Consider the following 144,179-nt stretch of genomic DNA (forward strand, 5'->3'; position numbering starts at 1 on the left):
TCGTGGAGTGTACGCCAGCAATCTTTAGTGGAATCACTGCTCGGGGTAAGGGCTACAAGTGACCCAAAGCCCAGCCTCAGGGGTGCCGGAAAGCTGATGCTTCTTTAAATCGTTGCGGATCCTGGCGTTCGAGTTGCACGGTCACCACGAGGGGTATGGGCCTCAGACTTGCTGTGGGCACAGATCAACCTCTAAGATCTTGGAAACCCACCTCCTGTGTTGCAATTTTCTTTGGAGTCCTCAGGAGCTTCGGAGATGCAAACTGGTCAGATGCGTTAAAGGTGCCTTCCAAGCAGGGGAGTAACTCCTTTACTCCAAGGGAGATTATTCAGTCATCCAGCGTAGTGAAGATCATTGAAGTACTGTAGCAGAGTTTAGTCCAGGTAACATCCAAAGTCCTGTAGCCAGGGCTTCCTAATTTATTCCCAAGGAAAGGGTGGGACAAACTCCGGGGACCTACCTATGGGAGGATCAGGACAGAGGGGTGGCTACAAGAATGTCCTTTGTCCAGTTTCACGCCAGAGAAGGACACCAAATGTGCCTCCATTGCAGACATCAAAGCACTCTCAAAGTGCACCCACCCAGCCCCAATACACTAAAGCCTGTCTGGGAGGTGGTCACACCTCCCTGTGACAGGAAACCTATTGTCAAGCCATCCCCTGCTGGAGTTTACATTCAGCAGCAGGAGGGCAGAATTGTGTCTGTGGCTGGCAGCATCCATTTTGTGATGCCAGGGTTCAGTAAGCTGGTACCTTGTATACTGGTGATGCCATGTTTCTTCCTCTAATAGAGTGGAATCATATCTCCCATGCCAGTTACTAGCAGGGAAGTATGATTCCAAGGTGTTTGAAACCAAATACGACATGTTTAAGTGCAGCTGTTTTAAAGTTAGCATTTAACCCGAGGTTATAATGCACTTAAGAGTATATGGTATGGATGCATCACAGACAAATCTGGAGAATAGATATCAAAGGCTGCAGAGGGGCTCTTCTCAAGCATGGGCACTCTCTCACATAAAACCCAGCAGCCTGCCTTCAGGATTGTTAAGGCCTGCCATAGGGGTGACTGATAGGTTAATATGTGCAGTGATCAGAAAAGGTATAGGTAACCTATATCTCAGTAAGGGGTGCTTTCCCCACCTTACTCAGGTTGCAGTAGCAGACCTGTGGTGTCATTTTGGATGGCTTCCCAGGGGTGGAATAATACACCCCTGGTAGGCCTGTGGGGTACCTATGCCCTGGGTATATAGTATACCATATACTAGGGACTCATAAGGGTACCCCAGAATCCACTCTGGAGTGTACCAAAAGTACATGGAATCAATTTAGAAGAGAAAGCATATAGGCTGGTGATTAGCAGGATCCCAGCCAGACTAAATTGAAAAACTGTGAAACATCAGCAAAAAGTGGGGGTAACTATAAGAAGCAGATCCTACTCTTCTACATTCACCGTCACCAAAAGTAATGTCTTCATATGTTTGATCTCCTGGCGACATTTGAGAATCCTAGAAAACAATATTACTTGTGTGGCACCAGTGAGAAGTGACAAGGTATCTAATCCTTTCCCAGCGAGCCACATGGCCATCCACTGAAGTTGTGCCGCCAAATAGTAGGCCCTTAAGTCAGGAGCCCCCCAATCCTCATGCCGCCAACGGAAGTCGCAGAGTCTGCAGAGATACCCTCTTGCATCTGCCATCCCATACCAGGTCCCATAAAATTGTATCCAAGATCTTAAACCAGCTTTATGGTATTACTATTGGTAAATTAACAAAATAGTATAGGAGTTGTGGTAATACCACCATTTTGGACAATGCCACCCTAGCCATAACTGGAAGTTTGAGCATGCGCCAGAAGGCCACGTTCGTCCGTAGGGCTCTCAGGGCACTACCCAGGTTCCCCTCGAAAAGGTCCAACTGAGTATGGTAAATCTGGATGCCCAGGTATTTAAAGGAAGCCAATGCCCATTCCAAGTCCAGTGGGAGGGTCAGAGGTCTAGCAAGGGCAGGACGCAACAGGAACCCATAAGTCTTCCTCTTATTAAAACGTAGTCCCGAAAGCTCAGCAAATTCCTCTAAAATACTTAACACTAATTGGATCTCACTAGCACCATCCCTTAGGTAAATTAATACATCATCCGCATATAGGGATACTATATGGCATGTTCCGTCCAGAGCCAGCCCTAGTCTTTCACCCTCTTGCCAAAACCGTTCTGCCAACGGTTCCATTGCTATTGCAAAAAACAATGGCGACAGAGAGCATCCCTGCCGTGTTCCTCTATTGATGGGGTAAGAGGTCGACGCCGTGCTGCCCCTGTGCACTCGAGCTCTAGGATTTTCATACAGGAGGTGAACCCAGTTTAACCACCCTTCTCCCATCTGCATCTTTCCCATTACTGTCAGTACAAAATCCCAGCAGAGGGAATCAAGGACCTTCTCCAGGTCCACTGCTACCACCACCACATCGGGGTAATTTCCCAGGTCTTTATGAAACAGGACACTATATAGTCTCCGCAAGTTATTGGATGTGGAACGTGAGGGGATAAAACTGCTTTGGTCTGTATGGACCAATCACTGCATCTGCGGTAAGAGCCTGTTTGCGAATGCTTTGCTCAAAATTTTAAAATCCCCGTTTAACATTGCCAAAGGCCTAAATTCCATCACTTCTGCATGATCATTCTTGGTCTTTGGTAAGGGAATCACCAGTGCTTCCCTAATGGAGGGTGTTAATTACTTCTCGTGGGGCGCAGCTGCATACATCTGCTCCAACCTCGGGGCAAATATATCCACAAAGGTTGCAGAAAATTCAGCCCGATGGCCATCAGGCCCAGTTTTTTTCCCCTGCACCAAATCCTTGATGGCTACCCTGTTTTTATTTGACTTAACTGTTTATGCCAACAAGTCCCATGAGTTCTGGTCCAGTCCCTGTAACCGCAGCCCATCTAAATATGTCCCATAATTTGTCTCCCTCGCTAATTCCTGGTGGTCTGTAGAATTTGTCATAATACTCCTGGAACGCATCATTAATGGCTCTCGGATGACAGAAAACCGTCCGTAGTACTAGGAATTGAAGTTCCCCTATTTTCCAGTCTGATCACCCAGGCCAACTCCCTCCTTGCCTTGACTTCCTTTTCATGTCGCTTTCCTTGGTAAGCTTGGAAATCTAGTTTGTAGCCTATCCCATGTGGTATTGTAAAGGCTCCTCACATCAGCTAATTTACTCTCTGTATCTTTCTATCCAATGCCAGAATCTGAGCTTCCAGTTCCTCTTGCTCTCGGGTAATCTCTTGTCTAGCTCCAACCACCTGTCCCAGGGACTGTCCTTTAGCTACCACTTTAAATGCATCCCATTCCACCAAGGCGGAGCTAGCGGGACCCACGTTCTCAGAAAAATAGGCAATTAGTGCTGCAAAGAGAAGTTGCCTAAATTCATCATCTTCCAACAGGGGCGGATCCATTCTCCACAGTGGGATTGGACCCTCTCAGAAGTGGTGGCAAATCGTAGCAGTAAGGGACTATGTCCGAAAGACATCTACCCAGGTATTGAGCCAGAGACAGTATCGGGGACAGGTTATTGGAACAAAGAAACATATCAAGTTGTGCGTGCAAGTCATATAGTTGGGAGTAGTAGGAGTATTCTCTCTGTTGTGCATTATGGAGTCTCCAGATGTCTATTACAGTCCAGTTTTTGAGTTCCCTGGCTATAGCAGCAGCGAGTGTACCCTGCAGTGGGGAAGTGGATCTTTCCCATCCTATGTCGCAGATACAATTAAAATCTCCCCCCAGTATCAGATCCTCATGTGCCACCCGTGCTAATGTTCCAGAAAGCCGTTCCAGGAAGGGGGTTCTGATTGCGGTTTGGTGCATATATACTTCCCAATGTTATTTCCCTGCCCTTCAATTTGCCCTTCATCATCACAAATCTCCTGTCTGCATCTATTATTTTCCAGGAGAGCTGGAAGGGGACCCCCGGCCTGATCCACGCAAGCATTCCCTTGCAAAAGCCGAGTAAGTAGTTGCAAATAGTTGCCCTCTCCACCTCCGTCTCAACCTAGTCACCTCCGTTTCGGTTAAATGGGTCTCTTGCAGCATTACCACATGCGCTCCCCTGCGTCTGATATAGTTCAGTATACTGTAACGATTGGCAGGCGAACCCATACCGTGAACATTCCAAGTAAGGAGTTTAAACTCCTCAGCCTGACTGGTATTCTGTGTCATCAATCAACATAGTTCCCCCCAGCACTCTCCCCCAGAGCGTCAGCTGGAAGAATAATCCCAGACCTCCTGACATGTACCAACAAACCCAACAATTTAACTCCCCAACCCACGAGCGGACTGACAACGGTCAGCTGCCCAAACTCGCAAAAAGATTGAATGATATTAAATACAGCAAGTAGTTAAGGCCCAAAGCTACTAGCGCAAGGGCCTACAGGGGAGCGAGACTATCTCAACTAATACCCAACAAGGTACCGATATGCATCTTGGGTACCTCAGCCTAGATTGGCCGTTCCACCCCGTGCCCAGGAGCGCCACCCTGCCACCCACCACACTCCCTCTTTATGTACTCCTGCTCTGAGGAAGAAAAATTAGGTGTGGATAAAAACAACTCTGGAATATGACCAGTCAACTCAATTAAGAAAGAGGAAAGGATATTAGGGAAAGAAACATATATACACATATACACCTATCAGTCATCCCAATGGAAGGCCTTAACAATCCTGAAGGCAGGGTGCTGGGTTTTGTGTGAGAGGGTGTCCCTGCATGAGTAGGCCTTCAGAATCTACTCTACGGGGTTGTCTGTGATGCAGCAAACCATATATACTGAAAGTGCATTATAACTTTGCAGTACATGCTAACTTTAAAACAGCTGCTTAGAAATATGTTGTGTTTGGTGTCAAATGCCTTGGAATCATACCTCCCCACCAGTAACTGGCGGGAGAGGTATGATTCTACCCTCTTGAGGCACTTATGTGGCTCACCGGTATACTCTGTACCAGCTTTCTTGAACCTAGGCATCACAAAATGGATGCTGCCAGCCACAGACACGAGTCTGCCCTCCTCTGCTGAGCCAAGCTCGAGCAGAGGAAGGCCGGACAATAGGTTTACTGTGACAGGGAGGTGTTACCACCTCCCAAACAGGCTTTAGTGTATTGGGGCTGGGTGGGTGCACTCTGAAAGTGCCAGAAAGTCTGCACTGAGGAAACATTTGGTGTCCCCAAGCATAGTTTAGCTCAAACCAGTTGCAGGAGCCATTTGCTCATGCTCTGTCATGGAACTGGACAAAGGACATGGGTGTAGCCACCCCTCTGTCCTGCCCCTCCCCTAGGTTGATCCCCCAAGTCCATCCAACCCTTCCCTCTGTATAATGTGGAAAAACTTAACTGCAGGATTTTGGATTTTCCCTGGAATAAATTCTGTAACAAGTAACTAAGTACTTCAACGGTCTACACTTCGCTGGGCGACAGAAGAATCTCCCTTGGAGTAAAGGAGTTACTCCCCTCCAGCAGCAGGCACCTAAACACATCTGACCGGTTCGCATCCCCGAGCTCCTGAGGACTCTGAAGATTTCTGTAAAACAGGAGGTGGGTTTAAGAGTGTCCCTGAGGTCGACTGTGCTCTCAGCAATCCTGCGCCCCTGTGTACCATGTACTTTTGCTGCAGCATATGCTTTTTGGCCATCCCTGAGGCTGTGCTTTGGACTACTGTATAGAGAATGAAAGAAGGCACCCTGCCTTGGATTTGTAGAGGTCCTAGCTAGAGGATCCAAACAGTACTAGCTAGAGGATCCAAACATTATAAAAAAGGGGGGGGGTGGTTAACCCAGAGGCTGAAGCTGCACAGAACAAGAACAGGGTCAATCCAAACAGACTCAACAACATATATTAGAAAAATACATATTTTTTATTTTTTCCTTTTTAAATATATTGTTTGTGATTTTCAAAAGACAAACATGTATAAATTAGATAGTGCATGTTGATTTCACAGTAGTATTTTAAGGAAGAATGTAATATTATGCTACAGAGACACAAGACAGAATTTTTTTATACTGAATTAAGATTTGCCCAGTACTGACCACACTTCAACCATACAACCACACTCATTCACACGAGAGTTTACTCTATCTATTGTTTGAACATTCAGCTTTCATTCATCCATTCATTCCTATAGTCCTGGCGTAGGCAACAATAGATGGTCAATAAGTTGCCTAAATCGGTAGGTTAATCCAGGCAGATGGTATTAATACGGGTCCTGATGTAGTTAGGACAGAATGCTGTATTCCTGGGGAAACAAGCCGACGCGCGTTTCGGTGAAAGGCCAATGTGGCCACACCTTCGTCAGGGCCGGGGCAGTATGCTGGGCAGGGGACAGGAATAAAATCTGGAAATAAAAAGCAGTGTCTTAATGTTGTGTTCTAGCTATATATACAAAAGGACATTTCAACATATAATTTCATTATCATAATACATTTTACATATATAAGGCGTGATACATATAGGGTTGACTCTCTTGACACTGTGCAGTAACAGACTACTTGAGATTCAATAAGGAAGAGGTTGAAGTGAGAAGGGGTCTAACTCCAGCTATGACAATAACGACTTGAAACCCTCCTTTATAAACAGAAATAAATGGTGTCTAAATGCCACCATTAGGTCTTAGGTGGGTGAGAATGAATGTGTGGATGTAACTATTATAAAACGCATGTATAGTGTCATTAATTATGCTCTACTGTTCATTTAGCTTAGGCTATCAGTTTGCCTTCTTTGGATTCCACGAAACAGGGAATCTCATATGGGGAGTGTTTCCAAGTAGTCTGTTACTGCACAGTGTCAAGAGAGTCAACCCTATATGTATCACGCCTTATATATGTAAAATGTATTATGATAATGAAATTGTATGTTGAAATGTCCTTTTGTATATATAGCTAGAACACAACATTAAGACACTGCTTTTTATTTCCAGATTTTATTCCTGTCCCCTGCCCAGCATACTGCCCCGGCCCTGACGAAGGTGTGGCCACATTGGCCTTTCACCGAAACGCGCGTCGGCTTGTTTCCCCATGAATACGGCATTCTGTCCTAACTACATCAGGACCCGTATTAATACCATCTGCCTGGATTAACCTACCGATTTAGGCAACTTATTGACCTTCTATTGTTGCCTACGCCAGGACTATAGGAATGAATGGATGAATGAAAGCTGAATGTTCAAACAATAGATAGAGTAAACTCTCGTGTGAATGAGTGTGGTTGTATGGTTGAAGTGTGGTCAGTACTGGGCAAATCTTAATTCAGTATAAAAAAATTCTGTCTTGTGTCTCTGTAGCATAATATTAAATTCTTCCTTAAAATACTACTGTGAAATCAACATGCACTATCTAATTTATACATGTTTGTCTTTTGAAAATCACAAACAATATATTTAAAAAGGAAAAAATAAAAAATATGTATTTTTCTAATATATGTTGTTGAGTCTGTTTGGATTGACCCTGTTCTTGTTCTGTGCAGCTTCAGCCTCTGGGTTAACCACCCCCCCTTTTTTATAATGTTTGGATCCTCTAGCTAGGACCTCTACAAATCCAAGGCAGGGTGCCTTCTTTCATTCTCTATACAGTTGTTCTTCCCCCCTTGGCCTGCCTATATCATTAAGAAACCCTACGGGGAGCCCCCTTCTTTTCCTTTGTTTCTCACAGCCTTGAGCTGTGGGGGTCACTTGGGTCTTCACGCTAAATGAACTAATAGAGACTGTGAATGAGAGATATTTGTCAGATAGTATGAATGTGTGTTTAAATGTGAAACACCTTTGACCTTTTCTGGGAACCAGGTTGGCCTTCAAAAAATAATACGGTCTAAATATTCAAATATTATTAATTTTCATCTAAATAACAACCAATGGATACCATAAAAACATTTGGTTTCACTGACGATGACTTTGCCAAGATGCTTGGCCTCCCTGCAGACGGTAATCAAGACTTTACGGTACCTAAAGGGCTAAATGGAGATTGGAACAAGCTACTCAATCTCCGCAAGAAATCTAAAAGGACAGAACTTCATGCCAAATTTATGCTCGATTACTTACGAGCGGGCACGATCCCTATCGGACTTAGAGTCCGAAACATCCCAGGGATGTTTATAGAAATCAGGCAGTTCCTGGAGCGATGGGCCCTCATCTCTAACCGTTGCTCCAGGGACTGGATGATGCTGATTGTGGAAACGGCCCGTGCCGTGATTGACATTCTGAATAAAGAAATCCGTGAACTGGAAGACAAATTGAAAGAGGGTGATGCAGTGGACGAGGGGAAGAGGAAGTTAGAAGAGATCCAATTTGAATTGGAATCCTTCTCCGATTACTTACTCAAAAGGAAAACTGAAAAATTGAGAAAGGACATCCGAATGTTCTCTCAAGAAAGGGCATACCCCTATCTAGGAAATGACTTCTATACCACCCAAGAAGAAAATCCACCTCGCGGTCAGGCGCCTAGATGGGGTCGAGGGAGGAAAGTCACCACCTTCTCAGAAACAACTGACTCCGAGGGGGATACCCCCGATGAGTATGACCCTAATTATGATCAAGGTCATAATTCCAACCGAGGACATAACCCCAATAGAGGGAATAGAAATGGAGGATTTGATCGCAACCATCAACAGAACCGTTTTTTAGGGAACCGCCGGGGCAACACCCGGCCACCGTCGAGAACCCCACAAATGAGGAATTACCATCAGGGTCGGGGTCAACCGCAAATGTATGTGCAGACCCGCCATCATCAATACTGGCGAACATAAGGGGGCTCCCTGTGTTCAATCTGTCCAGTGAAAACATAGATCCAGCAGCCATCAAACTTCTATCAAGGGGCCTGTCCTTTGTACCATCTGCAAATTTCAGTAAATTCGAATTGAATAGAGATCTACAGCTATTCTTCAGGAAGGTTCGACTTCAGAAATTCTTCTTAGAGGCACCACCCACCGACAATGACCACAATAGATCAGGTTGTAAACCGCCCTCTTCGTTTACTCCCACCCTAGAAACGGTGGGACCTGAGGTCAACATCTTTGAAAAGACAGTCATGCGAAAAATCAACAAAATGACCAAGTAAGTACCCATACCTAAGGCCAACATGCCTACCATAGAGAATAGAGCCCTTAAAGAACTTGAAACAAATCGAAACATCACAATAAAACCTTGTGATAAAGGGGGAGGGATCACACTACTCGATACATCTGATTACAAAAGAAGAATGACTGAACTACTGTCCTCTTCTGGCCACTATATACGGATCACCCGGAATCCCGAGAACGCTCTAAAAAAGCGCATATTAACAATGGTCCAGAAAGCTGTCTCTCAAAATCAAATCTGTGAAGATGAGGCAGAATTCCTGACTCCTAGCAACACTAAAATACCCATAATATATGGGCTACCTAAGACCCACAAGTGTAGCTCGGATCCACCCATGCGACCAATTGTTTCGACGATTGGCTCGGCCACCGAGCCACTGTCCAAATATATTGATAAATTCCTAAATCCAATGGTGATCGAGCTAGAATCTTATGTGCGTGATACAGGACACTTTATTCAGCAGGTGGAAGGCACTCAATTTTTTGAGAACTCCGAAATAATGGTCACACTGGATGTGGAAGCATTGTACTCTAACATCCCCCAAAGAGGAGCATATGATGCTATTGAAACCGTAATCTCTAGAAATACTGACATTACAAATAAGGAATTCATCTTGGAATGTCTCAAGATAGTTCTATTTGAGAACTACTTTGAATTCGACAATACCATGTACAGGCAGGCCTCTGGAGTCAGCATGGGAGCGAGTTGTGCCCCAAGTGTAGCCTGCCTGTACATGGGTGAGTTTGAAAGAATAAACATCTTTAATGAAATGGCCCCCTTCTACGAAAACGTCAAAAGCTGGAAACGGTTTATTGACGACATTTTCTTCATTTGGAAGGGGGCCGAGGAACAACTTCACAAATTCATTGAGTGGCTAAATGCGGCGGACGCCAATTTGAGATTTACTAGCCACATCAGTACAACCAAAATAGAATTTCTAGATATTTGGATTGAGCACCATGATAATATCATCAAAGTCTCCTTATACACCAAACCTACGGCACGAAACACCTTACTTCAATATGCTAGCTATCATCCGCGCAGCCAGAGGGACAGTATCCCATACAGTCAGTTCCTTTGCATTAGAAGGAACTGTACGTATTTGGATGACTTTTTGATCCAAGCAGACATTCTACAGGAAAAACTCCGCGTCCGAGGGTACCCACCCAGACTTATCAAGGAGTCGTTCAAACGAGCAAGATACACCGACCGGGAGGCTATGTTTGTGGAAAGAGAGCCGGAGAAACTAAAACAACTTGTATGTGTGACCCGCCATTCTGAAATGAACCACAAAATAAGACAAGCCATCAACTCAAGCTGGCATATCCTAAACTTGGAAAATGAAAAAACACATCTGAATCGCCCCATCTTTGCTTTTAAAAAAAATCCCAACCTAAAAAATCATCTTGTTAGGGGTAAGATCCAAGAGACATCTGTAAACATTCAAACAACCATAACTGGATTGGATCCAATATATGGTAACCATAAATGTGGGACATGTCACATTTGCCCACAGGCCATTATTGGCGATACCGTCAGTACCAACACCCGCACAATATCCGTACGACGCAATGCGAACATGACTAATTGTCGTACCAGCAACATCATTTATCTGATATTGTGCCCATGCAATCTCCCCTATGTTGGAGAAACAGGCAGAGAATGTAGGGTACGAATTGGTGAGCACAAATCCAATATCAGGAATCAAAAGCAAGCAGCCCCATTGGTAGCACATTGGGTCGAGAAAAACCACACAGAGCTAGAACTCCGGTGGTTTATCTTGGAAAAGATAAAACCCAGCCCAGGAACTAACTCCACAAACCTCCGAAAAAATAGGGAGGTATTCTGGATTTTCTACTTGAATGCGGTTGAAAAAGGTCTCAATGAAGAATGTCCCTGGCACCAAGCAATTCTGTAGGAAACTGCTTGAGAGCTGAATTAAATACATATGAAAAATAGGGAACACCGACCGAGCGTAAAGCATAATGTGGATACCCGGATCCTGGTGCAAGCATATATGACATCTAATGCCCTAGCAATATGGACCCGGGATAACCTGATCACTTAGACCACAAATGTCTTTATGTGGGGAATAGAACTTTTTTGACTTCAGCACTATTGTTATTACTTTGGCCCAATATTCCCCAAAACGGGCATGGCGAGGCCTCGCAACCCGTTTATAACGAAATCAACCCTCTTTGTTTAAAAGTTCTACTGGTTTACACAACATGGCGGACCTTTTTCTTGCTAAAGAGGAGAATCCTTGGTGACTACTCGGCCACTATCTAAAGGGTTTAACCAAGATGGCGGGGGCTGTTTGACTACAGCAAGGAGTCCCTTGTTTATGTTCGCTAAATCCGAGATTCAGCTGGGGAGAGTTTAGGAAAGCGCGGAAAGAAATGCCTATTTAAACGTCACCGAAGGGTGCACAGGCGAGTGTCCTGTATCCCGCAGTTGGCCGACCGAGGCAGGCGGCGGAACCCCATCGGAAGATAACGACCGACTTTATAATGGTAAGTGTGCCTGAGCGACTGCCCGATTCTTTAAACGGACTCTGTAAACCGCTACTCAATGGGCATTATTTATTTCTCTCGTTCACTCTTAGGAACCCGAGTGAGCAGTTTTCCGTTGTGATCTTAGGCGGTTTAACTTAGTCGATGGAATCCAAATTAAGAAGCCCGGCTCTGTTCCTTGAAGGTAACCACCTTTTCAACTAAACTGATAGCTCCGTAATTAATAGGGCTATCCTGATATTTTTTTTCCTTGTTTTACCATCAACAGAACTTCATTTTAATATTACTCGACCTGACTGTCCTGTCCCCTCCCACGGCACCGAAGGCAGCATATCAGTGCTTGCAGGTAATGATTATTGGGTGAAACCACTCTGTTCTCAGAATGAATTAGGCGATCTATAGACTTAATGGACATTTTTCCTCCTGCTGTGCTATCAATAGGATTGCCAATAATTGATGTCTTAAAAGACAACAACGCGACGGACCCACTCCTTACCCGATGACTAATTGACTGACAATAGAAAATCCAACAGCTAAACATCGCGGAAGGTACGATCTTGTTAGTTTGTCTTTTTCGCATTGGGGCGTGACTGCTAATTTTAAATACAAAGGATAAAGCTATATACACTTTTTCTCTTCTAAAATTAGAGAATACGACGAACAGCGACCGGCCGCCCCATGTCACTGGTTACACGGCATATGTGAGCCACATGTTAGAACAAAGCGCCTTTTAAATCCCTCCAGAGGACTACTAGTTGAGACCCAATAGTTTGGTAAATTAATTTCCTTTTTGCAAGTGTACTGTTGAAAGTTATGACTTCCATATGGAGAATAGTAACTGTGTATACCCCCTTGTTAGGTAACAACTGGAATCCATCCCCTCGTGACTTCGTGAAAGCTGTGTTTGAACTCTATTGTCGCCTTATGCTTTTTCAATAAAGCAAACAGGTAATCCAAATAAAGAGAACTATTCTATGTAAAGCCATGTTGAATTAACCTAGGAACTTCTTTTGGTAAACCAGGATAATTCAGTTACTCTACCTGTGTTAGTTGATAATATAGTGGCCCAAATAAAATACTAACATGAACCATACCCATCATTAGAGGAGTAAGGTCCTTTATGCTATCCAGTGTATCGAACTACTGTGAGATGCAATAAGGAAGAGGGTGATGTGAGAAGGGGTCTAACTCCAGCTAAAACTGTTCCCCGAACTACTGTGAGATTCAATAAGGAAGAGGTTGAAGTGAGAAGGGGTCTAACTCCAGCTATGACAATAACGACTTGAAACCCTCCTTTATAAACAGAAATAAATGGTGTCTAAATGCCACCATTAGGTCTTAGGTGGGTGAGAATGAATGTGTGGATGTAACTATTATAAAACGCATGTATAGTGTCATTAATTATGCTCTACTGTTCATTTAGCTTAGGCTATCAGTTTGCCTTCTTTGGATTCCACGAAACAGGGAATCTCATATGGGGAGTGTTTCCAAGTAGTCTGTTACTGCACAGTGTCAAGAGAGTCAACCCTATATGTATCACGCCTTATATATGTAAAATGTATTATGATAATGAAATTGTATGTTGAAATGTCCTTTTGTATATATAGCTAGAACACAACATTAAGACACTGCTTTTTATTTCCAGATTTTATTCCTGTCCCCTGCCCAGCATACTGCCCCGGCCCTGACGAAGGTGTGGCCACATTGGCCTTTCACCGAAACGCGCGTCGGCTTGTTTCCCCATGAATACGGCATTCTGTCCTAACTACATCAGGACCCGTATTAATACCATCTGCCTGGATTTACCTCCCGATTTAGGCAACTTATTGACCATCTATTGTTGCCTACGCCAGGACTATAGGAATGAATGGATGAATGAAAGCTGAATGTTCAAACAATAGATAGAGTAAACTCTCGTGTGAATGAGTGTGGTTGTATGGTTGAAGTGTGGTCAGTACTGGGCAAATCTTAATTCAGTATAAAAAAATTCTTTCTTATGTCTCTGTAGCATAATATTAAATTCTTCCTTAAAATACTACTGTGAAATCAACATGCACTATCTAATTTATACATGTTTGTCTTTTGAAAATCACAAACAATATATTTAAAAAGGAAAAAATAAAAAATATGTATTTTTCTAATATATGTTGTTGAGTCTGTTTGGATTGACCCTGTTCTTGTTCTGTGCAGCTTCAGCCTCTGGGTTAACCACCCCCCCCTTTTTTATTATGTTTGAATCCTCTAGCTAGGACCTCTACAAATCCAAGGCAGGGTGCCTTCTTTCATTCTCTATACAGTTGTTCTTCCCCCCTTGGCCTACCTATATCATTAAGAAACCCTACGGGGAGCCCCCTTCTTTTGCTTTGTGCTTTGGACTACTTCTAGTCCCGACTCGGAGCAGCATTTCTCCTGAAGATCTCCACCTCCACTCCACGAGTGCTCTGTGGGCTGGTGCTTTGTGATTTCGCTCGAGGCCCCTTCGCAATCCCTGGTCCTTTAGCTTGTGGTTCCTGGCGAGGGTCACTTTGATTTACCTTGGGCTTCCCTGGCTGCTGCAGATGTGCCCTGACTCCCCATAGCTTGGGGTGTCTTCTGGACCTTGCTGGTCCACACGGTAACCTGTTTCCTCTACCCGCATGGGTTGCCTTGGCCTAGGCTTGTTGGTGTTCAATCGGGACACTGACACCTCAGCACTCAACATCTTATGTGGGACAGCTCACCTCCGTACCTTGGTCATCGTCGATGTTTCCTGGTACCCATGGCTGCAGAGTCTAGCACCCTATCTTCACACTGAAGCACCCGACATCAGTGGGAATTCACCTATCGAGCCCCTGGTCACCCTGAAGTGATGCAGACTCTGTCCCCTTTGCTTTTAGGTTCTTCTCACCTTAGATCCAGGCTTAGATTCCACTGGACACTTTTCATCTTCCCGGTAGAAGCATGTCTTCGCATCACCCCCTTGAAAACAATGAGGGTTTCCGACACCACTTGACCCCTATGCCTCCGTCTCCTCTGGGTTAGGTAACATGGGTACCTCAGTACTCACTAAAATGCTGGCCTTAGAACCTTCTATGTTCAAAAGGGGTTGCTTGTAGTCCTCTCCAAAGTGTCCTTAAACTGTAATTTTCCAACCGCGACTTTCCCATAGAGTTGTACGGAGCTTGCCTCTGTGTTCCCACACTGCACCTGTCCGCGGTGGGCTCCCTCTGTCACTCCTGTGGGTGGTTCCTTGGGGTCCCAGCGATTCTACGTGCTCTAGGCTCTGTGTCTCTTGAAGTTGTTGTTGTTATACCATTTTTTTAGTATATGGTTTGGTCTCCCCCTGAAGGCCGCTGTGTATTGTGCTATTTACTGTCGTTCTATTGATTAAGTAGTGTGTGCTTTATTTTCTAATCTCGAATAGAGATTAGTAGAGAGTATTTAGTAATAAATACATATTTTTATGTAACACTTGTGTGGGTATCCTTTCATTTGGTCACTCAGGTTCTGCTCTGGTAAAACAAGCTGCTTTACATCCCTTCAAGGCTTAGCCTGAAGGCTGCTCTGCACAGGTATCACTAGGATAGCTTTCACTAAAGGTTCATTTTGACCTAATCACCATAAGGGTTGTTTGGACTAGTGCAAGGTACCCACTATAACTAGTAAACAGCATATACCAGGGCAACTTCTCACAATCTGAAGATGGTTGAGGAGGTGGTTTGGGATTCTGGCATGTAGTGCATTGCCGTAGTCAAGTGTGCTGGTGACCAGGGCTTGAGTGGCGGTATATTTAGTGCTCTTGGGAATCCATAAGAAGATTTGAACTTGGAGACAGGTGTAGAGTGACAGCTGATATAAGCATCAAAAACGGTCTGAAACAAGGTTGTGCGTTGGCACCAAGCTTATTTAATTTGTATCTGGCAGACATGAATAGTCAACATGAATAGCCATCTGATAATCTTCAAGAGCCGTCCGGCCGAATTGACAAAACAATCCAATTACATGCCTGGAATACGCAGACAATATTGTGGTACTGAGCCAAAACCCCATTGGCCTACAAAGAGTTATCAACGCCCTGACAAACTACATTGATTTTCAAGGGCTGGAGCTCAACCTGAAGAAAACAAAAGTGGTACGCTTAGTGGATATGCAGTTCAGCAAGTACAACTGGTACGTAAAAGGCAAACAGGTAGAATCGGTCCACTCATACAAGTACTGGGGAATAAATATGGGGTGTCACATGTCATTAACTGACCAAACAACTGCAATGAGAGCCGAAGCTCAATCATTAAACTTTGCTTACATATTCCTAAAAAAGAAATTGAGCTACCCTTCACATAGCCACTTGAGGAAAGTAATGGCCATACAGAAGCTACCCTCCCTGACGTATGCATTGTAAATATCGCGTGGCAAAGAAACAGATATACTAACGATTTGCAAACCAAGTTGTAGAGAGCAGTATACTGCCTCCCAAAAGCAGCATCCCCAGACTCTGTCGGTCTAGAATTTGGACTTCAAAATCAGAAATTTCAAAGAATACCTTCATAAAACTATGCTGGAAACTTCGTGCCTCAGAAGGTGGATTACTGAATAACTTATGTTAGGTAGAAATTTAGGCACAGATGGAGTAAAAGCGTACTAATTCATGGGGTGCCCATCTGGGCAAAACTTTAGCCGAATTAGGCATCCAAGAAGCATGGAATATCAGGTTAGAGAGATCAGCATTCTTTTAGGCTAAGAAATGCTACAGCAAAGGAAATGCTTCTTTTGAAGATAAAAATATCCAGACTAAATAAAAACACGCGTGGACAGTGATAAACTCTTACACCCACTTGCGGCTGCAAGTCTATATATCGGCGCATTTTCATTCGGCCATAATACGGAGCTTCATATGGTGTCGTTTAGGAGTCAGTGACTCAAAGGACCTACTTCCAACGTGGAAAGGGAGCAGAAAAACACAAGCTGCCCTTTATGCGGATGTGGCATAGAATCCATAAGTCATCTGATGTGTATGTGTTCAATAGTCAAGGATCTGGGAAAGACACTCCTTAAACCATTATTCCAAGAGCTAAACATCCGCCCCTGTAAGCAAGCTGCTACCTGCTGGATGGGGGTCATCCACCAAATTCATATGTTGAGGGGTAAAATACTTATTACGAATAAGCGATCTCCTCCGAAAAGTAGACTTACAACAGCAACTGCTGAATTAAATGGGCAGTAAATGGCTGAGACCAATTTGTCTTCAATTAGGTATTTTCACAGCCCCTGCACTATTAGATTCCATCTACAATCCCCTTAATGAAATGTTCTTTTATAAAATTTTTAACTTCTTTAAAACCTTTTTAAAAATATACTAGAGGGTTTTAAATGTTTATTCTCTTTTGTAATTTTTATATGTGATTGTATTGAAAATTTATTTGTTTTCGTTGCCTCTTTATGTGGATCTCATTTGAGTTCCAAATCATAAATAAATAAACTTGAAACTTGAATAAGCGATCTCCTCCGAAAAGCAGACTTACAACAGCAACTGCCGAATTAAATGGGCAGTTTTATGAACTATAATGAAAGGAATGGATGAGTTAGAGAACCTGGGATGTGTGATTGTATCACTAGCAAGCATGTAAATGTAAATGAAAAACATTTTATGGTTAGCTAAACATCCCTAACTTTCTTAAAAGTAAATTTTATACAGTGAACAAAGTAAATATTTGTTATGCACTTCACTTTATGTTTGTGAATAACAAAATAAATGTTTCTTAGACTTGACTAGACATCAGTAGATTTTTGTGAGAATGCGTAGCATGAGTAAGTGGGAGGAGCCAACTGTACTTACCTATGCGGCCATGTTGAGTTTGTCTTCTAAGATGATTCCCCGGAGACATTTCTACCAATTTTTGGGTGAGACTAATGTTTCGTTCCCCGGAGTTGTAAGCTGCGAGAAGTAAACATGATGGAGGGGTGAAGGGGGAAAGATCTCACTTACCATTTCTGGCAGATATGGTGGTGCAGTACCCATCTGCCACTGCTTCACATGTGTTCTGCGTCTTGCAGTTCCCAATGGTAGAAAAACACACATAGCACTTCAAGGAGTGAGCTGAAAAGGGAAAAACCAAACATAAGAGACATGCAGAAGTGCTGAGCTCACACAGTGCCTTCTAAGCATGAATAGATGTATTTGTTCATGGTTTGCAGAGTGCATTCAGGCCAGATAGCTTTACCAAATGCTGTTTATGTATTTGCAAAAATCTAACAACAATATTACATTTGCTTCCTTTTTTAAAAAACAGATGATTTTTTCGAGCAGACTCACAGACTGTTAGATTTGGGGTCTCTGGTTAGCAGAGGTAGGGACCTTTGACAAATACGGACCCTTGCGTCTAGTCAGGGTAAGGGGATACACTCCTAAAATAAACCCTGCTTACTCCTTTGGTAGCTCGGCACGAGCAGACAGGTTTATCTCAGAGGCAGTGTGTAAAGCATTTGTGCACCCATACAGTAATCAAGTGACAACAATACAGATGGGCACCACACAGGTTTTATATAAAAAATAAGTATTCTTTATATAGACTTATCACAAGACCACAAACAACAAAAATCCACAACACTGTACTTACAATGGTAGAATTAGCTTAGTTCTCTCTTGGATGTAAAATGCAACACTTTGAGTCAATGTATCGGAAAATATGTAGCACAATACAACAAAAGTATTGCTGGGAAGGCGATGCGTCGCTTCCTTACACGCAAGAACGGTGATGCGTGGTTCCCTACTGCTGCATGGAGAGGCGTTGCGTCCGTTTTTCTCTGCGAGGGGAGGTGATGCGTCGGTTTCTTATTGCGCTTCCGTGGTGATGTGACAGCAATGTCGCAATGCGATGAAGATTTGGTTCAAAGAAATAAGGATGTCATCTTCTTGGTTCGACAAGCTTCCCGCTGATGTGGCGGCGTCTGCTGCGATGTCAATCCTCTTCTCTGGCGATGCGCTGTGCTTCAACAATGATGGGAGCCGCGACAAGCCCTGCGACACGCTTCCCGCTGATGCAGTGGCATCTGCTGCCAGTTTGATCCTCTTCTCTGGCGATGCGAGGGGCTTCGTGAATCCTGCGATGACTCAGCAGTTCTTAGGGGCCGCAACAGGCCCTGCGACATGCTTCCCGGTGATGCAGCGACATCAGCTGTGATGTCGATCCTCTTCTCCGGCGGTACAAGGCACTCTTGTGTTGTGAAGCGGCAGCGGCAGTTCGGGATCATGCTTCTTGCTCGTAAGTCACGCTTCCAGCTCCTTGCGATGCGTAGTTCCTTAAAAAGCCCCACACAACTGCAGGCACTTCAAAAGAACTCTTGGGGAGCTGGTGGGTGAAGTCTGTTGTCCCTGAGACTTTAGTAGGAGGCAAGCTCTTTTCTCAAGCCCTTCGAGATCCTTACACGTTGAGGAAAGTGCACACAAAGTTTTTCTCTGCTTTATTTGGCAGTCAGGCAACCACTGCAGGCCAATCCCCCAAGCAGGACTTCAGCTTAGGGATAGTCTCTCCTCAGTCTCTCTGGTTCCACTCCTCAGCAAAGGTTTCTTCTTGTCCAAAAGTAATCTGAAGTTCTGGGGTTTGGGTCCCCTTTTTTATACACAGTTTCTCTTTGTTCCCTGAAGGCAGAGAGGACTTTGCCTAGTCCAAACCAGTTTTGGTGCGTCCTGGGGCGCTCTGTTTACATGACCCCTTCTTTCCTTTGCACCGTTCAGGGCAGAGACATCAGCCGCACCACAGGAGGTGGAGCCAACATTTTGGAGGGAAGGCACAGCTCTATTCAGGTCCAATGTGGAACTCCCCTTCCCATCTAGATGCAGATCTCTCTATTCAGCACTGGGCTGAATCACCCTGTCTCCTGGAATCCCCCAGCCCCTGTCACTCAAACTCCAGACAAGGAATACACAACCTAGCAGAGGCAGCCTTGGATAGTTAGACAAGAAAATACCTACTTTCTAACAGTTGTATTTTCAAACACAGAATGTTAAAACCAACTTCACTAAAAGATGCATGTTATCATTCTGAGTTCAGGCATACTAAACTCGAATTCCTACTTAGTTCCCTGAGTCATTTTGGATTATAAGATGTATTAATCAAACTGCCCATTCTGGCCTACGGGTTATAGGTAGCCTTGGAATAGTGAAAAAATAAATAGCTGTACTTCACAATTAGGACATGCCACACACATCAGGGCTTGTCCTACCTTATACTTACAATGCAGCCAGCCCTTGGGCCTACCATAGGGGTGTCTGATATGAAAAAAAGGGAAGGTTTAGGGACTAGCAAGTGGGTGCACATGCCCATTCAGCGTGCCAGTACTAGACTGCACACAGGCTCTGCAATGGCAGACCTGAGACCCACTTTTACAGGCCGCTTCTGTGGGTGGCACAACCAGTGCTGCAAGCCCACAAGCAGCATTTGGATTTACATGCCCTGAGCATACTCAGTGCACTGTACTAGGGTCTGACAAGTAAACCAAACCAGCCAATCATGGAGTCACTAATCCATGCATTAATTTACAATAGGGAGAACATACGCACTTTAGCACTGATCAGCAGTGAAAAGGTGCCCAGAGTCATAAAACCAACAAAAACAGGTCAGACAAAATACAGGAGGAAGGCAAAAAGTTCAGGTATGACCCTGCAAATTGGGCCAAGTCCAACACAGACCATTACAGATCACCGGTGTGTTAATTTTTTCTAGATGGTGATGTATTTCTGGTACAGGATCTACCCTCCTCTTACCCATCGTTTCAACCCAACACACAATGTCTTCTTTAGTGTTTCTTTTTAGATTTTCCTTTCCTGCTTCCAGTCTTATTTTTTACTCTTCCATTCGTTCCTTCCTTCGTTTTACTTACATATTAATGTCAGAGAATCGACTTCAGGTGCCCATTATGAGTTTACCAGAATTTGGTGTCGAGTTTTGTCCCAAAAATGGAAAATGACTGCCCACCCAATGAACACAGGCCACCTTAGAGGATAGTTTGGCTCATGCTGGGGGCACATCCTCCGATATCTTCTGCTTGCTCTCTGCAGCTTGAAAGTCTCTGCAGGGGTTCCTGAAGTCAGGGGTGGAGGGCTGGGGGCAGGAGGGGCATAGAGTGGCATGGCATGGCAAGGCTAGGGGCGTAGCTTCAGGAGATTCGTGGAGTCAGGTTGGAGGCCTGGGGGAAGGATGGGCAGAGAGTGGAAGGCATGCCAGGGGCTTAGCTTCAGGGAGGTGGTGAAGTCAGGGATGGAGGGCTGGAGACAGGAGGGGCAGAGAGTGGCAGACTCTTGGACTCCTGGTCGGAGTCCATATTGGTCCCGGTTTTTAAAAAGGGAAATCGTAACAGCCCAACGTACTACCACCCTATCTATTTACTTGATTCACTGGGAAAGGTGATGGGCTGAATACTTTTAGAGCATTTGCAGTGCTGGACGGAAGATAATAACATCATATCTGACCTCCAGTACGGCTTTAGGGAGGGTCTCGGTACCATCGAGCAGGACTTAAACCTGGTGCTACTTAGAGGCAAGTATGTGGATATTAAGGGTGGTAGACTATGCATGGCATATGTTGATCTTACTGCAGCGTTCGACTGCGTGGGCCATGTAAAACTCTGGAACATCTTGATAAAAATGGGGGTTAGCAAGCTTCTGGTTAATTACCTGAGAGAAATCTACTCAAACGCAACAGCAAGAGTAAGATACGGCCTGGGAGGCCAGGTATCCTCACCTTTTAGAGTGGAGCGGGGAGTAAGACAGGGCTGTGTCCTGGCTCCCTTCCTCTTTACATTATATACAAATGGTTTGGTATCAGCCATGTTGGAGGGATGCCAGGACCTTCCACTAGTCCAGAACCGCCCAATTCCCGCACTTCTTTACGCGAATGACGCGGTTATTATCGCTCGCACTCCCCTAGAACTGCAGCGCTTCTTAAACCGATATAATGCATTTATGTCGCAGTTGGATTTAAAAAATAACATAAAAAAGACTTTTATAATGACCTCTGGTAAGAAATTAAGAAAGGGAGACAACTCTACATGAGGAGCTCTAGCATTGACCACACTCCAACTTATCCATATCTGGGAGTGGTTATAGATGGAAAGGGCACTTGGAAAAGAGCAATGGAGGTCAGAAAGCTGCAGTTCCTGAAAGCCACAGTGGCTCTAGCCGCATTTACACAGAGGCTTGGGAAAAGACCGCCCACAGAGATGCTCCAATGTGTCAGTGCAGCTATCTATGGGGCTGGGGTGTGGGGACATGTGCCAGCCGAAACTATTCAAAAGTTAGAAAACAGTTTTTTAAGATTCTTACTCGCTGTGCTGCAAACTATGTCAACATACAGCTGCCACTTAGAACTGGGTGTACCCTACATTTCAGACATCATCCGGATGCAACCAGTCCTGTTGTGGCATCGCATCTGGACATCTAATACATTAACGCTCACACAAGAAATTGTTATTGATTGTTTAAAGTTAGAACACGCCCAAAAGATTCTATGGCTAAAATTTGTTAAGAAGTTCTTTTGCGATATAAGCTCGCAGAGTTACCACGATAATCCCCAGGAAATGAAAGCGATCTCAAGAAGAGTGTTTGAAACATCTGGCTGACCTCCAGCTGTCTGCTGAAGCGAATAAAATCTCTGTACAGCACTCACTGTCAATCCGAACAACTGACTCGGTTGAGCCCTATTTAACTCTGAATCGATCCAGTTTTGATACCTTTCTACCGATTAGATTTAGATTAAATATTTTTCATCGACTTGTAACTTTCCCAGTACCAAACGATTGGTCCAAGCCCCTAATCCAATGCCCGTGTGATGGTACCTCAACGCAGTCTCTTCTCCATGTAACCCTTTTTTGTAAATTGTATTCCGAACCTAGAAAAGGCTGGCTCCTCCCATGATTGAAACTGCTGGGCTTTCGTCAATGCCGCCCTGCCTTTCTGGCTCCTCAATTATTGGACTCAGATATGATAGCTGTACACATGGCGAGGTTTCTAAAATGTTGTATACGGCACCGAACTAACTTGTAGCTTGAGCCAAGTTCTATTTTATTTTAACCTAGATAAGAAACATTTTAAGAAATTAGTTTCATATTGTATATTAGGAAGCTTTTGTAATTTGTACCCTTCTTTTTGGGGCTTCATGATACAGCAGGAAAACTTCTAACGCACTTTATTCGGTCGCTGAAGGAAGTACCCAGATAATTGTATAACTTACAGAATGCACTTATGACGCGATCTGTGTAACTTGACTCACTTTAAGGTATTTTATAACTGAAAGTTTGCACATTGCTGACCTCAAACCAAAGCACTTCATTGCCCTATATGCACATGACGTTCTCTGTTAAAAAATATTTGCCATTTTCGTAATTTATCTGACCTTCAAATTGTTTTAGACTTCGATTCTGCATCTCTCCGAGGTATATACTTGCGAATTTTGCACATAGTTGAGCCGAGACCAAAGGACTTTTTTGCTCTATTTGTACATGGCGCTCTCTGTTAAGAATATCCATCATTTATGTAACTTTTTTTTAGAACTACTTCATATAGAGTCAGCATCTCGTTCAGGCTCCAATAGATAGAGGACTTGTTTTTTATTTTAACCTTTTTATTGTTAACACGGCAAAATTACAAATAACTATACATTTGTGATGATTTTTAATATGTCTAATTGTAATTGCTTATATGGTCGTGCATTGCATACCGGATAAAGCTTTTTGACTTGACTTGAGTGGCAGGCAAGGCCAGGGGCGTAGCTTCAGGGGGTGATGGAGTCAGGGGTGGAGGGCTGGGGGCAGGAGGGGCAGAGTGGCATGGCAAAGGCAGGGGCCTAGCTTCAGAGGGTGATGGAGTCAGGGGTGGAGGGCTGGGGGCAGGAGGGGCAGAGTGGCATGGCAAGGCCAGGGGCGTAGCTTCAGAGGGGTGATGGAGTCAGGGGTGGAGGGCTGGGGGCAGAAGGGGCAGAGTGGCATGGCAAGGCCAGGGGCCTAGCTTCAGGGGGTGATGGAGTCAGGGGTGGAGGGCTGGGGGCAGAAGGGGCAGAGTGGCATGGCAAGGCCAGGGGCCTAGCTTCAGGGGGTGATGGAGTCAGGGGTGGAGGGCTGGGGGCAGAAGGGGCAGAGTGGCATGGCAAGGCCAGGGGCGTAGCTTCAGGGGGTGATGGAGTCAGGGGTGGAGGGCTGGGGGCAGAAGGGGCAGAGTGGCATGGCAAGGCCAGGGGCGTAGCTTCAGGGGGTGATGGAGTCAGGGGTGGAGGGCTGGGGGCAGAAGGGGCAGAGTGGCATGGCAAGGCCAGGGGCGTAGCTTCAGGGGGTGATGGAGTCAGGGGTGGAGGGCTGGGGGCAGGAGGGGCAGAGAGTGGTATGGCAAGGCCAGGGGCCTAGCTTCAGGGGGTGATGGAGTCAGGGGTGGAGGGCTGGGGGCAGGAGGGGCAGAGAGTGGCATGGCAAAGGCAGGGGCCTAGCTTCAGAGGGGTGATGGAGTCAGGGGTGGAGGGCTGGGGGCAGGAGGGGCAGAGAGTGGCATGGCAAGGCCAGGGGGGTAGCTTCAGAGGGGTGATGGAGTCAGGGGTGGAGGGCTGGGGGCAGGAGGGGCAGAGTGGCATGGCAAGGCCAGGGGCCTAGCTTCAGGGGGTGATGGAGTCAGGGGTGGAGGGCTGGGGGCAGGAGGGGCAGAGAGTGGCATGGCAAAGGCAGGGGCCTAGCTTCAGAGGGGTGATGGAGTCAGGGGTGGAGGGCTGGGGGCAGGAGGGGCAGAGAGTGGCATGGCAAGGCCAGGGGGGTAGCTTCAGAGGGGTGATGGAGTCAGGGGTGGAGGGCTGGGGGCAGGAGGGGCAGAGAGTGGCATGGCAAAGGCAGGGGCCTAGCTTCAGAGGGGTGATGGAGTCAGGGGTGGAGGGCTGGGGGCAGGAGGGGCAGAGAGTGGCATGGCAAGGCCAGGGGGGTAGCTTCAGAGGGGTGATGGAGTCAGGGGTGGAGGGCTGGGGGCAGGAGGGGCAGAGTGGCATGGCAAGGCCAGGGGCGTAGCTTCAGGGGGTGATGGAGTCAGGGGTGGAGGGCTGGGGGCAGAAGGGGCAGAGTGGCATGGCAAGGCCAGGGGCGTAGCTTCAGGGGGTGATGGAGTCAGGGGTGGAGGGCTGGGGGCAGAAGGGGCAGAGTGGCATGGCAAGGCCAGGGGCGTAGCTTCAGGGGGTGATGGAGTCAGGGGTGGAGGGCTGGGGGCAGGAGGGGCAGAGAGTGGTATGGCAAGGCCAGGGGCCTAGCTTCAGGGGGTGATGGAGTCAGGGGTGGAGGGCTGGGGGCAGGAGGGGCAGAGAGTGGCATGGCAAAGGCAGGGGCCTAGCTTCAGAGGGGTGATGGAGTCAGGGGTGGAGGGCTGGGGGCAGGAGGGGCAGATATTGGCATGGCAAGGCCGGGGCGTAGCTTCAGAGGGGTGATGGAGTCAGGGGTGGAGGGCTGGGGGCAGGAGGGGCAGAGTGGCATGGCAAGGCCAGGGGCGTAGCTTCAGGGGGTGATGGAGTCAGGGGTGGAGGGCTGGGGGCAGAAGGGGCAGAGTGGCATGGCAAGGCCAGGGGCGTAGCTTCAGGGGGTGATGGAGTCAGGGGTGGAGGGCTGGGGGCAGGAGGGGCAGAGAGTGGTATGGCAAGGCCAGGGGCCTAGCTTCAGGGGGTGATGGAGTCAGGGGTGGAGGGCTGGGGGCAGGAGGGGCAGAGAGTGGTATGGCAAGGCCAGGGGCGAAGCTTCAGAGGGGTGAAGGAGTCAGGGGTGGAGGGCTGGGGGCAGGAGGGGCAGAGAGTGGCATGGCAAGGCCAGGGGCCTAGCTTCAGGGGGGTCATTGAGTCAGGGGTGGAGGGCTGGGCAGGAGGGGCAGAGAGTGGTATGGCAAGGCCAGGGGCGAAGCTTCAGGGGGTGATGGAGTCAGGGGTGGAGGGCTGGGGGCAGGAGGGGCAGAGTGGCATGGCAAGGTCAGGGGCGTAGCTTCAGGGGGTGATGGAGTCAGGGGTGGAGGGCTGGGGGCAGGAGGGGCAGAGAGGCATGGCAAGGCCAGGGGCGTAGCTTCAGGGGGTGATGGAGTCAGGGGTGGAGGGCTGGGGGCAGGAGGGGCAGAGTGGCATGGCAAGGCCAGGGGCGTAGCTTCAGGGGGTGATGGAGTCAGGGGTGGAGGGCTGGGGGCAGGAGGGGCAGAGAGTGGTATGGCAAGGCCAGGGGCCTAGCTTCAGGGGGTGATGGAGTCAGGGGTGGAGGGCTGGGGGCAGGAGGGGCAGAGAGTGGTATGGCAAGGCCAGGGGCGAAGCTTCAGAGGGGTGAAGGAGTCAGGGGTGGAGGGCTAGGGGCAGGAGGGGCAGAGAGTGGCATGGCAAGGCCAGGGGCCTAGCTTCAGGGGGGTCATTGAGTCAGGGGTGGAGGGCTGGGCAGGAGGGGCAGAGAGTGGTATGGCAAGGCCAGGGGCGAAGCTTCAGAGGGGTGAAGGAGTCAGGGGTGGAGGGCTGGGGGCGGGAGGGGCAGAGAGTGGCATGGCAAGGCCAGGGGCGTAGCTTCAGGGGGGTCATTGAGTCAGGGGTGGAGGGCTAGGGAGGAGGGGCAGAGAGTGGCATGGCAAGGCCAGGGGCGTAGCTTCAGAGGGGTGATGGAGTCAGGGGTGGAGGGCTGGGGAGGAGGGGCAGAGAGTGGCATGGCAAGGCCAGGGGCGAAGCTTCAGAGGGGTGATGGAGTCAGGGGTGGAGGGCTGGGGGCAGGAGGGGCAGAGAGTGGCATGGCAAGGCCAGGGGGGTAGCTTCAGAGGGGTGATGGAGTCAGGGGTGGAGGGCTGGGGCAGGAGGGGCAGAGAGTGGCATGGCAAGGCCAGGGGCGTAGCTTCAGAGGGGTGATGGAGTCAGGGGTGGAGGGCTGGGGGCAGGAGGGGCAGAGAGTGGCATGGCAAGGCCAGGGGGTAGCTTCAGAGGGGTGATGGAGTCAGGGGTGGAGGGCTGGGGGCAGGAGGGGCAGGGAGTGGCATGGCAAGGCCAGGGGCGTAGCTTCAGAGGGGTGATGGAGTCAGGGGTGAAGGGCTGGGGGGCAGGAGGGGCAGAGAGTGGCATGGCAAGGCGGGGGGGTCGCTTCAGAGGGGTGATGGAGTCAGGGGGGGAGGGCTGGGGGCAGGAGGGGCAGAGAGTGGCGTGGCAAGGCCAGGGGCGTAGCTTCAGAGGGGTGATGGAGTCAGGGGTGGAGGGCTGGGGGGTAGGAGGGGCAGAGAGTGGCATGGCAAGGCCAGGGGCGTAGCTTCAGAGGGGTCATGGAGTCAGGGGTGGAGGGCTGGGGGCAGGAGGGGCAGAGAGTGGCATGGCAAGGCCAGGGGCGTAGCTTTAGGGTGGTGATGGAGTCAGGGGTGGAGGGCTAGGGGCAGGAGGGGCAGAGAGTGGCATGGCAAGGCCAGGGGCGTAGCTTCAGAGGGGTGATGGAGTCAGGGGTGGAGGGCTGGGGGCAGGAGGGGCAGAGAGTGGCATGGCAAGGGCAGGGGCGTAGCTTCAGGGGGGGTGATGGAGTCAGGGGTGGAGGGCTGGGGGCAGGAGGGGCAGAGAGTGGCATGGCAAGGGCAGGGGCGTAGCTTCAGGGGGGGTGATGGAGTCAGGGGTGGAGGGCTGGGGGCAGGAGGGGCAGAGAGTGGCATGGCAAGGGCAGGGGCGTAGCTTCACGGGGGGTGATGGAGTCAGGGGTGGAGGGCTGGGGGCAGGAGGGGCAGAGAGTGGCATGGCAAGGCCAGGGGGGTAGCTTCAGAGGGGTGATGGAGTCAGGGGTGGAGGGCTGGGGGCAGGAGGGGCAGAGAGTGGCATGGCAAGGCCAGGGGCGTAGCTTCAGGGGGGTGATGGAGTCAGGGGTGGAGGGCTGGGGAGGAGGGGCAGAGAGTGGCATGGCAAGGCCGGGGCGTAGCTTCAGAGGGGTGATGGAGTCAGGGGTGGAGGGCTGGGACAGGAGGGGCAGAGAGGGGCATGGCGAGGCCAGGGGCGTAGCTTCAGAGGGGTGATGGAGTCAGGGGTTGAGGGCTGGGGGCAGGAGGGGCAGAGAGTGGCATGGCAAGGCCAGGGGCGTAGCTTCAGAGGGGTGATGGAGTCAGGGGTGGAGGGCTGGGGGCAGGAGGGGCAGGGAGTGGCATGGCAAGGCCGGGGGGTAGCTTCAGGGGGGTGATGGAGTCGGGGTGGAGGGCTGGGGGCGGGAGGGGCTGAGAATGGCATGGCAAGGCCAGGGGCCTAGCTTCAGAGGGGTGATGGAGTCAGGGGTGGAGGGCTGGGGGCAGAAGGGGCAGAGAGTGGCATGGCAAGGCCAGGGGCGTAGCTTCAGAGGGGTGATGGAGTCAGGGGTGGAGGGCTGGGGGGTAGGAGGGGCAGAGAGTGGCATGGCAAGGCCGGGGGGGTCGCTTCAGGGGGGTGATGGAGTCGGGGGTGGAGGGCTGGGGGCGGGAGGGGCAGAGAGTGGCATGGCAAGGCCAGGGGCCTAGCTTCAGAGGGGTGATGGAGTCAGGGGTGGAGGGCTGGGGGCAGGAGGGGCAGAGAGTGGCATGACAAGGCCAGGGGGGTAGCTTCAGAGGGGTGATGGAGTCAGGGGTTGAGGGCTGGGGGCAGGAGGGGCAGAGAGTGGCATGGCAAGGCCAGGGGCGTAGCTTCAGAGGGGTGATGGAGTCAGGGGTGGAGGGCTGGGGGCAGGAGGGGCAGGGAGTGGCATGGCAAGGCCGGGGGGTAGCTTCAGGGGGGTGATGGAGTCGGGGTGGAGGGCTGGGGGCGGGAGGGGCTGAGAATGGCATGGCAAGGCCAGGGGCCTAGCTTCAGAGGGGTGATGGAGTCAGGGGTGGAGGGCTGGGGGCAGAAGGGGCAGAGAGTGGCATGGCAAGGCCAGGGGCGTAGCTTCAGAGGGGTGATGGAGTCAGGGGTGGAGGGCTGGGGGGTAGGAGGGGCAGAGAGTGGCATGGCAAGGCCGGGGGGGTCGCTTCAGGGGGGTGATGGAGTCGGGGGTGGAGGGCTGGGGGCGGGAGGGGCAGAGAGTGGCATGGCAAGGCCAGGGGGGTACCTTCAAGTGGGTGATGGAGTCAGGGGTGGAGGGCTGGGGGCAGGAGGGGCATAGATTGGCATGGCAAGGCCAGGGGCGTAGCTTCAGGGGGGTGATGCAGTCAGGGGTGGAGAGCTGGGGGCAGGAGGGGCAGGGAGTGGCATGGCAAGGCCAGGGGGTAGCTTCAGGGGGGTGATGGAGTCAGGGGTGGAGGGATGGGGCAGGAGGGGCAGAGAGTGGCATGGCAAGGCCAGGGGGGTAGCTTCAGGGGGGTGATGGAGTCAGGGGTGGAGAGCTAGGGGCAGGAGGGGCAGGGAGTGGCATGGCAAGGCCAGGGGCCTAGCTTCAGGGGGGTGATGGAGTCAGGGGTGGAGGGATGGGGGCAGAAGGGGCAGAGAGGGGCATGGCAAGGGCAGGGGCGTAGCTTCAGGGGGGTCATTGAGTCAGGGGTGGAGGGCTGGGGGCAGGAGGGGCAGAGAGTGGCATGGCAAGGCCAGGGGGGTAGCTTCAGAGGGGTGATGGAGTCAGGGGTGGAGGGATGGGGGCAGGAGGGGCAGAGAGTGGCATGGCAAGGCCAGGGGGTAGCTTCAGGGGGGTGATGGAGTCAGGGGTGGAGGGCTGGGGCAGGAGGGGCAAAGAGTGGCAGGCAAGGCCAGGGGCGTAGCTTCAGGGGGTTGATGGAGTCAGGGGTGGAGGGCTGGGGGCAGGAGGGGCAGAGAGTGGCATGGCAAAGGCAGGGGCCTAGCTTCAGAGGGGTGATGGAGTCAGGGGTGGAGGGCTGGGGGCAGGAGGGGCAGATATTGGCATGGCAAGGCCAGGGGCGTAGCTTCAGGGGGGGTGATGGAGTCAGGGGTGGAGGGCTGGGGGCAGGAGGGGCAGAGAGTGGCATGGCAAGGCCAGGGGGTAGCTTCAGGGGGGTGATGGAGTCAGGGGTGGAGGGCTGGGGAGGAGGGGCAGAGAGTGGCATGGCAAGGGCAGGGGTCTAGCTTCAGGGGGGTGATGGAGTCAGGGGTGGAGGGCTGGGGGCAGGAGGGGCAGAGAGTAGCATGGCAAGGCCAGGGGGGTAGCTTCAGGGGGTCGTGGCGGGCTGAGGGCAGGAGGGGCAGAGAGTAGCAGGCAGCACTGGGCAGAGCACATCTTCAACTCCTTGTTGTGATGTGGAGGAGGAGGGAGGGGACAGACCGCCCCCACCCCATGCACTGCCCAAACCCTGGGGCTGTTTCAGTGTAGAGTTGAGGATGGCAGGGGTGGGAGGGTTCATGGACCCAGGCAGGCCCGGCTCCTGGCCACGACCTCTGGCTGTCTCTAGGTGATGGGGGGCTTACACAGCCCTGGGCACAGCCATCACAAGCCTGGGGCTGTTTTCGATCCTTGTGGGGAGGGGATGGGCGGTGGGTGCCCTTCCCGCCCTGGGCTCTGCGTGTAGCCGGGTGTGTCCTACACCCTGCTTTGCTGCTATGAACCGGGTCCTGGCTGAGGACAGCATTGTATGGTCCCCCGGGGGTACTGCAGCCTTTACCTAGGCCTCGCACTTGCATATTTGGTGGAACAACTCCTTTTCCTGCATCCCACAGAACAGAGCTAGGTCTTGATTACAAGAGACCCCCCAGAATTACACGAGCTGTGTTTTCACAAAGAGAGTTCAGAGGCTGAAAGAGCAAACATTTCTGTGTGAAACTCCACAGAAAACGCGCAAGAATTGGTGCGTAAACATCAACTTCAACACAGTCCCCACAAACATGTCACCCCCATGACCAGTCTGTTCCATAATTAGCAGGACACCCATTAGTGGTCTTTCTGGGATGGGCAAGAATGAGGCTCTTGAATGGCCCCTGTGACATGGGCCCCAGAGTTGTGCCACAGACCGGCCTCGAGGGGGCGCTGTGTTCAGCCTCTACAGCTCAATGGAGCAGACTGGGCCCATCTGGGCCACCTTGACTCCAGCTTCAGCTCACACCGACTCACCCCTTGTATTTTTGGCTGGCACAAGAAGCACAGACGCGCCAAAGTTGCCTATTTTTGAATCTTTTCTGGATTTCATAGTTTCTTTAGCCTTGATCTCATAAAGGGAGTTGCTGTGGGTTCTCTGCAGTTTCAGAGAGAGCATTAGCCACCTTGTGGACTTTCATGGAGTGGACTCTGGTGATTCCATCTCCTGGCCACAGATGGTTTGGTGCGTGGCCACGAGTGGGAAGATACTTGAGAGACAAGGAGGAAAACCAGGAACTGCTCTGACCAATGTGGAGACGCCCTGTAGGGGAACCTATAAGCTCATGTGTGGAAAAGTCTACTTACAGCTCACAGGTGACGCTGCCCTGTAGTAGCAAGGTGAACAACCACACCCAAGAAGGGTCACTCACACAGCTGGACCGAGCATCAGTGTGCAGGGAGTCAGATTGCCTTTTAGGTGAGTCACAGGACACACATTAAGGACGCAGAATGCGAGCACCAGTGTGACTTGGAGAATGCACCCCCTCCCCGAGGCTTAGACTGAGGGTCTGCTCTGTGCAGTCTACACCAGTGTGTCTGTGGGAGATGGCCTCTAAGCAGCCGCATACAATATCATCTACAGATATTCAGCTCTATACAGCCCCAGAGAAGATCATCAATAGGTGATCAGTACTGTTCAGTCCCACACAAGATCATCTGTATGTGACACGCTCTACACAACCCCACAAAAGATCGTCTACAGCCCCAGACAGGTAAATGTATAGGTGATGAGATCCACACATTGTAGAGTTCTGCAGGGCCCCCTTTTCTAGGTCGTTAGCTCACCAAAAGAGACACAGCTGCCCATCGCTAGACCTGTAGGGGTCGAGTTATGCCCAGCCTACACATATATATCCATTGGTGACCAGTCATACAAAGTACATACAGATAGTCTGTATACACATATTCTACACAGCGTACGCAGGTAGGACTGCAGAGGGCCAGTCATACAAAACACACACAGATAGACCTATAGGGATGAGTACTGCACATCCTACACAGGTATATCCATATATGACCAGTTATAGAAAGCACTCACAGCTAGAGCTATAAAGCATCGGTTCTATACATCCTGCACAGGTACATCCAATGGTGACTAGTCCTACAAACCACATACAGGTAGATTTGTAGGAATGAGTGTTGCACACACTACAGAGGGTATATCCATATGTGACCAGTCACACAGCACCCACATATACAGTATTGGCAATGAGCTTGATGCATTTTGCACAGGAAGATGCTGGGCCGACCGTTCCTACCAACTTCACACAGCTAGTTCTGCATATGATGATTTCTGCACAGCTTACACAAATACACCCCACAGGGGTTCAGTCATTCAGACACTTTAGGGTAAAATCCATTGGCGATGCGCTCAGCACAGCCCTTGCTAGTAGATCCAGAGCTGACCGTTTGACGTAAATAATTAATTTACTCTCTTAATTTCTATGCAGGTAAGTACTTAATCAATAATAACTCAATCGGAATGAAAAAAGACAGAGTCCGTGGTGTTAGAGTTTCTAAGGGTTTTTATTCCTCATAAAGGAATCAGGATATCATGTTCTGACCACCACAGGGGTGTCAGAAGGGATAGAGCGCTCCCGTTTATTGACAATACATAGCTTATATACTTGATTTATACCATAAGAATCAATGTAAGAGGCGTAACAGCTGAGAGAAGACAAGATAACATTATACACGTGATACTAATACATCATCGAGAGGCGTAAACTAGGCGTGAACCAGAGGTGTGTGCTGGAAACGTCACTGATAAGTGACGCAAGTGGGTGGCACCAAGGGGTGGTGCTAACAGAATGTTGCAATGTCAGCAGAAATCGGAAGCTTGGATGCGCGCGCAGCTGCATGACGTGTGATTGACGGGGTGCAGGGGACTTGACATTTACACTGACGGAAAGAGACAGAAGTCTGGCATGTCAGATCAACTTGTACTTCTATCATATCTGATATCTGATGTTTAGGAACTATACTATCTGGGCGGAAAGGTCTCTAGGGCAGAGGCTGTTCTATGCTAACTGTGGATGCGTGTATAAGCGCCTGAGTGTCTACATGTGAAGCGTGGGGGCACGGGCCTTCCATGGAAGCATGGCAACAGAGGCTATGAATTACTTGCATTAAGACAGGTCGGCCCTTTGGCTCTGCAGCTGGAGAGGATGTTTACAGGATCTAGTAGGCAGGAATGTATTCTCGGGGAGCGGAACAGATAACTCGAAGGTTATAGTCAGTCTTGGCAGAAAGCAGGCTTGAGCTGAGCGCGAGGGGCCGCGCTGAAAGTAGGACAGAGTTCACGGGTACAGAGGTAGCCTGGGCAAAGTCAGGAGCCACAAAAGAGGTTCAGATGGCAGGAATTCAGGGCCTACTCTTGCTAGAGCAGGAATACATGAAAAGTGTACTACAAAGAGACGGTGGCATAGCATACTTAGGGACGGACTACATAATCCATTCATGGTGGATCTGAAAGAGGACAAGTTAACGGTGGACGCAAATGTATTTGCGTCTTCATAGCTGGCACAGGAGGGAAGTTACATGCACTTTAAGCTGGTACATGGAGTCGGTGGGGTACGCGCTAGGGAACACAACATGGCCAAAATTTAATTTTCCTCATTCCCTCCTTGTTCCCTACGGACCCTTCATGAAATATCGATCCTCATAAATCGATCAGTTTGTTCTTGTAACATCATTTGTTCTTCTTTCTTTCGGTTACGTTTTGAATGGAAACTGGAATGTTCAATACAAGAAGTGGCACACAGTCCACAAATCGCTGGCCCACACTGTAGGCACAGGCAGCAACTGAATACTAGGACTAGGCCAATGCCTAGGAAGGATAGGATCTTCCATCCCCAGGCTGTTAACGTTGTCCAGAACCAACCGGACCAAGTCCAGGTGCCTGGATTCTGATGTATCTGATTTGCAATTTTATGAAGACGGGTGATAGCTTGATATACAGATGGTGCGTTTTGTGGTATGAAAACACAGCAACTTGACCCGATGACCTTACAGGCTCCACCTCTATCTGCCAAGATGACGTCAATTACAAGACGATTCTGAAGGACAACAACCCGCATAGCGGACTGTTCTTCTGTTAAGTTACCTAAGGCGGAGGCAGTTTCATTTACTACTGCTTCAAGTGTTCTAGTTAATCTGCGTATTAATTTACTATTCTGGACAGGTCCTAAAAAGAAAAAGAATCCTTTATTAAAATCGGTGTACTGTTCCCATGCCGTTTCTGTGTAGTCGACAAGTGGGACATCTCTTCTGGGTCTATTCTTTACTAGATTGCTATTTCTATGGTAATCAGGAGGAGCTAGAAAAACAGGTGGCAGGAGGAATGCAATGTAACAGGTACCATCCCAATCTGGAGGTAGACGTATGTATGCGGTATGACCACAAACAAAGTAAGAATGACTGACAGCTTTGAAAGATGATTTGCCATCATCACTGAATTCGACCACAGTAGTGCATTTACTATGACCTAAGTGTACTGAACCTTTCTTCTTGATACATAATTCACCAGTGACTGGCAGTACTGACATAATAGGTAGAACTGGTGTGGCTTCGGATTCGACAGTAAGAATCATAAGGCTAATTGTATAATTACCTAATCCATATACTTCATTTTCTAGATCAGTTCCTATTCTGGTGGGAAGTCCCTCCTTATCTGGGTAACAGACGTCTAGCAGGACCAAGTTCAGGTTTCCCCAAACCCAACCCCCATCGAAAACAGCAATGTCAGGATCTAAAGAATTAATTATTTTAAACCATGCTCCGCAGGAGCCATTGTGAGTGAACGGGTACGGAAAGAGAGGCAGAGCTCCCTTGTAATTCTGATAGGGAGGGAGTCGGCCACATATCCAGCAATTTGTAGCATTGTTAGTTTGATGAGAATGATGTAACATACTAATGAATGTATTGTTGCGCAGCGCAAGTCTGTAGGAAAGCTCATGAGGAGGTAACTCACTAAAAGTGTGTTCAGCAGAGACATTGTAAGCAGATTGTTCACGCTTGAAAATAGGATAATAGATAGGTAATAAGATGCTAGCAATAATAATTAAAATACTGAGAATAAACATTATTATTAGTGTCACTATGCAGTGACTACGAAGTGATTTGCAATATGTACGTTTCTTTGCTTCTCTCTCTCTATCTCGATCTAGGGGATACATGTCAGAAACTATTTAACCGATTCACCTAGGGGAGGACTTAAACAATTAAACTGTCTGACTTGCTAGATCGTAATTTCATGCGATATTGTTCTTGAGGAGTCTTTTCTCGTTGCGATTCGGTAAAGTCTTTCGGTTTGACACAGTCTTTGGTAACACAGTCTTTGGTGGGGGTGGACGAGTCTAGGTCAGGTTTCAGTCCAGCAAACTTTTTTATGTGACTCGTGTGTACCCACCCCTTTCTTCCCTCGATTTTCACCGCCGTCCTTGTTGTTAGAAGAACGGTCTTCGGAGACTTCCAGCGGGGCTCCAACGGACTTTTTCTGTCGAAATTGCGGACGAGGACAGTATCACCGGGACGGACGTCATGCGGCTTTACATCAGTGTTGTCAGGGAAGGCTGCGGCAACCTGTGAACGACATGATTGGAGTGCAGACATCAAAGAGGCAAGGTAATCTGTCAACATATTAGAATCAACATCAGTAATCTTTTTTGGAATGGGCGTCCCCCACATATTCGGTGGTCTTCCAAAGACCACCTCGTACGGAGATAGCCCTGATCTCGAATGGGCGACCATTCTCATGTAGAATAGTGCCACTGGCAGGGCGACTATCCAGTCGACCCCTTTATCCTGACATATTTTAGCAAGGCGGATCTTTAATGTCTGGTTATGCCTCTCAACAAGGCCTGCGGCTTCTGGGTGTCGGACACAATGGAACTTCCACTGGTATCCCAGTAACAAGGAAACTTCTTTCATTAAGGCAGACGAGAATGGCTGACCGTTATCTGAGTACACGACACGAGGCAGGCCGTATCGTGGGAAGAATTCACGAACCAACTGTTTGGCAGTGGTCGGAGCAGTGTAATCTGGGACTGGGTATGCTTCGGTCCAGCGGGACAGAGCACAGACAACTACGAGAACATATTTAAATCCTCGACAACGGTCCATCTGGATATAATCCATCTGGAGGACTTCAAAAGGGTGATCGGGAGGATGAAATCCACCTTGCTCTACAGGGACGCTTTTACCTGGATTGAACTGACAACAGATCATGCAAGTACGCACTTTCTGTTTTGCTGCTGCTCGTAAGTGTTTATTGTTCCAGAGATTTTGTAAACTGTCTAGCATTGCTTTCTCTCCTAGATATGCAGGACTATGTGCTGTATTTATCATGACCTGAACCATAGAGTCAGGGAGAAACCATGTAGATTTTCCCTTCGTCATCCAACCTTGATCTGTCTGGATCCCTCCTAGTTCGATCCATTTCTTTATTTCTTCTGGAGTAGCATGTGTCTGTATGTCAATAACATCTAGTGTGGGATCCCTGACTGTCATACAGTTTGTCGGATCTGTTGTTTTTGTCGTATCATTTGTCTGGGTGTGAGTCAGTGCTGTATGTTTTGCTGTCTGATCTGCCAGGTCGTTACCCTGGGAAACAGAATCTGTGGCTTTAGTGTGTGCTTTACACTTCATGACGGATATGGCTGAAGGCAGATGTATTGCTTCTAACAGTGCTTGAATGAGAGGACCATGTTGTATCTTTGTACCATGAGAGGTCAGAAAACCTCTTTCTTGCCACAGCATGCCGAAGTCGTGTACGACTCCGAACGCATAACGGGAATCTGTGTATATGTTGACATTTCTGTTCTTGGCTAGAATACAGGCTCGGGTCAGAGCAATGAGCTCTGCCGCTTGAGCAGACAGTGTATCAATACGGTATGTTTCTTTAACTTCAGTTTCAGTGGTCACGGCATACGCGGCCACTAACTCTCCTGTACTTGTTCTCATGCATGAACCATCCACATAAAGTGTCAGGTCTGGATTTGTCAATGGAACATCTGTTAAATCTCGTCGGGGCTTTGTTACTGCATTAATGATCTCTATACAATCATGTGGAGCTGGATCTGTCATAACTGTAGGTAACAGTGTTGCTGGGTTCAGGATACTGCAGCGTCTGATTTCTATGTGTGGCTGGAATAATGTCAATTCGTAACCTGTCAGTCGTGCTATAGTCAGGTGTTGAGTCTGGGTTCTGTTTAACAGAACCTCTACAGAATGTGGAACTTGTACTGTTAACTGATGACCTAAAACAATTGAGTCGCTTTGTCTGATTGCTAACGCTGTTGCTGCTACTGACTTTAAACATGCAGGGAGTGCCTGTGCTACTGAATCCAATGTACTTGAAAAATAAGCGCAAGGCTTATGTGAACCTGCTTGATCTTGAGTGAGGACAGACAATGCTGTACCGTCACGTTCTGTAACAAAAAGTGTAAACGGTTTGCTGTAACATGGTGTCGCTAAAACTGGTGCTTGGCATAAAGCTTTCTTTAATTCCTCAAAGGCTTGTGTATGTTCCTGAGTCCAAGGGAGGGCAATGGAAGTTGCAGCCTCCTGCGTCGTTAACTGGATGAGTGGTTTAGCTAGAAATGCATATTGAGGAATCCATTGTCTGCAGTACGAGGTGAGGCCTATGAAGGCCCGCACTTACTTTTGTGTCTGGGGTCGTGGCATATTTATAATTAACTGAATGCGATCGGGAGTGAGCTGTCTCCCCACTTTGGACAGCAAGTGACCCAAGTACACAACTTGCTGAACACAGAATTGTAGCTTCGAAGGGGACACCTTGTGTCCCTTGTCGGCCAGGAAATGCAAAACTGTCAGAGATGCTTGTTCACATTCGGGCTCACTTCGTGCGGTGATCAGTAGATCATCGACGTATTGCAGTAAAGCTGTATTAACTGGCATTTGGATACAATCTAGTTGTCTTTTCAGTGCTTGACTATAGATGCTGGGGCTTTCTGTAAATCCTTGAGGTGCGCGGGAAAATTTGAAACTTCGTCCATTTAAACTGAATCCGAAGAGATATTGGCTCTCCGGGTCAATAGGTACACTGAAGAAAGCGTTCTTGAGATCGATTACAGTAAAGAACGTTGCTTCTGAATCAATAGCAGTCAATAGGGAGGAGATATCGGGGACCACAGGATACTGTGGTACAATACATTTGTTCAGTTCTCGAAGATCAATCACCAGCCGATATACTGGCGGTGCATTGCGGTCTGTACGTTTAAGAATTGGAATGATGAGTGAATTACAGATATTGGAGTCGGTCTCTACGACCACTCCCTGGGCAATAAGCTCTTCAATTATTTTCAGTAAAGCCACTACAGCATCGGGTGGTAACTTGTATTGTCTGATTCTGGGTAGGACAACTCCTGTCTTGAGTGTTACACGATATGGAGTGATATGCATACAACCTACATCAGCTGGGCCTTTTGCCCATAAGTGATCTGGTACATTTTTCAATCTGACATCAAAATCACGTAAAACATAATGACCCTTGAAATCCCGCAGAAAGAGTCTGACTCCCTCTGGGGAACAGCATATTATAGCTCCTAGAGCCTTCAGTGTTTTAATTCCTAACAAATTTTCTGGACATGATTTCGTAAGTAACAAATCTGTAACTCGAGATAATGGACCCACAGCTAGTGGTACTGGTTCTGATACTTCATTTACAATAGGCTGTCCTGAAAAACCAAGGGAAACATTCTGTGAGCCTGAGAGGGGTGCCCCTGGGACTTCATTGTGACTTATTGTAGTGCGACTTGCCCCTGTGTCAATTAAAAATTTTCTGTCTTTTCCTAATACGTGACTGTGTACATAAGGACCTTCTTGATCTACAGGAATTTCAATAAGAGGCAAATCACTTTCCCTCCCTAGGCTGTTTCATGTATAACGGGGATAATCTGGATATGCCGACTGGGCATACTGGTACATCTGTTGTGATACTTGCCGAGTTGCGGCAATGGGCTGTGTCTGGGCATGTTGTGGCTGCGGTACTGCTACTGTCTGTACTGTGTGGGACTGATCATGCATAGGCTGTGTATTCTGCATTGGCTGTTCGTTCTGTGAGGTCTGTTGATGACCCTGTTCATGTCTAGGCGGACGCGGTCTTTCTTTAGTTTTACCTGTCTCGATGTTATGTTTCAGGACTGGACATTCATGTACGTAGTGACCTGGCTGCTTGCAATAATTACATGTCCCTTTAACGGGAGCGGCAGAATGATTGGTCTGGGCCCCACCTTTTCTATGACCGTCGGCTGGAATCGTCTGAGCTACTAACATTTTCATTTTTGTGTCCTTCATACGTTTCTGTTCCTGATCTTGTTCTTCCCTAATTCTGTTCTGGTGATATTGTAACATTTGTAACATCTGGGATGGCGTATTTGCCTGCCAAGTACTTTCAACTTTGTACACTCTATTTTTAACTAATGGTAGGGCATTCTCTACTAATTTTGTTACAAAAAGGTGTGGATATGACTCACTGCTAACCTTTAGGCCACTATTTATGATGAAACATTTCTCGAATCTTGAATAAAAGTCACTAGTATCTTCATCTTGTTTCTGTTTACAGGACGAGATTGCGTCCCAATCTTCCTTTCTAGTTGTCAATAATCTTGGCAAAACCTGTACTATTAAACCTGGTAATGCTTTAGTCTTATCCCCAAGGCCTAACCCTGGGACTCGTTTGCTTTCTTCGTCTTCTATTTCTGCCCATGCTATCTTTGACTCTCCCACCTCCCAATCCTTTTCCTTTAATTTCTCGTAAATACCCGTGGGCAACAGTACTTTTAACATTTTCATAATATCATCATACGTGTAATCTCCCATCAGTAACATGTCTTTAAGCTCTCTATGAAAACCTGCAGGGTCTTTATCATGGCACGGAACTAATTTCTTCATTTCTAACAGTTCTAACTTAGTCAGTGGTGTGTGAACATACACACGCTTCAAGCGTTGGTCCGCACCCATAACTGGGTGTACTTCTCGTAAGGGGTTCTGACTTTCAATGCCACCACCGCATTGCATGTGGTACGTTTTCCTTTCTGGAGGCGGGGCGGGAACATATTCGGGACTTATGAAGGTGCTATATTTATGTCGTTGTTCTAGAATTATTTGTATTAATTTGGTACTAAAACCTCTCCATCTATCCATGAGTAGTGCTTCTAATGTTTCATGTAAGGGACCTGGATCAGAATGATGGTTTCTGAACTTGATGAGGAGGTGCTGAATCATGTATACACCTGCTATTTTCTGCTCTTCCGGGGAAAGGTTCAAGAATGTCTGTACTAACGTGTCATCATTATATATGTCTGCGTTTTCGGCCCATAACACGGCTGACCGGGCTAGTTCCTGTTCATCCATAGAATTGAGTACATGGTACCCCACTCGGTCTCGAAGCCTTTTATCAGTTTCCTGGAACTGATGTTCAGAAGAATTCGGATTTGTTAACTCAGAGAGAAAGACTCTCTTGCTTTCTGGACGGACACCTTTCCTAAGGTAGGCTCCCCTACCTACATATGCTATAGTATCTGTAGACCTTCCTGGTGCTTCATGTTCATCTTCCTCCTCGGAGGAAGCTTTATCATTCTCTTCCTGGTGTGCAGTTAATACTGCCTTTCTAATTTTCTGGGACATACTGGCTATGCAATTCCCTCTATCATGCTTTCCTTCGGCTATATTTTGACCCCACTTGTTTAATGCGTCTAATTCACTTTGATCTGTCCCGGGCCTGTCTCGTTCTCTTATTACACGATTTATGAAAAATCGTAATATCTGTGCTTGAGTGTCAACTTTCTGTTTATGCATGGCAGCTTTGACACTGTTGGGGTCTTTCCCTGTCTGTATAAACTTATATAGTCTGTCGAGAAGTTCCTGCATTCCTACATAGCATAGCAAGCTATCGGTGGCAGATCTTAATCGTAGTGATGCTAATATCATTAAATCGTCTTTTCCGGGTACTGGATCATATCTGCAAACTGACATCTTCTCTTTAAATGCGTCAAGCCGGGATAAGTGGGGAGACTGGAAAGGATTCTGCGTGTCCCTTAAATTTAATCTGTGTGTCGGTGGCGGGGTCTGTAGACCCGCTGTCGCACCTCCTGAGGCGGATGCTTGGGCATTATCTCTCCGCGGAGTCTGGATCTGAACTGGAATTTGTCGTTTAGTAGGATCAGGTAGGACTTGTTTCGGTAGGTCAATCTTGAGTGCGGGAAGTGGCGGAGCTGGCGGAACAGAGGAGGTCTGTCGTGGTACCGGCGGAACATTATCTGGGGGCGCAGTGCCACCCCCATCCCTGTCAGTAGGCAGGGCACGAACAGGCAGATTGGTATAAGCTGGTACTACATCCTCTAGATATGAATTTAGGAATATGTCTTTAGTAGTTTTATGCATTACTTTAGTTGGAACTAATGGTGTCGGTAAGTTTTTCGGTGTTTCTGATTGGGCTTCAGATGTGCCATCTGCTGCCAGATACATACCGTTTACGAGATTGTTTCGGGCACGGTCTATTTGTTCTGTTTTTACTCGGATCCCTTCAGAAACTAATTCGTTTTCTTGGTCTTTATCTGATTCTTTAAGTCTGTCTTCTCTACGGAGTGCTTTGTCAGCACGCTTACGTGATTCCTTACGCCAAAATTCTATGGCGTCCTTCTGAGATTGTCTTGCTTTCTTTTTCCATAATGCTTCTTCTACCCTCATGATGCACTCGGCATCCCACGTTCCGGTAACAGGCCATCTGTGTCTTTCGTCTAGGTGTTTGGTGTAATCGGCCCATAAGTCTAGATATAATATGGCATCTATGCCATGTTTCTGATACATAAAATTGCCTGGAGTGTCCCTAGGGGGGATAGGAATTTCTTCCTCCAGTAACCCTTTCCTAGTTCCTATCTGTTTTAACTTGTTGAAAAACGGCATCCTGCTTACTTATTACTGAATGCTAGATCCTTATTCCTTAATACTCTTGACAGCTATATTATACGAGAAACACAATAATACACGTTTAAACAGTCACATTCATACCACAACATTAATCACATAAAAACATTGAAGACATAGATAACTACCCCCCTATACTGGATGTACTGCTCAACAGTACGGATACACTGGTGTAACAGTGCAGAAATTCGGAATACTTGATATACTGCTAAACAGTACAGATACACTGCCTAAAAACAGTGCAGACCGGACTTGCGTACCCAAACCCGTCTAGATACGACCCAGCAATGGTACTCACCGGGAAGCACGGAAACAGAAGGCCTCGGAAAACTCGACTGGACTCGACTCGGGACTTCGGAAAAACTTCGGAAAATTTCGGAAAACTTCGGAAAAACTTCGGAAAACTGGTGGGCCTCTTCACACCTCGGACCTTGCTTCTTTCGGCTAGGCTCTGGTCGGGATCCTCCGCACTCCTCACCGCCTCGTCTGGGCACTGATCGCAGTCTTCGTCACCTCCGTGGGTCAGAGGGAGATGCAGGAAATCCTGCCAGTACACGTGTGTTCCATCTAACTGATGGCAGGGGACACAGCTTGCAACGCACCAACCGGCGCGTGAGGTGGGGGAGGGGTCCCTGTTCGGGCGCCAAAATGATGTAAATAATTAATTTACTCTCTTAATTTCTATGCAGGTAAGTACTTAATCAATAATAACTCAATCGGAATGAAAAAAGACAGAGTCCGTGGTGTTAGAGTTTCTAAGGGTTTTTATTCCTCATAAAGGAATCAGGATATCATGTTCTGACCACCACAGGGGTGTCAGAAGGGATAGAGCGCTCCCGTTTATTGACAATACATAGCTTATATACTTGATTTATACCATAAGAATCAATGTAAGAGGCGTAACAGCTGAGAGAAGACAAGATAACATTATACACGTGATACTAATACATCATCGAGAGGCGTAAACTAGGCGTGAACCAGAGGTGTGTGCTGGAAACGTCACTGATAAGTGACGCAAGTGGGTGGCACCAAGGGGTGGTGCTAACAGAATGTTGCAATGTCAGCAGAAATCGGAAGCTTGGATGCGCGCGCAGCTGCATGACGTGTGATTGACGGGGTGCAGGGGACTTGACATTTACACTGACGGAAAGAGACAGAAGTCTGGCATGTCAGATCAACTTGTACTTCTATCATATCTGATATCTGATGTTTAGGAACTATACTATCTGGGCGGAAAGGTCTCTAGGGCAGAGGCTGTTCTATGCTAACTGTGGATGCGTGTATAAGCGCCTGAGTGTCTACATGTGAAGCGTGGGGGCACGGGCCTTCCATGGAAGCATGGCAACAGAGGCTATGAATTACTTGCATTAAGACAGGTCGGCCCTTTGGCTCTGCAGCTGGAGAGGATGTTTACAGGATCTAGTAGGCAGGAATGTATTCTCGGGGAGCGGAACAGATAACTCGAAGGTTATAGTCAGTCTTGGCAGAAAGCAGGCTTGAGCTGAGCGCGAGGGGCCGCGCTGAAAGTAGGACAGAGTTCACGGGTACAGAGGTAGCCTGGGCAGAGTCAGGAGCCACAAAAGAGGTTCAGATGGCAGGAATTCAGGGCCTACTCTTGCTAGAGCAGGAATACATGAAAAGTGTACTACAAAGAGACGGTGGCATAGCATACTTAGGGACGAACTACATAATCCATTCATGGTGGATCTGAAAGAGGACAAGTTAACGGTGGACGCAAATGTATTTGCGTCTTCATAGCTGGCACAGGAGGGAAGTTACATGCACTTTAAGCTGGTACATGGAGTCGGTGGGGTACGCGCTAGGGAACACAACATGGCCAAAATTTCATTTTCCTCACGTTCATACACAACTTCACACAGCTAGTTCTGCATATGATGATTTCTGCACAGCTTACACAAATATACCCCACAAGGGACCAGTCATACAGACACTATAGGGTCCTATCCATTGATAATGAGCTCATCACAGCTCTCAAAGGCAGATCCAGAGCTGACCTTTCATGCATAGCTACTCCTGTAGTTGATGATTTCTGCACAGCCTACACAATATAACCCACAGGGGTTCAGTCATTCAGACACTTTAGAGTAACATCCATGGGCGATGCGCTCAGCGCAGCCCTTGCTAGTAGATTCAGAGCTGACCTTTCATACACAGCTTCACACAGCCAGTTCTGTAGTTGATTATTTCTGCACAGCTTACACAAATATATATCAATAGACGACCAGTCATACAGACGCCATAGGGTTCGATCTGTAGGTGATGCTCTCAGCACAGCCCTCACTGCTAGATCCAGAGTGGACCGTTCATACACAGCATGTCCAGTAGTTGATGAATTCCGCACAGCCACACATGTATATCCATAGGTGATCGATCAGACATGCAAAGACTACAGGGTTAAATCTATAAGAGATGAGTTCTGTAGAGCTCCACAGGTTGATCTAAAGCAGATAAGTAATAGAGCGCCTGCACAGGTTTCTATAGGTGATGAAATCTGCCTAGTGTCCACAGGTGGATCCATAGGTGACCAGTCATAGACAGCCCCACACAGGAGGACACGTTGGTGAGTAGTCATACATAGCCAAGCACAGGTGACTCTACAGGTGAAGAACTCTTCCCATCCCACATACATTCTACAATAGGTGTTCAGATCTGCCCAGCACACATATGCACTTCTGTATGTGAACCTCTATAGGCAGTCCCCCTGGGTAGAGTCATACGATACAATCTGACAGGCAGCCTTACCTGTCCCAAAGAGGAGGACAGCAGCCAGGAGGGAGACCACCACAGCCTTCATCGCTTCAAGACGGAGCAGCACAAATCGGATCAACTGTGTGTGGTGTCTGTGGCAGGGTTGTGAGTGAGGTCAGTATGGGGTCCTGCTTGTGTGGTGTCTGTGGAAGGGTTCTGAGGGAGGTCAGTATGGGGTCCTTCCTGTGTAGTGTCTGTGGCAGGGCTGTGAGTGAGGTCAGTATGGGGTCCTTCTTGAGTGGTGTTTGTGGCAGGGCTGTGAGTGAGGTCAGTATGGGGTCCTTCTTGAGTGGTGTTTGTGGCAGGGCTGTGAGTGAGGTTAGTATGGGGTCCTTCCTGAGTGGGGTCTGTGGCAGGGTTCTGAGTAAGGTCAGTATGGGGTCCTTCTTGTGTGGGGTCTGTGGCAGGGCTGTGAGTGAGGTCAGTATGGGGTCCTTCTTGAGTGGTGTTTGTGGCAGGGCTGTGAGTGAGGTTAGTATGGGGTCCTTCCTGAGTGGGGTCTGTGGCAGGGTTCTGAGTAAGGTCAGTATGGGGTCCTTCTTGTGTGGGGTCTGTGGCAGGGCTGTGAGTGAGGTCAGTATGGGGTCCTTCTTGTGTGGGGTCTGTGGCAGGGCTGTGAGTGAGGTCAGTATGGGGTCCTTCTTGAGTGGTGTTTGTGGCAGGGTTGTGAGTGAGGTCAGTATGGGGTCCTGCTTGTGTGGTGTCTGTGGAAGGGTTCTGAGGGAGGTCAGTATGGGGTCCTTCCTGTGTAGTGTCTGTGGCAGGGCTGTGAGTGAGGTCAGTATGGGGTCCTTCTTGAGTGGTGTTTGTGGCAGGGCTGTGAGTGAGGTTAGTATGGGGTCCTTCCTGAGTGGGGTCTGTGGCAGGGTTCTGAGTAAGGTCAGTATGGGGTCCTTCTTGTGTGGGGTCTGTGGCAGGGCTGTGAGTGAGGTCAGTATGGGGTCCTTCTTGAGTGGTGTTTGTGGCAGGGCTGTGAGTGAGGTTAGTATGGGGTCCTTCCTGAGTGGGGTCTGTGGCAGGGTTCTGAGTAAGGTCAGTATGGGGTCCTTCTTGAGTGGTGTTTGTGGCAGGGCTGTGAGTGAGGTTAGTATGGGGTCCTTCCTGAGTGGGTTCTGTGGCAGGGTTCTGAGTAAGGTCAGTATGGGGTCCTTCCTGAGTGGGGTCTGTGGCAGGGTTCTGAGTAAGGTCAGTATGGGGTCCTTCTTGTGTGGTGTTTGTGGCAGGGCTGTGAGTGAGGTTAGTATGGGGTCCTTCCTGAGTGGGGTCTGTGGCAGGGTTCTGAGTAAGGTCAGTATGGGGTCCTTCCTGAGTGGGGTCTGTGGCTGGGTTCTGAGTAAGGTCAGTATGGGGTCCTTCTTGTGTGGGGTCTGTGGCAGGGCTGTGAGTGAGGTCAGTATGGGGTCCTTCTTGTGTGGGGTCTGTGGCAGGGCTGTGAGTGAGGTCAGTATGGGGTCCTTCTTGAGTGGTGTTTGTGGCAGGGTTGTGAGTGAGGTCAGTATGGGGTCCTGCTTGTGTGGTGTCTGTGGAAGGGTTCTGAGGGAGGTCAGTATGGGGTCCTTCCTGTGTAGTGTCTGTGGCAGGGCTGTGAGTGAGGTCAGTATGGGGTCCTTCTTGAGTGGTGTTTGTGGCAGGGCTGTGAGTGAGGTTAGTATGGGGTCCTTCCTGAGTGGGGTCTGTGGCAGGGTTCTGAGTAAGGTCAGTATGGGGTCCTTCTTGAGTGGTGTTTGTGGCAGGGCTGTGAGTGAGGTCAGTATGGGGTCCTTCCTGTGTAGTGTCTGTGGCAGGGTTCTGAGTAAGGTCAGTATGGGGTCCTTCTTGAGTGGTGTTTGTGGCAGGGCTGTGAGTGAGGTTAGTATGGCGTCCTTCCTGAGTGGGGTCTGTGGCAGGGTTCTGAGTGAGGTCAGTATGGGGTCCTTCTTGTGTGGGGTCTGTGGCAGGGCTGTGAGTGAGGTCAGTATGGGGTCCTTCCTGAGTGGGGTCTGCGGCAGGGTTCTGAGTAAGGTCAGTATGGGGTCCTTCTTGTGTGGTGTTTGTGGCAGGGCTGTGAGTGAGGTTAGTATGGGGTCCTTCCTGAGTGGGGTCTGTGGCAGGGTTCTGAGTAAGGTCAGTATGGGGTCCTTCCTGAGTGGGGTCTGTGGCTGGGTTCTGAGTAAGGTCAGTATGGGGTCCTTCTCGTGTGATGTTCCAGTGCGAAGGCTTCCAATCTGCTGGGATACATGCCTGGTGTCTCTGGGTCACTGGGTTTATATAGCAACTAGTGTGGAAATGAGGAAGGTGGTGAAAGATGTGCTTGTGAACCAGTTCGATGGGGTTTCTGTTTGAAAGATTTGCTAACGTTGAAACACCCTCTTCTCAGGTAGTGCGCAATTGGGGCAATGCCCAGCCTGCGAAGGAATACATTACAAATAAGTAGAACAAAAGGGGTGTGGCTGCCGTGATGAGCAGGTGAATCACAGCAAAGAAGGCGAAGCAGACACTGATGCCTCCATGGATTCAGGAGTTAAAAGACACTTCATTTCACCTCTTCTTTAAAAGACCTTCAGGCTGGCCCGTGGTGAACAGGACTTCATGTATGGATTCAGCACTTGTGCGGAGGTCTCTACACCCTGGGGGGTGCACAGCTCAGGCTAACATCCACGAGCAGCTGCCAAGTGTACTTTAAGTCCGAGACCAGGTTGGAGGCCCCGCAGGGAGCCTGTGAGGCTGCTGTCACTCCAAGGGGGCTAGCTTTGGGACTGAGGTCTCAGGGGCAGTGCTGTGACCAAACTTGGGGGAAACCCTGAAAATTAGATGGAGGGGGCCCCACACTCCGGACCCAGTCAGGAGTTCTCAGCTGCCATAGGGGGGGGGCTGGAAATCTAGCCTCCACCCACACCGCAGGGGCTAATGTTATGCCACTGGTCAGGACTGGTCAGGACTGGTCAGGACTGGTCCGCTCCGCGCTCTGCCCCCGAGAGGCTCCGTCCTCTTGACCACTCCAGAGGAGACTCAGCTTCTTAACTGGCTTTTCTTGGAGGCACTAAAGAAGTTAACCCCAAAGTAACCTAGAAAAAAAACAAACACCTGCAGCCTAGTAAATATGCACATCATGAAAGGCATATGAAACTGCCTTGGCATTCTTAGAAGTACATTCACTTTTCCCATAAATGCGGCGTTTCAAACACTGGTGCAAGCACGCTAAAGAAACGTTACTAGAAGCTTCTGTTTTAGCAGAAGCAAGTTTGGACACAACACGTGTGTAGGAGATACCGCCTACAAGAAATGTTTGCAGTGAAGACCCTCTTGAAATACATTGTATTGGCTGAACATACTCACCCCAGCACATGTTGTGAGAATCACATGACTGGTGCACTCTTGTTAGACATGACACCCTCCATTTGCCTGTACTCGTTTCTGCAGGTTTTAAGACTCTGCGGGGTGACCATCCTCAACTCTTGCGGTGGTCCATCTCCTACAGGGAGTGGAGTTAATGCTGCCGCATCATCTGGGGACTGACCACGCCGAAGCCGATGGTCTCTCCTGATTCTTCTGCCTTAGTGATGAGAGTTCCCAAGAGGTTGGGTAGCCCTCCACACTTTCAGCTTGGGGAGGACACATGCTGGACCTGACAGTCTTAGGGTGCTCTTTCTTCAGGTTTTTGCCTTCCTCCTCTATTTTTCCATACTTGTCTGTGCTGGCTTTAGAACTCGCTGCACTTTACCCCTGCCGACCAGCGCTAACGTGCTTGTGCTCACTCTCTAGAACATGGTAACAATGACTTGGCATTTAAAATTGCTTGCCAAGTCTTAAACTCACCTTATATTGTACAGAAGTGCCCTAAGGCAAGCCCTCAGTAACCCATGGGACAGGGTGCTGTGTTAGTGACCGGTAGGCCATGTACCTTTGTGTTTTACATGTTCTGCTACAGACAAACAGCTAAAAGGAAATGTCAATGCTGTGAGGCGTGCTGCTCCCATAGGCTACCATTTGGAAATCCTTAAAATACCTTTAAGCTGAAATTCATGATTGGGGGCAAAGCTTTAGAAAGTGGGCATTTCTATGCTCCTACTGCTCTGTGGGCCAAATGTACGACTGCTACTTGCTGAAAATAGGTCTGTGCCGTGTACAAACCCTATTTGGGAGTCAATAACCTATTACTAACTCCCCAAATAGGGTTTAAAACTCGCTATTAGGAAGGGCCATGCCAAGGGCGTCCCTTCCTAACAGCAATTCGCACTTTAATGGGCAAGTGTTGTGCAACTGCAATTGCAATCGCAAAACACTCACAGTTTATCACCCATTATAAAAAGGTGTTACACCACCTGTTACACCACCTGCAAATGGGAAGGGGTCTCCTAAACCTTTGTGACTGGCAACAAAACTTTTTTTAAGAGAAGGCGGTATCCCAAGGGACCACTTCCTACTCTTAAAAAAAGAAACAGAAACGTTTAATTTTTCTTTTTTAAATGGAGCCCATTTTCCTTTAGGGAAAAATGGTATCATTTAAAAAAGCAGTCACAGACATGGTGGTCTCCTGACCTCAGCAGGCCACCATACCTGGGAGTGCTAGCCATTACCAATGGGTCACAAATTGCAACTTGCCTCAGTAATATTTATGAGGCAGGTGATTTGCGACCCCAGTAGGAATGGTAGACATTGTCTGAGACACTGATGTATATTCCATTGTGGGAGTCGCAAATTGCAAGTCGCAAGTCGATGCAATTTGCGACTCGCAAACTGAAGGGTCATACATCTGGCCCTGTGTGACTTGCAGTCATTCTCCAAAACATGTCTGGGTGACTGATTCCCTTTGTCCATTTCCCCCAGACAGCTACAAATCCAGGAAGGGTACGTGTGGCTGATTACCCATGTACATACATCTGTATTCATATGACCCTTCCTGGGAAGAGAGTGAGGAAGGGGCTCACACTTGCACTTCAAAGAGTAGTGGCCTCACCCCACACAAAGGACTGAATACTCCCAACAGATAGACAAGCAGAAAAGGCTGGGTTGAAAAGGATACTTGTGCACTTAAAGACTTTCTTTGAAGTTTCCCTCACTTCAAAGGCACATTTGGGTATAAGTAATCAAATCCGACACTTCTAGACCTACACCAAATCTCTGTCAGAAGAACCGGTGTGCTACCCAAATGACTCACCTGGACTGCCTTATTTATTTATTTTATTTATTTTATAGCATTTATAAGGCGCAACAGCTACCCACAAAGGGTTTCCCGGTGCCGAAAATCAGCAAAAACAGGAAAGACAGATATTCAGCGTGTTGCCCTGCTGCCTACTTCTTTCTATCTCTACAAGTGATCTCAATCAATTAATCAATCAATCAATCAATCAATCAATCAATCAATCATGACATTTGTATAGCGCGCTACTCACCCGGAAGGGTCTCAAAGCGCTGGGGGACAGGGGTCCATTACTGCTCGAAAAGCCAGGTCTTGAGTTGCTTCCTGAAGGAGAGATGGTCCTGGGTTAGCCAAAGGTGGATGGGGAGGGAGTTCCATGTCTTGGCTGCCTTGTAGGAGAAGGATCTTCCTCCGGCGGTGGCTCTGTGGATGCGTGGAACGGCGGTGAGGGCAAGACAGTGGCAGTGTCTGCACACCGCTAGCTGGCTTGCTGGCTTGCTGAAACTAGAGGGCATAATTAATTTGGGACTGATAGAGCGCATTTGCTGAACGAGCGCTTTTTACAAAAATTGCTTTTAAATATACTCGTGTGCACGATTTTAGCGAGTGCACAGCTCACAACTGTTTAATACTGTTTTAAACTCCATCCGGAGTGCTGGTCTCGATTCCTGTGCCTGCCCGTCTCGGTCCGACTCGGTAATTCATTACCGTTGTGCGGAGGGCGGACAGGTGAGGGCCAGGCACTTCCGGGAGCGGTTAGCGCTCTAGGTCTCAACTGGGGCTATTTAGGCGGAGTCTCTGGTCAGCGCAGCTGCGGTGGAAAGACAGTGGCAGTGTCTGCACACCGCTAGCTGGCTTGCTGGCTTGCTGAAACTAGAGGGCATAATTAATTTGGGACTGATAGAGCGCATTTGCTGAACGAGCGCTTTTTACAAAAATTGCTTTTAAATATACTCGTGTGCACGATTTTAGCGAGTGCACAGCTCACAACTGTTTAATACTGTTTTAAACTCCATCCGGAGTGCTGGTCTCGATTCCTGTGCCTGCCCGCCTCGGTCCGACTCGGTAATTCATTACCGTTGTGCGGAGGGCGGACAGGTGAGGGCCAGGCACTTCCGGGAGCGGTTAGCGCTCTAGGTCCCAACTGGGGCTATTTAGCCATCGCCTCACAGGAAGCGCGCAGCATTTGCGCGCAGCCTCATCACAGCCAAAGACCAGCCAAAGAGCTGCCCGTCTGCGCCCGTCCGCGACAGGACGGGGCGACGGGGCCGTAACTCTACACTATGCCGGCTCATTATGCTAACACCCATATCAGGTATGAGGCTTCCTTCCTGAAAACATTAAGGCAATCTACCTCCCCATGCTACTTAGAGGAAAACAGACCTTGTTTTGGAGGTCCATTTTCATGCAAAAAATGTCATTTCTCTTCAATGCAATATTCTGATTCTCAAGAACCCACCAAATCGCCATATGATTTGCATTGTATTCTTATTAACGTTCGTTCGATGCCCAAACACCAAATTGAGATCTGGGACTTAATACACTCCTTGACTCCAGATCTCTGTTTCATTACTGAAACTTGGCTAAAACCACATACGGTATCTGCCATTAATGTGGGAGTGCCTATGGGTTACAAATTTCAACACTCTGATCGCCCTGACAAAACTGGTGGCGGCATCGCCATAATCTATAAAGAGTCTCTTAAATTAGACATCTTAGATAAACTATGTTGCAAGGAAATGGAAATTATGATCTTCAGAACTACCCTCCCTAACAGAAAGACCAGCAAAGGTGCTCTTGTTTATAGACCACCCTTTCCATGTCCCAGCTTCTCTACATCTCTTTTAGAGATTTTAAGCCCTTATATACGGGCCAATGAAGATTTTCTTCTCCTCGGAGATTTTAACATTCATACTGACCAACCTGACTCCATCGGGACCAACGGTCTGTTCACCGATATGACAACCATTGGTCTCACACAAAGGAATCAGGACCCTACTCATGAAGGTGGACACTGTATTGATTTGATATACACTAATTTCGATAATATATTGTGTCATAAACCCACCAAAGTCAACTGGTCAGATCACTTTTTATTACACTTCACTATTTTTAAAGTTAACAATGGTCCCCAGAAGAAATCTCTACCCTCCACTATACGTAGACAATGGCAGAAACTCACGCTAGAGGCGCTAGAAAAGGTGTGGGAAAAACCTGAGATTAGAGATACTGAGGATGTAGAACATAAGCTAACTACGCTTCAGCACTCTCTAACTGTGGCCATTGATAAAATTGCCCCCCTGAAAACTTTTAGACAACTACCTGTGGCCAAACAAGAAAAATGGTATACTGAGGCTCTCAGAAAAGAGAAACAGGAATGTAGGAGGATAGAAAAGAGATGGCGGCGATCACACACGGAGGAGAACAACAAGGCACATCGAGCAGCTCAAACCAATTACTACAAACACATTAAAGCTGCCCGTAAAAATAACATTGCCCAACAGCTCATTGAAGCCGGAAATTCTCCTAAAGAACTGTATAAGATTTTGGAAACATTCGTAAAACCTATGGCTTGTATAAGTCCAGATGACTTCTCACAAAGCCTATGTGATGAAGTATCATTATACTTTGAAAACAAAATAGAGACCATCCATAAAAAATTTTAGTATCCCAATTAAATAGCGATACTTTGAATGTTTCCTCCCCCAGCAGAAATACCAACCTTACAATAACCACATTTCCTCCTATTAACACTGATGAGCTCCACACCATAATGACCCAAATAAAATCTGGATCGCCGGATGATCTCATCCCTGTTAAAATCTTAACCTCCCTCCCTACTCTGTTAGCTCCCTACATTCAGGATATAATCAATCAGTCTCTTAAAGAGGGAAAAGTACCAACTGAATGGAAAACTGCAGTGGTGAACCCTATTCGCAAGAATGCGGCTCTCCCGTGGACGGAACTTTCCAACCTCCGTCCCATCTCCCTTCTGCCATATTACAGCAAGTTGGTCGAGAAGCATGTAAATGCACACCTGTCGAATTACATCGAGGCAGCGGGCGGCCTAGACCACTCGCAATCTGGTTTTAGGCCCAACCATAGCACCGAATCAGCCCTCCTGTCAGTGACAGATAACATCAGAATGTCACTGGACAGGGGGAGCTCAGTGATCCTGGTGCTATTGGATTTGTCCGCTGCCTTCGACACGGTGTCGCACAAAATTCTTCTCGACCGTCTGAAGGGAGTGGGAGTAAGGGGGACCGCTCTTGCATGGCTTGAAAGCTTTCTTGAAGGCAGACAACAAGGTGTTAAATTAGGCTCCCACAAATCTGTCTGCAGGAAGCTTACCAAAGGTGTGCCACAGGGCTCATGTTTGAGCCCCACGTTATTTAACGTATATGTGGCCCCTCTGGCTGAGATCATTAGATCTTATGGGTTCTCACCAATTTCCTACGCTGACGATACCCAGCTGTTGTTTCCCTTTCAAACCATCACACCTGCAGTCATGCAATCTTTTCAAAACGGCATGAGAGCGGTGGCTGGTTGGATGGCCCAGAACTTCCTCCAGTGCAATGTGACCAAAACGGAGGTCATGTTGTTTGGAGGGGCCACCCTGCTATGGTCGCCGGATTGGTGGCCATCTGAGCTAGGACCTGTCCCATCACCCAAACTGACCATCAAAAATTTGGGGGTACGCCTGGACCAAAATCTGATTATGAAAGATCATGTCAGCCAGGTCGCGGGAATGTGTTTCCGCACAATTGGTCTCTTACGGCGTATCTTCCCTTTCCTACCGAACACCCATAGGAAAACGCTGGTTCAGGCCCTAATCCTTGGACGGATAGACTACTGCAATAGTCTACTGTGTTCCGCCAACCAAGAACAACTACGAAGACTGCAGGTGGTGCAGAACACCGCGGCAAGACTTATCCTGAATGTTCCTCCCCGTACCCCTTCTCGTCCCCTCCTTTGCCACCTTCACTGGCTCCCAGTGCAACAGAGGGTGAGTTTTAAACTCTGCTGCATCATGCATAAGTGCATATATGGGTCTGGTCCTAAATATCTAAAAGATATTTTTTTCCTCTACTCTCCCGGACGTGCTCTGCGATCTAGCAACACTATGCTGCTACACATACCAAAAATTACTAGAGCAAAGCAGGGTGGCCGAGCACCATCCCTAAAAGGCCCCTTGCTGTGGAACTCTCTGCCATCGCAGCTGAGACAAACCTCCAATCTTTTCTCCTTTAGGAAGAAACTAAAAACTTTCCTATTCACGTCTGATTAACCTGACCCTTTTCTCTTTTCTCTGTCATCCCCCTAACACGATTTATCCCTCTTATTCAGGAGCCACGCGTGGAGATAACCCTTCGGGGCTGATTCAGGCGCGTTATAAGAATATAAATAAATAAATAAATAAATAAAGGCTGGTCGATTGTAGCTGGCGGGTGGGCGTGTAGAAGGTGAGGCGGTTGTTGAGGTACTTGGGGCCCAGGTTGTGGAGGGCCCTGTGTGCATGGGTGACTAGTCTGAACGTGAGTCTCTTGCTGACGGGGAGCCAGTGCAGGTTTCTCAGGTGGCCGGATATGTGGCTGTGTCGGGGGATGTCCAGGATGAGTCATTCGGGGCCGTCTGGATGCGTTGGAGTCTTTTCTGAAGTTTGGCTGTGGTTCCGGCGTAGAGGGGATATCCGTAGTCCAGACGGCTGGTGACGAGTGCCTGGGTGACCGTCTTCCTGGTTTCGGTCGAGATCCATTGGAAGATCTTTCAGAGCATGCGCAGGGTGTTGAAGCATGATTATGAGACGGCGTTGACTTGTCTGGTCATCGAGAGGGAGGAGTCCAGGATGATGCCCAGGTTGCTTGCGTGGTCCGTTGGATTGGGAGTGGTGCCCAGGACGGGGGGCCACCAGGAGTCATCCCAGGTGGAGGGCGATGATCCCAGGATGAGGGCTTCTGTCTTGTCTGAGTTCAGTTTCAGGCGGCTGTTCTTCATCCACTCAGCGACGTCTTTCATTCCTTCGTGTAGGCTGGTTCTGGCAGCTGTGGGGTTGTTGGTGTGGGAGAGGATCAGCTGGGTGTCATCGGCATAGGAGATGATGTTGAGGTTGTGTTGGCGTGCGATGGTTGCGAGGGGGCTCATGTAGACGTTGAAGAGGATGGGGCTGAGCGATAATCCCTGTGGTACGCCTCAGATGACTTCGGTGGCCTCGGATCTGAACGGGTGGAGGCGGACTCTCTGGGTTCTTCCAGTGAGGAACGAGATGATCCACTCCAGTGCCATCTCTTGGATTCCGATGTTGCTGAGACGCTGCACTACGGTGCGGTGGCAGACAGTGTCAAAATCTGCAGAGAGGTCCAGGAGGATGAGGGCCGTTGTCTCCCTGTTGTCGAGGAGGGATCTGATGTCGTCAGTGGCTGTGATGAGGGCGGTCTCAGTGCTGTGGTTGGCTCGGAAACCGGACTGCGAGTAGTCGAGGGATCAGTTTTTCTCGAGGAAGGCGGCCAGCTGTCTGTTGACGGTCTTCTCGATGACTTTGGCAGGAAAAGGGAGGAGCGAGATGGGGCGGAAGTTCTTGAGGTCGGTGGGGTCCACTGTAGGTTTCTTCAGGAGGGCACTGAGCTCGGCGTGCTTCCAGCTTTCCGGGAAGGTGGCGGTGTTGAAGGAGGCGTTGATGATGTCCCGGAGTTGGGGTGCGATGATGGAGTCGGCTTTGTTGAAGACATGGTGGGGGCCGGGGTCGGTTGGAGATCCGGAGTGGATGGTGTTCATCGTGCGGGTGGTGTCTGGCATGCTGCTCCCCTTGTCCAAAAAGCCATACTGGAAGAATGTTCAGAGCACCACGACAAAATTAGGTATCAAGGTCCGTAATTCTAATGGGTACTTTTAGTTATGTTCAGCAGCATATCGTAATGAGTACAATAAAACAACAGGATAATTCCATATTCTTTATTCCAAAAGTCCAAACTTGGCCAACGGCCGACACATATTTTTTCATGAAATGACTTTATCAAGGCTTTTGAAATGAGTTCTAGAAGAGTTGTCACAAGGTAGTACACGGAATAATTCTTCAGTGAATAAACAGTCCAACGTGCCTTAGATACGCACAAAACTTAGTGTAAGGATCAGTATCTTCAATCCATGGAAAAGTAGGAAATTGAGAGCCAGGACCTTGATAAGTCATTGGCACTCTCAAATACTCGAGAAACAAGATTTCCCGATGCGCGGTCGGAGGGCCCTCCTGTTGCCTCCTGTAAGTTTTACGCAGCAGAAATCCTGAGAGATGGTCGCAGGCCCAGCCTCCTTTCTCCACCCCTCTACAAACATAACGGCTAGTTAAAAAACGTTAGAATTAAAAAAAATTGAAAAAAAGGTTACAGGTACGTTATAGTTAGGATCAGAGTTTACTCATATAAAACCAGAGATATTCAGCTGTTATGGTTACATGAGTTCACTGTAACTCACACCTCCAGAATGCACTGTTTATAACCTCACATATTACATCACTGAAGACATGATCAGTGACATCACTGATGACATCTCAAATTACATCACTGATGACATCATCCACAGCATCTCTGACGCAAGTCAAGTCAAGTCAAGTCATAATACTTATATAGCGCACTACATACCCAGAGGGTTTCAAGGCGCTTAGGAAGGGGAGGTGGATTATTTGTCAAATATCCACGTTTTAAGCTGCTTTCTGAACGCTAGGTGATTCTGGGTGAGGCGAAGGTAAGCGGGGAGTGAGTTCCATGTTTTGGCAGCCAGGTATGAGAAGGATCTGCCTCCCATGGTGGTTTTGTTGATGTGAGGTACAGTGGCGAAGGCTTGGCTGGAAGAGCGCAGTTGGCGGGAGGGGGTGTAGAAGGACAGTCGAAAGTTGAGGCAATCTGGTCCGATGTCGTAGAGTGATTTGTGTGCGTGGGTAAGCAGTCGGTAAGTAATCCTCTTATTGACGGGTAGCCAGTGGAGGTCTTTAAGGTGACCAGAGATGTGTTCGTTGCGTGGGATGTCTAATATGAGCCTGGCTGAGGCGTTTTGGATTCGTTGTAGTTTCTTCTGGAGTTTAGCGGTGGTACCTGCGTAGAGGGTGTTTCCGTAGTCCAGTCGGCTCGTGACTAGAGCGTGGGTGACTGTTTTCCTTGTTTCGGAGGGGATCCAGCGAAATGTTTTTCTGAGCATGCGAAGAATGTTAAAGCAGGAAGAGGATACGGCGCTGACTTGTCTGTTCATTGAGAGTGAGGAATCCAGGATGACGCCAAGGTTCCGTGCGTGGTCTGTCGGGATGGGTGCATTTCCGAGGGCTTCCGGCCACCAGGAGTCGTCCCATGCAGAGGGGGATTTACCTAAGATGAGGACTTCTGTTTTGTCTGAGTTCAGTTTCAGACGGCTTTGTTTCATCCATTCGGTGACTTCTTTCATTCCTTCGTGTAGGTTAGTTTTGGCGGTGCTGGGGTCCTTGGTGAGAGATAGGATCAGTTGAGCGTCATCCGCGTAAGAGATGATGTTGAGGTTGTGTTGGCGGGCGATGGCCGCGAGGGGGCTCATGTATACGTTGAAGAGGGTGGGACTGAGTGAGGATCCTTGTGGTACGCCGCAGATGATTTCAGAGGCCTCGGACTTGAATGGTGGGAGGCGGACTCTCTGGGTTCTTCCGGTGAGGAACGAGGTGATCCATTCCAGTGCCTTTCCTTGGATTCCGATGTTTCTGAGGCACCCACTCAGACCCCTATAGAATCTTTTATACACATACTGCCACTCCCACACAACCATTCACAAACTCATTAACAGAGCCATACCAGTACTTACACACCCATTCACTGATTCAGAGATCTACACACACATCTACTCGCTCACCCATACAGCCACTCTTATACCCACTCACTCACTAATACAACCATTTACATATCCACTAATACACCATTCAAATGCTCACACACTGAGTGAGGCACCCATAGAACTACTCACACACCTAGAAACTAACCCAGACAGTCAATCACACAGCCACTTACTCACCCAAACAATTACATAAACACACACTTACTTACTTATCCAAATAGTAAAACATAGTCACTCACCTATACAGTCACAGACAGAAGCATGCACTCATCCATATAGCTACTCTCACATTCACTCACTCATGCATACAGTCACTCATAATATACCCAGTCACTCACCTATACTGCCTTTCACATACCCAGTTACTCACCCATACTGACACAACTACTCAATCACTGACACAGCCATCCAGACACTCACTCACCCATACAGCTTCTCACAGACGCACTCCCTACTCCATACAGCCAGTGACTCACCCACTCACTCATCCATACAGGCAGTTACACACCTCCTCACCCACACACCCAGACAACCATAGAGGTAGTTAGACAACCAATCAATCACCCATATAGCCATTGGCGTACCCACTAACTCATTCATATACCCACTTAGGTGGATGTCAACTGAAAGACAGATACACAAAACCAGTCACTCACCTATACATTCACTGAGACACCTACTCACTCACTTATACAGTTAGTCATGCACCTACTCAATCATCCATACAGTCACTCATGCACCCACTGATTCACCAGTTGACCTTGGTGTATATATTTAACTCTCATAAACGTTTTAAAAATACTCACAGTCACTGGATAATGTAATCACTGAACTCATCAGTGATGACATTTGAGATGTCATAAGTGATGTGTCTGACGATGTCATGAGTGATGAAATATGTGAGGTCATAAGTAATGCATTGCGGGGGTGCAAGTTATAGTTAACTCAGGTAACTATAATGGCTGTACTTCTCTGGTTTTATACGAATAAAATCTAACCTTAACTTTAATGTCCTTGTTTGTTTTTTTAGTGAATACATAAATATAAATATATACATCATGTAAAAGCAAGCCTTTGGCCCTCTTTTCTTTGGTGCAGCCTCCCCTCCCCACAGGTTTATCTCAAGTGTTAATTCCAAGGGCAGATGCATCAAAGCTTTTATTAAAACCAGGCTTCACTGTCACCCCTGCATCATCCTTCAGTGTGCCCAAGGACAGTTCGCTGCCTATGAATGACAACTATTGTTTACAATCCACTGCTGGGAAAGAAACGCGGCAGGGATGGGCAAGGATGCGTTTAGCACCTATTGAAAGTTCTCTTTCTCTATTAAAACATTTCCTGCTTGACATAGTATAGAGTATATTTATTTGCATTAATTAATTAAAACCATTGCATAACATATAAAATAATTAAAAAACCAAGATACAAAACTACAAAAACTCCAATTGCTTTCCTATCCAATTAAAGGGGTTTTGCATAAAACGTTAAGGCAGACCCTTTCATCAAAGTTCAAGAGAGGAAGGGTATTTTCAGGTAATTCCCCAAAAGACACACATTTCCCAGGCTGACCCATGTGAACAATATCCCCATAGTTCAATCCCTTTAATTCACCCGCTCTGTATCCCTCACCTTTCAGCAGCATGTGATTAGCCCGAGGGCCAATTATCCAGTAAGGTACATGCGCTCTGTGCTGTAGCCAAATGCTTATAGTTTGTGTTAGTAACATCCATTTTCCAGTAGGTGAGGCCCCAATGGATAGATCTTGTCGGCGTACTGTGAGCTCTGTCCATGGCATGGCTAAGCTGGTATGAAGATGTAGTCTCATAATTTCCTTTTTAGTTCCGCAAAAGGACTTGGGCCACGTTTACATTTAAAGCAGTCCGATATCAGTTTTTGCACTTTTTGTGGGAGTTGGCGAGTACCAGGGCAAGGCTGAAAAACATCTCTGGGGGTTTGTACAAATCTAGCACAGTGGGCCAAGGTTGAGGTTTTTTTTTTAGTAAGGCCTAAGTCTGAGGCCTCTAAGCAGATACTCACTCCTTCTCTTAAGTAAATTTGCTTAAGGAGAACTCTCCTTGCGTGGGCTATGGAGGGACAGCAGCATAAGAGATGTAGTCAAGATTCATGATGGCAATTACAGAGTCCACAAGCTCCTCCAGATGTATATTTGGCCCGGGCCTGGTTGAAATCCCCAATTTTAGGGCCAACAGTCGCATATACATTATCTCTCTTCTGGCTTTAGGGCTAAGAGCAGCTGAGAAGTAAGGTTGCAGTTTGGATGCCAAATTTGAGGCATTTAATATGGCCAGGAACAAAGAGGTTTTTATTGAGGCCTGATCTTGTTGGAAGAAGGCTATTGCACCTGTCTATTAATGATCTTTTTCCAGGTTGCATAGGAAATACAGGGCAAGGCAAGTGCAGATTGATCAATTTCCAGAGTGACAAATGCATTCTTGAGCTGCGTAAAGAGCTGGGAAAGAGACGCTGCAGGGTTGGGCAAGGATGGGTGTGGCACTTCTTGTAAGTTCTCTTTCTCTATTAAAACATTTCCTGCTAGACATGTTTTTACTGTAATTTGCAGCTTTGTAGATATTTCACATGTTGTTGTCCTTGGGCACAGTTGTATTAAGTTAATTTTTGGTATCTTTGGACATTGTATTTTACGGCAGCTGGTTTTTATGATTGATTTAATCGAAATAAAGCTTGAATTGACAATTAAAATACTTTATGGCACAGTTAAATAAAACCATTACAAACCATCATCAATATAAACAGTTTCCTGTTTCAAGACAGACATAACAAATTATGATAATACTGTGGTAAAACATAAGTAAAAGCTGCTATTAAAATAATAAAGCTAAAACTATTACAATATGGATAGAGTATAAGATTGGCCCAAAAACTGTCTCGATTCTCTTCTGCCAATAAAAACTTTGCGGGGTTAGCCTTCTGAATAGGTTGGGCTGGCTTGCATTCCCATTCAATCCAGTTAGTTATTGAATCCCTTGGTTCACCTGGGCGACAAGAGAGGTGATCCACCGCATAAATTTATGCTTACTGAATCCAGCCCAAGAGAAGATTTCCTCATGTACTACAAAGAGAAATCCCAATAATTCCCTTGAAACAGTACGTAGAATTGGTTGCTTGAGGAACAAAAAGTTTCAGAGATGCATCTTAGCCGTAACAATTTAGTTCTTAAACTCTAACCATTACCTCTTCAAGTGTTAAAGTTTATAGCAGTAAAAGCTCAATGAGGACCAAGTTTCCGACTAGTCCCTTGGTACCATCCGTTACTTTGGCTCCTAGGGTACAAAGATTCCGCTGAATTCCGACACTGTCCCTACTGCTTCTCAGCTTGTTGGAGGCGGAGTATTCTCAATGAGGATTTTAGCGCTACATTCTGCTCTACAACCAGACCAATTTGACTTTTTTTATTATTTATTTCACTTTATTAAGGTGAGCTTCTACAGCTTCAAGGTATTTTACCAACCGGCAGCTCAGTGAACTTTATCGCCGGAGAAGCATGCCAGGACATTTTGCTTGCATGACCGTATCCGTTTTTTATTAAATAGCGGTCTCAGAAGGGTGCCGCATTCTCGTAATAATTTCTTGCAGATGGTGATAAGGTGTACAATATTTTCTTCGCCATTGCCACAGAGGGGCACTTTGCTGGTGTCGGGGGACGTAGCCAAGGGGCCAAATGATTTGCAGAGGGCAACAGCCCTAGGTGAAATTTCAAAAATGTCTCTTTTGTCTTAATTGTGAAGCTGGCCTGAAGATATGTTTGGGGCCCGAGTTTGGTATAAGATTGTATAGTAAACCAGCCATGTGCATGCTCAGCCAGAGAGGCTTTATCCTGCAAGAGTGATTCTTTCCTGATGATGTTATTTACTGCTTTTTTAAAGCCTGCAAAAGTGTCAGGTAGATCCCATAGTTGATGCCGCCCCAACCATTTGATTGCATCCTCCAGGTGAAGCCATGCGGGGCAGTTTTCTTTAGCTTGCAGTTTCTTCCACAGTAGAGCATTGAGTTTTTTCGCTTCTACCCTGCTTATTTTATGCCAGCTTTTTAGATATACTCCTTTACATGCCATCTCTTCCTTTGGGCGTCCAAATTCAAGCCTCATTTGCGCAGCTTATGTGTACCCCGGCAAGCCAAAGATCATGCGCAGTGCTCCTGCTACTGTATCATCTACCGTTTCAGCGTCCCTCCCTCTCAGCAGTTCACTGCTGTAAGTGATAGATGGAATCAATTTTGCCTCAATCACCTTTATTAGCAGGAGAAGGCTTGAGCCAGTGATCTCCTGTCAGGTCAGGTATGACATCCTGACACTGACCCACGAGCCCCAGGCCTGTACCCAGCGGCTGGACAAGAGACTGGGGTGGACTTTCCCACACCTGGTCCTCCTCCTTGGGGCTCTGTACCCTCCCACCTGGAGCGGTACCCCCTTCCAGAATTGTCAGGGTGCCTGTAGCAGGTGTCCTGCACAATTTGCCTACCAGTTGAGGGGCTCTATCCTGCAACTGGGCTTCTGGGTCAGGGGGGGACACCCTGAACCTGTCGCTCCAACCTAGGATCTACTCTAAACCCTTCAGTTGAACCAAGGTCAGAGGCGAGGACTCCCTCCCTCTGCACCCCCTTCCAGAGAGCTGTACCCTCCCACCTGGAGTGGTACACCTATAAGACCAACCGGTCAGGACACTTTTTACAGTTGTCCCTCCCTCCAGGTCAGACAACACCTGAACTTGGCTCTCCAAGCCAGGGTCTGTACCCGGTGGTTGAACGCTTTCCCGGCGCACCAGGACTTCCTTGGGAGCACGCATGCCCCCCCTGAGGGTAACACATAACTCATGTGTTGTGTGATAGTCTGCCTGGCGCAGATCTCCTGATCCCTGTCCATCTGAAAGTGAGTGAAGATCCCTCAGGACAGAAGTGGTGTCACCATGGTCATTCCCTGGTGACACAGCCCTTCTAGTTGGCCCCTGACCCACTGGTTCTTCCACTGGGGACTCTTTCCCCTCCCACCCCTCAGTCTGGACTTCTGCACCCTCCAATTAGGAGTGGTACTGCCAGACACCAGAACTGAGGGTGGCCTGCTTACAGACACTCCCAGTTCACCAGACTCTAGGGGATCCCCCTCAACAGACGGCCTATCAGGACAGCCTAGGCTCCCCACCTGGTGTTCCCTTAAAGAACCATCCAGGTCCTGAGACTGGGTTTTGGCTACCTTGGGACAAGCAGCCCCACACACACTCCTTCTCCACTGAGACAGGACGTGGGACCCTACACCCCTCCCACTACCCTGGGACTCAGCTGTGCTACACTGAACCTCTTGCCCCACTCGGGGCTGAAAGGTAACTGAGCCATTCCTCTTAGGGTCACTCCCCAATGCCTCTCCAGACCCTCTAGCATCCACCAAAGAGTCTGCATCCAATATGAGCTCCCTGGGGTCACAGAACTCACTCTCCAACAGGTGTTGGCATAGCTCTGGAAAACGGGGACTTACAATATGCTCTCCCACAATTTGATCACACAGCCCCTACAAGGGTTATACAAGACCCTTCACTTCACCATCCAGTGCCTCACACACGTACTCCACACCACACTCATTGGATTGGCAAGACTGTATCTGACTGTCTCTGTCATTCAACCCACCCGCTTCTGGGTGGTCTTCACACTCACACACCAGGACTTCAGCCATGGGGGAACCCCTCTCCCTGCACCTGTCATCTAGAGTCAGGAGAGTGTCCCACCCACCACTAGGACCATGAACCCCTGCGTCAGTTTCCCAATTCTCCTCAGGGACACTGCACACTACTGGAGATACCTCATATACTTGAACCTCCCGGTGTATGTTGACCCCCTCCTTCAAGTCAGGCGCCACATCTCTGGGTGTATGTACTGCTCCCTCAGCACTAGATAATGACATTTTGCTGCCACCATCTGAGCTGGATTCCACCTCCAACTCAGCAAAGCTCACTTCCTGAGCTACACACATTTCTTCTTTTTGGGTTGAGACTTTTATGCCTCAAGCCCCTCGAGCTCTAAATCAAACTCCCTCATTCTCAACTCATGCTCAAACTGCATCCTCTTTTCCTCCAGGGCCAATTTCCTAGTTTGCAACTCCAATTCTAACTGCCCACTCAACTTGAGCTTTGTCAGCTCCATCTCATACATCCTACTCTTCTCCCTGTCCTCCAGCTTTTCTCGGGACAGGCCCTTGGCAGAAACACTGCTACCTGCTGGGGAAGGTGCTCTCCTACCCCCTGAACCCAATGGCCCCCTTCAGCGATACCTCTGCAATTTCAGACCCCTCCTCATTCTCAGGAGTATTACTTGCTTCGACCCAGGCCCTCAGCGTCTTTTGGAGCCCATCCTTCTTGTTGAGACGGGTCATAGCAACTTTACATTTCCTGCAGAAGTGCTTTAGCTGTCTCACATTGTAGCACTCTAGTTTTTCCTCTCCCCAATCAAAATCAACAGATGCTATGGATGCTGCTTTCTCCATGGTGGTTAAACTTGGCAGTTCTTTGCAAAAAGAGAAAATCCCAGGAAAACAATCTACCAAAAGTATGTGGTTGTGTTTGGTCTGCACTCACTATTAGCGTTCAATAATCACTCTATATGAATCACAAATACAAGTCCAAATCCTCACCACTGACCACCAATGTTAGATTTGGTGGTCACTAGTTGGCATAGGTAGCTACCTGTGACAAATAGGGACCCTTGCGTCTAGTCAGAGCAAGGGGTACACTCCTAAAATAATCTCTGCACATCCCCTTGGTAGCTTGGCACGAGCAGACAGGCTTATCTCAGAGGCAGTGTGTAAAGCATTTGAGAACACATAAAGTAACCCAGTGATAACACTTCAGATGGACAATACTCCAGCTGTATTATAAAAATAAGTGGCAGATTTACGTTTCCTGGTGCATCCCTTCAAATCAGCAGGGATGCGCCAGGAACTTCGCGACACGCATCTTAATCCTTGAGCCACCACGGATGCGCCACAATTACAATGCAGCGCATTATGGCGCAAGGAAATGAAGATGCGTGTCGCATCTGCTTACATAACGTTGGCGCAGTGCTGGTGTTATATGTCGCTGGTGCTATGCAACTCCACCATTGTATCAACCCGGACTATCTGGAACATGGTGCGTCATACCTTATGCCTGCTTCAAGCAGGCGCAAGGTATTGACACAGCGGGGTCGGAAAAGTGACTGAGTGAAATCTTGTAGGTTCCTGATCGCGAGGGTTGGACGGCCACAAAAGACCCCTCAACGAGTTTGGGGGTGCCCCACGCGGTCTGAGAACAGCGCTGGTGGGTTTTGGAGCTTCGGCTTGGGCCTGGCGGTTGACGCCCTACTTAATCACTCACGAAGAGGTAGAGATTGATATCGAGCGACAGGGGAGTACGACGGCAGTGCCCCCATATTGGCTCCTTACTGGAGTCCTCCTGACTATGACCTCAACTAGAACAAGGAAACAGAAGTCCCTGAAGGATATTTTTGGAAGAGCGCAGTCCAACCCTGATCTGCCAACTGCTTCTTCACAGATTGCGTCCCCTCAGACACAGCCCAACAGTACAACAGGGCACACATTGCTACGAGAGGCACCATCGAACGGACATTTGGTATCCTGAAAAGCAGATTCCGGTGCCTCCATAAAAGTGGAGGTGCACTCCAATACAGCCCCAATATGTGTTGCAAAATAGTGGTGGCTTGTGCCATGCTCCATAATATTGCCACAAGAAAAGGGACGCCAGTGGAGCTGAGTGACTCAGGATCCTCTGACGTAGAGGGGCCTGGACCTGGACGTATGGTAGCTGGTAGAGCTGTTGCAGCGGCTGGGCGACAGAGGCGTGATGAGATTACGCGCAACTATTTTTAGGTAAGGAAAAACGACACAATGCAAAGTAATCTAAGTGTGAATTTTGCTTTTAATCCTTAATAGCAGGATATGTATCAACTGAAAACGTACAGTAGTCATACCAGACATATTTAGCACATGTTTTATTCACAGTGCTCAGAAAAATAATAGAATGACTCAAGTCAAATGCTGCACAGCCTAATTTTAATTTGAAGGTGTAGCCCTATTGGTCCTGCCACTACGGCGTCTCTCTAAGGTTGGCGGTGGGGTGGTGCTGCTCCGAACTGACTGATTATCTTCTTCCCTTTGAGTCAGTACTCCCGGTCCTATTGTGCGTACTTGGCGCAACTCATCTACAGCAGTGATCACTTGCAAAAGCGCATTAGCTATGTCTTGTGCAGCATGTGTAAATTGCCGCTGCATCTCAATGCTGCGCCTGGCCTGGATGCTAGTTGTAGCCGCCAAACGGTTGATGGCCCGGGTGTACCTATCTTGGCGTTGCCAACCTCTGCGCCGAGCACTACCCTCTGTACGCAATTCCTGGCATACCGCCTGTAGGCCATCATTCAGGTCCTTCCTGAGTCCACGGAAGCCCTCCCTCATCTCCCTTTGTAAAAGTTTCATATTTGTTGCCCGCAGGCGATGCACCTGCAACATGTTGAGTTCCAGTCCTTCAAAAACTGATTCCTCGCCCTTCAACATTGTTGGCTGTGCGTCGTCTGTGCCTGGCTGCACTTCGTGGGACATGCTGGTCTGTTGCAGGTCCCTCTTGCTGTGGCTGTGTGTCCACATTGGTTACATTTTCACCACTTGCATCTGCCTCATCCTGAATTGGCGCCAGTGGTCTGACAATGTGTCTCCTTCTTTGTCTGTGAGTGGCCACAGGGCTGTCCTCCCCATCCGTGTTCACATCTTGGCCGCCATCTCCTGACTCAATACTCTCAACGACTGTCCCACTGCCTGAGGGCTGTGTTGAAGATGGTGCTGTGGACAGAACAGCACCCATTAATTTACTTTAATGACTTGCACTGTGTAAATAACATTTTCACACCTATTTCATTTACATTGGTCTCTTATTTCCCTGTCAAGACCAGCAGAATATATGTTTGACTATTTTCGCTGCTATTTAAAAGCTTTGATTTACATGTATGTATGTATGTATGTATAGGCATTTATATAGCGCACTACTTACCCGGAGGGTCCCAAGGCGCTTCGACCGCTGCGAAACCCTTCCTGGCTTCCCTGAGAGATGGTCCCTTAATGGGTATCTCCAGGGTGAGACCAGGCATCCCCGGCGGTCTGGTGGGGCCGTTAGTGAAGATGAGGCAAGCTAATGCCCAGAGTTGCCGAGTGTGATCGCTGATCAGAGTGGGCACCGAGGCGAGAGAATTATCGAGTCCGCTGACCCTGGTCCAGAAACCTGCCGCGCCCCTTATCTTGTTTCCTGCCCCTGGCTCACTGCTGGGGGGTGTTAGGGGGTGTGAGAGCATGGTTCTTACCTTTTCCTGATGCTGGCTGGTCAGAGCTGTCAAATTCAGCCACTCCTCCAACACTCTCTGGTTGCAGGGTCCCCTCAACCAGTTCCTCCAGGGGTGTTGAATCAGAAACAGATGAGGTCCCACCACCTGTTGTCCTGGACTGTTCCAGCCTGGCTAGTTTTTCTTTGGAGCGCAGGCGCAGGTCGTACCAGCGCTTTCTGAGGTCCTCAACACTCCGGAGTGTCACACCCACATCATTCACCTTGTGCTGGATTTCTTCCCAGATCCTCCTTTTGCGACTCTCTGGCACCTCCCTGGATTTCCTTCCAAAAAGCAATTCATGGTTTGACACCATTTCATGAATCAGAGCCTCCAATTCTGCCTCAGAAAACTTTTGTTTTCTTTTCCTTGAGCTCTCACTCTCCTACTGCTGGGATTCCTGTCTGGGTGTGGCTCCACTCTCAGCCATGTTTCTCCAGGTGCACACTGCACTGTTACAAACACACCTTCCCTTCCTGGTTGTGATGTCATCCTGCTGCACCAAAGTTCCTGATTGGCTCATTTGCGAAAATCGCAAAATTGCGATTTTTCGCAGTGTTTGTGATTTTTTGCACAAATTGCGATTTTTCATAGCTTAATCGCATATTGTGACTAATCGCATTTGGGGAAATCGCAAATAAATAGCGATTTTAAGGAATCGCTATTTATTTGCAATTTGTTTCATACATACCGATTTGAGATTCTGATTGTGCGATTCGGTAAAAATCGCATTTTCAGATTCGCAAATCGGTACTTTCATACATATGGCCCACGGAGTTGGTACACACCGGGCGCCCAATGCCCCACTGGCTGATATCATGTCGTTTTGCAAGACTTTGAAACCAAACAAGCTATTCTCACAAAGGCCAGGTCCCTTCACCCTATGTCCTACCAGGGTCACCCCCGAGTACTGTATCAGGACCTGGCCCTAATCACTCTGCAGCAACGGTATCAATTTCGCCCCGTGACTGAGCTCCTCAGGCGACAAAATATTGCATATTCATGGGGGCACCCCTTCCGCCTTATCTTCTGCTTCAATGGTAAACTGCACCAGATGCGCTCTCTCATTGATACTTGCCAACTGCTGGGCCTGGCAGTGCCTAGTGGCGAAGATGAATGGTGGAGTGTTGTGTCAGAGCCAGAGACTATCCCCTCCAGGTGGCAGCGACGGCAGCGATTCCGGAAGCCAGACAAGCGAGACATTGTGCAGGGCCAGCAGGATGCACTCACCTCCGCTGCTGACGCGCTGGCAGGTCCGAGCCCTACTGCTGAATGAGGACCTGACGCCTACTTACCCTGAATGAAGGATCCCTACACACGGGCAAGTGGCGGGGGGAATCAGATCCTCCCTTTGGTCAGACCTCGAGCCCCGTTTCGACGACTTCCCGGAGCCTATGGGAGGGCGGACATTGTTGTCAAGACTTTTTTCTACGTAGACGGAGTTTTTTGTTCCCTGTTGGGACTCTTGTTTTGCTTTCAACTTTTTTTTTTTTTATAGTCTAGGATCCATCGTCCACCTCCCCTACCTGCTTCTCCTGACATGTCTCTCTTGCACTCTGCTGGTTCGGTCTCCTGCATCCTGATGCACGTTATGCCCAGCTGCGCTCACAGGGACATCACCCTATGTATGCATGTATGTATGTATGTATGTATTTAATGCTTGTTAAGCGCGGCTGTCACCCAGAAGGGTATCCTGGCGCTGAGACCATATCCAATCATCAGATAGAATAGACTACATTGCTCAAGGGAACAGGTGGGTTTTAAGATCCCTCTTAAATGAAGACAAATAATGGCTACTCCTCAAAGCCAGGGGTAAAGTATTCCACAATGTGGCGGCCGTGAAGCTGAAGGCGCGGCTGCCCATCCTCACTCTGTTTATCCTGGGAATCCTCACCAGGAACGCAGAAGAAGATCTCAAGGGTCTAGCGGCTTGATACCAGGAAAATAGGTTTTGAAGTGGTATCGGTCCTATTCCGTGCAGAGCCCTAAACACCAGACAGAGAGCTTTAAAAGCGATCCTCTGCTGGACCGGCAGCCAATGAAGGTCGGCTAGAGCAGCAGATGAGGAAGCGGACAGTGGTCGAGACAGAGCCAGTTTAGCGGCCATATTCTGAATCCTTTGCAACTTTAGGATCAGAGTCTTGGGAGCTCCCAAAAGTAGTGCGTTGCAGTAGTCTAACCTACTGAGGATGGAACTACGCACTACCTCAGCTCTGGCTTCTCGAGGAAAAATTGGCAGGATTTTACAAAGGGCGCAAAGCAGGCCCATACATGTCGCTGTCATCCTGTTTACAGCAGCATCAAGCTGTAAACTGGGTTCAAACAGAACTCCTAAATTACTAGCCGATTCTGCAGCTTCCACCGAGCCCGGAATAGAGATTGGCCAGAAATCATCCGGTAATGCACATGGAAGACGGTCTAAAGAGCAGTGGAGCACCTCCGTTTTTGATCCATTAAATTGGAGTGAATTGGCTCGCAACCAAGCTGCTGTAGCCGACATACAGCGGTGAAAAGTGTCACTCGAAATTATCTCCGATCCTTCAAATGAAAATTTCAACTGAGTGTCATCGGCATAATTGATGACTGATATGCCGAATGACTTTATCAGTTCAACCAGGGGTTGGAGATATAGATTAAAGAGGATCGGGCTGATCGCCGATCCTTGACCCTATCACCCTCCTCTGATGCCACATGACTCCCTTAAGGTCCTCACCCTTAATGTACGAGGTCTATAGATCCCGATTAAGCGCAGGTTGGTCCTGAATTACCTAGAACAATCTGGGGCTGACATTTGCCTTTTTCAGGAAACTCATCTTTTGTCTAAAGACCACCATAGGCTGCGGTCTAGGTTCTTCCCCAGGCAGCTGTTTTCCTCTTGCACCTCGAAATCTGCAGGGGTGGCTATCCTGGTCTCCCGCTCCTTCCCGGGTAGAATCATACAGAAAGAAGTCAAAATTCGGGGTCGCCTACTAACATGCCTGTTCCTACTGGGGGAGGGGGGGTTACATTTGTTGTTGGGTTTATTTACGCGCCCAACGAAGGACCAGCCAAGTTTCTTCTTACTGCCCTCCGAGATGCGGCTTCAGCCTCGGACTGCCACTTGTTATTGGGGGGCGACCTTAACATTGTTTTCGACAACGACTTAGATTGCTCATGCCAGAGGGCAACACAGGTAGGAGTACTTCCATTCACAGAGCAGACACTTCTCCGTGATCTAGGGCTCACAGACCTTTGGCGACACTTTCACCCACGCACCTTCAGATACACCTTTTATTCAGGGGCCCACAAGACCTATGTCCGCCTTGACTATTTTCTTAGCACTACCTCGCTCCAAGCCTATGCAGCGAATGTTGAAATTTTAACGGCTTCACTTTCTGACCACTCACCGGTTGTGCCACCTTCCAGTTGCCACTCTCCTCCCGACCCCTTAGACATTGGCAATTGCGAGACACACTGCTACATCTCCCCACAGTAGTCGACCAAATTCAGAAGGCTATCACTAGCTTCCTTGTCCTCAATGCTAACACAGATACCTCTCCAAAGACTCAGTGGATGGCTCTGAAAATGGTTCTTAGGGGGGAATTCATTGCTATATCCTCTGCCCAGAACAAATAAAGGAGTTGTAAGAGAGCGGAACTTGCTCAGAGGGTCTCTAAGCTTGAGCAGCTACACCAAAGAACCAGGGCATCCCAAGCCTGGCAGCAGCTCTGTATAGAACGAAAGCAACTTGCAGCATTGGATCAGGACAGAGCTGAGTATGCAGCATTGAGACTTCAACACGGTAGACAGTCAAAATATCGAGTTGGAAATATCGACTTACCATAATATCGAGTCTGTAATATCGAAGGAGCATAATATCGAAGGCAAGAATATCGTAGGACAGAATATCGACCCAAGGTAAGTAATATCGAAATACTTAATATCGATGTAAGTAATATCGAAGTTAGTAATATCGATAGCATATATATCGATGTTAATAATTTCGATGACACTAATATCGATATTTGTATTATTTTATAGTTTTTCATTATGTATGTGTTATATGTTTAATTTAAGTATTTAAAATAATTACTATTATATGTGTATACATTTTCTATAATAATATAGAAATTTATAAGGAAATTTGATGTTTTAGTACCGGAGCGGGTTGTGGGTTTATAGGGGAATAGGGTGGGAAGTAATTTAATTATGGTAAGTTGATTAATAATTAGTAGGATTAATTAATTAATTATAATTATTTGCTAATTAATATTGATTAATTGGGAAATAATTAATTGATTAATTGATATATATTTTCTGTAGCGGGATGTGGGTTTATAGGGGAATAGGGTGGGGAGTAATTTAATAATAATTAATTAATTAATATATGATTTTATAACTAATTAATTGGCAAATAATTAATATTAATTAGTTAATTAATTAATATAATTTGGTACATATTTTACATTAGTAATTAATTGGTAATTAAATAATATTAGTTAGTTAATTACATTATTAGAGTAATTTATTTATATATATAATTTTTAGTTACTGTTAATTAATTAATTGGGGAAAATGATATTAATTATTAAATTATATTAATTACAGCTTATGTGCTAATATATTTATGTTATTGTTATTGTTAATTAATTATTAATTGCTAATTAAATAATATTATTTACCTTTGGGTTAAGGAGTATTTTTAGGGTTCAGGGTCATTTTTGGGTTTTTGGGTAAAGGGGTATTTTTAGGGTTCAGGGTCAGTTTTCAGTTCATGGGTAAATGGGTATTTTTAGTGTTCAGGGTCAGTTTCCAGTTCATGGGTAAAGGGGTATTTTTTAGGGTTCAGGGTCAGTTTTCAGTTCATGTGGAAAGGGGTATTTTTAGGGTTCAGGGTCAGTTTTCAGTTCATGGGGAAAGGGGTATTTTTAGGGTTCAGGGTCAGTTTTCAGTTCATGGGTAAAGGGGTATTTTTAGGGTTCAGGGTCAGTTTTCAGTAGGCCTGGGCGGAGTTCGCGGAGTGGGGCTTCGCGGAGCTACGCGAAGTGGGCGAGAAACTACGCCCACCTCCGCACTCCGCGTAGCCCCACTCCGCAAAACCACTGGCCGGCAGCCCCGCAACCCGCCTCCCTCCCGCCCTCCCTAAATACTTTACAATAAAAGAACGCAATAATTTTAAAAGCACTTACCTTGCCGCCGCTGGCCGCCGCGTTCCCCGGGGCTCGTTCTCTTCCGTCTTCCGTATTTTGCAGTAATGCGCATGCGCGGGCGGCCGCGCATGCGCATTTTCTCGTGAAAATGCGCATGCGCGGCTGTCCGCGCATGCGCATTACTGCAAAATACGGAAGGCGGAAGAGAACGAGCCCCGGGGAATGCGGCGGCCAGCGGCGGCAAGGTAAGTGCTTTTAAAATTATTGCGTTCTTTTATTGTAAAGTATTTAGGGAGGGCGGGAGGGAGGCGGGTGGCGGCCAGCTACGCTCCGTCTGCGGAGCGTGCGTAGTGCCGCCTGGCTCCGCCAGCTCCGCAAAATGCGGAGTAGGCGGAACTACGCACACTCCGCAGACGGAGCGTAGCTGGCCGCCCACGGCTAGTTTTCAGTTCATGGGTAAAGGGGTATTTTTAGGGTTCAGGGTCAGTTTTCAGTTTTTGGGTAAAGGGGTATTTTTAGGGTTCAGGGTCAGTTTTCAGTTCTTGGGTAAAGGAGTATTTTTAGGGTTCAGGGTCAGTTTTCAGTTCTTGGGTAAGGGGGTATTTTTAGGGTTCAGGGTCAGTTTTCAGTTTTTGGGTAAAGGGGTATTTTTAGGGTTCAGGGTCAGTTTTCAGTTCATGGGTAAAGGGGTATTTTTTAGGGTTCAGGGTCAGTTTTCAGTTCATGGGGAAAGGGGTATTTTTAGGGTTCAGGGTCAGTTTTCAGTTCATGGGTAAAGGGGTATTTTTAGGGTTCAGGGTCAGTTTTCAGTTCATGGGGAAAGGGGTATTTTTAGGGTTCAGGGTCAGTTTTCAGTTCATGGGTAAAGGGGTATTTTTAGGGTTCAGGGTCAGTTTTCAGTTCTTGGGTAAAGGGGTATTTTTAGGGTTCAGGGTCAGTTTTCAGTTCTTGGGTAATGGGGTATTGTTAGTAAATTAATTATTAATACTTATTGTTCAGTACATATATATTATATCTTTACTGTATATATTTTTATTTATTAATTTTAAACATTATTAGATACTTTTAAATATGTATATTTTATTTATTAGTGTTATATACTTACTTTTACATTTATATATATTAAAAAAAAATCGATATTTTTAACATCGATATTTTTTACAACGATATTATTTTTTCGATATTTTTGTACTTACCATGTTGTAGATAGGATGTCGATATTTTTGCCCTCGATATTGTTGACTCGATATTCTTGTAGGTCGATATTTTTGTAGTCGATATTCTGTCATAGATCCCTTCAACACTTCTATTATACAGAAGGGGACAGATGTGGCTGCCTTCTTGCCAATAAGTTACGTGAAACCCGACAGCGTCAGGGAGTGCAAGCTATTCACACGTCTGGAGGCAGCTCAGGTTCCGATGGCGCAGCGATAGCTGAGGCGTTCAGAGATTATTAAGTAGACCTCTATACTGGGTATTCTCTTGATGCTCAACAAAGCGCTGAGTATATAGCACAGGTCCAATTGCTCGCCCTGAACAAATCACAGGCCGGTTATCTAGATAGGTCTATACAAAAGGAGGAAGTCATCTCAGCAATCTCTCGCCTCAAACTAGGCAAGGTTATACGGCCGCCGTCTACAAGTGATTTTGCGGCCAGTTCACTCCCATCTTGACAAGCCTTTTTAACACCTTTCAACACCCTGGTGCCATCCCAGGGGAGATGCTGGAAGCAGCGGTGGGGTCATTCTGAAACTGGGAAAGAATAAGACAGAGTGAAGCACGTATAGACCTATATCCCTACTGAATGTAGATATTAAATTGCACACAGCATTCTAGTGGCACGCCTGGCACCATATATGGCCCAATTGATAGATCCCGAACAGGCTGGCTTTGTTCCGAAGAGGCAGACTATTGATAAAACCAAACGCATCCTACACTTGATAGAGAATGCCGTCATATAGATATGCTTTGCCTATATGCTGGTGTTAAGTTAGCATGAGCTTATTAGGAGTTTAAATGCCATTTTAACATTCTGCTGCTTCTGCACATGACACATATCTGTTGCTTTAGATTTGAGCCTACTAGAGTATTTTGATTCACGCAAGAATAATATGTTGTTACTCTAATATCAGCCTTGCTTGGTGAGCTGTGTCTGTACAGTGAGGGCTGAAACCTTCAAGGATATCTCTACACAGTGGTTGTTGTGAGGTCTGATCTTCGAACGTTCATAGACATAACATACATGCAGCTGCGGCCAAATTCTGGCTTTAGGCACGTTTTATATTGCTTAGCACAGAGCATACACACACACTTGATGGTGCTTCGCATGCAGAGAGCTGGTGGAAGATGATGTGATCCATTACTACTAGGATCTTGAGGTATGGGGCCACCCTGCTAAAAACCCAAAGAGACCTTCTTAGTTATAATATAATATACTAGATAGGGAGGGTGAGAATTAGGTGTTACTGAACCCTATTCGATTTAGCATTTTACCATGCTTTCACCTTTTGTATTCTATGGACTAGTAACTATGCTGATTACTCTGTTTCTTATAATATGTTTGCTTGTATTAGCTAAGATACTGCGTTTGAAAACACTGCATTAGAAAATAAACATTTCAAATGTGCACGTGTCCTCATTTACTCCTTGTTCTGGATTGAAATAATTGTATAATGAAAGAGTGTTCATGTGTTCCACGTTAACTGAGGTGTACTAAGTCCATGTTCTGGTTTGTCTAAGCATTAGGAGTTTGTGATAACCAATGAGACACTGTAGCTAGTCTGGTAGGGGATTTTGGGTACTAAGTTGAGTTTTGGTACACCCTAATTCACTGAGATTCCAAGTCTCTGTGCACAGTTCTGTATGAGAACGGAATTCCTGTGACATGGCGGCCAACGTTGGTGGCCTTATTACATGAGTAGAAAGGAAAGAGAGGGGCTCTTAATAACCCAAAGGGAAATAGAGCACCAATATACTTGAAAAGTAAAACAAAAAGTTTTCCCTATGGGAGATATTATTTCCTGCTCCTAAATCATGACTCAAACTGTCAAACACAATTCATACCATTCATATTTGTGGAACGGGAGAACACTTACCAGAAAGTAAAAACACCCAGTCTAATTGTACTATAAAAAGTATACACTTTATTCTTAAATATACAAAGATATCAATGAGTCATAAATTAAAAACATAAAAAACACAATGAAATACACAATTAAAAACCACCTAATGTGGACGTGGAGAAGTTAATCAAAAGAGACACTTATATCTGTCTTTGATCTGTCATTTCGGGCCCTCATTTGTCAACACTAAGAGGAATAATATTCCTTTGGGTCAATTAGATTGTTGGCAATGCCGAATATGACTTGGAAGTTGGCGTCAACGCGTTTCGGAACCTTAAAAAATGATAATGGCTTCCTTCCTCAGGACAGTTTGTTTATGTATTCTCCACAAGTTGATATCAAACCGTAATGGTTGCTATTTCCATAAAGAGGCTACCAAATGTATAGTAATCATCCGGCGTTTTTAAATTTCGAGTCTCCCATATATTCCGGGTACTGTTCTTTACAAAAGTATGTGGATCAACTTCCCGAAATGGGGTTCTTGTCCAGCAACCGTTAGCAACGCCTAACGTGGCGGGTCGACAAAATCATTATCGCAGCGGTGATTAAAGAGACGCCACGAAGAACAGCACCGGGAAAGCCAGCAGTGCGCCTACATTAGCCACGTGTATTATACTACCCGGTTGCTGGACAAGAACCCCATTTCGGGAAGTTGATCCACATACTTTTGTAAAGAACAGTACCCGGAATATATGGGAGACTCGAAATTTAAAAACGCCGCCTTGTGCGAGTTATAAGGACCGCGCAGAGCCCAACATTGACTGAATTTTTAAACAGACAAGTGTTTCGATAAAAGTACCTATCCGCACATCGAGACAGGAGAGTGATAACCCGGGTGACCGTTACAGACGAGGAATAGAGGATTACTATACATTTGGTAGCCTCTTTATGGAAATAGCAACCATTACGGTTTGATATCAACTTGTGGAGAATACATAAACAAACTGTCCTGAGGAAGGAAGCCATTATCATTTTTTAAGCTTCCGAAACGCGTCGACGCCAACTTCCAAGTCATATTCGGCATTGCCAACAATCTAATTGACCCAAAGGAATATTATTCCTCTTAGTGTTGACAAATGAGGGCCCGAAATGACAGATCAAAGACAGATATAAGTGTCTCTTTTGATTAACTTCTCCACGTCCACATTAGGTGGTTTTTAATTGTGTATTTCATTGTGTTTTTATATTTTTGATTTATGACTCATTGATATCTTTGTATATTTTAGAATAAAGTGTATACTTTTTATAGTACAATTAGACTGGGTGTTTTTCCTTTCTGGTAAGTGTTCTCCCGTTCCACAAATATGAATGGTATGAATTGTGTTTGACAGTTTGAGTCATGATTTAGGAGCAGGAAATAATATCTCCCATAGGGAAAACTTTTTGTTTTACTTTTCAGGCCTTATTACATGACACTTGAGTAGAGCAGTATTCATCCCTTAACACCTTCACTATTGTTTCCGGTTAACTGTGGTGTAGGACAAACCTACCTATATTTATTTAGGTCTTTTCAAGCTTGAATCTTTCTAAACGGTTTCCTTGATTACTACCCAATTGTGCTACAAAGTTTACTTTGTACCTCTTTCTTTCTGTGTCGCTATGGCCGTGGTGAACATTCCGCAACATAGTCGCATTGCGGTGCGCAATCATTTGCAGACTTATAATGTTCCCGTGGAAGGCATGGCCGTGATTATGGTAGTGAGTGCAGAGGTGGCTTACCCATACAAAATTTTTTACTCATGGGTGACCTTCCCAGCTGTAAACGCAAATACTAATATGTTCGACATGTACACTCCCACGGCTGTGCCACAGGAATATGCTCCATATAGGGCACAGGAAATTCCTATAGATACTTGGCAGCACCGTGTTTGGTTTGATGTCGTCCTAGCGCATTCTTTGGTTAGGTCCTTTGTCCATTCCAGGCGCAAATTGGCCTGTTTTGGCTAGATTTACACCTCATCCTCAACACGGGGCATGTACTTTGGTTGAGTTAAGACGACTACATGTGGTCGCAATTAACGTGATTAGGTCGTTAGTGCAATACATAACCCGTAATCTCCCGGGCGGGTCCCCGGGTTGTGAGGCGCTTCCTGCCGGACCTGGCGGAATGATACTCAGTCCGGTCATGGTTAACGCTGTGATGGGCAAGCGCCCCCAGGAGAATGATGATTTTCTTTTCTTGCTTGCCGAGAGGTTTGACCAGCTGGAAGCAGTATTTCCTAACACTACTCCTGGTGAAAAACACAGGATTCTGACAATTAGCTTACCGAAAGACTGACCCCTGAAATTGATGACTGAGAGACCTGGGGTAAAACATTTGTGTCGGTCTATACGAGGTGTTATGGCACTCCGTCTATGACTGTCCTGCCGACTGTCCTTAAACGGGTTCAGGATGAGCACGGACCTGAGTCTGCTGTTGAATTGGGTATGTGCCTTTGTGGCTCCTTTGATGTGGTTTCCGATCTCATACTTGCTAATGTCAAGGGGGATGCGCTGAGGTAGCCAATGCTTTCAGGTAGCCAATGCTTTGCAGGCAATTCCCGATGCCGAGAAACCCCGACAGTTGGCAAGGATTTTTGTGGCGGCCTATAAAACCGTGTGCCGCAATAGTAGGGGTCCCAAGACTTTTTCTACTAAAGAGAAACAACAAACCCCAGGGGCAGAAGTCAGAAACTGACGAACAGCCCAAGACCCAAAAACAAAATTGGCAGAAAAAACAAAAACAGGGAAAGTAACAACAACAGAAAAAGGAGTCTCGTCCTGCGTCTCCATTGCTGTACCCCCAGAACGTGTTTATGACTTGCGCGATTGCGCAATGATAAAATCACCTGATAAATTTCAGGTTTCTCATCAATGCTCTCCTCCTTCTTTTCAGAAGTCGTCGGCCTTTTCGACCGGTGGTGGAGGAGGCGGCAGGGGTAGGGGTGGCCAGCAAGGACGCGACCAGCCCCGCCCGAAAGACGGTAAAGGCAAGCAGGACGATTCTACACCTAAGAAACCCCAGTTTCAGAAAATGAAAGTCGTCGCTTTATCAGCAAGCTATGCCACAGATAGTGAGAATGCAACTTCGGAATCAGACATGGGCTCTGACCTTGCTGGACAGCGTGGCGGAGATTACCATAGTGCGAAAGCCCCTGCATCCACTACTGAAGGTAACAGCGACTGACAATTATGTTGTTGTGGAGACAGCTGACACTAGAGAAGCTCCCCCTGATAAACTTTATGAAATAGTCTTGATTATTGAAGATGACATACAACGTACCATACAAGGGGTATTTTGGGAGAATCTTAGCAGTGGTCTTGTGACTTCTTTCCAAAAGATATTTGGAGTCATTCCTGCTTTCTTCCATTCAATCTTTTCCAGCCTATTTGGTGGATTTTCCGTTTTACTGGCACTGGCTGCAGGCTTTCTAGTGCTGTTTTGTTTTATTAAAAGTGGATGCACGTCCTCTGTTCCAAGACGAGCTGTCGCCGTTGGCATTGTTTCACAACAGGATGCTTGAATACTATGGTACTCTGCCGCTTGCCACCTTAAGTGCAGCATATGGATTATCGTTTCCATTTTCCTATTTCACCTGTGTCCAGCCTGTCTTTCATTGCCTGAGCTGCGATTTCGACTGGGCCCTGGATTTGTGTCTCTGCAGTATGGTGTCTCCTGCAGTGGATTTTAATCAGCTCATGAGCCCCCTAGTTGTTCATGAATTGCTTCGCTCTGACGGAGGGATTATGGCCTTTGAATATATTCGCAGCGGCGCAAGATTTCTTGGCACACAGCTTCACTGAGAACCCGCCGAGTTGTCCTCTGATGGTACTAGAGGCTCCGGTAATTGAAGAGCATGTATATTCTTTCTCGCTATTGAATTGGCTGGCTGAGTTATTTTCGGATGATAACAGTGACTTCCTTTTGGAAGCTGTTGCTGCTTATTTTGCATACTCAGTATTGGCCTGAGACCCATCAAGGCCCTTGGTATTATGGAACTTTTTGTTACTTTTTTGGGGGGATCATGATGAACCTTTAAAGTCTCAGACCTATTGACTCTGTTCAAAGTGAACACTAAATTGTCATGCTGGTGAGATTTTGTTTTTTTGGCTGACAAAAATATTTTTTCCTCGCCTTCTTGAATTTGACTTGACTATCTTTTTTGAACTCTGCCTTTCAAAAATGAGTCCTTCATCTTAAATTATCTTATCCGTGCTCGGATCATGGGAGGGTGTCATATAGATATGCTTTGCATATATGCTGTGTTAAGTTAGCATGAGCTTATTAGGAGTTTAAACGCCATATTACCCTGCACACGACACATATCTGTTGCTTTAGCTTTGAGCCTAGTAGAGTGTTTTGATTCACCCAAGAATAATATGTTGTTACTCTAATATCAGCCTTTCTTGGTGAGCTGTGTCTGTACAGTGAGTGCTGAAACCTTCAAGGATATCTCAACACAGTGGTTGTTGTGAGGTGTGATCTTCGCATGTTCCTAGACATAACATACATGCAGCTACAGCCAAATTCTGGCTTTAGGCGCGTTTTATATTGCTTAGCACAGAGCATACAAACACACTTGATGGTGCTTTGCATGCAGAGAGCTGGTGGAAGATAATGTGATCCCTTACTTCTAGGATCTTGAGGTATGGGGCCGCCCTGCTAAAAACCCATAGAGACCTTCTTAGATATAATATAATATACTAGATAGGGAGGGTGAGAATTAGGTGTTACTGAACCATATTCGATTTAGCATAATACCATGCTTTCACCTTTTGAATTCTATGGACTAGTGACTTATGCTGATTACTTTGTTTCTTATAATATGTTTGCTCGTATTAGCTAAGATACTGCGTTTGAGAACACTGCATTAGAAAATAAACATTTCAAATGTGCACATGTCCCCATTTACTCCTTGTTCTGGATTGAAATGATTGTATAACGAAAGAGTGTTCATGTGTTCCACGTTACCTGAGGTGTATAAGTCCATGTTCTGGTTTGTCTAAGCATTGGGAGTTTGTGATAACCAATGAGACACTGTAGCTAGTCTGGTAGGGGATTTTGGGTACTGAGGTGAGTTTTGGTACACCCTAATTCACTGAGGTTCCAAGTCTCTATGCAAAGTTCTGTATGAGAATGGAATCCCTGAGACAATGTATCCCACACTCAGGGCGAATATATGCTCCTGGCCAGCGATGCAGAGAAGGCCTTCGTTAGGGTGCACTGGTCCTATCTATAGATGGTACTGATGGCCGCCGGCTTCGGTGAGAAGTTCCCGAATTCGAGTTTTAAACTGCTATCGCCTCTCTATGGCTACAGTCTGAGTTAATGGTCACTTGTCCTCTTGCTTCCCGATTGGCAGGGGCACAAGGCAGGGATGCCCTCTGTCACCCCTTCTTTTTTAAACTCTACATGGAACCTCTGGTGCTGCGAGATTGAAGGCATCCCCTCATAACTGGGATTAAATTTGGTAGGGATGTACATACCATTAGCTTGTACGCAGACAACATTCTGCTTTTCTTAACCGAACCAATTACAGCCCTAAATGCACTATTCATTGAGCTAGATAGCTTCGCATGCGGATCCGGGTTTAAAATTAACATGGACAAATCCTTGACTCTGGATGTTTCCCTCTCCTTGCACACTCTTACCTTTCTCCAGGAGGAACACCCGGTGCAATGGGCAACTACTGTGATACCCTTCTTAGGTATCCAATTGGCCCCTACCATCCAAGCTACCGCTGACGTCAACTATTCTACAATTCTCAGAAGTGAATAGGTGGAAACACTGCACAATGTCTTGGTTAGGCAGGATTGCGGCTACCAAAATGACTATCCTCCCCCAAATTCTATATATTTTCCAGACTCTTCCTCTCCGACCCCCACCTGGCTGGATTCAACAGACCCAGGCGGACCTAACGCGCCTCATCTGGCACGGCTGTAAACCCAGCTTCCGACACCAAGTTCCAGTGCTCCTGCCAGGGGAGAGGGGGTAGGGGTACCAGACATCCAGTTATACTATCATGCCGCCCAGCTTCGCTATATAGTGGAATGGCAGCGGTTGGAGCCAGAGAAACATTGGCTGTTCCAAGATCAGGCAGTTGCAGGTCAACCACTGCAGGGTATCCCATTTCTCTGCAAATCTCACCGCCCCCACCCCCCAACCTGTATGCCTCATTGATCACGGGAACTCTAATGGATTCGTGGGACCGGACCAATGTGTCCGCACAGCTAACCACCTATCCATCTCCTCTCGCGCCACTCTTTGACAATCCGGACTTTCAGCCAGGCATGGTGGCGCGTGCGTTTCAGGCTTGGCGCTCTTCCCCCTGCAGGTCCCTGGGTCACCTCTTTGATTTGACCGGCGTTCTCACCTTTCCGCAACTCAAAGAACACTATGATATCCCGGAAACGGAACGCTTGCCATAACTTCAGATCCGACACTGGGCGTTACACCCACAAGTGTAATGACCGGATTCTCAGACCAAGAATCACCCACTCACCTAGATACAACCAACCCGGCCAAAACGTAACACCATCCCTTCCCGGACCCTATTTACAATAGTTCCTGAATACTTACCCGGGAATGGGGCACTGGCAATATACCAGCTTATATCATCAAAAACACTGCTAGATCTAAGGGGTTACTAAGAATAGTCACTAATAACTACGGAATTCCAGGTCCCATCCTATGATCTTACCTTATAGCCCGCGAAAATCTGGCCCGGACTATTCTACCCTTCTTCTCACGGTGGAGAGCAGCTCACTCTACCACACCAACCACAATTGGTGTTCTCACTAACGCCCTATCTTGAGCGATCTCATTACACACCATCCCCAATCGGTACTCTCGCTAATGCCCTATCTTGAGCAATCTCATTACACACCAATCCCAATTGGTGTTCTCATTAACACCCTATCTTAAGCGATCTCACTGTCCTATTAATACCTTCTTCTCTCTCTCTACTGGGGAAGTTTCTTTATGACTAATATTTACTGGGGGTCTATCTTATATAAATTGTTATCCCTCATGTGATAGATAGGAGATCTGATCCTCTCACACAAGAACTGCCAAATTGTTACACTTAAGAATTATTCCCCAATATAAAACTCACATCAATCTCCCGCATCAGTTACCTGTAGGAAGGGTTTTGCCCAGCCTTCCATACGATAGCATCTGGCTGTAAAGAAAGGTTAGCTTTATCATGAAAATAATAATCAAGTGTGTGTTCGTTACAAACTGGGGTCCCTTTATTACCCAATAATAGACAAAGAAAACATTATATTATAAAGTCACAATACTACCTAGCAATCTAAGCATAGCCTGAAAAGTAAAGGAAAGAATTAGTATAAATACAATCTATAATAGCAGGACAGACTTCACCTTATAACTACGGAGTCCGGTTCTAGTTGTCATTTGGGTCCCTCTCTCATCTGTTCCTTGGCTCATCTCAGATTCTACTCTGCACCCACGGATACACGTCTGCACCGCTATGCCCCTTCAAAGCACTGGAACCCTTCTCCCGTCTTCTTCTTCTCTGTGTCACAGCTCTGCACCGATTACTTTATACTGGCTTCCTCTCTCCCACAAACTGTCTTCACCTCCAGACTTCAATCTAATGATATAGTTTCAACAGCTCTGGAAACCATCTGTTAAACTTACTTCTTCACTCTGATTATTCTAACTCCGATGTTTAACTATCTCCAACTGCTCTGCGAAGAAACTAGAACACTCTGCGAAGAAACTGGAACAAAATCACCATCGACCAGATCTCCTCATCGCTTCTTCAAAACCCCCCTGCCCACTCCACAAACCCCGACCAAGCAGCCATTAACCTCACCCAATGGCTATCCAACAGCGCCGACATCCTAGCACCGTTGAAAAAACGTCAAATCAAACTAGGCAGCAAGAAGGCCTCCTGGTTCAACGATGATCTTAATAAATCTAAGAAACTCTGTCGCTCCCTTGAGAAGGCCTGGAAAAAAGACCCAAACACCAGCACCAAGGACGCCTTCAAAAACGCCACCCGTATACACCACCAACTGATCAGGAATGCCAAGAAAGCCGCTTTCAAGGACCGACTAGATAGCAACGCCCACAACAGCAAGGAATTATTCAACATCGTCAAGGAATTTACCAACCCCTCAGCCAACTCCAACGACATCACCCCCTCTCAAGCCCTCTGCGACTCCCTAGCCTCATTCTTCCACAACAAGATTGCAGACATCCACAACAGCTTCGACAACCGAACCGAAGACCAACCCACCCAACCCTCTGCAGGACCCCCACCCCCCTTGAACATCCTCAATGACTGGAACCCAATCTTCACTGAGGACACCATCCGCCTGATGAACTCCATCCACTCAGGATCCCCCACAGACCCATGCCCTCACCACATCTTTAACAAAGCAGACTCCATTATAGCACCGCACCTCCGAGACGTCATCAACTGCTCCCTCAACTCCGCCACCTTCCCGGAAAGTTGGAAACATGCCGAACTCAGCGCCCTTCTGAAGAAACCCACAGCTGACCCCACCGAACTCAAAAACTACCGCCCTATCTCGCTCCTTCCATTCCCGGCCAAAGTCATCGAGAAAGCTGTCAACAACCAGCTCGCCGCCTTCCTCGAAACCAACAAATCCCTCGACTCCTCACAGTCCGGCTTCCGAGCCAAACACAGCACTGAGACTGCACTCATCGCAGCAACTGACGACATTCGAACTCTACTAGACAACGGAGACACAGTCGCCCTCATCCTCCTCGACCTTTCCGCAGCCTTTGACACAGTTTGTCATAGCACCTTAATACAACGCCTCAGAAACAGCGGAATCCAAGGAAAAGCACTGGAAAAAGCACTGGAATGGATCACCTCGTTCCTTGCCGGAAGAACTCAGAGAGTCCGCCTTCGACCATTCAAATCAGAAGCTACCGAAGTCATCTGCGGCGTGCCACAAGGATCTTCACTCAGTCCTACCCTCTTCAACGTATACATGAGCCCCCTCGCGGCCATCGCACGCCAACACATCCTCAACATCATCTCCTATGCTGATGACACTCAACTGATACTATCACTCACCAAAGACCCCAACACCGCCAAAACCAACCTACATGAAGGAATGAAAGAAGTAGCCGAGTGGATGAAGTTCAGCTGTCTAAAACTGAACTCCGACAAAACTGAAGTCCTCATCCTTGGTACCTCCCCCTCCGCCTGGGATGACTCTTGGTGGCCAGAGGCCCTTGGAAAAGCACCCATCCCAACGGACCACGCACGGAACTTAGGTGTCATCCTGGACTCCTCACTTTCTATGAACAGACAAGTCAACGCCGTCTCATCTTCTTGCTTCAATATTCTTCGCATGCTCAAAAAAACATTCCGCTGGATCCCCACCGAAACTATAAAAACGGTCACCCACGCAGTGGTCACGAGCCGCCTGGACTACGGAAACACCCTATACGCCGGTACCACCGCAAAACTCCAGAAAAAACTCCAACGCATCCAGAACGCCTCAGCCAGACTCATACTAGACATCCCGCGTAAAGACCACATCTCTGGACACCTGAAAAACCTCCACTGGCTCCCCGTTAACAAGAGGATTACTTTCCGCCTCCTAATCCACGCACACAAAGCACTCTACGAACTTGGACCCGAATGCCTCAACACACGACTTTCCTTCTACACCCCGTCCCGCCACCTACGATCCTCCAACCAAGCCCTTGCAACTGTACCTCGCATCAACAAAACCACCATGGGAGGCAGATCCTTCTCCTACCTGGCAGCTAAAACCTGGAACTCACTTCCCACTCACCTTCGCCTCACTCAGAACCACCTTACATTCAGAAAGCAACTTAAAACCTGGTAATTCCCCACCCTCCTCAAGCGCCTTGAGACCCTCTGGGTATGTAGCGCGCTATATAAATCACTTGACTTGACTTGACTTGACTAATAGACTGACTCACGATGTAACTTCAGTCTCTCCAAAAGATCATCAGCCTTCGATCATTCCAAACTCCAATTGTCATCTGCAACTGCAACTGTCAACTACCGCCTGCTCTCTGCCTGCCTCTCCTCTCTACATCTCGATAATATAAAGAGCTCCTCGTTCATGGAAATTTCCAGACAGTAACCTGCCGCCCACCAGATTCCTGTACCAGGCTCCGGGCCTCCCACGCTCCAACCGTGGCCAACTGTTGTTTCGTCTAAAACCCGAGCGCTGCTTACATTTCTCCAATAAGGGCCATCTCTGACCGGTTCCTCTCCAGTGAACAACAGCTCATAACTACAACATCACTCTTGACCTACAAGCGCCTCGAGCAGCCCAGGCAGGAAAGAAAATGGAGTCTCTCTTGTTTGGGCCCTGTAGGCCCGAAAAAGATGAAAGAGACGCATAGCTCTATCTAAATACATAAACAAGCCCTACCAATAGGTAATATAGTATCAGGAATAAAGGATCTACCCTCTAATATAGGCATTCAGGCCCGAAAATGGTGAAAGGACATATTAATATGCCAAAGTCAATAGGCTAATCCTAATAATAGGCTGAAGATAGGGATCTATCCACTATACTAAGATGGTAGTAGACTAAAGTCACTATCACTCAGAAATAGGACAAAATATCTGGTCACTACAACAAGTCAAACCACAGGCGCAGCATCTACTGACCCCCTACTAGAAATGGTTAGTGACAGGCACCTCTGACAAAAAGAGGATGTCTGACATTTATAAAATGCTTTTAACCAACACCACTCACACATACAATGCAGGACGGGCCCGCTGGGAAAGGGATTTGGGCAGAACACTGAGCCACGAGGAATGGGGGAATATATACTACAGGGAAAACACTCCGCCTATCACATGGGCCTCACAGACACTCTGACCGAGTTTGTCACCTATTGGTATTACACACCAGAATGCTTACATCGCTTTGACCCCCAACAGAGTGACCTATGTTGGAGGGGATGTGGGGAGGTGGGTACGTTGGAACACGTGTTATGGAGCTGCACCTGCATACCATCATATTGGACCCAAGAAATTGACCAACACTTTGAGACAGAGCTTCTAAGATTCCCCTCCTATATTCTCTTGGGTCTCCCTAACACATTGACATACCCACTCAAATCCAGGAGAGGTCGACAGATTGCATTGCTCTGGGATCGGCAATACAGAATATCCTAGTACATTGGCACTCCATGCAACTCCCCACGCACACTGGCTGGAACTGGAACTACCTAGTTAAGCGACTCCAGATGGTACAGAACCATGCCTCAAGGCTAATCCTGAACCAACCTAGGCGACACGCAGCTACCCCCCCTACTAAGGAAACTACACTGGCTCCCAGTAACCCAGCGCTGTGCCTTTAAAACTGGTTGCATAATCTTCAAGTCCCTCTATTGTAATAGTCCCTCATTCATTAACCAACTGATTTCCAGATATACTCCATCCCGCAACCTACGCTAACTCCACTTGAGCCTCCTGCAGACGCCCTCCTTCAGGAGGCCGTAGGTTTGCGACCCTTGCTTCCTGCTTGTGGAATTCCTTCCCCCTGGAGATCCGGAATTGTCAAGACCTCCTCTCTTTCCGGAAAGCCTTGAAGACCTGGCTCTTCAGACAAGCATTTCAATAACGCAACTCCCCCCTTTGTTCATGTCACTGCTGATCACAGCGCCAAGAAACCAATCGGTGAAAGCGCGCTTTAGAAATATTTTAATAACATAACATAACATAACTGGCTGGCTCCAGAGACTCTGGCTGCTGCTGGGCATGGAGAAACTCATGCTCACATTGGCCGGTAGGGGGGCAGAATTTCTCGAGCTGTGGTGGCCCTTCCTGACGCTGTTGGTGTCTGAATTTAGGGAGTAAACATGTCCTCGATACTTGCACCTGCTACGCCTGCCTGACACAAAGATACCGAGCTGCACTTCCAAAACATCTCACAAGAACGGCCATTGAGTACCAGACTGCTTTCTCTTTATGCACTCCTTTTCCCTCTTCCCTTCCTTCCTGGTTTCTTTAGTTCAAGGTGGACGAGGGATGGGTGCGGTGGATGGGGGTAGGGCGGTGGGTGGGTTGGATGGGGGTAGGGGTTTTAGTTTCCTGTTTGTCCTTGTAGCTGTTTGTTTGAAGGACCCGCTCCATGGTTATTACCTATGGTAACAATGCAACGCAGCATTATTGTCTCTTTGCATATCATTGAGGGGCTGAGGGTCTCTGTTTCGAAACTAATAAAAATATTTAAACCATAAACACAGAAAGGGGCACACACATCTGGCCCCCTCTTGACAGCAAGCTGCACTCTGCCAGTTTCTCCAAATTCACGTAATGTTTTAGAAAAGAAAGTGCACAATTTTAACAGCCTGGCATAACATACATGTACAGTCCTAAAATGTTACTTGCACAGCACCAATCACAGTATTATTTTAAAATAGTCAAAGTTGTGTTGGCTAACATGGAAAACACAAAAGAACAACAATGAGCAGCTTTTGCACATAAATAACATTGAGTTTTTAACAGGGGTTTAGCTGAGTCGCATTGTAAGGTCGCAACATAAAACGTCCTTTCGCATGGAAGCCAGTGGAACATCATTTACAAGTGGAGACCATAGTTTGCAGATGTATTAAAAGGATTTACTGAAACAGAATAAGTCCATGACCATGCAGTGCTTGTGCACACAAATAAACAAATGCGTTTATGAATGCTGCAGCTTGATAGAGTCTAGTCATGTCAACCAATGCCAACCCTAGAGTAGGCTCGGTTATTTAATATGCCACATGCTCCCATACTTGGTTTATGTTATGATGGAAATGTCGATGGAGTTCCCAGTGTGCCTTCCAATGTTTGTTACCAGGAGCCCAATGAGAGTTTCTTACCTTGATTTTGTGAGGCCTTTTACTTCTGATGGCATGGAATGCTTCAGGAGACAGTGACAAATGGGAGGCCTTTGGGCATGAATTGGTGAATGGAGTTCCTGTGGGACAGAGCTAGCAAGACAGATGCATGGTTATGACATTGTCATGCAGTGCAGTGTAGCAAGTCACCTTGCTGTGCTACACTGCATGACAGGCAAAAGGCAGAAATGCACCTATTTAAAAGAATACTGGGCATTCCTGCTTTTTCCCCCGTACTGGCAATGTTTTGGCTGCCTAGAGTCAATGCAGGCACACTTGCACCATGGTACAGGGAAGGGGCACTTTCCTGCACAAAAACAATCCTGAAAAGCATACTCCTCTATCTATGTGTACTGCAAAATGCAGCGCTCATGGAAAGAGGAAGTAACAAGGAGAAATAAAGATATCTCTCCTTGTTATGCCTCTACTGAGAAGGTGGATCTTATTGGTGCATTCCCAAGTCTGCCACTTTGGGTGAATCTGGGAGTGCTTCATAAACAATGGAAGCTGCACTGGAACACCCACACAACGCCAGTGGCGGCTGGTGACATTTGAAAGTAGTGGGGCGTAAAAGTTGGGTATAAGTGTAATGTCACCGTGACACACTACTACATTATTCCCTGGGACACTATTAACTAATTGCATGATACTCGGATACCCAGTTCTGCAGGAAATGTTTTGCATATTCCGCAAGACACTATTAGCAAGTTTTCTCACACACTATCATCCAGTTTTTTTATTTAGATACTTTTAACCACCAGTTCGATTAGTATCTATTAACCAACTCCTTGAGGACCTATTAACCAATTTCTTGAGGCACTATTTACCAACTACATGGAGCGCTATTAGCTAGTTCCCTAGCATCCTATTAAACAGTTCCTTCTGAATCACTAAGCAGCAGTTTCTATTAACCATTTCCCTGAGTCACTATTAACCCATGTCCAGAGGTCCTATTAATCAAATATGTAACACACGATTAGTTGGTTCTTATTTAGACTCTTTTTAGCTAGTTTTATCATACATACTTCACCAGTGTCTGTGAGTCGCTTGTCCGTTACTTTTCCAGACTCCACCACTACCACAGGGAGCAGTAAACTAGCCCCTTGGGCAGCCTCCCACAGGGTCAATGATTGACAGAGGTTGGCTTGTTAAGGGACCGGTTGGCAAGTAGGGGAGATCTGTGGCTCTGCTCTGTGTTGTACGCCCAGGGGCCATTTGTGATTTTCGCTTCAATTGAGCCAAGAGTTGCTTAATTCGTAAGATACAGGTGACCCAATGGTAATTAATAATCCTGGTCAAAATGTACGGCTTAGAAAGAATGCAAAGGAGAAATTTAGGAACCTGGTTTAAGTGTTTGTTTATTCACGTAGATCTATTTTGGCTTTGATGTTCAGCTTTTATGCCCCCAAACGCCGCTATCAGTTCCAAAAGCACAGCAAACATCTAAGGGTTATTTCTCTAATCTGTTCTTATTTGTGGATTGAAAAAATTACACCTGTAAACTGTGATTCGTCACATAAACCAACAGGAAACAAATCACTTTAGGCTTTAAAAAAGGTCCCTTCCGTTTCCATGTGCATTTTGTAATAAAGCATGACACATACAAAAATACATAATTAAGAAGTGAAATCACAACACGAACACGTTAGGATGAATGAGTCCTCTGCCCTGTGTACTTTACTGCTCTGAGTGCCCTCTGAGCTCAGACTGTCTGTATTGCAGGACACTTCACTTGAAGCTGACCCGATTACTCTCGCCTATGAAACTGTACTCTTAAAACAATAACATTCTACGTGGCAGTCGGGAGGTTTACTTTCTATTTATGAAGTAACAATCATTCGGAAATCACACTTCTCCCCTCACACAATGTTCCTCCCAGACAGAAAGTGAACCTGGCCTGGTTAGAGCAGATGCCTTCGTGGCCGAGTCATGCTTATGTAAAGAAGTGGGAGCTACAAGATGCACACTTCCTGCATCGTTACCGTGTGCACAAAGACGCTGAGTAATAAAACATCATCAATTAGATTTTTGGAATACCAACACATATATGGCAGCCATTTTGTTATTGCTTGTGGAAGGGAAAGTGTGATTACACACTGTCAGTACATTGCGATGCTTTCCCCTAGACAGAGGCTAACACCATGGATTCAGAGCACCAGGGGAAGCATACCATTTAAAAAAAAGAACAATTGGTGATGTCTGAAGGTTATGAAAGAGGGGCCCTGGGAAGCCTCATTGTCGAAATCCAAACAAAGGTCAAAACTAGACTGGGGAGGAAAGCCATTACAAATAGGGTAAATGACGTCTCCACCCAGCTACCAGTGGCGGTTCGTCCATTGGGGGCGTTGGGGCGTTGCCCCACTAGCCATGGACGACCGTCACGTCACATCACTGTGTCTGACACTGACTGCGCATACCAATTAATTTATTACCAGCGCAGACAGTTTCAGATGAGTCACTAACTGTATGACCTCATTGCGATCGTGGAAGGGTGGGGGCGGGCCTGTGTGGCAGTGAGTGGCAGGCGGCTGGCAGATAGCAGGCGTGGCACGGAGGGCAGCAGCAGTGTGTGCGCATTTAGGACAAGTCATTTTTTTGACTTGCCCTCGCATGCGCACACACGCAGTAGCCCCTTCCCTCCTCCTCCTCCTCTAGCACGAACACAGGCAGAGACCCGGGGGAGCCGGGTCTCATTATGGGCAGTATTAGCCCTGCACGTTAACCAATCCTGGCGCAGTGGCGATGTTATGCTGCGCCAGGATTGGCTGAGTTACTGCCGCGCGTGCCGTAGAATTTAAACTAGGCCCACTACAGGCTCGTTCCAACTTCCAGCGCTGTGTGTGAGACCCTTCTCCCAAGGGTGGATTATTTATAACCCCCCTTCCGCATCGGAGGAAACTTTTCTGAGAGTAACCATCTGTGGTGTCTGCAGATACCAGTGTCACAATGCCTGCCTCGCACCGCCCGGTGTTTAATCTGCGATGCGATCTTGGTTTATGTGCAGCAGCCGTTTCCAGGTATTAAAAATCTACTCTGTGTTCGCTTTAATGTCCTACAGTGCAGTGCAGATATAAGTGATCCTTGTTACGGCTGCGCGCTGTGTATGTTATTACAAGGGCATACAGCACTGCGAAGCCCTGTGACGTGGCGAGGAGGCGGCAGGCGCACAGGTCCCGGGCCGCGCATGAACTGTTTGCAATTGGGCCTCGTGTGGTGGGTCACAGCACTGACTATCACTCCCGGCATAATGCACATTAACTTTATTAAAGATCTCCGTATCTGGCGTGGCGGCTCATGCACTTCTCGGACTCAGAGAGCAGAGAGAGGTTGAAAGGAGTACCAAGGCCTCGTGCTAAAGCGTTTATTCCCAGGGTCTTTGAAAGTTTACATTAACTTGTGGCAAGATGTGTCTCGTCTTTTTAATCCGTGCCACACGCAGGGAGATGGCTGGGCGCTACTCTGAGGACAGATGCCGCCAGTCGCTCGCAGTACTGAGCATATAGAGTGACCACATGAAGAAAAAAAACTCAGGCAAAGGAGAACTATGACAGTCTGTGCACATCGCACCTGCAGGCTCATACCGGAGGCTGGCTGCTGACAGTGAATGAAAGTGCCAACCTGTGAAGCCTCTGTCTGCCGTAGGCGGCACAGTTCGGCATCTACAGCTGCAGCCGTTCGAGATAGCCTGGGCTGCGCTCTTCAGCGCTGACCAGACTCTGTCTTGCTGCCGTAGAAATCCCTTCAAGCACGAAATTGTGAGTAGTATTATGTTGCATGTGCAATTATTTTAACTCCAGTTAAACACACTATCTAAAACAGATCTCAAACACACTTCACATCATGATGAGGAGATGAAGCTTGCACCGCACCGACTGCACATGATGTGCATCACATGTTGTATGTAAAATCTTTCTTTGCAATCCTCAACTGTCCGTAGCTGGGTGGAGACGTCATTTACCCTATTTGTAATGGCTTTCCTCCCCAGTCTAGTTTTGACCTTTGTTTGGATTTCGACAATGAGGCTTCCCAGGGCCCCTCTTTCATAACCTTCAGACATCACCAATTGTTCTTTTTTTTAAATGGTATGCTTCCCCTGGTGCTCTGAATCCATGGTGTTAGCCTCTGTCTAGGGGAAAGCATCGCAATGTACTGACAGTGTGTAATCACACTTTCCCTTCCACAAGCAATAACAAAATGGCTGCCATATATGTGTTGGTATTCCAAAAATCTAATTGATGATGTTTTATTACTCAGCGTCTTTGTGCACACGGTAACGATGCAGGAAGTGTGCATCTTGTAGCTCCCACTTCTTTACATAAGCATGACTCGGCCACGAAGGCATCTGCTCTAACCAGGCCAGGTTCACTTTCTGTCTGGGAGGAACATTGTGTGAGGGGAGAAGTGTGATTTCCGAATGATTGTTACTTCATAAATAGAAAGTAAACCTCCCGACTGCCACGTAGAATGTTATTGTTTTAAGAGTACAGTTTCATAGGCGAGAGTAATCGGGTCAGCTTCAAGTGAAGTGTCCTGCAATACAGACAGTCTGAGCTCAGAGGGCACTCAGAGCAGTAAAGTACACAGGGCAGAGGACTCATTCATCCTAACGTGTTCGTGTTGTGATTTCACTTCTTAATTATGTATTTTTGTATGTGTCATGCTTTATTACAAAATGCACATGGAAACGGAAGGGACCTTTTTTAAAGCCTAAAGTGATTTGTTTCCTGTTGGTTTATGTGACGAATCACAGTTTACAGGTGTAATTTTTTCAATCCACAAATAAGAACAGATTAGAGAAATAACCCTTAGATGTTTGCTGTGCTTTTGGAACTGATAGCGGCGTTTGGGGGCATAAAAGCTGAACATCAAAGCCAAAATAGATCTACGTGAATAAACAAACACTTAAACCAGGTTCCTAAATTTCTCCTTTGCATTCTTTCTAAGCCGTACATTTTGACCAGGATTATTAATTACCATTGGGTCACCTGTATCTTACGAATTAAGCAACTCTTGGCTCAATTGAAGCGAAAATCACAAATGGCCCCTGGGCGTACAACACAGAGCAGAGCCACAGATCTCCCCTACTTGCCAACCGGTCCCTTAACAAGCCAACCTCTGTCAATCATTGACCCTGTGGGAGGCTGCCCAAGGGGCTAGTTTACTGCTCCCTGTGGTAGTGGTGGAGTCTGGAAAAGTAACGGACAAGCGACTCACAGACACTGGTGAAGTATGTATGATAAAACTAGCTAAAAAGAGTCTAAATAAGAACCAACTAATCGTGTGTTACATATTTGATTAATAGGACCTCTGGACATGGGTTAATAGTGACTCAGGGAAATGGTTAATAGAAACTGCTGCTTAGTGATTCAGAAGGAACTGTTTAATAGGATGCTAGGGAACTAGCTAATAGCGCTCCATGTAGTTGGTAAATAGTGCCTCAAGAAATTGGTTAATAGGTCCTCAAGGAGTTGGTTAATAGATACTAATCGAACTGGTGGTTAAAAGTATCTAAATAAAAAAACTGGATGATAGTGTGTGAGAAAACTTGCTAATAGTGTCTTGCGGAATATGCAAAACATTTCCTGCAGAACTGGGTATCCGAGTATCATGCAATTAGTTAATAGTGTCCCAGGGAATAATGTAGTAGTGTGTCACGGTGACATTACACTTATACCCAACTTTTACGCCCCACTACTTTCAAATGTCACCAGCCGCCACTGCCAGCTACGGACAGTTGAGGATTGCAAAGAAAGATTTTACATACAACATGTGATGCACATCATGTGCAGTCGGTGCGGTGCAAGCTTCATCTCCTCATCATGATGTGAAGTGTGTTTGAGATCTGTTTTAGATAGTGTGTTTAACTGGAGTTAAAATAATTGCACATGCAACATAATACTACTCACAATTTCGTGCTTGAAGGGATTTCTACGGCAGCAAGACAGAGTCTGGTCAGCGCTGAAGAGCGCAGCCCAGGCTATCTCGAACGGCTGCAGCTGTAGATGCCGAACTGTGCCGCCTACGGCAGACAGAGGCTTCACAGGTTGGCACTTTCATTCACTGTCAGCAGCCAGCCTCCGGTATGAGCCTGCAGGTGCGATGTGCACAGACTGTCATAGTTCTCCTTTGCCTGAGTTTTTTTTCTTCATGTGGTCACTCTATATGCTCAGTACTGCGAGCGACTGGCGGCATCTGTCCTCAGAGTAGCGCCCAGCCATCTCCCTGCGTGTGGCACGGATTAAAAAGACGAGACACATCTTGCCACAAGTTAATGTAAACTTTCAAAGACCCTGGGAATAAACGCTTTAGCACGAGGCCTTGGTACTCCTTTCAACCTCTCTCTGCTCTCTGAGTCCGAGAAGTGCATGAGCCGCCACGCCAGATACGGAGATCTTTAATAAAGTTAATGTGCATTATGCCGGGAGTGATAGTCAGTGCTGTGACCCACCACACGAGGCCCAATTGCAAACAGTTCATGCGCGGCCCGGGACCTGTGCGCCTGCCGCCTCCTCGCCACGTCACAGGGCTTCGCAGTGCTGTATGCCCTTGTAATAACATACACAGCGCGCAGCCGTAACAAGGATCACTTATATCTGCACTGCACTGTAGGACATTAAAGCGAACACAGAGTAGATTTTTAATACCTGGAAACGGCTGCTGCACATAAACCAAGATCGCATCGCAGATTAAACACCGGGCGGTGCGAGGCAGGCATTGTGACACTGGTATCTGCAGACACCACAGATGGTTACTCTCAGAAAAGTTTCCTCCGATGCGGAAGGGGGGTTATAAATAATCCACCCTTGGGAGAAGGGTCTCACACACAGCGCTGGAAGTTGGAACGAGCCTGTAGTGGGCCTAGTTTAAATTCTACGGCACGCGCGGCAGTAACTCAGCCAATCCTGGCGCAGCATAACATCGCCACTGCGCCAGGATTGGTTAACGTGCAGGGCTAATACTGCCCATAATGAGACCCGGCTCCCCCGGGTCTCTGCCTGTGTTCGTGCTAGAGGAGGAGGAGGAGGGAAGGGGCTACTGCGTGTGTGCGCATGCGAGGGCAAGTCAAAAAAATGACTTGTCCTAAATGCGCACACACTGCTGCTGCCCTCCGTGCCACGCCTGCTATCTGCCAGCCGCCTGCCACTCACTGCCACACAGGCCCGCCCCCACCCTTCCACGATCGCAATGAGGTCATACAGTTAGTGACTCATCTGAAACTGTCTGCGCTGGTAATAAATTAATTGGTATGCGCAGTCAGTGTCAGACACAGTGATGTGACGTGACGGTCGTCCATGGCTAGTGGGGCAACGCCCCAACGCCCCCAATGGACGAACCGCCACTGCACAACGCCCATTGCCCCCCCCCCCCATAGAGGAGAGTAAGGGCAACGTGGCAATTTGCAATGAGTTTCTCTACTCGAGATTTAGGGAGCCAGACAGGACCAGGCAAACTCAGCCTGCGTGGCTTCACAAGTCTCATTTTTCAGTTGCGTTGTGCATGTACCACCTGCGCATGGTGCAAGCACTGCACAACTGGACCAATAGTATGAGGGTTTGAAGAACAAAAATAGTTTCTAGAACAATTTGTTATCAGCATTATCAGAATATTGTGAGGTTGTTGTTGGTAAATTGTCTGGAGGAGCATGAGAAGAAGACATTAGATTTAAGAGGCCATGGAGTCACATAATTATTTGTCTCACACAGACCTCCACATAATCCAGTTTAATCAGCAACTTTGTTAGGATTGGTTAATGAAGTCATGAGAGAGGCTGGAGGGGATATCAGTGGTTTTTGAGCACATTCAGTATGGGGAAATCTGCTTAAAAAGCATTTGATTTGCTGGGAAGTTTACAATATGTTTTGAGATCTGCAGATTTGGTCAAATGAAAGTTTAATTACAAACATTTATGTTAAACCTGTGCCGAATGCAATAAATAATACCTTAGCAGGGCAATGAACTTGCATCATGATAGCCTCCATAGCTTGACCTAAAATGCAGAATTTCAACACCTTTTTGAGCAGAAAATCTGGATGTTATTTAAAACACAGAGGTTAAGATTATCACACTACTAGTTTGATATTATGTGGGGCTTTTTCAGACTGAAGAGGCGCTCTCGGTGGATAAGATCTAGAGGAAAAATATCAACAGATACATCCAACAGTTTAAAAAGTCTCTTTAAGTGATAACTGTTCGCAGTATTTAACTTCTTAAGTGTGAAGAATGACCCATTGATGTCAACAGGCTGCTCTCAGAACTCAAAAAGGAAATGCTTCTGTTTTTTAAACCAGAAGAATTTTCAATCTCCAAATCAAAGTCGGGGCAAAAGGCAACAACATGTCCAGAGTTTGACTTTTTTGTGTGGCTGAAATTCCAGAACTTACAGCGTACTGATGCCTCTGAATCAAAAGTGAAAGAATACCACACAGACAATTTGTGGGGTTCTTTGACATCAGATGGGTGCCAAGGACATAATTCTGCCCCCTAGGCACCAATCATCATAGGAGAGGGGGTTTTGCAAAGGGGACAATGTCTCTTTTCATGCACCACCTTGCGTAGAGTAGAGTGGCACAGACTGAAGTACATAGAGTGAAGTGGAGTAGAGTAGAGTGGTGAGCAGTAGAGTAGCACAGAGTGCTGTGGTGCAGAATAGAGTAATGTACAGTAGAGTGGTGTTGAATGAAGTGGGAAAAAGCGAGGTGGGACAGAGTGATATTGGGTAGAGTACAGTGACATAGAGTAGAGTGGAAATGAACAGGGTGGCATATAGTGAAGTGGGGAAGCATTTATTGGAGTAGAGCAGAGTGTGTAGAGTGGTGTGGCATAGAATGATGTGGGCTGTAGTGATGTGGGGTGGACTGAAGTGGGTAGAGTGAAGTGGGGTAGAGTAGAGAGGCATATAGTACAGTGGCATAGAGTGGAAGGGGTAGAGTGAAGTGGGGTAGTGTAGAGTGGCATACAGTAGAGTAGCACAGAGTGCAGTGGTGAAGAGTAGAGTAATCTACAGTAGAGTGGTGTTGAGTAAAGTGGGAAAAAGCGAGATGGGGCTGACTGACTTTGGGTAGAGTAGAGTTGCGTAGAGTAGAGTGGCATAAAATGAAGTGTGTTTAGTGAAGTAGGGCAGGGAGAAGTGTGGTAGAGTAGAGGTGCATATAGTGAAATTGGGTAGAGTGAAGTGGGGAAAGTGATGTTGGGGACTGTGAAGTGGAGAAGAGTACAGTGGCTTAGAGTGAAATGTGGTAGAGTGAAGTGCGGTAGAATAGAGTGGCATGAAGTAGAGTAGCTTAGCGTAGAGTTGCGTAAAGTGAAGTGGGTTAGAATGAAGTCGGTATAGTGGAATGGAGTGGAGTAGAGTAGCAAATAGTGGAGTGGAGTTCAGTGTATTTGACTGGCATACAGTAGAGTGGAAGACAGTAGAGTGGCGCAGAGAAGAGTGGTGAACAGTAGAGTGAGATCGATGAATTGGGGTAGGGCGAAGTGGGGTGGATTGAAGTAGGGCAGAGTTATCTGGCATAGAGTAGAGTGATATAACGTGGAGATACATAAATTGAAGTGGGGTACAGTGGAGTGGGGTAGAGTAGAGTGGTGTAGAGTAGAGTTGCTTAGAATGAAGTGTGGCAGAGTGAAGTACGGTAGAGTAGAGTGGCATGGAGTAAAGTAGTTTAGTGTAGAGTTGCGTAAAGTGAGGGGGGTGCAGTGAAGTAAGTATAGTGAAGTGAGGTAGAGGTAGACTAGACTGGCATAGAGCAGAGTGGAGTAGAGTAAAATAGGTAGATTGAAGTGGTGTAGAATATAGTGGATTACAGTAGAGTGGCGTTGAGTTCAGTAGCGTAGAGTGCAATGAGATGGACTGCAGTATTGTAGAGTAGTGAGATGAAGAGTGAGGTGGGGTTTAGTGTAGTGGAGGAGGAGAGAGAAACAGGGTAGAGTGGAGTGCATAGAGTAGGTGGCATAGAGTGAAGTGGGGTAGAGTGAGGTGGTGTAGAGTTGAGTAGTGAGCAGTGGGGTAAAATGCAGTGATGTAGAATAGAGTGGAGTAGAGAAGCAAAGAGTGGAGTGGAGCACAGTGTATTGGACTGGCATACAGTAGAGTGGAACACAGTGGAGTGGTGCAGAGAAGAGTGGTGAATAGTAGAGTGAGATCGAGTGAAGTGGGGCAGAGCGAAGTGGGGTGGATTGAAGTAGTGCAGAGTTGTGTGGTATAGAGTAGAGTGACATAAAGTGGAGATATAAATTGAAGTGGGGTAGAGTAGAGTGGCATAGAGTAGAGTGGCATAGAGTGAACATGCGCAGATTGAAATAGGGAAGAATCATATGATTTAGAGAAAAGCATGGTCAAGTGGAGTGGTGTAGAGTAGAGTAGCATAGAGGGAAGTGGGGTAGTGTAGAGTTGTGAAGAGTGAAATGTATTAGAGTAGAGTAGCACAGAATGGCATAGACTGGAGTTGTGTAGAGTGGCTTTGGGTGGTGTACAGTTTTCTGGAATAGAGTACAGTCATGTAGAGTGCAGTAGGTAGAGTGAAGTGGGTAAAGTAGAGTGGTTTAAAGCAGAGTGAAGAAGAGTACAGCTGTGTAGAATAGATTGTAGTGGCTTAGAGTGGAGTTCAGTACAGTGGAGTACCATGGCATATCAATCAATCAACCAATCAATATGCCTTTGTAGAGTGCGCAGCTACATCAAATAGATGTGTCCCGAAGTTATGCAGAGATTGCAGAAGAGGCCTAGCCAACTACCTGCAATCGAATCGGAGCAGAGCCCAGAGGCACTACGCATCGTAGGGATTTTGATGCAGAACGAAAAGGTCTGGAGCAGAGTGGAGTATAGTAGAGTGGTGCAGAGTGGCATAGAGTGAAGTGGTGTAAGGTGGTGCAGAGTACAGTGCAGTGACGTAGACTAGAGTGGGGATGAGCAAACTGGGGCAGAGCGCAGTAGCGTAGAGTTCAGTGGTATAGAGTACAGCGGTGAAGAGTGGTATGGTGCTGACGGCAGTAGTGTACATCCATGTGGCTTAGACTGCAGTGGTGCAGAGTTGAATATAGTGGCATAGAGTGCAGTGGTGCAGACTACAGTGGAATTGTTTGAAGTTGCATACGATAGAGTACTGTAGAGTGGTGTAGACTGCAGAAGCATACAGTTCACTGCTGTATACTGCAGTGTCTTAGAATGCAGTGGTTTAAAGTGCAGTGGAAGAGAGTATAGTAATGTAAAGTGCAGTGGTGTAGAGTGTAGTGGTTTAGATTGCAGTGCCTTAGAGTGAAGAGGCGTACAGTGCAGTGGTGTACAGTGCAGTGACATACAGGGAGAGAATGTGGCATAACAGTTAGGGCGGTCGACCTTGAAGCTGGGTAATGGTGTTCGAGACTTGGCAGGGAAGCTCAACATCCTGTGATTCTTGGCAAATCACTTAACAAAGTCAATGTGTCCATCTGTAATGCAACTGCTGCTCATGTGGGGCACTGATACCTTCAGTTCAAGTTTGCACTATATAATAGAATGTTATATAGCGCACCCATCTACTTGCATGCTTTAGAATATTTTCTTTTACATTTCTATGTACAGTGGTACATTTGAGTCTTCTTAAATGACATCATTGATGACACCACTGATGACATCACCGATGGCAATACCCAATTAATGTGCCAGTTTGTTTTATAATTTTAGTAGTGGTGGGTAGCTGTCATATTACTTTTTCTACTTAATTTGTACAGTTTGGATTCAGCTGATGCGTGTGTTTACACAATGAATTTGTTCCTAATGCACCATAACTTTGTAGAGGTATTGAACACTAGGTATTTTGTCTTGCTCGTGTTAATTACCAGGCCTCGCTTAGAGCAGAAAGATTGGAAGTTGTTTAGGAGTCTTTGGAGGCCTATTGGGGTTTTTGAAATTAAAAGCGTATCGTCCGCGAAGAGGAGGGTAGGTATGTGTTCGCCAGCCAGGGATGGTTCGTCTGAAGGATGTTCCCGGAGATGCTCGACCACTCCATTGATGTAAAGGGAAAAGAGGGTGGGAGCTAACACACATCCCTGGCAGACCCCTCTCTCAACCGGGATACTACTTGTTTTTTCCCCTCCTGGGCCCCACCTAATCTGGGCAAAGCTATTTTCATGTGGCCTGAGAGTAGATAATGGGACAACCCCATATCGGCCAAAACATTCCATAGGGTCTCCCTCGGTACAAGGTCAAAGGCAGTCTTTAAATCGATGAACGCGAGATAAAGACTGCCCTTGCCTATAACCACAACTTTCCAATACACCATCATCAGCCTAAAAGCTTGTTCAATTGTCCCGGTACCCACTCTAAAGCCCGCCTGGAAGTCAGAAAGGATTTTATTTTCATCTATCCAGTCTAGTATTCTGACCAGTAAAACCTTGCCAGCTTATCCTAATAATAGGCTGAAGATAGGGAACTGTCCACTATACTTTGATGGTAGTAGACTAAAGTCACCATCACTCAGAAATAGGACAAAATATCTGGTCACTACAACAAGTCAAACCACAGGCGCAGCGTCTACTGACCCCCTACTAGAAATGGTTAGTGACAGGCACCTCTGCCAAAAAGAGGATTTCTGACATTTATAAAATGCTTTTAACCAACACCACTCACACATACAATGCAGGACGGGCCCGCTGGGAAAGGGATTTGGGCATAACACTGAGCCACGAGGAATATATACCACAGGGAAGACACTCCGCCTATCACATGGGCCTCACAGACACTCTGACCGAGTTTGTCACCTATTGGTATTACACACCAGAATGCTTACATCGCTTTGTCCCCCAACGGAGTGACCTATGTTGGAGGGGATGTGGGGAGGTGGGTACGTTGGAACACGTGTTATGGAGCTGCACCTGCATACGATCATATTGGACCCAAGTGATTGATGAAATTGACCAATACTTTGAGACAGAGCTTCTAAGATTTCCCTCCTATATTCTCTTGGGTCTCACTAACACATTGACATACCACTCAAATCCAGGAGAGGTCAACAGATTGCATTGCTCTGGGATCGGCAATACAGAATATCCTAGTACATTGGCACTCCATACAACTCCCCACGCACACTGGCTGGCTCCAGAGACTCTGGCTGCTGCTGGGCATGGAGAAACTCATGCTCACATTGGCTGGTAGGGGGGCAGAATTTCTCAGGCTGTGGTGGCCCTTCCTGACGCTGTTGGTGTCTGAATTTAGGGAGTAAGCATGTCCTGGATACTTGCACCTGCTACGCCTGCCTGACACAAAGATACCGAGCTGCACTTCCAAAACATCTCACAAGAACAGCCATTGAGTACCAGACTGCTTTCTCTTTATGCACTCCTTTTCCCTATTCCCTTCCTTCCTGGTTTCTTTAGTTCAAGGTGGACGAGGGATGGGTGCGGTGGATGGGGGTAGGGCGGTGGGTGGGTTGGATGGGGGTAGGGGTTTTAGTTTCCTGTTTGTCCCTGTAGCTGTTTGTTTGAAGGACCCGCTCCATGGTTATTACCTATGGTAACAATGCAACGCAGCATTATTGTCTCTTTGCATATCATTGAGGGGCTGAGGGTCTCTGTTTCTTATTTGTGCTGAAACTAATAAAAAGATTTAAACCATAAAAACAGAAAGGGGCACACACATCTGGCCCCCTCTTGACAGCAAGCTACCAGTTTCCCCAAAGTCACGTAATGTTTTAGAAAAGAAAGTGCACAATTTTAACAGCCTGGCATAACATACATGTACAGTCCTAAAATGTTACCTGCACAGCACCAATCACATTATTATTTTAAAATAGTCAAAGTTGTGTTGGCTAACATGGAAAACACAAGAGAACAACAATGAGCAGCTTTTGCACATAAATATCGTTGACATGTTAACAGGGGTTTAGCTGAGTCGCATTGTAAGGTTGCGACATAAAACGTCCTTTCGCATGGAGGCCAGTGGAACATCATTTACAAGTGGAGACCATAGTTTGCAGATGTATTAAAAGGATTTACTAAAACATAATAAGTCCATGACCATGCAGTGCTTGTGCACACAAACAAACAAATGCGCTTGTAAATGCTGCAGCTTGACGGAGTCTAGTCATGTCAACCAATGCCAACCCTAGAGAAGGCACGGTTATTTAATATGCTAACATGCTCCCATTCGTGGTTTCTATTATGATGGAGATGTCAGTGGAGTTCCCAATGTGTCTTCTAATGTTTGTTACCAGGAGCCCAATGAGAGTTTCTTACCTTGATTTTGTGAGGCCTTTTACTTCTGGTGGCATGGAATGTTTCAGGAGACAGTGACAAATGGGAGGCCTTTGGGCATGAATTGGTGAATGGAGTTCCTGTGAAGCAGAGCTAGCAAGACAGATGCATGGTTATGACATTGTCATGCAGTGCAGTGTAGCAAGTCACCTTGCTGTGCTACACTGTGTGACAGGGAAAAGGCAGGAATGCACATATTTAAAAGAATACAGGGCATTCCTGCTTTTTCCCCCGTACTGCCAATGTTTTGGCTGCCTAGAGTCAATGCAGGCACACTTGCACCATGGTACAAGGGTGGCTGTGTGGCAGGAAGGTGCACTTTCCTTCACAGAAACAATCCTGAAGGGCATATTCCTCTATGTGTACTGCAAAACGCAGCGCTCATGGCAAGAGGAAGTAACAAGGAGAAATAAAGATATTTCTCCTTGTTGTGCCTCTCCTGCGCATGCAGATCTTAGTGGCGCATTCCCAAGTTTACCACTTTTGGTGAATCTGGGAATGGGTCAAAAACAATGGAAGCTGCACTGGAACACCCACACAACGCCCATGGAACGCCTCCCTAGAGGAGAGTAAGAGCAATGTATCAATTTGCGATGAGTTTCTCTACTCGAGATTTAGGGAGCCACGGAGGACCAGGCAAAGTCACTTTGTGTGTCTTCATAAGTCTTATTTTTTCAGTTGCGTTGTGCATGTACCACGTGTGCATGGTGCAAGCACTACACAACTGGGGTCATAAATATGGCCCATAGTATGAGTGTTTGAAGAACGAAAATAGTTTCTAGAACAATTTGTTATCAGCATTATCAGAATAATTTGAGGTTTTTGTTGGTAAATTGCCTGGAGGAGCATGAGAAGAAGACACTGGATTTAAGAGGCCATGGAGTCACATAATTATTTGTCTCACACAGACCTCCACATAATCCAGTTTAATCAGCAACTTGGTTAGGATTGGTTAATGAAATCGAGAGAGAGGCTGGTGTGGATTTCAGTGGTTTTTGAGCACATTCAGTATGGGGAAATCTACTTCAAAAGCATTTGATTTGCTGGGAAGTTTACAATATGTTTTGAGATCTGCAGATTTGGTCAAATGAAAGTTTAATTACAAACATTTATTTTAAACCTGTGCCGAATGCAATAAATAATACCTTAGCAGGGCAATGAACTTGCATCATGATAGCCTCCATAGCTTGACCTAAAATGCAGAATTTCAACACCTTTTTGAGCAGAAAATCTGGATGTTATTTAAAACACAGAGGTTAAGATGATCACACTACTAGTTTGAAATTATGTGGGGCTTTTTTCAGACTGAAGAGGCCCTCTCGGTGGATAAGATCTAGAGGAAAAATATCAACAGATACATCCAACAGTTTAAAAAGTCTCTTTAAGTGATAACTGTTCGCAGTATTTAACTTCTTAAGTGTGAAGAATGACCCATTGATGTCAACAGGCTGCTCTCAGAACTCAAAAAGGAAATGCTTCTGTTTTTTAAACCAGAAGAATTTTCAATCTCCAAATCAAAGTCGGGGCAAAAGGCAACAACATGTCCAGAGTTTGACTTTTTTTGTCTGGCTGAAATTCCAGAACTTACAGCGTACTGATGCCACTGGAAAACAAAAGTGAAAGAATACCACACAGACAATTTGTGGGGTTCTTTGACATCAGATGGGTGCCAAGGACATAAATCTGCCCCCTAGGCACCAATCATCATAGGAGAGGGGTTTTTGCAAAGGGGACAATGTCTCTTTTCCTGTACTACCTTGCGTAGAGTAGAGTGGTACAGATTGAAGTACGGTAGAATTAAATGGGTTAATGTAAAGAAGCAATGAATATAGTGGTGTACAGTACAGTGACATAGAGTGAAGTGGGATAGAGTAGAGTGGTGAGCAGTAGAGTAGCACAGAGTGCTGTGGTGCAAAATAGAGTAATGTACAGTAGAGTGGTGTTGAATGAAGTGGGAAAAAGCGAGGTGGGACAGAGTGATATTGGGTAGAGTACAGTGACATAGAGTAGAGTGGAAATGAACAGGTTGGCATATAGTGCAGTGGGGAAGCATTTATTGGAGTAGAGCAGAGTGTTGTAGAGTGGTGTGGCATAGAATGATGTGGGCTGTAGTGATGTGGGGTGGACTGAAGTGGGTAGAGTGAAGTGGGGTAGAGTAGAGAGGCATATAGTACAGTGGCATAGAGTGGAAGGGGTAGAGTGAAGCAGGGTAGTGTAGAGTGGCATACAGTAGAGTAGCACAGAGTGCAGTGGTGAAGAGTAGAGTAATGTACAGTAGAGTGGTGTTGAGTAAAGTGGGAAAAAGCGAGATGGGGCTGACTGACATTGGGTAGAGTACAGTGGCGTATAGTAGAGTGGCATAAAATGAAGTGTGTTTAGTGAAGTAGGGCACGGAGAAGTGTGGTAGAGTAGAGGTGCATATAGTGAAATTGGGTAGAGTGAAGTGGGGAAAGTGATGTTGGGGACTGTAAAGTGGAGAAGAGTACAGTGGCTTAGAGTGAAATGTGGTAGAGTGAAGTGCGGTAGAATAGAGTGGCATGAAGTAGAGCAGCTTAGCGTAGAGTTGCATAAAGTGAAGTGGGTTAGAGTGAAGTGGGTATAGTGGAATGGAGTGGAGTAGAGTAGCAAATAGTGGAGTGGAGTTCAGTGTATTTGACTGGAATACAGTAGAGTGGAAGACAGTGGAGTGGTGCAGAGAAGAGTGGTGAACAGTAGAGTGAGATTGAGTGAAGTGGGGTAGAGTGAAGTGGGGTGAAGTGAAGTAGGGCAGAGTTATGTGGCATAGAGTAGAGTGATATAACGTGGAGATACATAAATTGAAGTGGGGTACAGTGAAGTGGGGTAGATTATAGTGGTGTAGAGTAGAGTGGCTTAGAATGAAGTGTTTTCAACAAAACAAGGGAACCCAATAAGTACCTAGGGACCTTGGGCAATCGACTATTAAGGAGAACAACGGTCCTTAGGGTTAGAATTTTAACAATTCAATGGAATATAGACTCCAATCAGTACTATATCAGAAAGTTTCTCAGTACCCAGCCGGGCCTGAATTTTTATTCAAGTATAAACATAAATAAAAAGACCACCAGAGAGGTCTAATTCAGAGACTGATAGGGTACAAGCCTGTACCTATCCAGAGCACACTCGAACAAGGTGCGGGGGTGAGAAAGGTAAGGAAAGAAAGAAAGTAAAGAATATCAGGCAAAGAGAACATGGGAGCCAACTGTCCCTTGCATCATTAACACATTTGCAAAGCAAGTTCAGACAGACAATTACTGTAACAGTATTGACACAATAGAAAGGTTACAGAATTGTAAAAAGTGTCTACAGCGTTTCGATCCCTGGCTCCTAGTGAACTGGGATCATCATCAGGACTTTATAATATATTGCCTGTTTGTACTTTTTGAAAAAAGCCTGTTAATAGTGGGGAAAAAACAAGATGGGAAGAAAAGGGAAAAAAGAGATTCTTGTTTAAATACAGCACTTGTTTCAGGTACTATGCACAAGGATTCACATGTTATTCTTCCGTACCATGCCATGGTGCTCGACGATAGATTATACCCATTCATATTAGCATCATATTTATGGTGTTCCAATCTCATGCTTTCCTAGAGAGTGCACGCGGATTTAAAAATAAAATAAAACCGAATTGATCAATTACACTGGGAAACTGTTGACAATATCGTGATTGTGGCTAGAGTGTCGATTTCAAGTTTGGAGCAGGGGTGGCTGCGTTGTGTACATGCAGAATGTGAAAATCAACGGATCAATCCGGCGAGACTATCTAAGTGCCTATTGTGATTTCAACGGTGTTATTGTGAGAAGGGGACAAACCTTTCAGAGCAATATTCAATCTGCTCCAGTGGGTCGAGAGAGGGTGGTTGGAATCGGTGGAAGGAGGACTGGTGCCTAAAATGAAGAGGGTCAGTTACGATCGACCAGCGTTACATGCAAGGCAGGCAGTGTGTGAGCGGGACGTATAGTTACCTCGAGTTTCTATTAGGTAGACATGTTACTGTCAACCGCTTGTAATGATTCATCCAAATCGGAGATGTACAATAAAATTCAATCCACACGTGGGTGGGCACTATGGCGGCCATCTTAGAATGTTCACAAGCATGTTCAAAATACTCAATAACTGAGCGCATTGTTTATTGATTGTAATTACACGATGAATCTCGAAACAATTGCACAAATGTGCAAAAATGTTCATAAGCTTGTTCCAAATAATCGACAACTAAGTGCATTGTTTATTGACTGTACCTTTACAATGAATCTCAAAACAATCCAAATGTACGAATGCGAGCACTGAATCACCTGTTTCGCCCGACGGTCTATGTAATAGACACCATTCTAAGATGGCCGCCATAGTGACACACGTCCTCACTCCCTCTTCCCTGTTCACTTAAATGCACCATGCCGGTCAGTAATTTACTTCCGGATTCTCGTAGAGTCGGCACAGTGCCATTGAGCACGCCGTCTGAATTTTGCTCGAAGTGTGAGCGAGGCAGCATCGTCTGTGTACTAAAGGTAAGGCTTAAAAGGTTCTTCCCTTTGCCTTCTTTTCACAGGCAGTAATTGTTCTAAATTAACTAGAATCCCGTTTTTTCCAGACCTTGAAATAATTCGAGTGCCCACCCACGTGTGGATTGAATTTTATTGTACATCTCCGATTTGGATGAATCATTACAAGCGGTTGACAGTAACATGTCTACCTAATAGAAACTCGAGGTAACTATACGTCCCGCTCACACACTGCCTGCCTTGTATGTAACGCTGGTTGATCGTAACTGACCCTCTTCATTTCAGGCACCAGTCCTCCTTCCACCGATTCCAACCACCCTCTCTCGACCCACTGGAGCAGATTGAATATTGCTCTGAAAGCTTTGTCCCCTTCTCACAATAACACCGTTGAAATCACAATAGGCACTTAGATAGTCTCGCCGGATTGATCCGTTGATTTTCACGTTCTGCATGTACACAACGCAGCCACCCCTGCTCCAAACTTGAAATCGACACTCTAGCCACAATCACGATTTTGTCAACAGTTTCCCAGTGTAATTGATCGATTCGGTTATATTTTATTTTTAAATCCGCGTGCACTCTCTAGGAAAGCATGAGATTGGAACACCATAAATATAATGCTAATATGAATGGGTATAATCTATCGCCGAGCACCATGGCATGGTACGGAAGAATAACATGTGAATCCTTGTGCATAGTACCTGAAACAAGTGCTGTATTTAAACAAGAATCTCTTTTTTCTCTTTTCTTCCCATCTTTTTTTTCCCCACTATTAACAGGCTTTTTTCAAAAAGTACAAACAGGCAATATATTATAAAGTCCTGATGATGATCCCAGTTCACTAGGAGCCAGGGATCGAAACGCCGTCGACACTTTTTACAATTCTGTAACCTTTCTATTGTGTCAATACTGTTACAGTAATTGTCTGTCTGAACTTGCTTTGCAAATGTGTTAATGATGCAAGGGACAGTTGGCTCCCATGTTCTCTTTGCCTGATATTCTTTACTTTCTTTCTTTCCTTACCTTTCTCACCCCCGAACCTTGTTCGAGTGTGCTCTGGATAGGTACAGGCTTGTACCCTATTAGTCTCCGAATTAGACCTCTCTGGTGGTCTTTTTATTTATGTTTATACTTGAATAAAAATTCAGGCCCGGCTGGGTACTGAAAAACTTTCTGATATAGTACTGATTGGAGTCTATATTCCATTGAATTGTTAAAATTCTAACCCTAAGGACCGTTGTTCTCCTTAGAATGAAGTGTGGCAGAGTGAAGTGCGGTAGAGTAGAGAGGCATGGAGTAAAGTAGTTAAGTGTAGAGTTGCGTAAAGTGAGGAGCGTACAGTGAAGTAAGTATAGTGAAGTGAGGTAGACTAGACTGGCATAGAGCAGAGTGTAGTAGAGTAAAATAGGTAGATTGAAGTGGTGTAGAATATAGTGGATTACTGTAGAGTGGCGTTGAGTTCAGTAGCGTAGAGTGCAATGAGATGGACTGCAGTATTGTAGAGTAGTGAGATGTAGAGTGAGGTGAAGTTTAGTGTAGTGGAGGAGGAGAGAGAAACAGGGTAGAGTAGAGTGCATAGAGTAGGTGGCATAGAGTGAAGTGGGGTAGAGTGAGGTGGCGTAGAGTAGAGTAGTGAGCAGTGGGGTAAAATGCAGTGATGTAGAATAGAGTGGAGTAGAGAAGCAAAGAGTGGAGTGGAGCGCAGTGTATTGGACTGGCATACAGTAGAGTGGAACACAGTGGAGTGGTGCAGAGAAGAGTGGTGAATAGTAGAGTGAGATCGAGTGAAGTGGGGCAGAGCGAAGTGGGGTGGATTGAAGTAGTGCAGAGTTGTGTGGTATAGAGTAGAGTGACATAAAGTGGAGATATGAATTGAAGTGGGGTACAGTGAAGTGGGGTAGAGTAGAGTGGCATAGAGTAGAGTGGCATAGAGTGAACATGCGTAGATTGAAGTAGGGAAGAATCATATGATTTAGAGAAAAGCATGGTCAAGTGGAGTGGTGTAGAGTAGAGTGGCATAGAGGGAAGTGGGGTAGTGTAGAGTTGTGAAGAGTGAAATGTATTAGAGTAGAGTAGCACAGAATGGCATAGACTGGAGTTGTGTAGAGTGGCTTTGGGTGGTGTACAGTTTTCTGGAATAGAGTACAGTCATGTAGAGTGCAGTAGGAAGAGTGAAGTGGGTAAAGTAGAGTGGTTTAAAGCAGAGTGAAGAAGAGTACAGCTGTGTAGATTAGAGTGTAGTGGCTTAGAGTGGAGTTCAGTACAGTGGAGTACCATGGCATATCAATCAATCAACCAATCAATATGCCTTTGTAGAGTGCACAGCTACATCAAATAGATGTGTCCCTGAGTTATGCAGAGATTGCAGGAGAGGCCTAGCCAACTACCTGCAATGGAATCGGAGCAGACCCCTGAGGCACTACGCAACGTAGGGATTTTGATGCAGAACAAAAAGGTCTGGAGTAGAGTGGAGTATAGTAGAGTGGTGCAAAGTGGCATAGAGTGAAGTGGTGTAAGGTGGTGCAGAGTACAGTGCAGTGGCGTAGACTAGAGTGGGGATGAGCAAACTGGGGCAGAGCGCAGTTGCGTAGAGTTCAGTGGTATAGAGTACAGCGGTGAAGAGTGGTATGGTGCTGACGGCAGTAGTGTACATCCAGTGGCTTAGACTGCAGTGGTGCAGAGTTGAATATAGTGGCATAGAGTGCAGTGGAGTGGTGCAGAGTACAATGGAATTGTGTGAAGTTGCATACGATAGAGTACTGTAGAGTGGTGTAGACTGCAGTAGCATACAGTGCACTTCTGTATACTGCAGGTTCTTAGAATGCAGTGGTTTAAAGTGCAGTGGAACAGAGTATAGTGATGTAAAGTACAGTGGTGTAGAGTGCAGTGGTTTAGATTGCAGTGCCATAGAGTCCGAGGAGTACACTGCTCTCGCGTATAGTTCAGTGGGATGGAGTGCAGTGGTGTAGAGTGAAGAGGCGTACAGTGCAGTGGTGTACAGTGCAGTGACATACAGGGAGAGAATGTGGCATAACGGTTAGGGCAGTCGACCTTGAAGCTGGGTAATGGTGTTCGAGACTTGGCAGGGAAGCTCAACATCCTGTGATTCTTGGCAAATCAATTAACAAAGTCAATGTGTCCATCTGTAATGCAACTGGTGCTCATGTGGGGCACTGATACCTTCAGGTCAAGTTTGCACTATATAAAAGAATGTTATATAGCGCACCCATCTACTTGCATGCTTTAGAATATTTTCTTTAACATTTCTAAGTACAGTGGTACATTGGAATCTTCTTAAATGACATCATTGATGACACTACTGATGACATCACCGATGACAATACCCAATGAATGTGCCAGTTTGTTTTATAATTTAGGTAGTGGTGGGTAGCTGTCATATTACTTTTTCTACTTAATTTGTACAGTTTGGATTCAGCTGATTCGGATGTACCATGTTACTCCGCATACTTTTACTCCGCATACCGTTACAACGCGACTTTTACAACGCATACCATTACAACGCATAGCGCTTTGGGGTGCTGGATAGTGGTAAGTATAATTTACTATTCTAACTCCAGTCCCCGTGGACCCTAGGGAAGGTGTTGGATAGTAAATTATACTTATTCCCTATCCTAGAGCGCCCCCCAGCGCAATGCGTTGTAATGGTATGCGGAGTAAAAGTCGCGTTGTAATGGTAGTGCGGAGTAAAAGATGCGTTGTAACGGGTGTATACCGCTGATTTGTGTGTTTCAAAATGAATTTGTTCCTAATGCACCATAACTTTGTAGAGGTATTGAACACGTTATACATTTTTTTATTCAAGGGTAACTCAGAGGGAACATGACAGTTGACTTGTGGTTATTATGCTCCAGACAAGTGTTTTGGTTCTACAGAACTGATTCATAGTTTTGTAGATTAGTACAAGGGATAATGTATGGGGTTGGTTTCCTAGCTCAGAAACCACACATTTTACATCTTTACAGTCCCACCCACCCTCACACACACTCAAATTCCGTCAACTAATACCTGGAGGGAATTGTGCTCGGAAATGCACCAGATCAGTGTAAGATTTGTGCTGGAATTGAAATCGGTCTCAAGTTGAATTTGTTCATCATCCTGGACTTAGCCAGTAGTAGGTAGTGGTCTTACACCAAATATGTCTAGCTCTGTAGTAAAATGTTTTCTAGATCCATGGCACCAGTGTTCTGTACAACTTCCTAGATAAACGCAGAGTTGTGCATTTCCTTCTCTTGCTCTGTCCAACACCCCACTTCTGCGGCATCAATTTGTGATCTAAAATGGCTGCTGGGGAATAGGCTTGCAAGGAGTAGACAGTGTTTTGATTCCTTGAAAACCTTCTTGACAGCAAGGGTCTGCCCTGTCCCTTTGGCTTGCCTTTTACAGTAGGCTCAGATAATGGCACTCCTGTATTGTGGCATGCATTTTTGTTATTTTAACGCTGTCTCTCCCCAAGTTATATTCTGTTATCCTTTACACCCCAGGCTGGGGTCACTCAATGACGGCCTCTAATTGGTCTGCAAGAATAGTATTATAAAATAATACTGTAAAAGCATGGTATGGTTTCTATGCCATAAAATACAAACATAAATAACAAAGACTAAAAGTACTCAACTGGCACTTCTAAAATACGCCTACCCCAATGTACCTAACCTAGGTCTAGTACGAGGGATGAAGTAAGTCGGTAGAGGTCTAGTATTCTTTGCCGAGAATATATCCAAGATTTCTCTTAGGGTCTAATTAGCTCCGTGCTTTGGTTTTAGAATGAAGGAGGTCTGGTATCTCTCTGTATCGGGACTCGATTTCCCAACACCCCGCAAGGGGAGCTTGGAAACACTGGAGCTGGATTTTCAGAGAGAAACGTCAGCTTCTTCGTCAGTGCTTCAGCTGGAGAGTCGGCTTCCTTCGGCACTTGCTGTAGCGAGCTGCGTCGGGCAAATAGATAGGCGAACTGCTCCAAATCACCGTGTGTTGCTAGGGCAAGTGAAGGCATATTTATACCTTGAAGGTGCCTGGTTTGACGTAAGTTTGGGAATAATAACGTCAGCAAAGAACCCCAAGGGAATGAAAGTTCTTTGAAAACTCCATGAGTTCTTGGACAAATCAATGTTCAAGCAAGGGGAGGTTCCCTGACTGCTTAAGCCGATTATCCAAGAAATCGTTTTGACTTTTTAGTACTGGTGGAAGTAGCCATGCCTGTATTTGGACTGCGTGGGCTATGTCTAAATATGGGTATGATTTCTATGCCTATATTAGGGCAATGTGAATTGTACCTACATAAGCGCATGAATCGGGAAAATTTCACTCGGCTCCTAAAACGACATACAACAATTCATCATTTGTATCCTTCTACTCCTATTGGCTCCTTAACGCCTAACACTATTTTCTTCCCTGTCTCCCCACCACACCGGCCCCTCCCTCAGTCTGTGACTTTTACCCCGTCCATCCCACTCCCATTCCTGTTTCCCATTCATCTTTTCAAGATGCGTGCTGTTCAAAAACTTCTTGTGTTTAATGAATTCGATTTTAATGTTACTCTAAATATAATAAGACTCTAGGCAACATTCAGGGTATGCATGGCAACTGATGCCTCTTAGTTCACAAATGGCATTGTTGTTGGGCGGTAGGAGTGGCAGTGTTTAAACTCATGCTTAAAATGAGCACTTTAAATAACTTCCTCTCAGTTCAGTGCTATAATCTTGTGTACTGAGGTGACGCGCTAAAGAAATGCACTTTTTTGAATTCTGAAGAGACATTAGCGCACATTTACCTCATGTTTACTGTATGATTAACATGCCGATCATTTTCACGGCTCGCCCACTGGCTCGTATACGCTTGGATCATCTCCGGCTGGCTCTACCTGTTAATTAATATATTGGCTTGCGCGCCTCTAACAAAGAGAGATGAATGGATACATAACAATGAGCCCGGTAGATGGTAGAGAAATAGACTGGTGCAGACAAACAGACAAAGTCAGTCTCCATTGCCTCACCTCAGAATCATCACTTTCAATAACCTGGAAATCTGCCGGCAACTCCGGCATGCCCCAACCTCATCCCCCTCACCTATTCTTAGCAGAAGCGGCAGATTCTGAGCTGTGCCCTGCTGGTGCAGAGGAGCACAGCAGAGTCTGTAGAAGCGCTGGGATCCCTAGCCTCTCCGGGCAGGCACCTAAGCCTTCTGGGTTCCTTCACACTTGGAATAAATGAATACATTTTATTCTGTGCTTTAGCCGCCCCTCTGTGAGCACTGTCTGGTAGATGGAGCCACAATACCGTACGTTTTGAACGTGTAGTTAAATACCTGCTCATCGAGTACCTCATTGGCTGATCATTCCATGGCACCAAAATTACATTTGCACACATTTACTTAACTGTAAAACATTCCCTTCTATGGAATTAACAACTCCAAGCTTTGGGGTTAGGTAACCTTATTTGGATGCTGTGTAAAAGTGTAAATTCAAAAATTAATGCAATGAAACTAAGCAACCAGTACTGTCTAAAACACTGTGAAAACTGACACATATTCTGGCATTTTGTTTAGTTAATGTCGATTTTCTTATAGATGCGAGTAAAATACTCTTAATATCTTAATGAAATCTGCATTCTTTTAACTAATAGCACCGGGCGACCTTTGACAACTAGGCAATGAATACATTTTCATGTACCCCCAAAGCCCCCCTGCCCTCTGCCCCCTTGGCAATCTTCATTGCCTCTGAGTGTTTGGAGGATAACCAAGGCGCAGGAGAGTGAGTCAAATAGTCTAGAACAAGAAAGAGAAGCCGGGATTTGGATTCAAATGCTCCAATCCCGATCACACTGGTTAGTCTGTAAGAACTACTTTTATTAATGAGTTTTGCATTAGTAAAGCACAATGGTGTGCATGTGTGGTGACACTTCACCCATGAGGTACGTGCCAAGCAATTGTTGACACAATCCACACTTTGCGTATTTTTCAATATATTTATTATAAAGTGCAGGACCTTTCCGAGGGATTTTGCACACTACATACATTCACTCAAAAAATAAAATGTGTAGGTAAAAAAAAGTCCCATTAAAACGTCAATCGCTCTAACTCACAAATAGAGACCTATTTGCATTGCAAATGCTTGTTTATTTTTGGGAGGTCCCTATGGGATCATTGAGTGTATGACACAACCATGCACTCACTAGGCCATAATGGCAGAGTAGCAGACACCTGCCAGCATCCCTTCCTCCCACGGATTGTGGGCCGGTATAGGGTGGGTCCTGTCTGCCCTCTAGTCTTGAGGTGAATGACCCTATGCTGAATTTAAAGTTGAGGTCAGACATTGTGCCGGAGATGGGGATTAAAAACGAGAGGGAGGGACGGGATTAATGCCCCCCGCAAACCATTCATAGGACCTCTTTCCCAGGTGAACATCTCTGACATCCGGTAGCTCTCCTTCAGTGAGGCAGAACAGTGACCCGGGTCGGTATCTTGCACAGGCATCCGTCAACCTCAGTTTCCTTCCAACTGTCTGAGCTTGCTGCACAGAAGAGGACTGCAGCCTCTGCTCCTTTCTGGTTGATGGAGCCCTCTGGGGCTGACCACAAAACAAACTGTGAGAACATGGAGTGGGACAACATAAAAATGTAGGGGTTGGTACTATCTTACAAATTCTACGTTAGAATTAGCTTTTGATACACACTATGGGGCCCATTAGGATCCGCCCGTGATCCGACCCGTTCCACCACCCAATTCCCTCCGCCATAATAATACCATGTGGTGCCTGCCATGGAAGTGCACAGCATGCCTTCCTGGCATTGTGCTGAGTGCACCGCCCGCCACAATGCCAGGCATGCAGGATGCCCCTGCCACTGTGCCGGGCACATCCTATTTGCCCCCATGGGATCCTCGCCCTCATGGGTCCCTTTTACCGTGAGGATTGGGCCCGCCATCCTCATGGTAAAAGGGACCGCCCATTGTCAAACACTGATGAGCATGCATGCCCTCTGACTTCAAGGATTTGGGAGAAGGATAGTTATCCATCTGGAGATGTAGCTCAGTAGTAGAGGGCATGCTTTGCATGTATGAGGCCCTGGTTTCAATCCCTGGCATCTGCAGCTCTTTTATTAAAAATGTGCTTTTCTATTTTTTTTTAATTTGCACTAACAGATCAGATGAAACATTTACTTTTTTTTCTTTTAATCTGATTTATTTTTCCACTCATGACCGTTGCCCCCGGTAGCCCCCGCGCAAGTGCTTGTGTGGTACTGGGCACAAATACCACAACATATTTAGTCAGTTATGGATTTGCACTTATTATGTTAGTAGGACACTGTGTCGTCTGCTAAAATTGTCTTTTGTTAGTAGTCTCTCGATAGCAAATCAGCCGGAATTGTACACTCATTTCATGTACACTGTACTCTATCAGCGACTTCCACCACTACCATATCAAAAATGGACAACTCATCTAACATTTTAACATATGGCCTTACAGCAATAGGAAGGGTACTTTCATGTCTCATACCTTTGACAATTAAATCCTTTACAATGCATAGAACCTCATTAGTGGCCATGCTTTTGTTCCACTGATATTTATTGATAGCACCAGCACACACTTCTAATAATTAATCTACTGTAGCAACTGAACCTTCACACTGAAAAGACTCAACACCAGATTTGTCGACCTCATTCCATGGTAAGGGAAGTCTAGACAGCCCATCAGCTTGACTATTTTTCCAACCCGTAATATAATCAATTTTGTACAAAAGATCTTGCATGCGAGCCGCTAATCTAGCTAACTTTGCTGTTCCCTTACCTGCACCACCAGGTGACAAGATTCTAATCAAAGGTTTATGATCAGTTTGCAATTTAATTTAAAAACCCCATAAATACATTCAAAATAACTCACAACCCCATGCAGCTGCCAAGGTTTCTCTCTCAATTATGGAATAGTTCCTTTCTGAACTGGTGAGTGATCTTGAAGCAAAAGCCACAGTTTTTATACCAGATATGTGTTCTTGAGCTAAAACAGCCACTATTCTAACAGCACTGGCATCAACTGTCAAAATTGATTTTAATTTGGTATCAAAAGGAGTTAAGATCTTTGCCTCACAAATTTCGTTTTTAATGTTGATAAAGGCCTTTTGTTGTTCTTCACTCCAAACAAACTTACAAGCCTTCCTAAGAAGTATTCTAATTTTTTCGGTCTTATCAGCAAAGAAATTTACACGTTTGGCATAATATTCTATAAGACCAAAGAAGAATCTCAATTGGTCCTTATCAACAGGTGCAGGTGCTTTTCTTATTGCCTCCAAGAGGTCTCGCTTTGGCCTAACACCATCAGCTGATAGAGTGTATCCTAAGTACTCTACCCCTTTAATAGCAAATCTGCATTTTTCTTTCTTTAAAGGTAAACCCGCATTCTCCATTTTATTCAAAATTTCTTTCAAAACCATATTGTGTTGTTTCTTAGTATCCCCAAATAACTGAACATCATCTTGGAACTATACAACATTTTTTATCCCTTTCAATACAGAACCTATCATGCGCTGGAAAACCCCAGCAGCAGATGCCAATCCAAATGGCATTCTTGTGAATTGGAAAATTCCCTCTGTAGTGATAAATGCTGTTAGGGGTTTTGAATCTACCTGTAACTTAATCTGTTGATATGTATTACGTAAATCTAATTTAGAAAATAATCTCCCACCTTTTAAAGACAATATCAACTCATTGATGTTCTGTAGGTGAAAGTTGTCCACTATTATGTTTTGGTTTCACGTGCGCAAGTCAACACAGAACCTGTACTTACCGTCCGGTTTGACCATGATAACTACTGGTGAAATCCAACTGGATGTTTCTATCTTCTCAATACTCTCCTGTTCCAACATTTCACATAACATACGTTTAACTTCTTCTCTGGCGATAATGGGAACTTTACGTACTTTATGTTGCATGGGAACAGCGTTTGGCTTGAGCATTATCTCATGGACATACCCATTCAGTTCACTAATATCTTCAGAAAATAAGTTGGTCATTTCATCTACAAGTGACTCTGTTGTAATCTCATCAACTACCATCACTTGGTGTGTAGGTCTCGGATTTATAATTATATGCAAATCATATTGGTGTGCCCACCCCAAAATTGGTGGACCAGTATGAGCTACATATACTTTCCCTCTCAAACACCTGTTTTGAAATGAAATATCTGTTAACATTTATCCCATGATATCAACTATTTCTCACTGATATCCACTAGGATTGATATCCTTTGGAAGTAAGGACATCAGGCCAATTTTGTTGAAATAATTCTTCTGGAATAATAGTCCAAAATGATCCTGAGTCTACCATCAATTCTATTTCCTTCTCTTTTACAAACATGTCATCAAAATACATGTAGAATGTTACATTTAAAGTGCCAGGTACAATAATGTGTAATATGCAAATACAACATGTACTAGTGATAAGTTACTGTAGACGTGGCGTTAATTTATGCATAAAAAAATCAGTGCTGAGGTCTGAAGCTTTTCCGCAGAGCGCACCCCGGGCGCTGCCACGTACGGATGCAGCAAGTCTTGATTTCACCGCATGTCCTTCTCCCACCACCATATGCTTCTTTATCCTTTGCCTCATTCTTGATAAGTTTCGGCTTCCTTTCCTCCCTGCTCTCTGCCCGACCCCTCTCTGGCACCAGTTGAACTTCAGGGCCCCGGTGCATATTTTCCACATCCTCATTGTTTGACCCTCAGCAAAAGAGAGGACAAGCATTTGCAATGCAATAGGTCTCGCATGTATGCAAGTTTGAGCTATTGACATTGCAAGTGACAATGCCTTTTATTTATGTTTTAAAAACTAAAACAAAAAAAAGCCATTGTCATTTGCAATGTCATTAGCTAAAACTTGTGTAAATACGAGACCTATTGCATTACAAATGCTTGTTACAAATGTAACCAAAAATATCGCCCTCGCGCCTACCTTGGACCTAAGACCGCTACATAAGTGGAATGACCAAATAAACAACCAGCGCGCACCAACAGCCCACTCGTCCTGAATTCAAGACAGGAATTAAAAGACCACAATGATGAGCAGCCAAAAGGCAAGGAAGCTCGTCTGCTTAAAATCAGTCGCTGGCATTTTCCGCCCACTCCAGAAAGCGGCCGGCCCACTACCTAGTCATCTAAAACTTTATTTGGGCAAACTGAACCCAGCGTTGCTGCACACCATCCAGCTGACAGTAAATGAACTGGAAGACGTTCTGAGTGAGCTCAGTACAGAGCATCACTTTCCTGCAAGCCAGTTCAGCAGGTGAAGCCAAACCTCACCCGGAAGAGGAGACTGCGCAGTATGCTAACCGGCCTGCTTCTTGCCAGCACCCCGGGGCTGGCGATGCAGCAGGTGTTGTACCGAGAGACTGAGCTCTGGGTAGGAACTGGAAGGATGCGCGCAGGGTGCCTCAGAGCCTCGCATGTATTCAGGGCCGGCTTTAGCGCTATTGGCACCTAGTGCGACAACGTTTGTTGGCGCCCCCCAGTGACCACTTCCACCACGGATTCTCTCACTGGCCCCCTTTAACAGAGACCAAGTCCCCATACCCACTCTCTCTGATGCATTAAATTAGTTAAATAGCGCCACTTGTACCAGTAAAGGATGTCAGAGCACTTTGCATCACACACATTACACTGGGACAATCAATCATACTTGTGTAAATCCGCTTACAGGAAATGTTAAATAAGCGGAAGAACTAAAAGTGTAGGAGTCACATGTCAACCATACTGGTGGGCAGTATAGTTGAGGAGTGCTTGTTGTGGAGACGTACACACTCAGAGTCCAAAAAGAAACAGCATAGCTGGGAGTTTTCTTTAATAATAAGAATCGATTTCTACCCAAATTAACCATTTTTGCAACATTAACCTATGCTATAATGTATACTTTGCAGTGTGCATGCAGCTCTATGAAGAAAGTTAACAGCTCACTGTTATATTTTAGGACTTAAGTTATAAATTACAAGTAACAAAAGGATGTCAAGGGCCGGTCCTAGGCATGGGCGGTATGGGCAGCTGCCAGGGCCTCGCGCTCAGGGGGCCCCGCCGCCATCAAGTGCGCAAGATGCATATTTTGATTTGAGAGCTTAACGAAAAAAAAGTTGACTTTCAGACACTTTAGTCGTTATTAATGGGGCTTACTAGGAAGCGAACTTTGACGCAGCAGCATCAACTGCGAAGGCGGCTCGAATGCTGGACGAATAAATTAAATCCGACTCAAAGAATCTTCCAGACTATGGAAGCTTGCACAATCCAAAATACACAGAAAGCTTGGAATCCCGTAGAAAGAAGGCTGTTTTTTTCTTCTGCGAAATGGTGAGAAGGAAACACGAAGGCGTTTAAGGCATCAGCAGACACGAATCCGAGTAAACTGAGAACTGCCCTCAAAAGTTAAAACAGTAACTTGATATTCAGAAAGGACTCTAACCCTTCCTTCGCTGTCCCCGAGGGGTCAAAGGCGGGCCATGGCTGGAAAAAAAAAACACTTGCTCTGAGTAGAATACTAAACAGGGATGTTAAGAATTGTGCATTTATTAACTATAAAAATTCCCACTGCTTTCAAAACCCCGAAGTTTAATGCATTCTCTTCGTTCTCGTATACCCCGAAGGAATTACTGAAACACATCAAGTCTTCTGTACCAAACAGTAGTTCCTTCCAACAAAAAAATTACAGAGGCTTTAACTCTCTAAACCCTTTCGCTGTTTAGGCGCCCAAGCCAATAAAACACACAACATAAAGCTAGATGACAGGTACAGTTTAGCGGAAGACTTTACTTAGAATAACGCACATTTTAGAGCTAACGAAGGCAACAGAAGTTTGATAATAACTACAAAACACAGTGTTGAGGCATCCTAGTCAGCAGTCATAAGGAGTTACCTATAGATTGCAAGGTAATATGTTTATAGGATTGTAGCTATTTGTCCATACAGGAAGGACTGAAATTAGGGCATGTTTCTATTATGTGTCATATGCAGGAGCGCAACGACCATTGGGTGTTCAGTGGGGGAGAGGATGTGGCATCATGATCAGAGCTGCCGAATTTGGAACTGGGGGACCAGGTTCAACCTTCGTGACCAGACCACTCTCCCGAGAGAGCACATTCTTATGCTAGACCTTAGAAGGCCCCGAAAGACCTTAGAAGAATGGTGTCTGAGCACCAGCAGGTGTACCATAGCAGTGGCAAGTGTGGGTTAACCTTGAAGGCCTGTCCACTCCAACCCCTATTGAAGCTCACCATAAGTATTTTGGGCAGGCCTACGAATCAGCACACCCTAGAGCAACAGTGACTCTCTCATTAAGGTCACAGGACCCTTGAGCAGGAAGGTTTTAGGGCGGTGTGACCGATGAGATCGCACTGAGCGTTGTCTTTGGGTGGGGTGCGTCATGTTTGCGAGTACATTATGTTTCTAAAAGCACTTGCTGCCTCCTTCCTGGCTTCCAGCAATTTTCGGCAACAATAAAAATGTCATGATAACTCCTGTGATTAATGTTCTTCCTAGAGAGAGATGGAGTTTTGTCAAGTGGAAGTTTTGACTTGTGGAAAGGCAGCGCAGAGGGTTAATGTGCCTGCTGCAAAGAACATGTACCATGCAGATCACTAAGTCCACATAATGTAAATAGGCCAGTGGGTTACTGCTTTTGTCAGAGAGATCCTATTGTTAATTGCAGTTTGTAAGTCAAAATCCTAACATAGAACAATGATCTATTAACTGTCATCTAAGAGCTGTATGCAAACTACAAGGTATAAATTACAGCGTTATGGTTTTTCCCCAGTCTTTGATTATCCTAATGTTGGAAAAAGGTTTCTCGGACACCCTACACTCGTAACAGTGGCGCTGTAAATTAAATTAAATGCATCTGAGCAAGAATGTGGTTATGGAGACTTGAGGAGCACTGTTAAAGGGTGGTAGTGAGGGAATCCGTGGCAGAGTGAGTCATTGGGGGCACCAACATTGTCGCACAGGGCTCCACCAGCGCTAAAGGCGGCCACTTCTCCGTCCTACAGTTCTAACACCAAATCAAAAACGTTGATTTGAAAACCCCTTGAATCTGAAGCATACCTTCAAGTCAATGCATGATTTAGTAGTGGTCTTGGTTGTTCTAAGTTTTTTTTAAAATATTTTTTATTTATGTAAAATCTTAGTTTGCAATGCTGTCTTGTAATTTTTTACTATATGTGTTGTGTTTTTGCACTTAACATAATTCTGGCGAGTAAAGAGCCCACACACAAAAAAGATTGTCCTACGTCTCTTAGCATGTGTGTGTGGGATACTGGTGAGAGGATTTAGGTTAAAACAAATTACAAAGTATTAATGTAATCCTAAAGTAGCACAATAATGGCACAGAAAGAGAAGGGCGCCTTTTGAAATTTGCAATTATATCCATGGTGTGAGAGGTTTTCTCTTGTGTCATTTTATATTTTGAATGACCCCGCCCCACCTCAACAGGATCTCCCCCCATTATGAGGCAGAACTGCAAATTGAATCATGCACTCATCTGGAAACAATCAGTTAATAATATACATCTTTGTGAGACCTGTACCTAGCTTTTCCATCCAATGTGACAAATGTAATCCATTTAATAGTTTTAAAATATATGGACTTACTTAATTTGCATATTTATCTTTTTGTCCATATTACTGATATCCACGTTAGGTCTCTTCAGGGATGCCAAATAAGATCAATAGTCCTGCAATGTCACTTTCTGTGATGTCAATTGTGATGTAACCAAGGGCGGCTCCTTCACTAGGGCGGAGGAGCGTTGCCCCGCTGCTTTCTCGTAGTGCAAGAAGCAGATACACAAAATGCTAAAACTACCATTTTATGTTTCTGCTTCTCGCACTGTGAGAAAGTAGAAGTGTTTGGTTGGGGGCGGGCGGGTCTGCTTTAGGGCATGGAGGAGAGCCTTGCCCACTGCTAAGGGCGCTGACTGTTTGGTCGGCCCTCCAGGGCCAAACCAGTCATGCTCACTCTGACCTTTCTCAATGTAGGCTGCAATGCACCCTACACGGAGAAAATGGCCTCCCCACAGGCGCCTGGCTGGTCGGCGTCCCGACCAATCACAATGCTGCCATTGCAGCATTGTGATTGGCTTAGGGGAGGGAGGCTGCCTGCTTCCTGTTCCAGAGGCAGGAACGCAGGAGAGCAGGTCAGGAGCAGAGATGACGAGAGACCTGGGAAGGTACGTTTATTTTATTTTTAAATTACCCCCCCCCCCCGCGAGACCCCCAACACCCCACGAGTCATGCCGGCTGTGACTGGATTTTACATACAAATTTACAAATTAGAGGGGCCTCACGTCTTCCCTTTCGCCCGGGGCCCCAGAAGTTCTAGGACCGATTTAAAAGCAGTAACCTGCTGATCTATTTACATTATATGCACTCTGTAATCTACATGGTACACCTTCTTTGCAGCAGGCATATTAACCCTCTGCACTACCTTCAGATAAGTAAAAAAAAATCAACTTTACAAAACTCCCATCTATCTCCAGGAAGAACATAATCACAGGAGTTAATTTGACATTTTTGTGAGGCCTGGTAATTGCCAGAGGAAAGGAAAGCGGTACCAAGTGCTTTAAAAACGTAATAAACTTGCAAACACGGCGCCCCCAGGAAGCCAGCACCCGGTGCGGTGACACCGGTCGCACAGCCCTAGAGGCTGGCCCTGACTCACTCTCTGTTCCTCATAGCATCTCAGGGTACCACCAGGGCCTAGATCAAGGGCATAAAAGTGGCGAGGCAGTGCTAGTCGTGCCATCTGTCTGTATGACCCATTGTAAGTCTGCCACCTGCGCCCTCCCCTTCACAAGGGTGTGCAGCACCCATAGGAAGAGAGCTGTGCATAGTTGTAGTGTGCCTGCCTGTTGCCCCTTGCTCTGTCTCCTACTAAAAAGAAGGAGGGTCCTGCTGATGCTCCTCTAGTAAAAGTAGTGTTGCGAGTCAGGGGGTTGACTGCAGAGAGTTCTCTGCCCGGAAGGAGATGCCTACCTTCTGTCTTTCTTCAGTGGTGTCCAAAAGTCTGGTAGATGCATTCCAGCGATCCTTTTAACGAATTTCCTTTTTTTTGAGTTTAACATCTAAGTTTATTCAGCAAAGTTCAATATAATGCAATACATCAGGTATATTAAAGAATATTATCTGCAAGTAATAATATACATATGAGAAATATAAAAAAGAAAAGGGGGGAGTGAGGAAGGGTAAAGAAAGTAAAGAGGGTCGGGGAACAAGAGAGAGGAAAATATATATACTATTATAATCTTAACTCTATTATAATCTTTAAGAAAAGATAACACATGAAACTATTTCTATATGCATAAAAGACAATGTTAAGAAAAATCAAAATCAAGTTACAATAAGGACAAATATCGAAGGGAATATTAATTAGAAATTGTTTAAATAAGCAAAGACAACAAGTAAATCATGGAGGTTTCTGACTAATGGAGCACTATGTGAGGCATTATAAGTTAAATATGTGGATATAGGGAGCCATAAAAGGTCTCATTTAATGGACACAGAAATAGGGAAATGTAATAGGTGTCAAGTCTGTGATGAAAACAGACTGCATACCACCAGGCTCTAAAGGTGACTTTGTCAGCCTGTTTCCAATTTGACGTGATCAAGTGAAGAGCTACCGCCAAATAACAAATCCATTATTTTAAAATTAGAAGGAGATTGGGGCCAGCAAGGTGATGGAAGGGGAAGGGGAGAAGGGAATTTTTGTTTTAAAGATTTTGTTAATTTGAGACCAAACTAATTGCCAAAAACAATTCACAGGTGGACAATCAAAAAGAATATGGTGTAAATCCGCATTTGTGCAAGGGCAAGACCAACAAATAGGGGTAGAATTTGTAGTGAAGGAGGCTAATTTTGCGGGAGTATATAAAAGGCGCTGGTAAACAAAATAAAGGGTCTGAGACGTATTAGCAACTCTGGATGTTTTATGAATTTTAGGCCACAACTTATCCCAAAAAGGAGTTGTCCAACATTCCTGGAGATCACTTTCCCAAGCCAATTCAACCTTCGTTTTGGTCCTATCAGGGGATAGAGATAAACAAATATATAAGGATGAAGTGAAGGAAGAGCTCAATAATAAGGGAAAAAGCGTGGAACAGCTGGAGGATCGAAGGTATTGACAAAGTGAAGGATACAAAAGATCATATTGAGTTCTATAGGAAGAAGGTAAGGCAAATTGTGTTTGAAGATCCGCAAAAGATAAAGGGATATTATTTATTAATAATTGTGAGATCCAAAGTAATCCCTTATTACTCCAAGATTTCCAGTAGAAAGTAAGATTTTTAATGTGAAGTAAAGAATTATCCATGAAAACAATGGGAGGAGTATCCCCTACGCAGATAAAGGCGGGGGCCTTGTAGTAATGAATAAAAATGACTATGACGCAGAATGCAGACGCCTATTAGGCGACACAAAAAACTATCAAATATTACCAACAGATCCAACCCAAGATTTAAGGATTGAAATTACAAACATGGTGGAAACAGCTGAAGCCCAAGGCCATATCTCCAAACAAGAAGCAGACTACCTGAGCAAAACAGAAAGCAAAATTCCATATTTCTATGTGGTGCCAAAAATGCACAAGGGAAAGATCCCTCCTCCCGGAAGACCAATCGTGTCGGGCATCGGCTCACTTCTTGAACCGTTGTCAAGATTCAGTGATTTTTTTCTGAAACCGATTGTACAGGGAACATCTACGTACTTGAGAGACACAAAAAGTCTACTAAAAATCTTGGAAAACATCAAAATGGAACAAGACTATATCCTTCTTAGCTTTGACATAGAAAGCCTTTACACGAACATCCCACAAGACGCCACTATCAATGTGTTGGAAAAAACTCTAGATAATACAACCTGGGACTACCACACACCGAAACAGTTCATCATACAATGTGCCACCCTGGCCCTCAAAAGGAACTACTTTGAATATGAGGGCACACTGTACCTGCAAGTAGGGGGTACATCTATGGGCAGTGTTTTTGCCCCTAGTGTGGCGGGCCTCTATGTGTATGACTTTGAACTAAAACACATCTTGGCAGCAGACAATCCATTTGGCAGTCATATTAAATTTTGGCGGCGATACATAGATGACGTCTTTTCCATATGGCAAGGTTCACAAGAGACCTTGATGGAATTCATAACTTGGCTAAACACCCGTGATCAAAATCTACGGTTCACCCACTGCATAGACAGGGACAAGATGGTCTTCTTGGATATTGAAATACAAAGAGAAAATGACAATCTGATAACAAAGACACATTTCAAACCTACGGCAAAAAACAACTTACTAAGATATGACAGCTTCCACCCGCGTCCCCTAAGGGAAAACCTACCCTATGGACAGTATCTCCGCCTCAGAAGAAACTGTAGCAAATTGAACGATTACAAAAGCCAGGCGGAAGACCTAACGAAAAAACTATCCTCTCGTGGCTACCCTCAGAAAATAACAAACAAATGCCAGAAGAGAGCACGGAACCAACCCCGACAAGCCCTACTGGAAGACACAACCAAAAACCATGGAGACGTCCCACTAACATGCGTCACGACGTATAATGCAGTATCCAACCAGGTGAGCGAGAGCATAAAAAAGCACTGGTCTATACTCCACACGGGCAACTACAAATGGGAAAAACCTCTGTTCTCCTATAAAAAGGCACGAAGTTTGAAAGACACTCTGGTGAACACTAGACCTAAGCAGACCTTGACCACTACCAACCCAACCATCACGGAAATATGGGGACTCCCTCCAGTAACGGGACATTCAAGATGTGGGGATTGTAGTGTCTGCCATTTGACCACTAACACAAAGACATTGAACCTTGAAGAAGGGAAAACTTGGGAACAGAGATCACACACGAACTGTAACAGTCAGAACGTTGTATACTTGATCAAATGCTCCTGTGAAAAACCATATATTGGAATGACCACCCGCAAAGTAAAGCAACGTATTTCTGAACACCGCAGCACAATCAGGTGCAAGAAAAACAACACAAGACTCACAGATCATTTTCTTACCATGCAGCACACCCCCAATGATATGAGGTGGACTGTTATTGAACAAATTCAATCAGGCCCCAACATACAGTCACGCCTTTATGAAAAAGAACAAAGGTGGATTTACAGACTTTCCACACATAAGATAGGGCTCAATGATAATATCCCATGGGCTAACGTACTCAAATGACCCGCTATATTTTGGGTCAGTGCTCCCTGTCTCATGATCCTACCGAGGACTGTCTGCATATGATTTACGATGATAATACAGAACAGCCTCCACCCGCATTCTGGGTTCCCTAAATAAAATCCACTTCTTAATGTGCACAATAACAGTGTGCGTTCATCGCTTCTACCTATCTGGAAGCTACCCCCCTCATGACAGGCAAAAATAAACTCCCTCTGTCACCAACGCTCCCATCTCGAGGTACTTGAGTCCAGTTTCCTTCAATAATAATAATATGACTATGCCACCCCAATCCCTACTACAATCTTTAACAACCTGCTGATGTTAAATTACCAGCCGGTATTTGTAAATCTATTCGTTTTGCATAATGCCTAAAAGTCATGGCACGCCGTTTGTTTACAATACACACGTTGCAATCGTCACTACGTTCCTAACCCGCCTAGTAACTCCTCCCCCTCCGGCGGACGGAACCACGCCCATTCCGGAAGGCAAACAACATTTAACGATGGAACTCCCACACGGCAACACTAGCCGAGCAGAGGAGGATAGCAGTAGGTTAATGGCCGTTACCTTCTTCCGCAAACTGTAAGTAAAAGCCCCCTTTTCTTACCCAGAGAGCCGGAGCCCTGAACCGGAGAACGCATTGAAGCCTGCCGGGCACATCGCTCGGTGCGCGCTAGAAATGTGTATCACTCACCAGTGATATTTTCGCGCCATTTCAGATTATGTTATGTCGGTTTGAAGAACCTACCCCCTGCCCGTTGAAGCACTTTAGAGGCTAGAAACAAGTAAGCCCCCACTTCGAACCATGGAACTTGTGTGTACTCCTATATGTTATATGTGTGTATGTCCTGTATGTTACAGTCTGTTATTTGGCGCCACTGAATGCTAATGCACATACGATAAAGCGCCCTTATCATCCACAATTACCTGAGGTGCACAAGGATATTCACTGCGCACAAATATGGATATTAGATGGATGACATGAATGATGAAACACGAATGCATGTATTCGAAAAGAAATGCATGCTTGCAAGCAGATATGAAGGTGATAAATAATATTGCATGTAATAACACACGCACCTATTCATAAGTGTGTGTGTCCCGATAATACCTCCTTTCCAGCTACACGTATTGAACACGATACTTTATCACTCGGAGGGCATTTCCCTTTGGCATGAAAAGTCACAGTACAGAGACACTTCACGACGTAACAGGAGAGTAATTAAGATCATAACTGAAAACAGTCTATTTTACTTTCTCCACAGGTCTCTTTTTCTTTTCTTTTTAACCTTTTCTGATGGCTCTCATTATCTTGATTGAGCACATTAACCATTGGGTATTCTTCCAGTAGGTAAACAGGGGATCAGGATAGGGTGCGCCTTTTAGGGGGCCCACACCTCCCGTCCACCTGTTTTTTGGTCCTGAAGAATACCGGGCAGTTGCCCTATTGGTAGAAACATGTTGACCAAGCTACACAGACACATATAGAGATACATTGGTCGTAACCCACCTACCAGTATCTCGCCACCGACATTTTTAACATTGTTCTGTTACTTTAAAATAAAATTATGTTTTAAGTTAAACCAGGACAATTTTTAACACATTTTTTTGCACTTACAGTCACAACCCGCTCCACTGTAACACAGGTGTCGAAGCACATCCTGGTGACGCTAGGTCACCATGTGGAACAGGAGCCCAGACTACTACCGATGCCCAGGCCGCTGGCGCAAACCGCCTCTTAGTTCCCATGTTGAATAGTTACCAAATAAAGAGACGGGCGCTGGAAGCAGGAATCAAGAACAGAGTTTATTTCTCATGAGGAGAGCCAGTCATTTCGGACACGAAACACGGTGTCTTTCAGCAGGTGCTCTAACAAGTGAGCTGAGACTCCGTCTTTTATACTTTACAGAACAATTGGTATTACAATCATGATATTGTGTAACAAGGAAAATACATCCCCATAATCCTTGTGTCAATCCTACCCCACATGTGTCCACAATAGGGACCCTTGACCTGCTGATAAGAGGGGAGGGCAATCACGCAGCTGAGTGTTCCGTCAACAGTTTAGGATGTGTGCGCCTGATCATAGCCCAGGGGGTGGGGTGGCCAGGATCAATAGTGGGTCCTTTGAAGAGGAGTGACTTCATACAATAAGGGCAGTAAATGGTACCTCCTGGTTCAGGCGATGGCCTCGGACATGTGTGGTCAGCCGGACTCGAGGGGAAGGGGTCATCAAAGGAGTGGTATTCATGCTGCGTGGACAATCGAGCGCGGAGGGAAGGCTTGTCAACAGAGGGGCATTCATGGAAGGAAAGGAGGGGTTGGTCAGGCGCGGCCGTGGCTCCCAAGGACAGGGTCTTGCAGAAGAAGAAGGTTTATGACTTGCCCATGGGAGGAGAAGGGAGGGGGGGGGGGAAGCCAGGGTGGACACAGGGACAGAGTCACATAGAGAGAGAGAGATCTTATGACCCGTACATGAGAGAGCGGGTGCAGTCAGGTGCAGCTGGGGAGGGCTATGCCAGCTAAGGCGAAGGATGTCTCTTCAAGAGGGAATGGGGGGTTTGTGCGGGTCAAGCAGGAGGGTTGCCTTTCACAACAGGGTCGCGCAGAGGGAGAGGGTTTCATGGTTAATGCATGAGAGAGGGGGTTTAAGATACGCGCAGGAGGGAAGCCGGGGATTCCAATGGGTAAAAGGGCCATGGTGCCTAGAATGGCTGTACATATGCATATGGGTATGGGCTCTTACTGGCAGAGTGATACGGTCAATAATTTACAGTATTCATGGTGCTCACAGGGAGAGGAGTGGGAGAAGGGAAATGAATGCTGTTTATGTACATCAATTTCTTCAATTTCCACAGTCGCCCCTTTTTACATTACAGCGTTCATTTTTGCAATTGATGGGGTTACAGATAGACAGGCATCGTTGAAGAATTAGCATTCGTTGATACTAGCATTTGGCGTACAATCATAGACAGTTGAGGTGATGGGCAGAATGCAGCACATAGGAATTTGCATTTCGTTGAGTTCCTAACAATTAAGCACACTACATAGCATAAGTCTTTCTGACTTAAAAAATGTGACCAATGAACAGTTTTGACCAGGTAGTCGAGAGCGGAATTCAGTTCAATACACAATATGTCTTCGTCACAGTGTCTTTTTATCAGTGAGCCATCACTGGTAGGCTCTAGTCCGTGTACTTTCGTTGGCGCTGTTGAGCACCGGCGGTGGAGCTATAGGTCCAGCTCGGTTCTATCCTTACGCGCTGCAGGGTGCGGTCAGTCCTCTGCTGTTAGACCACAGTCCTGTTCCCTAAACAATCCGTTTGGCGGCGCCTTATGCTCGGCACCTATATTTCCGTGGCAACACCCTATTCCCACTTGAATGCAGTTCTTCCCTTTGGCAAAAAGTCACGTGGAAAAGAGGGTGAGTGTGGTTCGAATAGTCGATAGGAGAGAGAGCGGAGTTGGGTCAGAGTTCCTGGGACACACAAAAGGGACCAAGGGAGCAAAGGATAACAAGCAGGCAGGCCCATCAATCGGGCCCAAAGAAGGGGGACAGAGACTCCAGGCATACGTGGGTTAGCAGACGAAGGGCTCCTAGGCGGCCCGTCATTTTTCATTTTCCACGTTGAAATTGCGGTCTCGTCCCGTATCTTGTTGCTCTGCAGCTCCACCTTTGGTCGAGGTCACACGTGTCCCAAGATCTGCAGCCGGGCTGTACGTTCACACCTGACCCTTCTCCTTCGGTGATCGTGAATCTTTAAATAGGTACAAAACAAGCTTTAGAGAACTGGTCAGGGGAAGACATTTATGCATGCGAATTCCTCTCTCAATCCAACGCACTTGGGAGATACGCTCATTGGTCACAGTCAGAAGTTCATTTACCAAGCAGTGCATATGTCGGCATTCCTACTGAGTTCATGCCAAGTTTTATTCATTGTCTGCACAGGTCACATATGGAGGAAAGTCAGACTCTTATCAACTGTGTATTTCATCAAACTCGACATTTCGGAGCCTCCAGGGAGACTCGTCTTTCTAACCTGCGCCTTAACAGTCTAACATTTCCCTTCAAGGCTGGCTAACCTTTTCAAACAGGGCGGGGGTGCTATCATCGAGAGTCAGGGTAAAACATGTTTTTCTCGAGGGACGACAGTTACTCATGGTCATCATGTTTATATCCAGGACAGCAGCTGGGGTCAATCAAGTGGGGCAGGAATTCTTCGGGTATTCGTGCTTGGGTGCAAAGGGGGTGGGGCAATCTGGACGTTGGGGGTCAATGTAGGCGCTGGCGTTCGTCCCTGATGAACAGAAATAAGGTGCCATTGACATACAGTTCCCCTATAAATGGCCAAATTTGGGGGACCTTAGTCGTCTTACCTGTCCTTTCCTTCTCAGCCAATTCAAGTTCATTCATTTTGCAGAAAGGAGAGGTAGTAATATGGCGAGATACAATCATTTTAGTTTCGGTCAATTTCGCTAAACACCTTCGCGTTCAATAAATATCCAATCAGACTGGTGCCGGTGGGGGCACAATTTTACCACAAAGAGGGAGAGAAAATAGGGAGACTCTCATAGAGAGTGAGAGTCGTCCGCAATCCAAACGAGCCATTCGGTACACGTATGACATGTAGAGAGAGAGAGAGAGAGAGAGAGAGAGAGAGAGAGAGAGAGAGATAAGGGGGTGGTGAGAGAGAGAGGGGGAGAGAGACGTGTACGAAAATAGGTCATTTAGTGCGCTCGCAACACAGAACAGCAGAGGTCAGGCAACACGCAAATACAGACAGAGGGAAGACATAAATCCGTACATTACATACACACAAACTCAGACAAGGAAGACAGCACATGTATTACATATATAAGACATTCACGACAAAACAGAAAACGACAGGTGGCCATCAAAATCCATATTATATCCTACGTATCTTTACTATCCTATTTATCTATGTGCTTAGCTCTTTCTACCCTTCCCTCCTTTTCCTTCTCGCTTGTTATCTCTGCGAGCGTTCTCAATTGTCAATACTTACACCTCGGTTAGTCGATCAGAAATTAACCTGGTCGTGCTATTTACCCATGGTTGGATCTTAAACCGTCTTTCAGTTCCTTCCTTTGGTGGGAAGTTCTCCAGGCTGAGGCAACAGCAAGTATTGATCGGGAGAACAGCCGGACAGCTTGGCTATATCTATAAGAGTGTGAGAAAGGGGGCGGGCAGTGCATTTTGAACATCAGCAACATTTCTAACTTCCCAGACGGGTGGTGCCGTGGTAACCCTTACCCACATATTTTTCTTTGTCCTTTCCCTACCTAGTTAAATGTCTAGTTACATTATCTAACGTGTTATTTCTTAGTCAATTGTCGTCATACAGTACCCGTCAAGTTTCTATGTCAGTCCATCCTCCCAGTCGCTATGTTCTAAGGAGGAACAGTCATGTTTAAGTCTACGTCTTTTTGAAAACTTATCGTCATAACGACTACACACATATTCCCTCTTTCCCTTTTCGTCGGTGGTTTGACCATCGCTCTCCCACACTTCAGCCGACGTTCTGACGTGACCTGCAGAAGGGAGGAGAAAGAAGGGGTGGGGGGGGGCAGCATTCAAAGCACATCGGCATGCAGTAGTCCGGAAATGTTTTTACTTACCACATACTCGACCTATCTCCACGTACTGCATTTCTTTACCATCTCGGCGTTTAAGCCCAGAGGGACCAGTAGTGTCAGACAGATAATCATTGGCGATCTGCGTATCTACATGAGTTACTTGGTCGCAACCCCTTTTGTTGGGTGCAAGGGTGGCGGCCAGGTGGCATTTCTGTGGTGTTGTTTCAAGGGCGTCTAAAACACTTTTTCCGGCTGCCTGTGACACAAAATGTAGCTGCTAAATATCTGGTCCTTTTTAATCTGCATCCGTCATCATACTTATTCTTCGCTCACAGTAGCAAAACATCCAAAACTCATTAATGCAACTGCTACAACCATGCTTTCTTTTTCAAAATACTTTTAATAAAGAGGGTTGGTGTATAAATACAGGCCTATAACCTAGTGGACCGGCCACGGAGCAGATCGGAACTGTACGTAAGAAGAACGAAGTTGGTGGCAGTTCATTGCATAAAGTGCAGCAGTGCAAACAAATCGTATCAAACTTCCCTGCAGAGCAAGCATGATGCATGTCAAGAATTCAGTTTTATTAATTCATAAATTCATTATCCAATACTCATTCTTTATCTAAATTACACCAATTCATTTTCCAAATCATAATCAGTACCCACCCTAAGTCAGTTCTTTGTCCGGGCACATACTCAAAATCCTTCATATCTACTTTCATTATCCAAAAAACTACATACATATCTCGGGGCAAAAAGCTGCGTGGTCAGGGTGCAACAAAGTTTATTCAAAAAGTCTCATTTTGTGTCGGCGCCATTTTGGGTGGGGTCAGGCGAGTTCCAGCACAGTCAGAATATCTCCAATGACTCGTGGTTGGACCAGAACCTTCCGTTGGAAGTTCAAAAAGTTTTGCACAATGTGGTAACAGTCCAACAACAGTCAAAGAGTGGAGAGGGCGGCAACAATTTTCCTACCGGGTCATTCTGGTGTTCCTCCGGAACTGAACAAGTCTGTGCCGTGGCTGCATTTTAGCCATTTCCAAACTGAGGCTGGCGCCGACAGGAGTGCACCGATGTCGCGGTTCCCGGTGAGGGGGGCGGGGGCACCCATGCGGAGGGATCGGGGTGCCCCCCGGCTCTCATAGAATCTTCAAGGTTGAGGAGAGAAGGCATGGGCGTGTGCCCTTCCTGGGCAAAAGACCGCTTTTCGATGTGGACCCTCTTTAAGCAAAGAGCGTTGGGGTGTCGCTGGAAGCCTCCACCTGGAGGGAGGTGGGGGAGGCTCGTTCGCGTCACCTCCCCCTTCCAGCGACCCCGCGCCGTTCCTCGGCTCCGCCGCTTCGATATTGGCCGTGCTGGCTATTGAAGGTGGGGGGGGGGGTGGTCGGCGGCTGAGGCAAGACAGCCCCCTCTCTCCCCGCGGCCTGCAGGGCGGCAGAAGAGGGAAAGGTGGAGAGGTCCTTATTATTCTTTGGGCCGCCTGCCCACCAGCATCTCCTACTGACCGCGGCCAGGCGAGCCCCGCATACCTCGAGGCCTCGCCCTCCGGATGGGCGTAACCGCGGACCTGTTGCACTTCGGGAGCTTCCGGAATGGGGGTAGGTACCTATTGAATTGTTTCTATTTCGTGTGACCGTTATTTGGGCGTGGTGGGCAATGAGGCAGACATGTTGGGAGCAGGAATAGGCAGTGAAGCCTAGCTACCTCGTGGCTATTTTTGCTGTCAAACTTTTCGCCATTTTATATTTCTTATTACGAACTATTTCTAATGTTTCTTATTTTTAGCGAAGTCAAAAGCTCATCAGGGGGTTACTGACTTAGCCTGATTTCTTTTTAGTTTACCTTCTTTTCCTTAGCGTGTTTCGAGCTAAAGTTTTCTGTTAGTAGGGAACGGTGATCACTTCATATTTTTATGTGTCCTTTTCACTAGGGGGTACTTCTGGACGGACCAGACGAGTTCCCTCCAATAAATGGTCCGGGGTGGAACGAGATTATCGATCAAAAGGGGAACATATATTCCTTCATTAGGGTATCATCCTGGACAGACCAAGCAATGTACTTCCACTTACTAGGGTAGCCTCCTGGACGGACCAGATGGTCTACTTCCACTAAATGGCCCATGAGCGGGGAGCATATGTCCTCCATAAGGGTAGTCTCCTGGGCGGACCATGCGAGCTACCCCCCAAATAACCAAACAGTGGGGAGTGGGTAGGACTGACGAATTCACAAAGGGGCATAACCTACCCTTTACTACTTGCAAAGACTAGACAGAATATTACTATTCCACGTTGTTTGCAAGTAGAAAATACCTCAAACGAAACAATTCCTGGAACAACAATGTCCAGGCAACCAATCAATCAGTGGGGAGAAAAACAGGCATGACGGATTACAACGGGGACAAATGTCTGCATTACCTGCCCTTCGCTATCCATAAAGGAAACAGAATATTCCTATTCGTCTCTGTTTGTGGACAGGGAAGATCTCAAAGAGCAACAATTGATTATTAATCGATTTTCAAAACAATCAGTGGGGAGAAAAGTAGGCATGACGGATTACAACGGGGACAAAAGTCTGCATTACCTACCCTTCTCTATCTGCAAAGAGGGACGACGTTCCTATTCGCCGCTGTTTGCAAACAGAGAATGTCTCGTTCTCCAGAAGAGAACCAATATGTCAAGTAGCCTTCAAAGCTAAATGAACCAATACCAACAATATCAGTATACAAATACCGATTCCAATACAATCAATCAATCAATCAGGTGGATAGAACCACCCTACCAATCAGGCGTAGAAACACCCTACTTAATCTTACCCGGACCGGACCATACGGACAGTTCTTCGTCTTCCTCCTCCAGCGCCCGATCGTTCTCTTACTCCATGTAGCATTCCTGTGGGATTCCAGTCAGGACAATAGGTCACTCGAGAGAGGTCCGTTCAGAATTGGTGAAGTACTTTCGATCGGCAGCCGGGCAAGGGCCCTCTCAAGGCAGGTATACTCCGATCATTCAGATGTTCACTTCTTCGTCTGGATCTCTCTTACCGGACCTTATGTCACTGATGGGCCCCGCGTTGGGACGCCAATTGTGGAACAGGAGCCCAGATTACTACCGATGCCCAGGCCGCTGGCGCAAACCGCCTCTTAGTTCCCATGTTGAATAGTTACCAAATAAAGAGACGGGCGCTGGAAGCAGGAATCAAGAACAGAGTTTATTTCTCATGAGGAGAGCCAGTCATTTCGGACACGAAACACGGTGTCTTTCAGGAGGTGCTCTAACAAGTGAGCTGAGACTCCGTCTTTTATACTTTACAGAACACTTGGTATTACAATCATGATATTGTGTAACAAGGAAAATACATCCCCATAATCCTCGTGTCAATCCTACCCCACATGTGTCCACAATAGGGACCCTTGACCTGCTGATAAGAGGGGAGGGCAATCACGCAGCTGAGTGTTCCGTCAACAGTTTAGGATGTGTGCGCCTGATCATAGCCCAGGGGGTGGGGTGGCCAGGATCAATAGTGGGTCCTTTGAAGAGGAGTGACTTCATACAATAAGGGCAGTAAATGGTACCTCCTGGCTCAGGCGATGGCCTCGGACATGTGTGGTCAGCCGGACTCGAGGGGAAGGGGTCATCAAAGGAGTGGTATTCATGCTGCGTGGACAATCGAGCGCGGAGGGAAGGCTTGTCAACAGAGGGGCATTCATGGAAGGAAAGGAGGGGTTGGTCAGGCGCGGCCGTGGCTCCCAAGGACAGGGTCTTGCAGAAGAAGAAGGTTTATGACTTGCCCATGGGAGGAGAAGGGAGGGGGGGGGGAAGCTAGGGTGGACACAGGGACAGAGTCACATAGAGAGAGAGAGAGATCTTATGACCCGTACATGAGAGAGCGGGGGCAGTCAGGTGCAGCTGGGGAGGGCTATGCCAGCTAAGGCGAAGGATGTCTCTTCAAGAGGGAATGGGGGGTTTGTGCGGGTCAAGCAGGAGGGTTGCCTTTCACAACAGGGTCGCGCAGAGGGAGAGGGTTTCATGGTCTATGCATGAGAGAGGGGGTTTAAGATACGCGCAGAAGGGAAGCCGGGGATTCCAATGGGTAAAAGGGCCATGGTGCCTAGAATGGCTGTACATATGCATATGGGTATGGGCTCTTACTGGCAGAGTGATACGGTCAATAATTTACAGTATTCATGGTGCTCACAGGGAGAGGAGTGGGAGAAGAAGGGAAATGAATGCTGTTTATGTACATCAATTTCTTCAATTTCCACAACCAGGGTGGACCCCGATGATGAAGCAAGTCACCACTAGGTTGGTGAGTGAGGGGTTTTAAAACAAAAGGTTGAATTTTTCCTTTTTGCCAAGAAGTTCACCCTCCGAAAGTTTTTTCAAAACTCTACGTAGGGGATACTCCTCCCATTGTTTTCATGAATGTTCCTATCAGGGGAATAGGAGTTATCTCTTTTTTCACTTCTCAGTGAAAATATCCCTTGCTCTCTCTTTTGATCTCAAAGTAAAGAATTATGCCAAATGGGCTGTTGATCTAATGAGGAAAGAGAAGAATAAGGGGAAGGTTGTAGTGGGGCAAGAATTTTGCGAGTGCAAGAGATGACTGAGCTTCGAAGAGAAGAAATATTGTTGTAATGGCAAGAGATTCTTCAAATTCAAAAGGAATAGAAAATAGTTTTCTATAGTCAACCAAATAGGAGAAGGTATATTCTGATCAAGAGAGAGCCAACGGGGAAGATTGTTTTAATGAGAAGGCATGATGGTATTTTTTTAAATCAGGAAATTTTAGACCACCAGAGATTTTGTCCGCCTTCAGAGAGGACAGGGCCATACGTGGCGATTTCTTTTTCCAAAGAAATTTTGTTAACAGAGAATCTATTTTTTTTTTAAATAAAATCCAGGAATACGTACAGGAATTATAGAGATGATATATACAATCATGTGAGAAAGCATCATTTTAATGGAGTCCAGTCATCCCCACCAAGAGAGTAAAAGTGGGTGCCAGCGAGCAATAGAATTTTAGTTATGTGCTCAAAATTTAATTTTAGTTTTTCTGGAATGTTTGAAGAGAACCACAGGCCTAAGTATTTTATCTTTGAAGGTTGCCAAGAAAAACCGGTAGAATTGAAATCCTGCTTAAGGCAAAGCACTTAGGGGGAGAAGTTCACATTTGTCTGAATTAAGACGATAGCCAGAAAATTGAGAAAAAAAACATCACCCTGTTTCATAAAAGATGGAATGGAAGAAGAAGGATTAGAACAATAAAAAAGGATGTCATCCGCGTAAACAGATATTTTAACATGGGAGGTAGGAAGCGGAAAACCGGTAATCTGAGTATCCTGCCTAATTTTGGATAAGAAAGGTTCTAAAGCAATTATGAATAAAAGTGGAGATAGAGGACATCCTTGACGTACTCCTCTAAGAAGAGGAAAATAGTCCGAGACCTTACCATTAACAAAAATAGAGGTTTTAGGACCTGAATACAGTAGCGAGATAAGTGACATTAATTTAGGAGGAAAACCTATCCATTTGAGTGCTTGAAACATAAAATCCCATCCAATCCTATCAAATGCTTTCTCTGCATATAATGCTATGGCTGCAATAGGATAATCAAGAGAGGAAGCTTTACTAAGGATATTGAAAAAGACTCTGGAATTATCAGAGGATAGATAACCTTTTAAAAACCCGATTGTTCACAGGTTAATGAGATTAGGTAAACTAAGATCAATTCAGAGAGCAAGAATTTTTGCAAATATTTTATATTCAAGTTTGACTAAGGAGATTGGACGGTAGTTTTTGCAAAGAGACAGAACCTTATTGTCTTTGGTGATTAAACAGATCATGGCTTCCTGAAAAGTACCCGATGAAGCGCCAACTGTAATAAAAGAATTTAAAAGAAGTAAAAGACGTGGGAGGAGTAGACTAGCAAAATGTGCTTAAAATTCAATAGTATATCCGTCCGGAACAGGAGCTTTTCCCCTTTTTAGTACAGAAACTGCATTAGTAATTTTGGAAAGAGTGATATCCATGTCTAAGGAGGTAAAATCACCACTGGGAGGTGGAGGATGATCAATAGATTGAAAATAAGAAGCAAGATCAATTGAGGTTGGATGAGGTTCGGGAGTGTATAAAGTTTTATAAAAGGAAACAAACTTGTTTAAGATATCATTGTCCTTAACTAAGGAGATACCAGCATTATTCCGTATAGACTCTATCTTAGTTCGATCACGTCGTATATTTAAATAGTTTGCCAATAACTTCCCCATTTTATTTTGACCTCCATAGTAACGCCCTTTGCTCTTTAAAAGATGTGAAGAGGCAGCCTCTGCAGATGTTTTATTAAACTTACATTTTGCTTCAATAATTTTTTTTAAGGAAGACTCATAGTTTGAATGATAGTAAGTATACTCAAGTTGTTTAATCTCAGCAAGTGTTTGGGACGTTTTAGCTTCAAAGAATTTCTTCTTACGAAAAAACAAATTCATAACAAAGCCTCTGGCAGCCGCTTTAAAGGAGTCCCAAATCATAACAGGACAAGAGTTCAGGGTAGAATTTATTGAAAAGAATTCGGAAAGCAAACAAGGTGAATTGGGTTGTAAAAGTAGGATCAGCTAATAAAGTATTTTTGAATCACCATCTACGTGCATGTGGAGTAAAGGGTAACAAATCAAAATCCACAAATGCTGGGGTATGATCCGAAATTAAAATAGATCCAATTTCGGAATGGGAAATCTGTTGAGATAGGGATTTACTAAAAAAGAGGTAGTCTATTCGGGATTGAGAGTAAAAGCTATATTCTTGAGTATCAGGGTTACAAAGCCGCCAAATGTCGTCTAGGGACTTGCATCGTATGGTGGAAATAAATTGGGAATGCATCTTAGTGTTGGAAAATCTAACAGAAAAGTGTCTATCCAGTATAGGGTCAAAAACTTGATTACAATCGCCCCCAAAAATAATATATTCATTGTTCTTCGGAAACTATTTGTGACGATCTGCAGTAGCTTTAGCATAGTCCTGGGCAAAAAAGAGATTGGCACCATTCCAGGTAAGTTTTTCCGTTTGTTTGGCAGTCTGAATGATTTTAATCAAATCTGTATACTCTAGAAAATATAAGATAACACCTCTAGGTTTCGTTGGAGAGGATGCGAAGTTGGTAGAACGAGAGGGTGGACATAATCGGTGTGCTCGTTGAATATTCAATGGAGGAGAAGTTGGGAGACCAAAAAGTGTTGGCAGGAAGGATTCAACGAAATATATAGGATTGGGTCCTTCAAGACCTTCCGCCAGACCATAAATATGTAGGTTATTACGCCTGTTGCGGTTTTCCACATTTTCAATCTGTCGCTCAAGTGATTGTATTTCGCTATGCATTCCTGGAACTTGGTCAGAGATTGCCTGCACTGAATACATTTTCCTCTCAAGATCTGCAACTTGTTGCTCAGTATGCTACCAAATATCCTCAAGGCTCTGAAGGCCATGTACGGTGGTTTGAGTGAGCGTATTTCCTCGAGAAAAAGCTCCATGGAAATGGAAGAGGATATGTTGGTGGGGGAAGGAGGATTTGCCTTCACTCGTTTTTGTGATACTGAAGGTAATTTAGAGTTAGATTTAGCTCCTGGTCGAGAAATATTTGGAGAAGAGCCTTTCGGACCAATAGAATCAGTAGATATGTCATCCTTGGTATCCTGTAGCACACTGAATGGATTATTGTCCTCTAACGGCATGCAGGTAGTATTAATATGCTGAGCGTTATTGTGGTTAGAGCTGGCCATTGTCACCAAAATACGAGTGGCGAAAAAATATTGGGAGGTGACCACAAGATTTTAAAATGGCATGTCAGAGATTATTGAAAAATATTGAGGTAAGGTGAAAATTTAGCTAATATAAGCTAGATAAAGCTTTCATCCAAATGAGCTCATTTAAGGCCATTAATCAAGAAAAGCGAGGAAACACATTGTTTAAGTCCAGTGAGCACAGTAGAAGACGACAGAGTATAAAAACTAACATGGCGTCCAGGGAAATAATGTCATTGCTGAGGAGTGAAGAAAAAACTGTCCATAGTAGCCAAACACAGACCAAATGCCATGGGAGTTAGTAGGCACTGTAAAATAAGGGAGAATTGCTGCTTATAGACCATTAAATCATTAATAGAGTCACTTTAGGGGTAGATACCATGCATAAATTACTGAGGGACGCACGGGTAGCCGCAAATGCACAAAATGGCGGCTGTGACTCAGAAACAAGCCACGGTCAGTACATAAATCCTGGAAAACATCCTGCAAGTTCACCCCGCGTCTCCGCACCAATACCAAATCATGCAGGAGTAATTCCACTGTCGGAAGACACGGCTCTGCGATCTTCACCTGGAGGAGTCCCGCCACTCCCCGTTCTTCTGGAGCCTCCGAGGGTGGCGGCCATTTCCTCCGGCGCCTAAGCCACGCCCACCCATTTCCTTTTTTTTAAAGTCATGTTTAGATGCCTTCTTTCAGCTTATTCTACGTCCGCATGTCCACTTTCATCCCACTGGCTGTAGATGCAAGAGATGGGCTATCGCGACTCAGCTGATGCTTAGGGGAAACCTCTTTTTCCCATGGTTTCTTCACTGCATGTCTCTCCATCTGATTCATGAAACCCTATGCACCCCCTCAGCCCTCTGCAACAAAATTCCCTGTGCACCATGGCCTGTGATCTAGGACTGGGAATTCCCAATTATGTACTTTTTACTTCCGAGCGATGGGAGTAGACTAATACCCCCTGCAAGGGGTTGCGCACAGACTGAACAAGCTCTAATGATGGAGCCATCAGCATTCACTTATTGCTGCCGGAATTTATGACACCCACTGACCTATCGGGATCTCCAAGGGCAAAACAAAGTGAGCCCAAAAAATTGCACAAGCCTCATACAAAGTCCCCATTCCATGACTAAACTGCCTGAGCGGTGTCCTGCTGCCTTCCACCAGATGCATTTACTTTCCTGCTGCCTCTGATGCCTTGTGGGTGGCAGGGCCATCACATGTTTTGTGAGTTTATTTCCCAGTACCATCCTTGCGCTGTTCCTCTTTCTGGAGGGGAGTTAATTTTCCACGGCTTTGGCTCCTGTTGGTAATCTCTTTTGGTTTTCTGTGCCACTCCAGGCCACTGTTATGCATAATCGACATGAACATGTGAGGATGAAAGCCCACCATATTTGTACCAGGGTGCCCATCCCACCAATTATTTTATTTCTCCTGAAGGCTTCCTGTTTTCCTTTTTAGGTCTCGCTGAACCAGCGTGCATGCACTGTCAGCGAGACATTTAGTAAGCGGGTTTCAAAAGTGCTACCCACCACTAGCTTGCAGGTGACCTGCTTGCTAGAACGCGCATACACGCGTGCGCGACATGCACAGCAATTTTTCCAGTCGTGCGTGCACACCACTCGTGTCACCGGCCGCAATTACTTTCACTTTTGCGGCGCCGCGATTACTATCACTTTTGCGGCGCCGTGTGCAGTGTGGCACTTGAGAATGACACTTGTTAATTATTGGCATGGCATGGCCCGCCGTTTCTCGCTTGCCCACTGCTGCTCTCTTTCCCTTTATGGGTATCTTAATCTGCTCCGAGCGCTACCCGTCCTTGCTGTCTTTGACCCCTGCCCCTTGTTCCTCCTCCTCTCCTTTTTCTCAACTTGTAATACTTTTTTGTCTCTGTATTGAATTTTTTTTTATTGAAGTAACAATTGGAGACACGCTCCTCCTCTTACCCTGCTGTCAGCTATATTTCCTCCGGCTTGTTCTTTCTCTTTATTTTGCATGTCGCCCGGGAAAGAGTAAATTGTACAGGAAACGTTCACAGTGAAACATTACAAAACATGTGCATTCCTGGAGTTTAATCCCGTATGAGACATCAAATGTCTCAATTGACTGCAGCTTATTTGCGCTCTATCAGTGCCAAGACTCACGCATAAATATGGCCCCAGGAGAGGCGCTACCCATCACTCCTGGTGCCGGCACAGCATCTTGTCCTTTTAAGAGCCCGTCCCTGTCTGCCTGCTTGGAGACCCCATGTACTCCGACATGATGATGTTCTTCAGTCACTATTGAGCTAGAGGGGCCTGTCTCTGGACTCGGCATGGCTGGGTAGCAGCAGGTGCAGTACAACCAACCAGTGAGCACCGACCCAGGATTTCCTTAAGCAGTGTTGATCAGGACCTCGGAAGTTTGATTGCACCCAGGGACATTTCAAGGGCCTTGGACCGCACGTCTTTTTGGAGGCCCCATTTCTGACAGTTTTTAAAATGTATGAAACAATTTCAGCACTTTCATGCCATCCTTGGCCAGGTCACTGACTGCACAGGCACACGTCAAAATTCTAAATGTGTTTACCTCAAAGATTCATTGATAGTGACTTATGCTTTCAATATTATAACTTAGCAGTAGCACACTAACATTATTGCTGATAATCTTAGAGACCTCCTGTGATTTCTGATATTTAAGGTCCTGTTTTTATCTAAAAGAAACTGTTTTTATGGCTGTCCCATGGTGTTGAAAAACCAACATTTCTATGCCAATATCACCCACACTTAAAAATAAATTAAAGGAATATGTATTTAAAAAAAAAGCTGTTAAGAATGAGAGCAAAAGCAATACTGGCTCTATCAGGGGGCGCCCTGAAAGGCTGGGGCCCTGGGCCGGGGCCCACTTTGCCCATGCCTTAAAACACCTCTGCCTGAACCTTTTTAACACTTTAGGAGAACACAGTTATCAGTGTTACATGGGATTAACAATATTACAATTTTTTTTGGTTTTCCTATGTTTATGATTACTATTATTATTATGTAGATGCCGAGCTGCCATCTTGCGGAACTGGATCTTTAGTAACTGAGCTGAAAATGTGGGATTCTGGATAGACCACTTACTCTCCCGTGCTAAAAATTGTAAATGTGTGGAATGTGATACTATTGTAAACATAATGTCATTGAAATGTGAAAATGCGCACTTGATACACATGATCTACTACCTTCTCTCAACACTCTCATGATACACAACACCCTGTTACCCAACAGCTAGTTTTCTACTGTATAACTATCCATAAATGTGTAGTTGTTTTTAATATTGTTGTTGTTTTATTACTGCTGCTGCTATTTTATTTTAACACTTTTTTGTTATAACTTTTCAAACGGCTCATGAAGTCCCAAACGCGAGACCTATTGGCTATGCCAATGCTTGTTATTTATTAAAAAGTTTTGGCTCTCTGGTTGTCACCTGTGCTAAATGACCACATCTCTACCAAGCGCCTTTCTAACCAGCTACTGTTTGAGGGGCTGGGACTAGCATCTTAATTTAAGGGTACATCCATCCTCACACCCATTACTGAGTGGACAGTGTGTGGTGTAAATTGACAATTTTGGAAGACACAGCCTGACTGCACTCCTACAGAGGGGTGTGTTCTACCAAGTGCAGTAGCCCGTGGTGGCTGACTAGTAGTGAATGGTGGAGGGGGGGTTTGAAATTATATTAAAAAATGTACTTCTCTTATCCACCGGCCGCCTCTCTTCTCTGCTCTTCCTGACTCCAGTGCAGCAGAAGCTGCAGGAAGCACCAGGTCACACAGGCTCCACTGAGCCAGCTTTGTCCACTGCGCTCAGATCGGGAAAGGGAGGGACCCTGTGCATATTCGCTACCAGGCTGTTCATTACATCCTGGTTGGGAAGATGCAAGGTGCCCATGACTGCATGGCCGGCCAAAACGTCCAGCGAAGTAGTCATGTGCACCTAGTGTGCATAGTCCACTCCTCCACGAGCCACCAGTTCCACCCCACCCCAGCCCACAGCAACGAAAAACCCAGTTTTCTTTTCTTTTCTTGCTCCCTCAATCTCCCCCAGCCAAACTTCCCTGTCATGTCCCACCTCAATCCAATCCTCACATCATGCCCTGTTCCTGCCATAACCAACAAACAACCCGCCCTCACCAAACATGGACCCAACTCTTGGACCATTCCCTACCCTCCCTACATTTAAAAAAATTCTAGAAAGAATTAAAAGAAAAAATTACTAATCCAGCATCACGAAACCCTTGTTGAAGACAACTACCACAGCCTCATGTCCCCCATTAAACTGGACTATATTTTCTTCACCAAACGCCCCTCCAAATGGAAGAGCACCTTTTTGCGCCACCTCCCAGTATCTAGCGCAATCAAAATCCCCTACGGTTTCAAACTTTCCACTACTTCAACCTAAATTTTCCCTGGTGAAATAGACATTTCCTTCTGCAAAACTTACCATTTTCGAACTTCATTTTAGCACTCTCTCCTACCAGCTGTCCCTACCTACTCCTCCCCTAACCCCTACCCACTCCCAAAACACCTCCTGGTTCCCCACAGCCACCCCAACTCCAAATCCTGTCCCTATTAAAGCTCCCCTTACAACTACCTCTAGTCTGTCACCCTTTCTTGAACTTTCCCCCTACTCAATCCTTTCCCCCCTCCCCACGCCCACTCCCTCCCATGTCCCCTCCCAGCACTCCCCTGCCCCCCCCAGGCAAACTCCACACCCTCATGACACACCTATGAATAGATTAAATACAGGGAAAATAATGTTGACAATTGTTTAATGCTTATGTACAAGTAAAGGAATGTAGAAATGTTCTTCTACCTGTAATGTTTGTAGGTAGGCAAAATTATCTGAGGAACCAATGCTAAACATACATAACACATGTATAGAGTGTTTGGCATGTGTGAGAGAATTTAAAATGTAAATCCTAGTCCGTGATCTCAATTTTGTTTACAAACGAAATCAGAGGAAATAACTTGCCCTGTTTTTGCTACTAATGCAATAACAAGCATGCGTTAGCAGTTGGG

Source organism: Lissotriton vulgaris, chromosome 4_2, assembly GCF_964263255.1.
Source record: "Lissotriton vulgaris chromosome 4_2, aLisVul1.2, whole genome shotgun sequence".
In the NCBI taxonomy this organism is placed as follows: domain Eukaryota; kingdom Metazoa; phylum Chordata; class Amphibia; order Caudata; family Salamandridae; genus Lissotriton; species Lissotriton vulgaris.